At 37.5% G+C, this 144,179-nt stretch overlaps 1 protein-coding gene across 1 annotated transcript; it reads right to left on the minus strand.

Moving 5' to 3' along the window:
* Positions 1-16,566: 16,566 nt before the first annotated feature.
* Positions 16,567-58,688, minus strand: LOC134544366 (eukaryotic translation initiation factor 2 subunit 2). The gene is made up of 7 exons (XM_063388476.1): positions 58,448-58,688; positions 55,849-56,026; positions 50,418-50,551; positions 45,205-45,325; positions 31,119-31,323; positions 21,751-22,024; positions 16,567-17,203 (listed from the first exon to the last, which is right to left on the minus strand). The coding sequence occupies exons 1-7, from the start codon at positions 58,463-58,465 to the stop codon at positions 17,159-17,161; spliced, it is 975 nt and encodes a 324-aa protein (XP_063244546.1). The 5' UTR covers positions 58,466-58,688; the 3' UTR covers positions 16,567-17,158.
* Positions 58,689-144,179: the final 85,491 nt, after the last annotated feature.

The raw sequence follows: 144,179 nt of genomic DNA on the forward strand, positions 1-144,179 counted from the left end.
TTAAGAATAAAAAAAAAGTCCATGTATCTTAGGATACATGCAATATTTCTAACTACAACTTTAAAAATAACTAATTTGTTCTATTCTTTGCGATACAGATAAAACATGTATGAAATCATATATATTAATATAATGCACAAGCCGGCAGACATAATACTTCTGTAATTATATTTGGTATCAGTAAATTTGAATTAAGATCTATAAACAAAACTTGTTGGAACTTACAAAAATTGATTAACATATCAGTTCCTTTACTGTTGTTATCAAAAGAAAACTTGCTCTGCCTGTGTAAAGCTAGGTACCGCACTTATGTATAAATTGTTCAGAATTTACATGCATGTATTGTTCTCTGGATCTCAAGTACAGTTTACTTTTCATAACATAGCTTATCAGGGTAGCTACACATTTTCAGATATGAAATTCCCTGATTTTTCCAGGCCATTAAAATAATAATTGTACTCGGTAGCATAAGGCGGAAAGTGTGGATATGGCATTTTATCTCACACATATTGAACTGTTAATATATGTCTTTTGCAATTGATCAAAATCTTTATGTCCCTGACAAGCTGTTGTCGGTATATAGGGAAATACTCCATGTGGGATTGCTTTAGTATATTTGGAAATGCACAAGTTTTTTCTTCAACAGTAAGTGTCGAGACTAACTACACTTAAGGGATAATAAATTTTATATTATCTGTTAATGTACCTAAACATGGATTTTTTTTAAAACTATGTATAAATGTAGTGAAATATGTACCACTAAACAAAAAAAATCTTTAAATATACTTATTCATAACAACTATAGCTTTTCATAGTTTCAAAAAGCAGAGGCATAAATTTAGGGCTATGATGGAAAACCACTTTCTTATATCAGATCACACACTGTAGGGCCTAGGTCCATATTGTTTACAAATAAGCAGAAACAAAAAAATTAATTTATAAAAGCTGGGAAAAACTTGTAGTAAAATGTCACAGAAATCGTATCACATGTTTACTGCTTATGATGTTCGTTTATCTTACATATTAATTCTCAGAGAAAGTAATGTCAGTTTTCTTTAAAAAAAAAAAAAAACATTTTCTCCTAAATTGAGACTTTTTTGATTTCCATGTTTGTTTCGTTTCAAGTTTGAAATTAACGTCGCCTTAAAAACATTCCAAAACTTTCGTACATGCAATGTTTATTTATTTAAATATATATGTATTTAAAGTCAATGCTATTGGAATCAAGGCAAAACACACACACTATCGTATTTAAGGTGGTGGTTACTAATTTGATAACGAACTACGCAGTAATAAAGCGCTCAAAGTTTCCTCTTCATGCTGTTAACCAATGTAAACAATGGAAAATGGTTTTCATATTACCGTTTCTACAAAATAATTGAAAATCACACACTATAATTTAACAAACTACTATTCACACACACACTCCAAGTCAAAGGTAAGCCCGTAGGCCTTTATTTTCATATCCGTAATCAATAGCACAAAACGGTAAACGTCTCACGAAAACAAAGCAAATTCAGCCATCATAACCATTTTTTTTCCCGCTCTGCCACGCCACGATTGACTAATCGAAATCGCGGGAAGTATCGATCGCTTTGCACAGCACAACAGATTGTCATGCGAAGTCCGTAAAGCGTTTATTCATTTATTTATTTATTTGTTAGTTTTGATGTCGGTGACGTATTAAATTTGAACTGCAGTTGGGCGAAAATGTATTGGGTAAATTTTACAAGAATGTAACAATTGTATGCAATCTCCAGTATTTTTCCTAATTTCCCTGACTTTTCCCGGCTCCATGAAATTCCCTGACTTTTCCCAGTTTTCCAGGTTTTCCCTGACCGTAGCAACCCTGCTTATGGTTTTGTTTGATGTGAGCCTTGGCATTTCACACATTCATAGCATTACAGTAGTTATTTTTTAAATGTGAATGCAGTTTGAATGTAACATCAATACAATTCAAATATGTAACAGTTTTTGATGACATATAAAATTTTTTTTTATAAATAATTAACTTAAACATGACTTCCCTACATTCTGTTTGTGATAATTAACATGTACATATGTAGGTATGTATAAACACTATAAAGCTAGGTGTTTTATTAGGCCTGAGCTAATATTTTAGTATGTTCAAATAGTTTATGATTTGTATTTGATTCTAAACCTAATACTAACACTTTGAAAAACTACTATTCATTTGCTTACGAGTATTTGTCATAGCATAGCTCGTCAGTTTGTCCTATACCACTGTTCACTATTGAGGTTGTCATTTGTGCAATATAAATATGCTTTTTGGATGTTTTCATGGGACTTCATTAACCCTAGAAAGCTAAACTGATCAAAAGTTACATTAAAGCTAAACTATCGTAAAATCTACGAATGGTAAAAAAAATTACAACAAAATACTTTTGAATACAAGTACAGACTTTGTTGAAAACATTGTGTTAAAATACATCATTCAAAACATGTTTCTGTCAGATTTGCAATTTTTCAAGTCCTCAACACAGTTGACACAACACTTTCCGCGATGCTCTGCGCAGATTTGTTTCCTGCAATAGCAGCAGTAGATCGACGTCGTCCTCCTCTTGACGGGAAAATTCCGCAAATTGTTCGTGGAAGGTTTTGAGGGAGGTTTTGGGCCCTTCCTGGAACTGGAATTTTCTGGATATCTGCAATTGATTGCCGGAGTTTGCGGGTCAAAGTTGGGTACTGTAATCGCTGTTGAAGCTATGGCTCTACAAGGCTGTGGTGGATTCGCATAGCAAATTTCCTTCTTGATACTGGTTTCTGACCTATTTTCACAACATTAGTAACATAAACAACATATGCATTTACTAGGATAATGTTCATCATGCCAAAGAACACACATAAAGGCCATTGTCTGGTCTTGCGGCTACAGGACATTTGATGATACATCTGGTCCAAGGAGTCAACTGCTCCTTTAGTGGCATTGTAGGTCTCGATGATTTGAGGGTTTTTTGGAGACTTTATCGATGACAGGCTTTTCATGGCCAGAAAATAGTAACAAAACAGTTTTGGAATTTTTTACTTTGTAAGAAACCATGGTTTTTGGGCCATCGAAACAAAACATACTTTTCCCTATGGCTCTGCCCTTAGGGTCTTTCATTTCAGGTGGAATTTCTCGCTTGTCTCTTCTTAGTGTACCTACAAGCGTAAGTTTGTATGGGTTTCCTAAAAGTGATGTTGCTAGTGGAACAGATGTGAACCAGTTGTCAACTGTTATGTTGCGATTGGATCCATGACAAGTTGTTGACAGCTTTTTCACAAAAAAATCAGCTTGAGGCAAACCTTATGTGTCTAAAGTTTTACCTGTGTAAGGAAGGGCATCAACCATATATTTTATTTATTGTTATTTATTTATTTATTTATTTATTGGATTTGTGACATGCACACCAACAGCCGAAGCTATGGAGGTGTGCACAGAACAAGTAATAGAAACACGACACATACAAGCGAATAAATACAACATAAACAGGATAATAAAAGACGACACATACAAGCGAATAAATACAACATACACAGGATAATAAAAGACGACACAATAACAAACAAAACAAAACAAAACAGCAACTGAGATAATCTTAACTAAATGATCTAGAATGGGAAGAATAAACAGGATTATAAAATTACTCAAGATATTAGGGTAATCAAAAAAAAATTAAAATTTAAAGTTTTTAATAAAATTTTCATATTTATTGAAATTTGAGATAAGTCTGTAAATTAAATCATTATTATTGTGTAAGGAACATAATAGGGATCGAAGGCGGCTTTTGAACTGCGGGACTCGAATACCAGAGTTATCAAGTAAGTATAAGCAATTAATTTTTGAACTATAGCACTTAAACACAAACAGGGCATCCAGATGGATGCGACGATTTGAAAGAGATTCTAATTTGGGTAGTTGATGGTGTCTAGAACTAATTATTTTGAAAAATTTATTTTGTATGGATTCAATTTTGTCACTATCGGTAGTGTTAATACTGTTCCAGATAACTGAGCAATATTCGAGTTTACTTCTAACTAAGGACAAATAAAGAGTAAGAATGGATTCAATATTAGATGCATAGTAAGTTATATAATTTATTAAATATAAGGTTCTACGGGAAAAGGATACTAAAGAATTAACTTATTAACATGTTGATGAAAGAATACTTTGGAGTCAAGAATAACACCAAGATCTTTTGTACTAAGAGATTTGGAAATTTTTGTCAAGAAAATAATCATATTTAACTGGATGAATTTTCCTTGAGAAAGAAATAATTTTTGTTTTATCTTTGTTAAGTGAAACTAAATTCATTTTACACCAATTATCAATTTCAGTAATATCAGATTGAAGAAGCAGACAGTCATTTAAGGAGGAAATTTCTCTGGATATTTTAAGATCGTCAGCAAACAGAAAACCAGTACTATGATGAAGGACTTTAAAAATATCATTGATATAAATATTGAATAGTAAGGGAGATAAAGTACCCCCTTGAGGCACACCAGAAGTAGCATGATATAAAGTAAGTGTTTTTATTAAGTGAAACAAAGAAACATCTATCTTTAAGGTAACTAGTAAACCAGGTTATATAATTATTACAGAGACCGAAGTTAGAAAATTTAGCTAGTAAAATGGAGTGATTGACAGTATCAAAGGCTTTAGCCAGATCAAAATAACATGCATCAACCTGCCCCCTTGTTGTAACTTTATTGTATATAGGATTAATAAATGAGAGAAGATTAGTAGAAGTTGTCAAACTATTTCTAAAGCCATGCTGATTAGGAGCTAATCTGTTGTTTATTGGGAAGTTAATATGTTTAAATATTATTTTTTCAAAGATTTTAGTAAAGCCATTTAATAATGATATAGGCCTATAATTAAATACACTGAGTTTACTACCCTTTTTATGTATGGGAATAACCTTAGCTATTTTCCATTTAGTGGGAAATACTTGTGATTTTAGACTTGTATTAAATAGATGCAACAATAGAGGCATTAGAATAAAAGAGCAGCCTTTAATAATTAAATTTGGTATACCGTCAGGACCAGTAGACATAGTTGGTTTTAATGATTTAATTCCCCATAAGACCTGGCTTTCTGATAAGAATGATACAGGAATTGAATCGTGAATAATATCGGGATCAATGATACGAGGGTGGTTGGTGGATGGTACATATACACTAGCAAAGTACTTAGCAAATACATTAGATAGAATACCTGGATCATTACAGATATCACCATTGACATTAAGAGAATGAGATTCACTATAACCATTTTTCATAACATTGACATATCTCCAGAATTTTTTAGGGTTATTCTTAACCTTATTATTGATACTACGATTCCAATTAGTTTTATCACGCTTAATAAGATTTTTAACTAGTGCTCTATATTTAGAGAAAAGAAGGTAATACTGAGTATTATTGTTTCTTTTATAGAGTTTATGAAAGTGTTTATTAGATTTTAAGGCATGAATTAAATCACCAGAGAACCAATAAGGATGTTTAGAGGCCTTACGTGAGGATAATGGAATGTGAGTATTGATTTTATCACAGATACAAGATGTAAGTTGGTCTACAAGAGCATCTACATCAGTGGTGTTATAATATTCATCCCAATTGTGGGTTTTTAGAGAGTTATATGGGCTTAAGTAATCACCAGCTTTGTAGTTTCTGAAAATGGAATCTGGAGTAAAATTGTGTGAGGTCGCCTCAATAAGTAGTTTAATAAGTAGGGTAGGATGATAGATATCCTCTTTGACCAGAGATTCAACAGCTTTTTCAACCACACAATGGGAGAGATTAGAAAGACAAAGATCTAGAAGGTTATTGGAAGATTGTATTAGGTTGTGCTGAATTAAATCCAAGTTAGATATGAAATCAAGTAGGCACTGAGCCTTGGATCTAACATGTGCACGAGCAATATTGAAATAGTGATTACCTTTCCAATCTATCCCAGGTACATTGAAGTCACCTAAGATAATCACATTATCATGAGAATTAACGAGTTTTTGTTCAAGCGCTTCAAAATACAATGTGAATAGATTAGGTGATGTAGTTGGAGGAAGATAAATATTACCCAACACACCTTAAGTAAGTTAAGTACTTATTAAAAGCAATTTTAATATTAATCCATACGGCTTCTACTCCACGATAGTCATATAATTGAATTAGCTGAACAGAAGGGAATTTATGTTTATTCACTGCGATCAACACTCCGCCACCACGTTCCATTGATGAGAGTAGCGGATCCCTATCAGTTCTAAAAATAGAATAATTATCGGTGAAATAATGAGCATTGATACACCTTTCGTTGAACCAAGTTTCTGTTAGACAGATTATGTCATACTGAGTATTAATAAGATTATCAAAGAATTCAACGGATTTTGTTCTAAGTCCTCTAACATTCTGATATGCAATTTTCCATTCATTAAGATTGGGCATTCACTGGAAAGTGAGTAGGAAGCACTCCTCCAGGCCCAGGCATAAAAGTTGCTGGCATAAAAGGTGACGATATACTGCAAGAACTTGGAGGTAATTGGGTAGAATTACCGAGAGCTTCAGGAGATGAATTAGTACTAACAATTTGGTCTTGATGCAGTTTTCCAAAGAAAGGACTGATTAAACAGCCACTAGGCCAAAACTATCTTCAGCCCATATTTATCTGGTTTGTTCGGAATGTACATTATGAAACTACATCGCCCACGAAATGCAAGTAACTGTTCGTCAATAGTCAAGAAAGAACTAGGCTTGTAAGAACTTCGGCATGCAGCATAAGTCCCAAACTTTCCTCACAGGAGCAAAACTGTCAGTTTTTATCCTATCGGCTCGAGTTGCAGAATCATCGAACCGCAAGCACTCTAACAAAAAATCAAATCGGTCACAGCTCATGGTTGCATGGAATCTCTCACCAATGTTTTTGGGTTGAACATCTCATTTGACGGTAAATGATTGTCCTTTTGGGCTGCTGAAAGAATTAGTAACCCTAATAGAGCATCAAACTCACTATCGTTCATTGCTCCAACAGTTTTAGTTAGTGCAGTATAGTTAGCACTCTTTTCCTGAATTTTCATGTTTGGGGAATAAACAATTTGATTTTTAGTTTCATCAGTGAAAAAAAGCCTGAAAATTTCCACAGGTATTAATTTATCTTTAGCAATACCAATGCATCCGGGTGAAATATGAATGACATTCCTCGCTACCGAGGCTCTATTGTGAACAGCTGTTGGCTTGTTAGTCCAACTGTGTCCGTTTTTACCCCTCAGGCTAGTTTTATTGAAAACCACTAAATGTCGATCACCTGTAGGTCCGGGTGTAGCATCAGCATGTTGCGGGGTAGTTGTGCCACTGGTGGATGGTTGTAATGCTGTAGAATCTCTTGAAGGTTGCAGGGTAGTTGTGCCACTAGTGGATAGTTGCGATGATGCATAATGCCCTGAAGGTTTCGGGGTAGATTCGCTACCAGAAGCTGTTTGCGTTGCTGCAAGTCGGTGAGACACAATGGGATTTACTTGACAAGTCTTTTTTTTTCTCACTGGCGGTGACAGTTCTTCTTCTTCCGAACTTGAAAGATCTTACTCTGAATCAGGGTGATAATGTGGGTCTGCATCGGAATCATCTGTACTTATAACGTCATCATATTCCACATGATAGACTTCATTATCTGAACGAGGAGCGCAGTCAGAGTCATCACTATCGTTATCTTGAAGATATTTAAAAATGTCTGTCAGTGCACTTTTTACTCATTTTTATAACATAGTTATTACTAATACCCGTAATTAGAACACAGTATTATCACTTTTCAGTCGATAATAAACCACTAAAAGTAAAATGAGTAAATAATAAAATCAAAACTTAAAAGCTAAACTATCGTAAAATGTACGAGTGATTGTCAGCCGCACTGAAATGACAACCGCCAGCGAAGCGAGACGAACGCTAACTAATGAGGTCGCCCAGTGAGGCACGGAACTGGACGGACGAGTCCAATTATGCCGAATAAGGGGTGGAAGGTACATGAAAACAAAACATGCTCGTGAAATCTACGATAGTTTAGCTTTCTAGGGTTAACATCAACAATAAGTGATGAAAACATGCAACACGTATTCAAAGTTGTTTCACTATTATATCTAAACAGTAATGGAAAAATTTCGTGAACAATTCAAAACACTACATATTTGTGATATTTCAAAATTGAAAACAAAATATCATTGTTTCATCAAACCAGTGTTGCAAGTAATAGCAAATGCAATTCAAGTACATTTGCCTCTATATTTGAATACTTCTGGGTACTACAATTTTTCAATTCAGGTTGTTATTCAGGTATATACAGAAAAAAAAATTCTCTTTAACACAAATATTGTAGACACTGTTAATCTAAAAATAGCCTGATAAAAGAAACTTTTATAGTTTCACTGCAATCTTGACACTACTGCTAAGGCTCATGGATAGGATTTTAAAACGTGTTTGTATTCAGGTGGGGGGATTTGTCAACCAACCAATTCAAAAATGTCTATTTTTATGTTTAGGAAAATAATTCTAACCACTATAATTTTATACAGTTATTATGTATCAGTTATAAATAATTAAATAAATGATTATAATTAAATTGAACATTATACCTTCAAAACTAGTATAAAGTTGTAGTGACAACTCTATGTGCCTACATGCTGTTCGATAAATCTATCTTGTAATTAACTATGTTTGATTTATGTATTTCAAACATAATAATGTACCAAACTAAAGTGTGTAGTCCTAAGAAAATATAAAATCAATTTCCACAGTTAGTTCTGAGTACTATCACACTAAGTTTCAATGTATTCGAAGTGGGCGCCTTATATTAAAGAAAAATAAAAAATAATCTTAAATATAATTCAGATGTGACATTATTAATTAAATATTTTCAGTGTTATTTCATGAATGAATTTTCCATTCAATAGTTCACAAAGGGATTTCCAACAGAAAATACAATGTACATATTAAGTTGTAAACAGATACAGCTTATGTCAGAAATATTAATACCATAATACCTAATTCCAAGCATTGCACAATTGTGTCAATACTAAATATACAATCACAAATAGATAATTATTTGATTGCTCAAAATATATTTATATATTTATTCTGAAACTTGTATACTAAAATAAATATAATTGTATGCTCTGCTTTAGCTCAATGCTTGAAGAGCAGGACTTCAGAGTCTAAATTACTCAAATTCATGTGAATAAGTAAATTAAACAGTGCAAAATTCAACACGTAAGATAAAATAACCTTGTCAGATAAATTAGTTATTTGAATCAGTTGGCAAAGGATTAGTATCAAAATAGGTACATGAATTAAATTTAGCTTGGACATCAAGACAGTGGTACAATATTACCTGTAAGAAACGAACAGTACCTTTAGCATTGTGATATCAAACAACTATCCAACGCTCATAAAGCATAATCAATGTATCGTACAGCTTCCAGCGGCAATTAGCACTTGTCAGGAATCACGATCCTATTCTGGTTCCTGGGGTTTCGGCTGGTAACTCGGCGAACAGGGTCTGAGGTTGGATTCGGCTGTAGATGGTTCTTGGGGATGGTACCATGAAGTCTTCCTTCCTTCGGTCGACATAGGAACTCATTCTTAACTAATGTTAAATTATGGTTTTAAAATAGTTTTCAAACGGTTTTTTATTTATTAAATGTATGTACAAAAATTGAATTCAATGTTATTGTTTAAGAAGGTAATTTTCCCAATACCGCAGGATCTAGGTCTCCATATTGCATAGGATCTAGGGTGTTATATTTATTCCAGATTAATGGAAATATTTTTTATCTCCCCCCTCCCCCCCCCAAATTTTTTAAAATTAGAATCGTTCGGAGAATAACTTAGGTTATCATCTATCCATCAAATTAATAACTTATTCTGAAGTCCAACAAATACACATAACCTAACAACCCCATGTTTACTTGTAGATTGTCAAATATTTATTTTCAACTAAAATTTTTCACATCATTTCTAGGCTTAATATTTTCACAGTGCTGCACCCAACATCTTCTTCCAAAAGTTTTCTTCTTAACTTTTTCCATCTCAAATTTTTAAATAACTCAAAGTAATACCAAATTGCATCCGTTTCAAATTCAAACTATAAGTTTTAAATTTTTAAACGAACAGTGATACCAACACCTACATTCAAAATAACAAATAAATAATGTATTTAGCATGAATGATTTTAAACAACTAAACTAAAGTAAATTTCGAAAATAAAATCAGATTCCTTCATCAAAGTCAAATTATTCAACATATAATTATAAAATTATTTGTTTAAAATAGCTTTCTCACTTTGGCACAAGTCTTTTCTACAGTCTTCAATAAGCCATCATAAGCCCTATCTAGTGACTATGCCCTGGATTTCACATCAAATATAAGCTATCAAAAAAATATTTCCTTGCACAAACTGTTTTATTTACAATAAAAAATAAATATGAATAATTTTTGCACCACTTAGAAAACCATACATTTAACTATCCAAAAACAAAACTAAACACTTGAAAGTAAACGAACATTTAACAGAATTTTTCATTTATCATAGAGAACACTTAAATATAATTATTACAAGTACAATTGTTTTGATGATTCAGCTGGTATAAACTTTAAAAATTTTTCAAAATTTTTTATCTTTTACTATGTGCTTTAGTATCAAAGAAGATTCAGAGCTATAAAATACAAACAGTGCAACCTTAGAGGCATAAACATTAATTAGGCTCTGTTATGTGGACAAAATATATGACACTTAAATGTCTCAGATACACACATTTATTGGGCAATTTCAATTGCAAGAAATTGCATCATTTTGAAACAAGAATTTCACTACAGGCATATTGAATTTTTGCATTCAAGGTTCAGTAAGTACAAATTAAAAATGCAAAACAAGTAAATCAAACAACAGGTACCTTGAGCCTATACACATGAAAATAGTGAATATTTATTAGCAGCTTACCTGTAAAACCCCAATATATCCCAAGTATTGACAAGTTAAACTTAACTCTCGAGTTCTCACTATTTACCTCAATGCCACACAACCGCACTCTACTAACAGAAATAAGAAATAGTCCCTTTGCTCGCTGACCTACTTGAAACTGACATGGGAAAATCAGTTAATTCATGCATTGCAACAGCGGGAACTAGCTTACTACTAAAAACAAGCATGCAGAAAACAGGGAGTTACTAGTTGGATTTTCCTTGTATGGAAATTATGTTTTACTAATGCTCAAATTTAGCACACACAAATACCTTGGCTAGTAAAGTTTCTGTAATAAAAACTACATATACCGTATTTGCTAGCGTAAAGGCCCCGCCCGTGTATACGCCCCCCCTTTTTTGTTTTGTAAACATTTTTGAGAAAAAATTTAAAAACGTTTATCTGAGGGCAGGGCAGCTTGGCATGCATCAAACAGCAAGCCATGTATTGTGAGCGGCGGGAGGTGATTTTGTAAGCGGCAGTGATACAAAGACTGGTATTATAGTTTGTCCGCTCTCAGTAGGACTGTCGTGAGGCGTGACAGACGTACGCAGTTAGTCGTATCTCAAACGACATAAAGATAAAGAAAGCTGGACTCGCGCGCTTGTGTTGATGTGCAGTGTTGTCGGAGAAGAAGAGGGGAAGTGAAGGAGGAAGGGAAGTGGGTGGAGCAGGTACCTACGTAGTCAGCAAGCGCTGCTGGCCGACAGTGTTGCCACGCTTTACGCGCTCCGGCTGTTTCACGCTACACATTGCCTGTCGCAGTGTTTTAGCGTGTGTGTCGTTACCGTAAACGTGAAAATGGGTGGAAAAAGGGGTAGCCACACAGTCGAGTATAAGTTAAAGGTCATTGCTTACGCGACCAAACACACACAATAAACGCGCAGCCACGAAAAAATTTGACGTGGTATTTCTAACACTCCTTTGTCTGGTTGGCTGGCTAGCTGGAAGGAGGGAGGTTAAGCCACGTCTCTGCCTCTCTCCCCCCCTGCCGCAGTGCTGCCTTTCTCTCCCTCCTGCCGCGTCGCTGCCTCTCCCACCCTCCCTCATTAGAACAAAGACGCACGACTTGCCAGTCGTTCTGCCAGCTGTTTCATTTAATAAAAATTTAATTGGCGTTTAAATAAGTTGTGGCGGTAGTTCATTTTGCTTTTATTAAATGTTAGTTTTTCATACCTGAAAAAAAAAAAAATCTATTTTTTCCTCCAAATTCACGTATAGGCCCCCTCCCCTTTTTTGGAGTCGAAAATTCGGGAAAAAAAAGGGGGCTTTATGCGAGTAAATACGGTAGTTAGTAACTTAAAGTTGAGAAAAATTTTTGACTAGTAATATTTTCATTTTGCTAAATTTGGGTACATATGCATACCCAAGCTACTCTTCTCGGGTTCTGGGCAGACACAATGATTTCCGTACAAGTACCCACATTTGGGTACATCTCGCAACACTGTCTCACATGTACTAGTAATGGAAAAAAATAAATTATCAACAACCATGGACTACAACAACACTACAAAGTATGGACACTCCATTATGAGGACTATTAAAAGAATCAAATGCCACAATCAATTTACCACCATGCAGCACAGTAGCATCTTATGTGCTAGATGTATTTGACAAAGCAGACAACACAAATATATACATATATATATACATACACACACATACATACATACATATAGAAAAATTGGATATAAGATGAAATTATCATAAATTGTGTTAAAAATATTGCTGAACTAAAATATAAGTAGTATACCTGGCTACCATTAATGGAAATGGATAAATAACTAAATTATGTAAATATGAGCTCATTTAATCACTAATTTAGGAACACAGCATTAGAATTTTTTTTGCATTTTTCGTGGTTCTGGAAAACAGGGCAAAAAAGAACTAAAGCGAGAGACTGAATGGAAGAAAAAAAAACTGTAAGCGGACCTTTACTTACATCAAATTTTATGTTAGGTAAATGGGCATTCTGAGAACAGTTAAAGCCTATGTAGCGTGAAAAATATCATAAACGCTTATGATTTTACTGCAAACTTTACGTGATGTGTAGCATAATTAATTTATTATATCCAGTTGTTCTTAGCACAATTTTTGGGCGAGCCATGTGCCATATAAAAGTGTAAAACTATTTAAAACAATGCCAGCGCATCAGCTTTCAATAATAACCTTTAAAAACTAATGCACACATACTCTTTGGTCACCATACTATTAATTTTACTAATAAAAATCTAGAGAATTTTTTTAACGATAGAAAAGTAAACACAGCCGCCATCATGGCTACAGCAAAAAAGAAAACATGTCCATTTATGGTTATGGCCAGCAGAGCGGCCTATGGCCAGAAAATTGTGTTGCTAGAATTGCTCCAGCGCAATCACTTTTTAGTTTTTAAACTACCGAAAATGTTACGTAAATAATTAGATAAAATTAAAAAGTCAAGATAAACAAAATTCATTAAAAATTATTTTGCCTTGACACGTTTGATTCCAAAAGACTCTGAGAACGGAATATTGACCGTGCTTACGAGCAGTTGTAATAAACAACTCTTCAATATATTGATTGGTAATTGCTTGACTATTTATTGCGGAAAATAAAACTGATACATCGAAGATCTGTTTATCATTACACTGTGCAAAACAATTTTTTTTAAAATTGGGATACTAATTCTCATCCTTACTACATATTTGAATTTCATATTAAAAAAAATTTTGTTATTGAATTAAGACTAAAGTGATATTCGGACAGGCCTATATAGACTCATTAACAAATTGTATCCTAAACTGTTTTCCCAAAATATTTTCCCCTGTTTACAGCTTTGAACAGTAAAAATAAATACAGTAAAACTCGCTTAAGATGTTCCCGCGTAACACGTTTTCCCGTTTAATAAGTTCAAAAAATTATTCCCTTGATCACTTCCATATATCCTTATGTTAATATTTCCCTTTCATAACGTTTGTCTTTATATATGCTTCCCGCATATAACATTCAGTGTTTATGGGAAAAAAATAAAATAATGTTTATCTTATAGCCTTTGAACAATTTTTAAGGTTAATTTTAAAATTTTTACATATTTCCAAACGTTTAATAGTTAATTTGATCAGAACAAGACCGTCGAAAAACCTGCGCCATCTGTGCGCCATTTCCCCCATTTGAGTGACGAATGATAAACGCCCACGATCGTCGAAACCTGCGCCACACGCTGTTACTTGTGTGTATTTCGACGAACCACGTGCCTGCGTTTGTTTGGACTGAGAGGCTGTTCCACCTGCAGACCATTTTCCCCATTTGTGGCTTAACTGATGAATGAGAAACGCCAACGATCTTCCGAAACCTGTGCCGCATGCCGCACGACCAATCACCTGCTTGCATTCTCAGGGACTAGAGGCTGTTCCATCAGTACACCAATTTTCCAATTCAAGTCACGCGACGAAAACAAAGTAAACCTTATACTACCGCCAGCTATTACTTTCTTTGAATTAGTATTTGCATGTATTTTATTGGAAGTAGTGCGTGACAGTCCGTAATGGCATCTACAAGTAGTGGAGGATCTATTAAACAGAAGGCGTTATCGTTTGAAGATAAACTGAAAATAATTGCTGAAGTTGATGCGAATCCTTTGATACCACGAGTGAGTATGGCAAAAAAACTCGGGATGCCGCCGTCTACTTTGAATGGGATAATGATGAAGCGGGAGCAACTTTTGGCTACTAGTGTTTCTTCGAAGTGTAAGAAAATTAAAACTGGTAAATACGAAGAAATTGAAATGTTACTCTTGGCATGGTTTAAGGAACAGAGGGCACTTGGAATCCCGACAAACGGCCCAATTTTAAGAGAAAAAGCATTACAAATAGCACCTAACCTAGGTGTTGAATTCCATGCTTCAAATGGCTGGCTCGATAGATTTAAGAATAGAGTGGGAATTGTCTATAGAACTGTAAGTGGGGAATCTGAGTGCGTGTGTGATGATACTGTACAGAGTTGGATAAACACAAAATTGCCTGCAATTTTTAAGGATTTTGAACCTAAAAATGTATTTAATGTCAACGAATATGGTTTGTTTTTTAACATGTTGCCTGAAAAAACGTCTCTGTTAAAAAGTGAAACATTCCACGGAGGGAAAAAAAGTAAGGAAAGAGTGACAGTGTTACGGGGTACAAACATGGATGGCACGGAAAAAATGCCATTGCTAGTAATAGGAAAACCAAAAAAACCACGGTGTTTCAACAACATACTCTACCATGTAAGTATGCTAACAACAAGTCTGCGTGGATGAGAGGCAGCATTTTCGAAGATTATGTGAGAGCTTTGGATGCTAAGATGGGGTGCAGAAACAGGAAGATGTTTCTGTTAATGGATCACTGCCTTGCACATCCCAAGGAATTATCCAACCTCAGAAACATCCAAATTGAATTTTTCCCAGCAAATTCAACATCCAGGCTACAGCCTATGGACCAGGGGATTATAAAAATTCTCAAACAGCATTTCCGTAAGCGCCGTGTGTTAAGACTTATAAAACGAATGAAAAGTGCCAAAGATAACGGTTATAAAATCAACATCCTGGACACAATCCATTTTCTGGCTGGATCATGGGAAATGCTTGAGTCAAGTACAATCAGCAATTGCTTTTAGAAAGCAGGCTTTGGTACCCAGAAAGTTGACGATATTTTCCCTGACGATTCAATTGAGGACAGTGACCCAATTGCAGATGCTTCATGCAGTGCAAATTGGGAAACTCTTAAAGAAAAATTAAATTTCTCTTACACTTTAGAAGAATATGCCTCAGTTGATAATTCAGTTCTACCATGTGAGCCACACACAATAGAGGATTTGTGTGCTCAGCACAAGGATGTAGCTGAGGATAAGATCGACGATGGTGACAGTGATGAAGAGGAACCCACTTCCATGCCTACTTTGAAGCCCTGGACCACCCGGAGAAGCTAAGATTATTCGTTCATGGCACACAAAATGATCCAGATAGTGTGCAGAAGAGTTTGTGGGAACTGGAAAACTTTGTGATGCGTCAGTCAGAAAATGTGTTGAAGCAAACAACTTTGACCAAGTATTTTTCAAAACCGTAAATGTTATTGTTTTTTGCCAGTATTTTGATAATTCTTTTTTATTGTGCTTATTAAATTAAATACAGTTTTAAACTTTGTGATGCATTAGTCCAAAAATGTGTTGAAACAAACAAATTTAACCAAGTATTTTTTAAAACAATAAATGTTAGTTATTGCTTTTTTTGCTAGTGTTTTGATAATACTAATTTTAATGTGCTTATTAAATTAAATACAGTTTTAATAATTCAATTTACTGATAAAAAATATGTAATTAGTTATTCCGTTATTCCAGCATGCCAATGATAGTAAGTTTATTTTTGTGTAAATACAGTACATGTCATTTGAGTAAAATCGATTTTTACGTTGGAAATTACTTTTTCCTTTTAAGAAGTTTTCCCTGTTAAGAAGTTTTAAGCATCCAGTCCCTTGAAAAACTTCTTAACAGGGTTTTACTGTAACTGATATCAAGCTAAATTATTTTTACGATACAGAAAGAAAAACAAGAAATCTGTTTTATAATTTATTTTAAGAACATATTACAAGTCTGAGTTGTTTGCAAGATACTTAGGTGACTAAACATGGCCTTCTCCTTAAAATAAAAACAGGCATAATACCAATACGTGAACACATACAAACATTGCACATACAATGCATATTTTAGAAATGGCTTTCAGTGATTCCAAATTTGTTGATAAAGTAAGTACTACAGATTCAAATAAAAAAAATAAAAAAATAATAATAAACCTTAAGTGAAAATAGTTGAATAAATAATCTGATGTCTGTGACTATTCATGCCAATATTTACACTTAGCAGCAGAACAGGCAATAGCTTTCCTACAATTTAGATTTGATGAGACTTCGGAACTTACTTTATGTTGTATGAATATTTTATACACAATATTGCATCATATTGGCTACCTACACTGTACAATGATTAAACTGTAACAATATTAGAGAAACTTAAAGTCAAAAATTTATATACTAACAAAACCAATTATATAATGCTGAATGTTATGTACAATGTAAAAAATAACCAAAAATGTTGCACTTGATGGATATAATAGTTCCTGAAACAATGTACACAGTAAAAAAATTTGCACTAAGCTGTCTTTGCTCTGATTGCAGCACGTTTCCCAGTGACAGCCTGAAAACCAAAACATAAAGTAAAATCAACTCATGTCAAAATTATAGAAAAAAAAAATTGTACCCCCCCCCCCCCCCCAAAAAAAAAACATTTACAAAACACATCAATTCTTGTGACTCCATAGTTTAGTTTATAACACATCTTAATGATAACATTTATTTAGAGTTGGGTTGAGATTTGGTAACTCGAGTCGAGTGAGTAGGTAAACCTTGATTTGGCTTGAAAGTAGAGTTTTTTTACTTAACAGGACGATACTTAACTTTCTTTTTCTTTTAACTTTATACATATTTCACATGAACAACCATTATTTTCCAAACACGTCAAAGCAAAATTTCATATTTACATTCTCACAGTTTTTTTTAACTACAGTTAATTTTACATGACTACACTGCTCAAAAAATGTAGAACTTAAATATTCCGATAATTAATTTCAAAACAATGGAAAAACCATTGTTTTGGAATTGCCTGCTGTAGTCAAAAGCTTTGTAACACATCTAAAAAAACTATGAAAAGAAAATAGTTTTTTCTACTACAACACAATCAATATCACTGTCTGGTATGAACACGAGAGGGATACAGCACGTATAAAGCACATTTATTCCATTTTGATTACGTATATTTCGATTCCAGGTTCAATTCTGGTTCTAATGAAATTTTGGAAATACAAGCAGAAGGTAAACCTAAAAAATAATACTTCAGAAGCCTAAATGTGCATACATTTTCTGAAAATTAACATTTGAAAAGCTTGCAAGTATTGTGAAATTCCTCCCTCCTGTCACAATATTTAACAGTACTGATTGTTGTTTCAATTGATTTACGTCTGCGAACGTTTACATTGAAATTAAAACATGAACAGATCATGAGAGAATTTCTGTTTATATGCGTAAGGCCAATTTTCAACTAACTTCTTTTAATCAAATGAATATTTACGGAAAAGTATTAAAAATATAACATGAAATTATCTTTAGTACACAAAAGACTTTATAACAAAATTGTCATGAATAACATGGTTGGCCAGCATGCGCTACATTATTTACTTTAACATGTCTTCATGATTGCTCGTTGATGTTGGAAGTGAAAGATATTGTTCTAACGAGTGGAGAGAAGAGTCAATGTTGTATTTATGAAATAAAGCTAATACAGTAGAATCCCGCCGATGCAACCCCCCTCTGATGCGTCCATTCCGTTTATATGACCGTTTTTTGAGAAACCGTAAAAAATTTGAGTAAAATCGGCCGAAAAACAAGCCTGTTACACTTTGTTGGGCGCTATGTGTTCACGTTTATCTTGGCGAGCACTGTACTGTAAGCAGGCAGGCATACAAAAGATGGCTAAAAATAGATACCACCCCTCTAGACCTGCCAGCCAATATATTTGTGGGAGGGGGAGACATAGAGATAAAAGAGAGCTAGCCCTGCAGCAAGCGGAAGTGCAAAGTGGTCAAGGTCGACATTTACCGTCACACTCTCGCTAGCTAACGATGCTGCTGGTCGCCAGCCTCACACACACACACACACACACGCGCGCGTACGCACGGCGCATGCTCACTGCTCAGTCACAAAGTATGTTTAAGACCGACCGAGATTGCCAGAGCCTGAAAAGTTTGGACAATTATCCACCCGAGCCCGCCCGAAGTCAAATTTCCCTGCCCGACCATGCCTAACTGACATGCAGGCCTAGTGCCTAAACAACTTACTGTCTGCCCAAGTCGGCAAACACATTTACTTTGCTACGTTCCATTGTCAGTCAGTGAATAAAATACAAGTGTCTGTGTCGCCAGACACTGGCGACTGGCGAGTAGATGCGTGCACCGCCAGCAGCTCCACTCTCCTTCCCCTCACTTCCCCTTTCACACCCCTCCCCTCCTATACGTACCCTACTTCTCGCATTCCTGCACGCCAGCTGGACGGACCACCCGCCACGTACATATTGCTATTGTGTCACGGGACGCAACCTTTCAAACGCCAAACTAATACAGCCCACAAGAGACAAAATATACCTTTAATAATAAGTTATTATTTCAACACTAAATCGTCTGATTTTTCTACACAAAGATGGCGAAAATAGACACGTTGCACTGTGTTGAAATTTTTTTTTCTCGGCAACGGGAGCTCCAATATTGCTTTCTAGGGTATCTTTTTTTCGGGAGACATCATGCTATTTAAATACTGTAATATGAATTTAAAAAGTTGTCTTTTTTGCACCATCATAGACTATTTGAATATGAAATCTATGCGAACAAAGGCGATTTTTTATGTATTTGGATATAGTATTGTGGGGGGGGGGGGGGTTAAAAATTGGCCCGAATTCTCTATTGCGACCATTCCGTTTATAAGTCCGATTTTCCGGAAACCGTGAGGGGTTGCATCAGCGGGATTCTACTGTATACTGAAATGAGTTTACAATGAAATTTAACTTTGGTTAGTACAGTGTTACGGATAAATATAGGTAGGCGATTGTGATCTAACCTTAAAATAATTTACCATGTTTTTAGTATACTAGTGATAGGCAAGTCGCGTAAAGATTACTGCCTGGAAAATACACAATTGTGGCAATAATAAGTTCATATAATTATATTTTACATTCAAACTATCTCGGAAAATACACAATTGTGGCAATAATAAGTTCATATAATTCTAAATATGATACAATTTTTTATATGGTAAAATTCCTCCTTACAGCTTTAGAATTGTCAGTTCTGATTCAAAGTAGAATCAATGCACAGAATAATCAACATGCCCATCCCTAAGCACATATCATATTTTTGGCGGAGAGCTTTATTTTACACTGGTAAAAATAAGAAGTTTGAATTCATGCTTGAAAATGCCTAAGTACTGCCGTTTTTGCCATTGGGACATTCGTTTTAACCAGAAAATGGCACAAGGAAAGGAAAAGTTAATTTTGTCTGTTTAAATTTTTCTTAAGGTTGCATTTTTCACACATAATTTAGGTATGTCCATTTAAAGGCATTCAAAAAGTACTTGTTCATGAAAATAGCCATCTGGGGATGGGTGGATGGTGGTTTTTTCAGCTATTCTCTAACAGGGCATTGTGATAGTTCTACTAGTTTACCATTTTGACGAACTGTTAGCTACATTAAAATAGGTGTTAAACTGTGAGAACAGTTTTTTTAGGTTGGGATAGCTACATTAAAAACACTGTGAAGTGTTAAGAACTACGAAGTTATACGGTAGCTATTTTAACCTAACCACCTGTCCTTACTATTTATTAGCGGTGCACCAATGCGGATACCGATGAATCGTAATCGGCGATTATGGGTACTTACAGATTAATCGTAATCGGCGATTATCTTAACGATTACTTTGCCGATTATCTACGTCCCGGCGTAATTAAGTAGGTTTTTACCGTGTAATATTTTGTTACACATTTTAGGACGAAATACCGTAATATTTGTATATATTACAAAATTCATCTAACTCCGTCATATCAAGATTACAGATATTTCGTTAAGTTTAATAAATCTCATTGCCTCTAACAATAAAAAATACATTTTTCCTACATGTTTATTTACGTTTCGTCTTTTGTTCTGTCTTTTGTTTAGTGGCCTTGTACATTACCTATAGCCAGAGACGTAAAATAGATGGCACGCAATCAAAATACAAGCAGTTGCAGTGGACTCTATGAGAATCGATCTTTTCGAGTCGTAGTAGCGGTTCAAAATCGTGGTCCCGATACCTTTCAGAGTATATCACTGCGTTTTAGAAACTCGTTATGGGCGTCTTTGGTAACATTATCCGTTGTTGTGTTATTTGTATGTGACGTGAAAAGTGAAAAGTATTTATAATTTTATACATTCAGTCAACATTAATAAAATCACATGTGCTAGAATTGGTTTTGAGTCATTTTTATATAATTATAGTGAGATGGCGACTAGGGAGAAAAAAAGTGAAGTGTGGAAACATTTTTCTATAAACTCAAGTGAACAAAATATAACAACATGTTTACATTGTTAAACGGTAATTTCTCAATGCAACCTTATGTGATAGTCGATAATAATGCTAGTTTTCCGCAACAAAAACTTACCCATTGTAAATTACAATTATTAGACTGTAGTTCAAGTTGAAAAAAAAATTTGTTCATTATAATCGGTAACTGAATCAGTATCTGCCGATTATTGCTCTCATAATCGGTAATCTAATCAGTAATCGGTAAAGTCATATCGGTGCACCACTACTATTTATGAAGAAAAAAAAAAGGTAGCAGTGGGTAGTAAACAGAACCTGCAGATTGCCTATCAACACGCTTGACCACTACGCTATGCCGCTGACATGAAAATTCATGAACAATATCCCTCAAACTCTACTTTCAAATCTTTAGAGCTTTTTCTCTCTTTCTAAGGCCCACTTAGGTGAGATATTTAGGGACGGTGAAAGGGGATTCTACTTGCTTCTACTTACGCAGCTTAAACCGAATCTATGAGCCCCAATTTGGACCCTCCCCTTGCAAGCAAGAAATGTTTCTGAAACTAAAATATTCCAACAGCATCTGACAACAACATAGCTCCTGGCACGCTCGAGAGCACTTACCTGGAACCCAGACTTGATGCTGGCCACGGAACACCGCGACCCACACGTCTCACACTGCAGGAAGAACAGTCTCGTGTCCTTCTGCAGGATGGTGTCGGGGGAGCGGCAGGTGTGGCACGTCACGTATTCCTTGATGTATCGCCGCAGAACGTTCTCTATCTGCTTCTGCTGGAAGCGGCCCTTGATGATCAGCTGGTTGTTGCCGTCCACCGATCCGCTCGTACCCAGCTCGGCGAGTAAGAAGTCCAGAAGATGCTTCGGCTGTCGATGCAACCTACATGCAGGGATCCCACTCTTCCTCAGGCCTCCTGCAGCCACAAGCCACTCCAGCTTTTCACACTTACAGGACAGGAAATACAATATGACTAGAGCCACCTGTTTTTCGCGGCACGCGAAATCACAAAATTTTCGCCATAATCTAGGAATTTGCGCGAAATTTACCGCAATGGCGATAAAACGCGAAAGAATCACGAAATGAACGTATTCCTCTCGCTGTTGTGTTTACTTTTATTCGATTGAGCGCTATAAGTCAATCAGACCGTGTTCACGCGAGATATATCGATTATATCGATATTTCGTCGACCAGCTCGTTGCTGTCCACAAAAAACTACCATTTCCAAACAACAGAATAACGAAAACTGCTTACGCTCGATAAATTCAGATGTCATGTTCGCGCTAAAGAATCGACTGGTTTTTGTTTACGTGACAATTACGAGACCTCTGTCTGACCGGGTTAGGTTAAGGTTCATATTGTTAGGTTAGGTAAGGTGCAAAGAGAAAGTTCGAAGTTCTGAGAACTTAAATGTGAGCAATGTGAAGTTGAAACACGTTCTCCAACTCCAATAGTTGCCTACTGGACGTGCGAGAACGATTCGTCAATTTAATATACTTATTCGGTTAGTAGTCGGGAGTGTTGCGGTGTTGTTATTCTGTGATCATTTAGTCTCGTTGTAGATCTTCTTGTTTACTGTTTGCTTTGTCGACTGCGTGTAGTCTACGAAGGTTTAATGTAACGTTACAAAATAAAACGTTTAGAATGGATTTTATATCTCTGACAAAACCAACAATATTTTGATGTGCAAGTATTGTAACGTGTGCATCGAGTGAGCCAGGAAGGATACGTGTTTGAAACACATTAATGGCAGCGCTTCCAACAAAAAGAATAAAGCGTTCGCACAAGCTGCAAAATAATATGAAGCAGCAAATACGTCAGGTGTCAAACGTCAGATTTCACTGACCGACGTAATTTCCCGCACGAAAAAGGCTAAAGAAGACAAACAAGAATTTGTTATGTCAACAGTTCGTGCTTTCATGGAAGCCAATATTCCTTTAGAGAAACTTGATCATCCTAAATTAATGGATTGGATGAACAAGTACATTGAAGGTAGGCCTACTTTTAAAAACATCCTTGATTTACAAACTTTATGAATTTTTTATTATTGTTTTCACAGAAACTAGAAACTACACTGAAATTTGTATAAAAAATTAAATTCCAGTCAATGAGCATAACATTTCAATACACAAGAACTGTAGTGCTTTCTGTACCTAAATAAAACTGAATAAAACCTAAATTCTCATAATATTTTTAACATTTCTTGTTTTAAATTCCTGAAATTCTATCCAAATGTAGGAAATTCCCTAGGCCTAATTATATAACATTCCTGACGTTCCTTACTTTTCCCAGGTACTGGTGATTTGCCTACAGCAAGTAGGCTACGAGATGTGTATGTGCCTCAATTGATACTTGAAGAAGAAAAATGAAGAATGCTGAAAGGGAAAAGCGGGTTTCTATTCTTTGCGATAAAACCACAGACAGAAAGGATCAGTGTGTGTTTTTGGTGCTGGTAAAGATTCTTGAATGTGGTGATAGTTCAGTTCAGAAATTGCTTGTGGGAGGTGTGAAAGTGCTAAAAAATGCAAATGCTACAGAATGCTCTCAAGCAATTGTTTCTGTTATACAGAAACTTGAGATTCTGTATGAAAACATTATTTCCATAACATCTGATTCTGCTCGGTACATGGGGAAATGCATAAACACTATCAGAATCTTAGTTTCTGAAGAACTTCTACACACACAATGCTGGGCACACAAAGTCAACTTGGTGACAAATTTGTGGGCTGTAGAACTCAAAAAGCTTAACGAGTGTGTGACACAAACGAAACATGTTTTTTTGAATACGCGGAAAAGAAAACATGCATACCTATATTTTCTTAAAGAAAAGTATCCTCAAGAATCAGAGAAAGTGAAGCTCTTCCCAATGCCTGTTATCACTAGATGGAACACGTGGTTCAGGAATGTGGAATACCTGAGAGACCATTTGTGTGATGTAGTAGTTGCTTTTTTCAACACCTCCCAAGACGACAGCACGGCCGTGCAATACTTCAAAAATTTGTCTGTGTCAGATACCAAAATAATCCAGTGCCAGGCAGTGTTTCTTGTGGAACACTTCAGCAAGTGCTGCAACTTATTGCAGTTGCTTGAAAGTTCATCAGTTCCCTTAGCTCTAACACTGGACACCAAGCTAAATGATTTGGCAAAATTATTTACTTTGGTGTGTGAAGGATTCTTTTTTCAAATTACCTCTGAAATACTAGACAGGGACAGTTTAGCCTCTCTTTTCAAAGCTTTTTCTTCAAAATGTTTGAATAAGCTAGTAGAACTAAAAGTCATTCATTACAGCAGTTGGTAAACTTTTTGACCCAAGACATGCAATTAACAGTGCCCCTAATGACATTTCTGACTTTAAAATGTATACCACTTTTGAAACAGCTTTCCCCAAGTCAGTATTTGGAAGCATACTCGGAAGTCTGACGCAGAGTCTGATAAAGATGTAGATGTAATGACAATTTTATTGTCTATGAAGTCAGACTTTCCATGATTTGTGGAATGTTCAGTGCAGGCTTTGTGGATTCCTGTCAGCAACGTTGACTCTGAACGAGGTTTCTCTTATTACGGAAACATTATGACAGACAGAAGGACAAGTATATGTGCAGAAAATATGAAGCTGATACTGCAATGGCTTTTCCATCTAGCTAATGTCTGTTGGGCGATAACACTGATAACTGATAACTTCTCCATAAGAAATGAAAAATTTAGGTTTTTAATATGTTCTTTGGGAAGAAAAGTGTTATGTTAATTGTAACTATTTTTGTATACTTTAAATAATTATTAAATTCTTGTTTTTTCTGCATGACTTCAATAAAACTAAAAATTTTAAAGATCACAAATTACCTGAGTTTTTAAAAAGAAATAAAAAAGCATCAAAAAGAAAAAAATTCTAAAAGCGACGAAAATTTTACCGAAATAAGTTTTAAAAATGACGAAAAATACACCGAAATAAGTTTTAAAAATGATGAAAAATACACCGAAATCAACAAAAAAAAATTGACGAAATCTGCCATTTATTTTCACTGCAAACAGGTGGCTCTAAATATGACTATTTGGGTGTCAGTGGTATGTCAACACATTTTATCGTGGAAACTTGCATTATTATCTCCTAAATATACTGTATTTACCCGCAGAAGGGATGCCCGCGTATGAGTAGCCCTTGAATATGGGTCGCACCATATATCTGTTTTGGTTCTAGTAGAATACAAGTGAAGTCTTTATGGTCATGTCTCAGCTTATTGCAGCTAAGGAACAAATGGGTGTTGACCCTTGGTCCTTTGTCTCTTCCCTCTCTATCCTGTATGACCCTTCTTTCACCTCCCCCAGCCAGCACTATATAACAAAAAATACAAAGGAAAAAGATACTATTTTTATACCTGTGTTTTCCTTCCCTTCTATTGTATATATATATATATATATTTTTTACTTGTCCCCATCCCACAAAAGAGTCAGCATTCTACTATTTCTTGTCAGTTTTGTCATGGAATGTTGCAGCACCAAATCTTGTCAAGATAGACACGTGATGATTGTGTACGATTGTGTACGGTGCCAATTCACAAGACATTTACAATGATGAGAGAGGGAGGGAGAACCATAAACACTGCTGCATGGCCACACACACACAACCTCTCCCTATCCTCTGGCTGTTTATTTTTTTTAGATTTTCCCTTTTGCCATATGCCAGGGCTGCCACCACTTTGAAAACAGTATCCTTGATTGAAATGTGAAATATCCTGTAATATCCATGTTTTGAATATAACATATCCTGTAAAATCCTGTACATTAAATAATACAAAAAATATGCAATTTTTATGAAAATTACTTGATCATAATGTACATAACTATACTTCAATCAAAACAATTCAATTTTTAACACTTTATACAAGTATTTACACACACACACACACGTAGCCTACACTTCACCACTGGCAGTATTTAAATATCACTTTTTCAGATGTTTTACCCTATTCCTCATTTCTTCTGTTGGCTGGAATTCTGCCATATTCTTCCTAGAAGAGATATGCAACAAAGCATTTAGCATTGGCGATTCAAGACATGACCTGTGCGCTGTCTTGATAAGGTTGAGCTTACTAAATATCCTTTTCACCCCTGCATTGCTGTGTGGAAGAATAAGCATTGCCTTTGCAAGTTTACAAAGCAGTGGAAAACACGTTTTCCCATTAATTTCATACTGTGACACTATATGCCAGGCCTGCCACCAAATTAGGTTCCTAAATCCTCTGTACAGCATTTAAAAATCCTGTAAAATTTATAGCCGTAATTGACATAATTTATTTTCTGTGGTAATTTTAAATATACATTGCATTCCAAAACATAATTTTAAAAAAATCAAATGAATGTAAACAATTTTTAAGATTTGCCACTTACATTACAAAACTAATAGTTGGTATCACAATAAAATGAAAAGTACCTAATTTAAAAATTTCTCTTCAGTATAGGCTTTGGTGCTTTTCTTATTTACAAACTATAAATACATCCATACAACTGAAGTTATTTACAAGTTAAAAAAAAACAAATGTATTTCACATTATTAACTACTTTTTCATGTTCTGTGCTCTTTTCCGCATCTCATCAGTGGGCTTGTAAGCCAGACCTGCAGATGTTCTAATTTTGCAATGCAACAGCGCATTTAAGATTGGTGATTCCATTGACGATCTGTGAACAGTTTTAACCATATTGAGATTGCTGAAAACCCTTTCCACAGCAGATTTTCTCCAGATGCAGCACCACTCAAAGCAATTACTTTGTACAGATGAGTTTCAACAATTTCACATGGAAAGAACCTTGCTAACACTACAACCTGCCTAGTGACTGTAACATCAGTTGATTCATTAATCATCAGTGTGAAAAATTGTGTTTTCATTGCATAGGCAGAGCTGCCAACCTCAAATCACACCTATCAGTAATGGCAATTAGGTATATGAAAAAAGTACGCGTAAATCATGCACGATAAATTTTTCCTGGGGCATTATAACACACACTCAAGATAAAACAAGGACAATAATATGCAAAAGAAAAAGAAAAATATGAATACAATGCAAATTAATGAATAAAAAAAATATATTTGAACAATACAATCATCTGAATATGTAAGAAATATTAATAATTTTACTGGATATTTTGAATCTTCAATTCAAAGTTAAACTTTAAAGCAACTGTCTTTTTATTTGCTTTTTTTTTATCCTGGTTGGATAAGAAATGTCATGTAAACAAACAAGACAAACACAAGGACTTGTAAACAATAACTGCGTTCGTTACTTTCGTTTCTTCAGATGTAGCGAAAAAACGAAGATATAGTAGATTTATTGCTCGTCACGGCTTTAAAATGTTCTGCATGTTTCTATGATTCAATATGCCGTCTACAGTCATCCCTTCCACCATGTGCAATCGAAAAGTCACACGTGCATACATTACAAAACCGTGGCGTTCCAAACATTTGAAAACGACAAGCATGGCCATTCTTTTGAATATTTAAGTCGAAAGCTCTGAAGACTTGCGTGTTTTTTTTTTCCAGATACACATTATTCTGTCACACGCTTCATTTCTAAAACCGGCACTGAAGAACACAACACTATCGAAAAACATAAACAAATTTCACGTCTGTAGACACGACAAAAACACTATGATGAAAAAAAAAATGGCTTTCAAGAAATAAATTAACAACACAGGTTAGCCAAAGTACCGTACAAAAATTATCGTGATTTAAGTAGCCTTCAAACGATAAGTCTGAGAATATGTACTAGTTGTATCGTACAACGGACGTAATACCATCCCATTATTATTTGTAAACACGAGAATTAATTTACTTATTTCGACAGTACATCGTACATGCGCACACTTACTAGTTCCGTTATTTGTGCAACCAAGCGATGTATTCAAACTGCGTTCACGAAACAAGCACAGCAGAAACGGAATTTTCTCCGTTACCTCGCAGCACAAAGCCTCGTTTCCGTAATAAACCAGCGATGTTCCGTAATTCCGTAATTCGGGGTTAAAATCCGTAATAATTACGGAAAATCCGTAATGGTTGGCAGCTCTGCATAGGTAACATAATCTGCAGCTGATATACCCACAGATTGAATAATTATCTGGCTAGTTTTAGTGCGAGAACAAGGAAAGTTTCTTGCGATTTCACTATCTGGAAACATTTGCGGGACAAGTTTCATGAAATTATCAACGAGTTTCACAGATAAATTGTTTTCACAAACGAAGTTTGCCCATAACAGTTCCGCATCAATTATTTTGTTTGGTTTGGTTTGGTTACAAAACTCGTCAAAGAACAATTCTGATCAGCAGCTCGTTGGTTTTTCGCTTGAACTTGCGTCCTCAAGCCGCCCTTTTTCACGTTCAGTTTCGAGTTGTAAGTCGAACAAACGGCGGTAAATTCAGTTTTGCCACGCCTCAACCATTTCAATTCTTGCTCCCATTCTTTACGATAACGCTGTTTATAAAGTGACCTGTCCGGCGAAGCCTTTAGTTTTTTCTCCATCACAATCAGCTAAGACCATAACTACTACTTAAATCACGTAAGAAGTTTGTAAACAAATGCCGCACCTAAAACATTGTAATGGCAAAAAATACCAATGTTTACTGACGCCATGACACTTCTTAGTGTTTAACTCAACAAACAAAAAACATTTCCCCCGAAACCATAGATATTGTACTTCATGAAACGATATGTGGGAGTATATGTTTTTGGTTTGTGGTTAAACGATTGGAAGTTCCATGGCGCTACACCTAATGTGAGTGTTTGCTTTACTGTTGGATGCTTGTATGGTTTGACCACTTCAAATAGGTAGTTGAATGTAAATATTTACACGAACGTAATTCAAATATGAAAATATCGGCTAAGCGTCGTAAATATCCGTGAATGTCGCCGTTTATCCGTTAGTCCGTTTTAAGCTTCAAATATCCGTGAAAACTGATAAAATCCGTAAAAACGGCAGGCCTGCCATATGCCATCACAGTGGCAGATGACATCACTTACCAGTGGCAGCCGGCTCGCCACCAGACAGGCAGCAGATTGAACAATTTATACTTACTGGTAACATATTTATTAAAAACCAAGACAGGCTAGTTATTTAAGCACATAGTCAACCACACAATGCAATGTTAATTTGTTTTACCCAAAATAAGAAAAAAAAACTTGTATAAGGGTCTGACTACACATTATACAAAAAATCTGCATAAAATGTATTATCAATTTCTCCTGCTTTATAAACAAAATACATAAGAACTGTGGCAATGTTAGTTTTTAAATGTGGAGGAAAGGGCACACAAGGGGGAAAAACAACTTGACATAATTCTCGTGATTTGATGATTGAATTAGGGTTTTAAGTTGCAGCTGTGACTGAATGAGCAAGTGAGGAAAAGAAGAGTATACTGAGAAAACCCTCCAGCCTACTGCCATGTTTGCTACATTTCCCACTTGCGATAAATGAGACTGGACCCTGACTTGACTCCAATCTTGGTGGGATACGAGTGATCCAACCACTCAGCTACCATTAACCCCAGGCTCTCGTAAGTGTTCACTTGCCTGCATGGGACTTAAGTCATTAAAGTGGGGTACTCTGTGGCCATGATTGCAGACTGATATGACTAGTGTTATGAGCAACTTATCTTTACCTGACCCAAATAGTTTTGGAAAACTACTCCTTGTCTTAGGCCTATTAATGCATAGCTATGCAAACAACTAGGCCTGTCCAAGTATTCAAATAGTTTATTATTCGTATTCAATTTGACTTTGCTTACTAACACTTTACAATAAATAATAGTAATTTGTTTACAAATATTTTCGATAATAAATCTTGTAGTGTTAATTCCAAAAATATACTGATTTAATCAGATTGTATACTCTTTGCAATAATGCTTTTATGATTGTCAAACTATTTCTGATTAATATACTCAAATACAAAAACCTGTTTTTTAATTACATATGTAATTAGAAGTAAAATATATTTATTGATTACTTACTACTACTGCAATTACTAAACCGCTGACAAAGACAAGAGCATTAAAATTCTAATATAATTTTTGTATTTTTATAATATAACAAAATTGTATTTAATCACTTGACTTAAAAATAGGACACATACTTGTTAAAACATCAGGGGAATCATGGAATTTTGTAGTAACACCACTTGTAAGATAATGCTTTATTATTTATTAATAACACTTGTTATTAGAAAATTTGACTATAACTATAAAAAAAAGTATTACCCTATTTACTAAAAATAACTAAGTAAATCAAAATCTAGTGAATTTGCCCAATAACTTGATTAATCTGTCAAAAACTTAATGAATGAAAAGACAGAAATGTAAAATCCTGATTAGTCAGAAATTACCTGGTTAGTGAGGTAAAGGCAGATTAATGAGAAACCACCTATTATTCAGATAAAACACTTATTAAAATATTGACAAAGGGAGTTGATCCTTTTATTAATAAAAAAATATATTCAAGAATATGTTACAAGGGAATAATTGACTGGTTTTGATTCTAAACCCACTGGATTCTGAATTTTTACATTGAATTGGAATCGATGGAATCAGCCAATTCCAGAACCAAATCTGACCCAGCACCAATGCATGTGTTTGTTGTACATTAATGTTGACTGCTGAGCGAAGTCATGGGTGAAGGACCATACTATACTATACTGGCTGACACATCAGCTGCTGTAGTGGTGCACAACAAAAATTGTATGTATTATTGCAGCTGACTCAACCAACCTTTCACTGAGTTATTTTTTTTGCTAAGTTATAAGAATTTACACTTTCCATTCCCTACATGCTACCCCCCCCCCCCCCCCCCTTCTCAAAAACACACACACAAGGAACTGGTATTTGCATAGGCTTAAAAACAACTAAAATTAACCATGAATCTTTCTAATAGCACAAGTAATTAAATGGACTGAAGGTAAAAATTTCTCTTGCTTTAAGTTGAAGCTGGTTAAGAACTTACGTTTTACAAATCTCAGTGAAATTTGCAAAAGATGTTTTCTTGGTGCCAATCCGCACGACCTGTGGGGGTCTCATGACGAACTTCTGTTTTTTCCCGGCAACCATATCCGGGTTCTTGTCCCGCATGATGTCGAACACGCGTGTGAGCAGCTCATCATATGTGTAGTCTCGATCATCTCCAAACCATGTCGTCTGGCTGCCTTCAACTGAAAATAATCATTACATACTTTAAAAAACCTAATTAAAAAATATCCTGTTAGCTTGATTTGTATGTTGAAAATAATTAGTTCAAATAAAGTTCTGAATTAACATTTATAAAAAATTAATGATTATTAAATTTATAATTTTAAAACGGAATTGCAAATGATATGGTATGCTACTCATAATAAAGAAATCTTTTAGAATTGCTGTTACACCTTCCTGTAAGTCTAACAACTCTAATTAAAAAAAAAAATATATATATATATATATATATATATATAATCCAAAGTGCACTACTATACAAGGTTTATTACTTACATCTAAGAAAAGCTATTAGAGTTAATATTGTGCTGTACACAAGACAATCCTACCAAGAATCATGCAAGTGAGCTTTGAGTGTTAAGTGAGTGCACAAATTCTAACATAAGCACTCATGTTGCATACCTGCCAGCTCCAGGAATTTACTATTAGGAAGATTTCACAGGAATAAATATTTAAAAGCTTGAACACACAATAAACATGCAATGGGCAAATACTATGAAAACAGGGTATAGTTATATTACCTAAATATATAATAATGATAAATTTAAAAATTTAGGTTCTTTATTATATTTAGTTTTAAGGCTCAACTTGATATTTTTACATTTTTGTCATTTCTTTTATTTAATGTCTATTTATAAAATTCTAACTCAATACCTACATTTCATTTGCTGTCCTGCAACGATGATTTTCAAACAAATATCTATGTACATGTACAATATTATGTTTATTTATTTGTATAAAATCATCATTAATTCATAAATATTTGTTTGCACCAATGGTCACAAGACTAGTGCTGCATAAACTTCTATGACAAATTTGTGCTATGAGTAATGGCTGAATTTTTTTTTTTTTTAACTAAATTAAAATGTATTGGAATTTGGAATGAAACGTTGTTAAGAAAAGTTGAAAGAACTAATATAGTCTTGGGCGTGAATAGACACGTGAACAGCTTCTCCAATCATGAGTAGTCAGTCATAAAGATACTTTGAAATAAGAATTGATAAACTTTGTTAAGTTATGAAAGATAAAATTATATTTATTGAAAAAGTCATCAAGATACTATGAAATAAGAATGGATAAACTTTGTAAAGTTATGAAAGATAAAATTATATTTATAGAAACAAGTAATTTTTTATCCAGTCAAAAAATTTGTTGAGTGTGGCAGTGTTGGCAACATTGACTTGAACTAGTTGATGGAATATTAGTGCTACGAAATTAAATACTCTTAACATCGTGAGTCTTCCTAGTATCCTACAGCAGGGATTGACAGCGCAGAACATTGGACCAGGTATTAGAACACCATAACCAATGTCGTGGAACTTCAAACTAGGGAGTGATGCATGGACCTGGTAATTCACCATCCAATCTGTATTCGGAAGACTTCGAAGCTGGGGTCAATGCATTTACTGTAAAGAGGCACACTACAACAATGACTTACCATAGCCAAGGATTTGATGAGCATCTATTGTTGTGATAGGAAATTTAATGTGTTGAGAATTGTTTTGTACTAATGTTGGTACAACTAATTCTGTTTTTTTGTAACATGTTTCGCAGTCTCAAGTGTGATAAGTTGTACATCTATGTAGGATGCAGCGATGTTGTATTTTGTTGTTTATGGTGGTGGTTAATAAATAACTACAAGAAGTATATCTAATTCCTTCATTTACAAAATAACAGGTTATGGGCCCAGGCATGCGCTGATGGCAGAAGTGAAGGGAAGTATTGATGTACAGGCGAGGTGAATGCATTAGTGCTCGGTATTTTTATGGTGTGACGCGGCGTTGGTAAATCAGTGTTACTCAAGATGGCGGTTGGAATTGGAAGAGAGCGAAATATTGTTCCAATTCTTACAGAGACGAATTACCCTTATTGGAGTGAACGAGTGAAAGCTCATTTAGGGCAGAGAAGGTTACTAGAAGCCATCAGTGACGAATTCCCGGAAGATGCGGATACGTGGACAGCCAAACAGTATAACAAGAACCAAGATGCTTTGTACTTTATAAAAACTGTGGTGGATGACGCATCTTTAAACGACATCAAGTTCTGCATGACGGCAAAAGAAGCATGGGAACTTATAAAGGAGATTCATTGCAATGTGGGATTAATGCATCTAATTACAGTTCTTGAAGAACTTTGTAGTTATAAAAAAAGGGATGATACATCAATGCGGGAATACATGGATAAAATAGAAAATTGGTGCTTCATGTTGGCTGAAGGGGGAATGCCCTTCACAGAAAAAACAGTTGCCGCGTTCATGTTACGAAGTTTGCCAAGAGAAAAATATGAAATTCTAGTGAGGAGTCTAGAGCAGAATGAAGAGGCAATAAATGTGAGAAATGTGAAAGGCAAATTATTGTTGGAAGAGAAGAGGCTGAAGCTAGAAAAGGAAGCAGCGGAAAGTGAGGTTAGAGCACTGAATGCAAGAAAATTCACCCTGGGACAGTCAAGAGATAAAGAAAACACTAAGAAATATTACTCATATGGATGTGGTAATCCACGAATGAAAGACAGTGATCCCAAATTAAATGACCCTAGGCTAGACATTAAGTGCTATAGATGTGGAACTTGGGGACATGCCTCTAAACAATGCAAATCTAGTCGAAGTGAAAATTTGGTGAAGTGCTACTCGTGCGGTAAACTTGGGCATAAATCATTCAACTGCAAAGAACGGAAAATATATGAAGCATCAAGGTTGACAACAATAAAGAAAGACGAAGAAAAGAAGGATGGCGGCACGAGTGACCAGAACAAGTTTAGGGTTTGCATAGCCGGCAGAGCTTTATTCAGTAAGTCTGATCAAACAATGTGGGTATTGGACTCTGGTTCTTCAGATCACATGACACCTCTACGCTCAGCGTTCATCACATTTAAGGAATTGAATGGGAGTGTTGGACTGGGAAAGGGCGAAGTCGCTGTAAAGGGTGTTGGATCGGTGCACATTACTATGACAGATGAATGTGGTGGGTGGACCTTAGGACTAAGTGATGTCTTGTATGTACCTGACCTAGAGTACAACTTACTATCTGTAAAATGTCTGGCAAGTAAGGGTGTAAATACAAAATTTGATAGTAATGGTGCAGTCGGCATTGACACTAACACAGAAGAAATGACAAGTGTATTCTATGCTGAAGAAAGTGGTGGAATCTACCTACTTAAGACTGTCTGCCAACACGAGCCGAGGAATGTGGTAGCAACAAAGAAACAACAGCAGGAACAAGGAGTGAAGGACGCAGTTGCATTACGAGTAGCCACATTGTGGCACGAAAGGTTTGGTCATCTCCATGAGGCAGCACTGGCAAAAATTCCAGATCTTCAAATTCTCAAATCAACAGATGCAGGTGATATGGTGAGGTGTGATGTGTGCATAAAAGGTAAGATGACTAAAATTCCTTTTCCGAAGAAAAGTAACAGGTGTACTGAAAAACCATTGGAGCTGATTCACAGTGACCTAATGGGTGAGATCCGACCATGTTCAGTAGGTGGTGCACAGTATATATTAACTCTTATAGATGACTATTCCAGATTTGTAACTGTTAGGTTTCTAGTTAGAAAGAGTGATGCACTTAAGGAGTTTGTTTTGTTTAAAACTGAAGCAGAAAACCTACAAGGTGTTACGATAAAGGCAATTCAATCAGACGGCGGGGGGGGGAGTACTGTAATAATGCATTCAAAAATGTATTGCAAACTAGTGGTATTGTTCACAGAAAGACTGTTGCTAGGTGCCCTCAACAAAATGGTGTAGCCGAGAGGCAAAATAGGACTTTAGCTGAAATGGCAAGGTGCATGCTGATACAGTCAGGTGCCCCCACGTATTTGTGGGCAGAGGCCATAAACACAGCATGCTTCATAAGAAATTTATGCCCCAGCAAGGCCATCTCTAACAAAATTCCATGGGAGTTATGGTCAGGTGAAAAAGTCACTAAAGAATTGTTGCAGAGGATTAAAGTGTTTGGATGTAAAGTTTGGATTAGGGTGGAAAATGCTGGTAAATTTGATCAGAGGGCCATTTCGGGCATGTTTTTGGGTTATGAATCCCATAGGAAAGGTTACAGAATTTGGATTCCTGATGAGAGGAAAGTTAAGATTGCTTATCATGTGATATTTGAAGAGAAAATATTCCCTTTTAAATGTTCTAACCCAGAAAATATTGTGAATGTAACTGAAAATGAAATGTTTGTGTTTTTGAATAGTTTTGAGGCTGTAGATGCAAGTGATGATGAGATCAGTGTAGAATCAGATGCAGAGGTCGCCAGCAGTAGTGCTAGAGAAAGTGAAAATGTTTTAAGGAACATTGATCTGTTACAGTGTTTAGGTGAATGTACAGATTGTATTGACGTACCAAAGAAAGAGAGTGTAAATTCTGACATTGTACTCGTAGACAGTTCCAGCTCAAACACTGCCGCTAGTAACCAGGCAAATAATACAGGTGATGTGGGAAATGAAACCAATGTTGTAGAGAGTGCACATGTGCATCTGCCAAGGCGATCCTCAAGGGTGCGTAAGGTCACAAAGTGTGCTTGTTGTAACTTATGTAAGTGCTCTGGAGGTAATTCAAAGGAGGGTAATATTGACAGGCATGTCTGGAACTCAATGTCCAGTGAATTCATATGTTGTAACGCAAATAAGTGTGAATTGTCAGATGTAAACAATCCTGTAGATGTGCGTAATGCTTTAAATGGTAAACACAAATATTTTTGGTTGCAAGCAATGGAGTCTGAGATTGAAAGTCTAAAAGCGCAAAATATATGGACTATAGTAAGAAGGCCTGATAAGAATGTTATTAGCTGTAAGTGGGTTTTGAAAGTGAAACGCTACTCAAACGGGGAAATTGAGAGACTTAAGGCCAGGCTTGTGGCAAGAGGTTTTACTCAGACCTTAGGTGTAGATTTCCATGAGACTTACAGCCCAGTTGTTAAACTTAGGACTATCAGAAGCCTCATTGCATTAGGGATTGAAAACAATTGGGAACATGAATTCTGGGATATACAGTGTGCATATTTAAACAGTTGCCTACAAGAAGAGATTTACATGGAACAGCCCCCTTATTTCGAGGAATATGACAAAGAAAACTTTGTTTGTAAACTCAACAAAAGCTTATATGGGTTAAAACAAGCAGGGAGGGAATGGTTCAACCATATAACAAAGTTGTTAACCGGATTAGGACTTGAACCATGTATCAGTGATCCATGTGTTTACGTAGATGAGGGCAGAGAAATCATTATAGCACTATATGTAGACGACATTAGTGTGTGGGGCTCAAGGCGTAAAATCAACTGGCTTAAGGGTGAAATGTCAAAATCATTAGATGTAAAGTCATTAAGTGATTCACAGTTTCTCTCTATTAGGGTTACCAAGCTTAATGGTGACATCATTGCACTGGATCAGAGCCATTACATAACACAAGTGTTAGAACAGTTTGGAATGGGGAATGCAAAAGGCTTATCCACGCCGCTAGAGATAAGTAGGTCAGGCAGTGTCCCAGGGGAAGATGTACGGTTCAGTGAGAACATCTACAGACAAGCAGTTGGCTCTTTATTGTATCTCTCTGGGGGCACGAGGCCAGATATCACATTTGCTGTAAACAAGCTTTCTCGCAAATGTAATGAACCTAAAATGAGTGATTGGCGTGATGTACAGCACATACTTAGGTATTTAAAGAAAACCATTGACCTCAAGTTGTGTTATTACAAAACAGGCAATCCAATAGAAGTATATTGTGATGCAGATTTTGGAAATGATAAAGTTGATAGAAAATCCTGTACTGGTTATGTTGTTATTTTGGCGGGGACTGCAGTTTCATGGCATTCCAGGAAGCAAAGTGTAGTTGCACAGTCCACTGTTGAAGCTGAATTTGTTGCCATGGCTGAAGTAACAAAAGAAGTAGCATGGATAAGGAATTTGTTGTTTGAGCTTAGTCAATCAAAGTATATCAGTACCCCATGTCTTGTACAGTGTGATAACCAGGGTGCTATCAGCCAGGCATCAAACCAAATAATGTCTGAAAAGGCAAAACATATTGACCTAAAGTTCCACTATGTCCGAGAATGTGTAAAAGAAAATGTTGTCAAATTTCATTACGTACCCACAAACCAAAACTTGGCAGATCTGTTTACTAAGGTACTAAATGGTGTGAAGACCAAGGTTATGACCCAAAAATTGGGATTGATGTATTTATCATGATTGTACAAACCAACTCAACAAGGGGAAGTGTTGTGATAGGAAATTTAATGTGTTGAGAATTGTTTTGTACTAATGTTGGTACAACTAATTCTGTTTTTTTTGTAACATGTTTCGCAGTCTCAAGTGTGATAAGTTGTACATCTATGTAGGATGCAGCGATGTTGTATTTTGTTGTTTATGGTGGTGGTTAATAAATAACTACAAGAAGTATATCTAATTCCTTCATTTACAAAATAACATCTATGACGTGCTGCTATGAAAACAAATATGTAATGTCCAAACCATTGTCATATGATGTGTTATTATTGTTGTTTGATGATTTTACTAACCAAAGGCAGAGGTATGCAATAAGCTAAAGAGTGTCAAGCATCTGATGCAATTATCTTATGCAATGAGATCGAAGCTACATAGTAGAATTATTAATTGTTTCACAACACACTGGTCAGTCTAATTTGAGTCAAATGTATTTTAATTACTTCATATTTAATGAAATTAACTTTGTTAATAAAATTGTGTTAAGTGTGTAAAATTTGTGTGCATTTATCATTCATAAATTAAGGAATATTAATTGCCTTAATTTCATAAATACTTGATATTATGACTAAATTTTACTTGCAGAATTGGTGTTAAACAGTTGTATTTTGATTAGATTCAAAAGTATCAATATTTCACTTAAATTAAATGCACCAGAGAGAATATATCTTCATACAGTGAAGTGGATACTTTCACACATTTTGATATTAACACATTTTAAATCCCATCCTTGGGATATTAATGTAGTTGTACACCAATATTTACAAAGTGTAATATCGTAGGTGTAAAAATGTGCGCAAGTCTTCGTAATCATCACACATGATATAACATTAAGTGAAACAACTGTGGCAGAACAACAAATGCAAAAGAGGTATCCAGTCAAAATTTTAGAAATAGCCCTTTAACACATATAATCATGAAAAAATTAAAAAAATCAATATGGTGAATGATACAGTGCCTAAGTTCAGTAACATGACATATTATGTTATCTTTGCTTTATTAAAAATAAAGTATAAATAACACACATTTGCAAACAAACCGGAAACTTAATGCACACGAAGCACTACTCCATTATCTAAAAAAAATAAAAAATCCTGCCAAAAGTTTATGCACACTAATGAAATACACAATGTTTAGTTGTAACAAACTGTCATTTAAGTGGCCAAAAGAAATACTCAACCAAAAAATGAATTATGATTGATAAAATACCAAAACTGAAAACTTACTTAATTTACTAATATTTTTTGCTAACTCCAATTCAATTAAAACAATAATAGTTTACTAATGGCAATGTGACTTGAAAAAAAAAAATTGCATTGCTTCAAAATCCATTAAAAACTGTACATGAACTAAAACAGGTAGATGAGGTATCAGTATTATTTTTCCCTTGCACTTTTTTTTATGGTTGAAAACAATTTAATTCACTTAAAAAAGACTACACTTAGGCATTTCCAAATGTAGAATAACAAATTTAAAAAAAAGTGGCCTTAAACAAGGTTAAAATGCACTAAGAGCAGCTTTTGTAAACAAAAACAAAGCTTTCCTGCACTTTGACTAGATAAAGATATAAAGATACAAGATGTATGTATCATTTTGGTGTTGCTATGCATAACACAAGGTGCAATGTACCATGTTTTTTTCTGAACATCAATACTAATAATTGTTGCTATATAGTACAAAAGAATTTTAAGATATAAAAATATTTTCTTACTGATATAATTTTGCTGTATTACAAATCTATGACATTCTGAATAGGGTCAATTCTAAAATGTCAATTTATAATGTTATGAAACACTTAAGTTAAGAGTTGGACCAGAGTGCAAATTATTGGGTCGAGTCGAGTTTAGTATTAATACCATCCAGTAGAGCCAAGTTGAGTACACACAAATCATTTGTGTTCAGTGAATAAGATATAACTGTCAGTCATACCTATTTATCATTTCTTAAAAACTAAATATTTTATTCCCACTGGATTCTGGAAAACTCAGTTAAAAGTGTGAAGGCCTTTTAAAGTCAAGGAAAACTGAGTCGTTAAGTGAACTAAAAAATGAGATATTATTGATAGTAACTTAATGTTTTACTCTTTTTAAATGATTTTAACCATACAATTTTCCTAGAAGGTAATTCAGAAGGAGAGTATCTTCAAGGGGAATTTTTTTTTAAATGTTACAGGTTTTAAAATTTTGTTTCAAGAGGACAGTATTGTGATGCATCAAGTATTTTAAGGGTAGTTAATATTTTTTGAAGAGAGATTAGGTCAGGTTAGCTACATTAAAAATAGTGAAAATGGGTTGTGTTAGATTATCTAAATAAAACAAATAGTGTCAAATTATTTAATCAGTTATCTATACTAAAAAAAAAGTATAAAATAATAATATGCTACGTTATAACAACAACATTTTTAATTTATATTTCACAGCATCCTTAATGTAGCTATCTCAATCTAACCAACAGTTCTCATAATTTTTCATATACCTTAACTAACCACTCGTTAAAAAACAGTCAAGTACGGGTAAACTACTTGAAGTATCAAAATACCCTCTTAGGGCGGAATTCATAGTGGTGATATAAGCAATACTTGAAAAAAGTACTACTACTTATATGCATGCTTAAGTATGGCATTAAATTCATAGCGAACAAAAAGAGCACTTCTTATTAGGACTACTTCAAGTAATACTTCATGAAGCACTGCGTCAAATAAGTACCGCTCAATACGAATTCACAGTCATGAAATAAGTTTGCCTTGTTTCGCAAGTATTCATAATAAAATAAGCCATGCTTATTCATTGATATAAGTAATACTTCATGAAGTGGGCTATCTAGGTGACTCAAGTACTGGTACAGATTTGTTTGTTGTAAGGAATAGGTTATGTAAGGTATTAATTTCCATTAATTTTTCCATATATTAAATTAAATTTGAGAGAGTAAACAAATTCAATTTTGGGAAAAGAAACCAAACAAATCGTTGCAGCTTAGTTTTGTAAACAATACAGGCTACGTACATAACATCTTCTGCAGCTAGCTTGTTGTTTTGCTACCACGTGGTTAACTTCACCTGCTTATAGATAGAGCTGTAGCAAACCATATGTATTCGGTACTGAGTAACGGGTGCGCCATCTAGTAACGAGTAACGAAACGTTACACACGAATGCATTTCGTTACTCGCATTTTTCGTATGTTTTACGCATGCGCGCGCATATTCGATGAATTTACGTTACAAGGAACGATGTTTGTTTATTTTAAGTAAAGTATAATTTGGAAATTCGTCGTCCAAGTTTTTTACTGTTTATTAAAGGTATTGTGTGTGTAGACAAAGTTTGAGATTGGAACAGAAACAACATAAGAAAGTATTTTTTACAAATTAGAAATATGTATGTTTTTGTTTTTTATTATCGTGTATGTTCACGTTTTTTGTTCTTATCTTAAAAGAGATAATATAATAAAGCCACTCTAATGAGATTTAATTGTTTCTTTGTTAACAAAAACTGTTAATTATCAAATATTATTAATTGTTTATATTCTATTTATTATTATTATTTACGCGACGTCATACTGATACTGTATGCGTACACAATACGACTCGATTCGTTGCTGCAACATAACATAGCATGTTATGCGGTATCAAAAGTAACGAGTAACGCAACGATACAATAGTAACGAGTACTAATTGTTATAGTAACGAATACATACGGGTACACTTTTTTTTCTCGTTACTTTTACACCTCTACTTATAGATCACAGACACAAGATGGCCAACATAATTTAACACAAACATTCAAAACATATTTATGTAGTTGTAAATTTGTTTTTAATACATGTTCATATTTATGTTATTCAAGTTCACTATCAAATAAAGTATAAATATCATCTTACATATTAATTTCATTATTTTAATTGCATATATGGTTTGAAACGTGGGCATTTTTATTTTCAAACAGGTAAATTATGTATTTAGAGCGGTATATTTGCTTGCGTTACATTTACACAAAATTCGTCCTTTACTTTTTGAGATACTTCATCAAGTACAGCATGGCCAATATAAGTAGTGCTTGTTCAAGTATTACTTCGTCAAGTATAGGTTTATGAATTCATTGCTGAAATAAGTACTACTTGAAGAATAAGCACTACTTTATAAAGTATTACTTATTCGCCAATTTCAACTATGAATCCTGCCCTTAGAGGGCTCGAAAACACGTTACCAATAAAATAATACTTTTAATGGCTTTCCTTCAGGATTATCTCCCTTCATAGCCCTCCCAACTTATTGGGAAGTTTTTTTTTCAGAAGCAAGTATTATTTCAAAACTAGGCCCTTTGCAGCATAATCTACCTAGAGTATCTATTAAAGCAGAAAAGAGAGACAGGATCTATTGAAGTGCAGCGAAAAGGAAAATGTGGAAGAAAAAAGAAGACCACTCCTCGAGAAGATGCCAGCCTTTTGCGTAACAGCAAATTACACCCAAGAAAAACAAGCTACGACCTTCAACAAGATCTTGAACAGGTAGGGGTTAAAATCCATGACTCTACAGTACGCAGAAGACTCTTGGAAGGTGGGAGAAAAGCCATGCGGCCACAGAAAACACAACTCTTGATTGCCACTATGATAAAAAAAGAGACTGAATCGGGCCAAAAAATATGTCAATTGGACCGAAAATGACTGAGGGAAAAAGGTCAGTCGAGACACACTTTCTAGTGCAAGGCTAGCAATCAAAATTTGTTCGTAAGGGGGTGGATAAAACATAATGCAACCCATATTGTAAATCAGTCAAACATCCAGTCAAGAAGATGTTCTGGGACTGTTTTTCATACTCGGGACCTGGCCAACTTATTCCAGTAGAAGAAATAATTAATAGTGAAAAATATAAAGCAATGCTAGATCGATGTTTGGTCCAGAAGCTGGAGAAAGTTCAAGCCAATGGAAATGCAATTACTCAGCTCCATGCAATACTGCTAAAAAAATGGTGAAATATTTCAAGGACAAAAAGATAAGCATTTTGGACTGGTCTGGAAATTTGTCAGATCTCAATCCCACTGAGAATTTGTGGGCAATCTGTAAGGCTAGTTTACAAAAGATGGACTGTATGACGAAAATCAAGATGGTGGAAGAAGTAGTTCAAGTATGGTTTCGAGAGGAGGCAATCAAGAATAATTTATAAAAAATTTAGTGTTGACTTCATGCCAAAATGAGTTCAAGCTGTGAGCTGTGATTAAAGCAAAGGGTTATTCTTGCTTATAGTTCTATGAATTTTATTTTAAATAAACAATATATACGAAAAAAATCATTGTGTTCACATTAATTCCCACAATCCTGTACGTTAGTAATCAAATACGTATACATTTTTCTGATTTTTTCTCCTTCAAATTAGCAAACCATAAAAACCACTGTCTTCTTAAAATATTTTTTTGTCATTAAATGGACCTACCAAAAAAAATGCATAAAAAAACAAACAAATATATATAAAAAAGAAAATTAACCTGGTATTTGTTTTCCTTTTACTATGCCATTTTCTGGTTGGAAACAAATGTCTCAACTATCAATTGCTGGTGTAGTAGAAAAAAAACAAAACAAATATAAATTTGAGACATTAAAATATTTTCTTTTTACAGCTTGTCTGTTGCATTACCGATCTACAATATACGGCAGGTCATTCCAAAATGGTGTCTTTTCTAGTGCTTTGAGACTTAAATTGAAAAAGAAACATTTTATGTTTTACAGGCAGTGTAATTATGTAAAATCAAGTACTTTAAGAAAATTGTCTTAATGCAAATATGAGGTACGCTGTAGTGTGTTTGCAAAACAATTGTAAGCGATTATATGCTTGTTGCAGATGTCAAATATGCACTGAATTATATATATAAAAGATTGTCAAATCTTGTCCTGTAAAGTTTAATTAACTCGACTTTAGAGTTGAACTTTAGCTACTTGCTCAACTCAAGTTTTAGAGTCTTGGCCCATCTATACTATGAATGCTTCATTAAACCTCATAAATAATGGAAAAAAAATACAAAAAGCAAGAGTGAAAATACAAGGTTTCATTGTAGTTTTAAGCACAAATTACAGCAACATTACAAAATAATCATTTAACTATGCAAGTGTAGGATTCTGAACGTACAATAAGGAGATTAATTCTTACCAGGCTCCAATTTCTTCTCAACCTCAGTGTGGCATGTTAAAACAGAATCAAAGGGACTTTGAATGTGTATGTCAAGCATGCATGACCAATAACACAGCAATGGGAAGGCCAATTTAGCACATACAGATCTCGATAATTTGAACCGAGCTCGCTAAGAATATTGCAGACAAAATCAATGAAATATTTTTTGTAAATTACAGTATGTCAATTATAAATATTGCAAATTACCAAATCATTTTTATGATACAGTAGAGCACCCCTCAACCGGAATCATTGGGGGGAAGTCTATTCCGGTTATGGGAAAATTCCGGGTAAGGGGAGTTGGGTAAGGGGAGTTGCGGTAGGGCCGCCTCCGAGCCAGATGAATGACCTTCATTGTTCATTCTAGCAAGCTGGCAAGCGGGGTGTTTCTTATCTCTGTGGGTAGGTGGGTGGGTGAGCGAAGAGGATGATGTAGAGGGTTCGGGGGAGGTAGTAGGACAACAGCTGCAGTGTTGTGTTACTTCTGTGTTACTTCTGTGTTGACATGCTAGTGATTCACACTTCCTGGAGAGTGTATAGTCACTGCCACGCACAGCTGCACAGTTTACATTTCACATACACAAGAATAACACTTCAAGCAACTCGTTTAAAAACACAGAGATAGAGAAATACAGGTAAATGTAGACTGTTTAACCATACATTAACGTATAAATATAAACATAATACATATTCGTACACTAAATTATTGTCTACAAACTGAAAGCATCACACGTTGGAAGTAAATGTTACTGGCTATCACGTGTGTCAGCGTGTGTACTCTCGGGCCCGCCGGAATTTTCCGTTTACTTGACATAGTGAAACAATAAAACTACTTACAGCATAAACATCTTTATAATAATTTACGTCCGACGCGAAAACCAGCGGTGTATTTACGCAATGCGCGGGAATAACTGGCTATAATTAGCTCTCTGACAGACGTGCGCGCGCGCGCCTACAAGACATGTACAGTCAGGCAAAAGCAAAAACGCCTCGTTCCAGTGCGGAAATGTTTTAATTATTTTTGGAAAATTAGTTCCGGATATCGGGAGTTCCGTTTGTGGGAATTACGGTTGAGGGGTGCTCTACTGTAGTTAAATTATACATGGAAACTAAAAACCTTTACATACAGTTAACAGTTGACAAAAATGTCTTTACACAACATTAAATATTTCACAACTAATACCATTGAGAAGTTTGTAATAAATGCTACATTTAAAACAATAATTATATTCTTAAGGTCTCAAATGCCCAAATTGATTTAAAAATCTGAGTTTTCAATGCAGTGAAAATAAATGTGTGACGAAAAACATGTGAACAAAAACACATCTTGCTGAAGGTAAAATACTTTACAGTTTTCTCAGTAAATCAACAGTATTTATAAAAACAATAAAAATTTTTCATTTAGAGAGCAGGTAAAATAACATATTCAAATATTTACTAACTTACATATTTATAAAAATAAGAGTAAATTTAGTACCATTTTCTGAAAATTCTTGAGCATCCTTTTCATTTTCTGCTACCAATTCATCCAAATCCTTCTTCTTTTTCTTCTTTTTCTTAGTTTTTGTTGAGAAATCCATATCCAAATCAAATGCATCCTTGAAGTGCAAAAATAAATCAATGGTAATTAATGCTATCAGAATATTAAGAATATAATACATTATAAAAATTTTGTACATAAGATTCAACAAAAATACATAAAATTCCCATTTAAAACAGTTTATTTTTAGGTATTTCAGCAAACACCAATATTCATACAATACTTGGTTTCCTCTAAGTTATTATGTGAAACTTGTAATATTTTGCTCATGGTCTGTAAAGGACATTTTTTAATTTTTAATCAGAATCAAAATCAAATACAATGATCTAAGTATCTGCTGAATAACACTTAAATGTTTTGATACATTTAGAAATTTTCATTGTACTACTTTTGCTTGAATTCTGCATACTACACTACAAGCAAGTTACCCAAATGCCGTTATTTGCAAATGAAAAGTAAAAATTAAAACACACTTACTTATCTACTACAAAGACTAACTTATGTAACTGCATTTGAAGGGTAAACACATAATTATTGGCAATAGTTAAGAATCTATTTGAAAGGTTTGAAAACAGGCTGCATTCCAAACTCTGAAACATTGCCAGAGAATTTTGTTTTATCACATTTAAATACAGCATATAAAAAAACTTAATAAATGGTAGAAATTATTTATGTATATACAGATTAAACGAACAAAACATATTTAACAGTTACACATAGCAGAGTCCTGCTAATCCTAACTAATAGGGACCGAGACCTGTTCAAATTACATTTTCAGATTATCAGAATAATTGCAGTAATACACAGTGTGTAGTAAAACACATCTCTATAAGCATTAAGTGGTAAATATGTATTGTACGGATTAGCGCCAAAAAAAATCGTACAAATATGAAATAACTTTCATTATATGCTATCTTACGTCCTCTTTTCAGAACCGCCTGCGGAGATAAAAAATTTCAAATACTTTTGGAGATATGGCCGTTCTTATTTTGCTATACCAGACGTGTGTAATAATTTGACCGTCGCCATTTTATATTTTGCCGTGTGCGCGTGAATGTCTAAATAACAGAAATTTTCCATTAGGTAAGGTTAGTTACATTATAAATACTTCAAAATAAACGGAAATTAAAAATAATATCAAATTATTTTACATGTTGTATAGTTTTAAGTATTTTTAATGTAACTGACCTGACCTAACAAAATGGGACAAAGGTAGATTAGGTCAGGTCAGCTACATTATAAATACTTTGAAACTGAACGGACATTAAAAATAATAAAATTAATTTTATTGGTTGTTTAGTTTTAAAGTATTTATAATGTAGCTGACCTGACCTAACAAACCGGGACAAAGGATAAACAGAATAAACTCACGTAAGTTTCTTTTTACATGATGTATTCGTTCACGTGAGAGTCCTAAGATCCACATAAAGTTCTGCCATTCCCGATTACACCCGAATATTCACCTTCGGCCAACCTCGGAATTTATTTATTTTTGCGCAGGAAAAATGAATTGAAATATTAAAAGTGGTCGGATAGGTTAGCTACATTAAAACACTTCAAAACCCTTTGGATGGTTAGTTAGGTTAGTATAGCTACATTAAAATAAACAGAGAAATATAAATATTAATAAATAAACCCGAGGTTGGCCGAAGGTGAATTGTTCGGGTGTAATCGGGAATGGCAGAACTTTAAGTGCATCTTAGGTTTCTCCGTTCGGGAACATCGCAAAAAAAAAAATTCATACTTGTAAACAAGCAACCGTTATCGCCACATGAGTGCACAGGATGAAAATTAAAAAATTCGATATCTCCTAAAGTATTTGGAATTTCTTATATATGTAACTAACCTTACCTAATGGAAAATTTCTGTTATTTAGACATTCACGCGCACACGGCAAAATATAAAATGGCGACGGTCAAATTATTACACACGTCTGGTATAGCAAAATAAGAACGGCCATATCTCCAAAAGTATTTGAAATTTTTTATCTCCGCAGGCGGTTCTGAAAAGAGGACGTAAGATAGCATATAATGAAAGTTATTTCATATTTGTACGATTTTTTTTGGCGCTAATCCGTACAATACATATTTACCCATTAAGTTATTAGTAGGAACACGATTATATTGTGAATTGCAATATAACCGATATAACACCGAAAAGCATGTCACAGACCATACAAGACCAAAATTCAAGTGAATACACCACAAAGCACCAAAATAAAATAATCAGCATTTTCAATCAAAACTTAACTTAAATGACAAGTACATAATCTCTCAAATATTAAATTCAACGAGTGTAATTTATTTAGCATGAAGTTTGTACAACATTTTATGAAAGAAAAAAATTGGGAAAAGTTCACTTCTTCCTTGCAACTGTTATTAGTTAGGTACTTTAATTTTTACATTATAGTGTTAGTGAATTTTGATAATACAATAATACTCAACAGATTAATTTTATTTGTTCTGAATGGTTAGACATTATTACTAAAAATCATTATACTAGTGTAAAAGTAAAAATGCATCATATATCAGTCAAAAAGACACTGCTTTGGAGAAATTAGTATCATGGAACATTTAAGGGTCATGTTTGTTCAGTATTATGTAATATTTTTTAATTAACAGATTTCATAATAAAAAAAACCAGTCACACAGAAATATCCTGTTAAAAAAATTGGCCTGAAAATAAAACCTAAAAATTTGGTCTCTAGTTATTACGTAACACAGTCTATTAACACTTTAAAAGCAAAAAATCACTTAAAATGTTAGTTGGGTCAAGACATCAAAAATAGTGATGGGTCGGTTCCACCGATTCCAGTATAATCGTGGGATTCAGAATACAATGGTTTTGGAATCGACCATGACCGATTCCTGCATTGTTTTTAAGTTTGCAAAATACAACTCCTACGCAACGTAAAATATTAAAATGCATGCAAATATAAATTTGAAACTACATAATACAATCTTTTTTTACGGAACTGATTTACGAATCACGGTGATTAACGTATTTATTTACTTGCATCGCCATTTTCCCTACAGTACAAATGCAGTATCTACTTTCCCGCTTTAAGCGAAAGCATTTTTTGGAAATTACATTGCAGCAGCACTCTATTTAATAGTAAACATTCAAAAATAATTAGACAAAACCAAAAATGTTTAAAGAAAATTATGTAAATGTAAACGGCAAGTAAAATAATGTAAACGTTAACTATTTGATCATGGCAGCTATATTTGCCATTGTAAACAACCTAATTTTTTTGTTTGTGCTACCTGCCATGGTAAACCATACGGCCATGAACCAAATATTTGTTGACGTGAACGTGACAATTAAGATGTTTCACATCTCTGCACTTTAAACTTTAAAGAACTAAAATGAAATAATTTTTGAATGAGATTTTACCTAAATTCACAGTGGAATACTGCGACCATATTAAAATAAGTTTAAAAGCAACATAAACAAATTGCTGTAAATCGGTGTTCTTGTGCATGTTCAGCGATGCTCGCCTTTACTTACTCTATGGATGCTCGTTTTACATTAGATATATTTTGGAAAGGCAGTTGGCTAATCTGAATTTCCAAACACAGCTGCTGAAACGTTCGTAAATTTTTATTACCAAACATAAACAATCTTTTAAAAGTAGTTGTGTTAGTTTAAAAGAATTGTTTCCGATAAATTTCTGAAATGAATTATTTGTTAACATACAATTATTTGAAGAGTTTAAATATTTTGTGTAAGAAAATCTCACCATAAAATGTGGAAATTTTGAGATGCTAAAACATGCACAGAACTTTCTTACTCAAGAACCGAAAATTTATTTTCTCTTTACGGTTGTGAAGAACTGCAAGACTGGATGGATTTATTATTTTCACCAAGTGAGATAATTAAGTTCTAGGTAATATATTAAAACGTAAGCATCTCACATTTTATTTTAGTGTGGTGCATATTTGTTTCTTGTCATTTCCATCATAATGAGATAATAAAGTTTTATTTTTACATTTCCCTCTTTTTATTTTTTTTCTCACCCTGGTCCCTTAAATATGTATAAACGAGGTTATATTGTCATTTTATTTGGATCATTATTTAATTGTGCTTGAAAATAAAATTCTTAACCTAACTGTACTAACCTCTTTTTTTACAATTAATTAATTGAGTTGATAATGTAAGGTATCTAATGTTGGTTAAGTTATAACATTATTTACAATTCACGTCATAAGACATCTTTGATTATTGGCAGTGTTTGAACACGTGTTTCGTCTAACTATATGCAAGGTTAAAAGGCCAAATTGTGATAGAAATTCAAGGTAGCGTAACTTAATGTTAATGAACATACTTTTTAACATTATATAAGCTGTATATGATGTTAATTTCTGCACAGAAAATGAAACACAGCACAATTACATTTTTAAAATCATAAACAACCTTTTTTTTTCTGAGCATATTACTCTGTTTAACATTGTCAGATAAAAATTAAGGAATCGGAATTGGATTCGGAGAATTGACCCTTTAATTTAAGAATCGAAAATGGAATCGGAATCGGTATATTTTAGGAATAGGCCCAACACTAATCAAAAATAATTTTTGAAATTGAAAGAGGAATATTTTTTTAAAAACTTAAACTCGTTCGGATCAGCCGGATTTTCAGATAAAAGGTTCTCCATTGTATTTGCATTTATTTTCCACATCTTCAAGGTGTGAATGAACTGCTATAATGCTCGATAGAGATAAGTTTTCCATAAAAGTATTAATGAAAACATTTTAAGATAATTTACTGCAAAACCAAAAAGGTTTCTATACTTTCACAGGGAAGAATAAATTTTATCATAATTTTTTATAAAACAGAAAAAAAAAAAAAGTTTTTCTTTAACACTTAACACTTGGACACCCGTGCTAAACTAAATATTGTGTTTTAAACAGTACCTACCAATGCGCAGAAAATAAATTATTGTATAATTTACATCAATGTACGTTAAATTATAAATTTATATTGGTAACGGAAACAAGGAATTTTTTTTCTTGAAATAGACATCTAGGTATGCCTATAACCTTACAAAGCGGTAGCTAGACTGCTCTCAACTCTGCCGCTGGACTGCTGCATGCTGCACCAGCAACTCACAACTCAATCGTTATACAGGCGACGGTGAAACTGGCCTTACCTCGGTCTGCCCGTCTTCCTGAGGCCCATCCACCTCCATGCTGGGCTCTGGAAGTGCCCCTTCCAGCTCGTCCATGTTGAACTTCTTCTTTTTCTTCTTCTTCTTACCAAAACTCTCCAAGTCTAGATTGCCATCTGCAAATTTATGTAAAAGCGGTCTTGCAAAAATTCTGTATTAAGTTGAAGTTAGGATAACTATTACAGTCAAACTTACAACTAATAAATTAATCAAAATTTAACACCTTGTTGACATCAAAATCACTAAGAGAGATCATGTTAGAGAAGGGTGAAAAGGAGAAGCAAAAATGTGCTTGGTGGGGGGTGAATCACTAGACCCCAAGAAAACCCACGGCCAATGACAACGTCTGCCACATTTCCTATTTATGGATAATCCAGGTTGGACCTATGTAAGATTAATCTTCAGAGTATAGTCTCTGGACACAGGCCACCATCACTTTCTGCCACAAGCAACGCAATCAGCCCTGAAGAAAACATTCAGCAAAATAAGAATCAAAATTCAACATTTATTGTACATGCATCTACATTATTACAGTTAGAGCCAAGATTTATGGTGTTAAAAAAATTAAAATTCACCATTAAAACTTTTAAATTTAGCCTTTTTCATTAGCAGAGGGGGGAAAAATATTTGAGTGAATGTGTGGTTCAAGATATTTCTGATGTCAACATTTGTTAAAAATTTCAATTTTACCTTTTAACAATTGTCTTATCAAAATGCAATGTTAAAAACCCAATAAAATTATACTTATACATTTCCTGATGTTTTTCTGTAGGCCTTTCAACCATGTCTATTTGGTATCTGATATTGACTGCTTTCATTCACTTTAATTAAAAAAAAAAGTTTTTAACTCAGTATATAATAATTTTGGTTTTTAAATAAAAGCCTAAAATAAAAATTTCTGGGAAAATTTTTTTTTACAGATAAAATGAGGGGTAAATGTTTTATCACGTATCCAAGTCTATCCCTTGATTCTAATGGTATGATCCTGAATACACTGATCCTGTGGTACATGATGCTTTTACTGTTTTGATTTAGTACATTGAAAAATCCTCAGCATAACAAAAATTGTGACGTAACCATGAATTATGATTGTATTATCAACTCAAATAAAAATTTGAAAATTAATTTTTTTCACTTTATAACATTGTTGGTATTGTCATATTTTTTGTTATGTCCAGGCTTTTTCGACGCAATACATTAAAACGGTAACGATCATTTAACACAGGATCAATCATACAGGAATATGCCATCAGGATCAAGGGATAAAATTGGATATGTGATACGGAAAATATACCAAAATGAGGTAATCGAGGTGAATTTTGTGTTTTGCCTTGCATTTATATGTTATTTGGTGTATGGCTTCCAAATGGAAGTAAAAAAATTTTCTAAGGGCCGGTTTAATAACCCCCGGCTAAACCTCCGGCTAAAATTTAACCGCAAGCTAGCTCTTATTTCGGTTTTATGACTCCCAGTTAACGTCTACCTTCCAGTTAAAGTCCCGGCTAACCTAGCGGGTGGATGAACCGGCCGCTAGCTGCTTAACCGGAGGCTAAGCGACAGAAAATAAAATGGCGATGTATCAGGCGAAGTTAGTTGTTGATAGTGATGATGACTATTTGAGGAATTCTATTGAATATTTGCAGGATGCGATGGAATAATTTATTACTAAATATAAAATGCTTCGCCGTATTCGTCAAAGTTTTATTAAAAATTACATGAAAGTGTAGTCACGCTTTTCGATTCTCGTCGAGTCGTATATTATTATTTGACTTTAATTGATCATGAAGTACATAAACGTATGCAATGTATATAAACTTAAATGTTCCTGCTTAAGAATATGTGTAAATTAGTGCATTTTAAAATTGCAAAACGAGGGTTATTTTTACCTATAAAATGTGTGTTTTCGTGGAAGTTGTATCTGTGTATTTTTATTCGTAATACAGTGGACATATGCCGGGAATGAAATACACTTCATACGACTTCAGACGTGGTTCTAATTTAATGAATACAATTGAAAGTGAAAATAAATGTTACCCAATTATCCCATCCCTATCTTACAAACCTTTAGGTACTTATTATCTACCTGCCACGCAAGTGCAAAACGAAAACAGCACTGGAATTATTCTGTTTCCCGTATCCAAGTTTATCCTTTGATCCTATCGGCACGACCCTTTATATGTTGGTCATGATTTACATTATACTTGCTGTTTTAATTTAGAATGTTGAAAAATCCTGTACATAACACAAAATACCTAACATATCATGATACAAACAAATTATGTCAGGTCTTGTAAAAATGTATTTCTTTCGTGTACATTTTACAATCATAATTATTTCACCAGTGAATATGTCTAGGATCTCTCGACCTACTAAATTAAAACAGCAAGCATCCTATACCACAAACTAATTCCATTAGGATCGGATTAATTTGGATACGTGATACGAAACTATTAGTACAAAAATTAAACCTACACCAGTGAAATGAAAATCGACAAGTATTTTTCCGAAACAGGGTCTATATTATTTGATTATGAAATAAATTTATGAAAGAAATAAGTGTTCGCTAGCAAAAATGTCTTATCCCTATTTATTTGTTTGTATAGAATTACTTCGTTAGTTTTGGCTTAATATATAACCTAACAAAATCATGAGTTTAAATACAAGAGTAAAGATGAAAACACATGGTTTTGAATCTTAAATTGTAATTTTATAGTTAAATTCAAAGCAAGTTTAACGTCGAAGTAGTTTTTGTTTAATTTAATTATATATCTGTTACAAGATAACGTTCGCGGCATATTTCTTTTCTCCAGCTGTAAACATTACGATTCACAATACAAACAAACAGCTGACTAACATTCTACCAGAAAAAAAAAACTGACTTGCAAAAAAAGTTACCAAATTCTGGTTTATTTCATTACCAACACACCCATTATTACACCACACGCTTCGTCAGGTTCTGGTTAGCCAACCGCAGGCTAAGTATGGGTCATAATACACCCCTCGTTCGTTAACTGGAGGCTAGCCCAACCTGAGGGCTAGCTAACCATGTAGATTTAGCGGGGGTCATAAAACCGGCCCTAAGATGTTTATTAGTGATTTTTTCTTCCTGTTCCTACTTCTATATAAACCAGGCACAAAATAAAGTTGCACAAGAACATTTATATTTATGCGGTACTGTTAATCGAATACAAACACCGCAATATCGCGTAAAGCTGATACAAAACACAGACCATGGCAGTATTGTGTTCAGATCTCTCGTTTACGAATAAGACAATCCAGGTTCAACTTCTGGCAGTGCCAAGCTCTGAATTTTGCATTGTATGAAATTTGGCGAAGGTAGCAGCTGGGGTTTCTCAGGGTGCACTCACATATGAAGGTTACTGCTCCGGGCTAAGGTCTCGATTTCATGTCACACTGCAAGATAACCGACAACTAAGGATCCCCTTAAGGCTCTGTCTCTTACACCATGTTGATTTTTTTAGTTTTTTATTATTACTTTTATTTAGGGACTATTTATATAATCCTAACGCTATAGCTCCATTTGTTGTTCTGCCACAACAGATCCTTAGTTTAATTTGTGCAAGTGATCTAAGAGACCCATGAAATCAAACTAAATATTTGTGGTTGAACAAATACAAGGGAGGTATTGAGTTAAAATTGTAGAAATAGCTCTTGAATAAAAATAATGATGTAAAGAAAAAATTGGTGTGTGAGACAAAGCCTTAAAAGGCCCATTACTTTGAGGTGGGTGCTAGCCCACCCCTTTAGTACACTTCCCAAACAACATTTCTTGAACACCAAGTTACTGGCATTATCATCACTTAAATTTCTCACTCCATGCAATCAGGATTGCTACAGTTACCAATAAATTATTACTAGTGTACATGCACACACTATTCTTATTCATGTTTTCATATGCATACCTGCCAACTTTTTAGTTTGGTCATCAAGAAAACTTTTAAATTGGGAAAATGTATCGTAAATCAAATGCGGCAATTTTTTACATTCTTTATGTGCACTTATTTTCTATTTTTCTATTCCATTTGGTTTCTGCTAATTTACTAATGACATGAAGGGCATATTGATGGCCTAGAATGAAAACCTCATACAATCAATATTGTAAATGTATTGGGAAACTCAACCTATCCAGAATGTGCCAATTTACACAGCGTGCATATGAAAAGCAAAATGATCAAGTACAAAACAAAAGCAATAGTATTCACTAAACAAGATTACTTAAAGACATACCTTGCTACATCACATGTTTATTACATATTTCAGTCATCTCCCGATTATCATCCTTGATGCAATTTTAAGACTTAGAATGTGCAGCAGTTGCCTTCTTTGCTTTACCTAATAAATCTGAGGTAAACCTTTGTTCATAACAAACACAATTCCTTGATCTCAACACAGAAATAGACTGCAAAGTTTCAGATGATATGGAGGACCTAAATTGGGTTCTGTTTTTTTTTTTTACCATACAGAAAATGCGCTCACATTCTGAATTACTGTGGGGGATTGACAGAATTGATAGCATTTGACAGTCTGTTATACTTCAGGAAGCCATCTACTCCACGAACTCTTGATAATTCAGCCCACTTGACATCAACAGTCCCTGCTTTCGTCACTTCCAACCCCGTGTGTGCAGTACTGGTGAAAAAGCTATCAATCTTATTTTCTTCCTCAGAAAGCACGTTTTCCCTATGCTTAGGACACTTAACGTGTGTAGTTATGTCGGACCTACCTCCATGAGCAATACTAAAATCACACCGGCACACTGCAAAACACAAAAGTTTATCCTTTTTGCGATTTCAGAATACACGAGAATTCGTTGTTATACGCAGCACGGTAAGTCTGAATATATTTCTTGTTGGCTAGCTTACTAATGGTTCCCAACATGTAAATACACACGAAAAAAAAAACGGTTGCGCAGCACTACATTGGAACTACAAACAATAGTCAGCCATTTCAACCATAATATAAGGAACAAGCAACAGACCAAGGAGATAGGGCTGACGTCACAATTGTGGTCAGTTCCTCCGTTTAAAAAAGCACTTTTTCGTTGCGGTAAGTGGAAAACGACCGTAGACCGTCCAGTCCAAACCATATACAAATAACTAACTATCTCTTGTTTTGTTTTCATTCCGCCTTCCGTCTGTGCGTCAGTAACATGGCCTGTACAGTAAAAGTTGGCAGGTATACATGGCCGGTACAGTGAACGGTAATAAACCACCACGCAAAAATTAATCCGTAAGATATTAAAGACGTCCGTAAAACCGTAAAATAGTATTAAAATCCGTAAAACTTACGGACAATCCGTAAAAGTTGGCAAGTTTGCGATATGGCTACCTAGAACATAAAAACACAACTGTTATTTTTAATAGTTAAACTAGGAATCATAAAAAATATTTACCATCAAAATCTATATCTTTGGAGTCATCCATCTTGAAAGGCTCCTGATTTTCTTTATCAGTAACTTGCTGGTCCGCCGCTTCATTACCGTCGCCTGCGTTTCCTTCTGCTAAAGCTGCATCAATGTCAAAAGTGGTCTTCTTCTTCTTCTTTTTCTTTTTCAAAGATGGATCAAAAATCTTGAACATACACAAAACCATTAATTGGATCACTGCTATAAAAGTTAGGTACTCTGATGAATATTTTAGATCATTGCAAGCAAAACGAATATAAATTTATAGATAATCTAAAGCAATATATATATATATATATATATATATATATATATATATATATATATATATATATATATATATATATATATATATATTACAAAAAACACAAACACAGGCAATGACCTCAACAGCACTGATAAAAAAACAAAAAAAAAAAAAACCTGACACCAAATTTTAAAAATGCCACTAAGTTCATTTGCACCCGTAAAATCTGAGTTCATTTAAACATGCTCACACACAAAACTCAGAGATGTATAAAAATGGAGAAACCAAAATATTTTGTTAAAATTTATGCTTCAAACATTGAATATTCCAAAACAAACTTTTAGAATGCTAGTGCATTAAGAAAAAGGATGAAATTCACATTTATGAAGAGCATGTAAAAGGTAATGTAAATTTGATTCAAAATTATCATTAACCAACATTAAAAAAATTTATTGTTTGTTAAAAAAATTACATTAGCTAAGATTAGGGACTGAAATCAAAACAATTATTTATAGCAACCTATTTATAAGTTCTTAGAAACTAAAATAAAGCAAAGTATTGATAAAAATAAATATGAAACTTACATATACCTTTCTTAATTCAATATATCATTCTTTTATCTGTTGACAGATAGTTTTGATAAAAATTTATAATTTAAGTTAACTGCAAACCATCCCTTGGGAGTAAATTTAGAGACGTGTGTTTTGTATGAAAACCACGTATTCTGATTTTTTTCTTTCTTCCCATTCTAAAAAGCTGTGACGTCCAATAATTACCAGTTACTTAAATTAGGAATAAAATGCTAGACTGGATGGCCTTAGGTTTGCCAGTAAGGAGAAAAAAAGTGCATTTTCAAAAAACTTTTAAAATTCTGCTGCCACCTGAGATCGTTATGCAGACATACAAGGCAGCTAAACTAATGATGTTAAAGAAACATTTGCCTGAATTTCTTGCAGTAGGGCTTCCACCCAGAGACAAGGAGCCATCCGCCTATTTTACTCTCCCAATTCTTTCAGTTTACTTGCCCAAATCACTTCCAACACCTAACTATGAGTCCATTCCACTTCTGCTTGATCCCCACACTTTCTGCATCTTCCTCTAGTAATGAATTCTCCCCTCTGAGAAGCCTGTTTCCCAACATTTTCCTACACCAGTTCTCTCTAAGGCTGGGTTTATAGAAAACGCAAGAACGCAGAAACGCAAGAAATGCAACTACGGTAAAGTCCAACCTTAACTCTTCTACCAGCACGTTTATAAAAAACGCAAGACACGCAATAACGCAATGCAAAAGTTGTTCAACTTTCTACTTCTTGCGTTTTCTCCTTGCGTTTCGGCCTTCTATACTGGTTGCTTTAGTATGTGAAAAACTGAAACTGTCATGTAATGCATATAGAAGGCTCTGTGATTGTAATCGTTACGCTTGTGTTTCTTTATTTATGTTTTGGGCTGGCATTCTTCTAGTGAATACAGCGCAATGGTGGAAGCTGATGAATTTCTTGTTCAGCTTATCCAAAATTTTCCCTGCCTGTACGATAGGTACAACAAAAATTTTAAAAATAATCATGACTTATTCCTGAAATTTTATTTTTTGACGTTGGCGATGGCCGGCGTCCTTGCGTTTCTTATAAACGACTGTGAATTTCTTGCGGTTGTCGCGTCCTGCGTTCTTGTGTTTTCTATAAACCCGGCCTAAAAGGCCTCACATCAATTTCCACCTATCTCTCCTGTAGTATTTCCCACGCCAGATCTCTCACTAACAGAGATAGTCTGTGTATTTTACCTTCTTTCACTTCCCTCCTATTTTATGTACCGATAATCCATTTCCCCACCCTTCGTTGTATCTTCTGCAACTGATGCAACTCCCATTACCTGGTATTGATCCCACACCACTGCCCCACATTCCAGCATCATCAGTATGACTCCTGTAGAGTATGCTTCAGCCTTAATCACCCTACCTGTCCTCTTCAGTGTTCTTCCAAGCCCTCCATTCCTTACTGACCACTCGCTGAACTAGTATCACCAACCTGTAAACCCTACTGAAACTTTTTTTTAGCATAACTAATGTAAAGTCCCATTATATGTAAACTATTTTCAAATAACTGGTGACAAAATTTAAAAGATATCCAGTATAACCAATTCTTCTGTCATGTGTGATAATTCAAAAAAATTCGAACATAACAGGTACGGTCCTTATTTCACTATTTTGTATTACCTACACTCAACTATTTACGCACTTCCTAAAATTCATCCTTTTGTACAAATAGAGTAAATAATTAATTTTAACTGACTATGAACTAAAAGCCTCCATACGTATACAAAAACCAACAAGAGAATACTCACCGTTTCTTCATCCGCCATTTCTCCACAATAATTCTAAACACAGAATTATGTCCTTAAATAGTTTTCAGTGTAATATTCTCCGTATGACCTAAAACACAACAATATTTAATTTATATACACATTGCATCAGCCATCAACTAGAGCTTCCGGTAATCATTATGGACATCCGCATGCGCACTGTACGGCAGTCATAGATAGAAACAGTACCCGTTGAACAATATTCTTGTAGCGGACGCAAACAAGTTTCCCAAAAATTAATTAATGAAATAAGACACATCATTGAATGGAGTTACGAGAGTTGGTTTGTACCGTAAAATTAATTTTTATATAATGAAGTAAATATCATTTTATTTTGTATGTGTGGGTATTATATTTATTTAAGTCATTGCGTTCCATTGTTTAAGGCTCTGTCACACTGTCAAATATTTGTCTCCCATATATTTGACGATAGAGTTGGAGAGGTAATATTGGACGGAAAAATGTCTACCAATTGTCTTCATCAAATATATTTGGTCATATAACCTGAAATATGTTTTTAATCAGCACACTATGAAAGATTATTTTTGGTTTAAGCTATCTCAAACATTTCATGTTTACTCCCAATTTTTAGAATTAAATAATGCATCACAGTATAAATGAAATCACAATAATATTCTTTTCGCAATAAAATAAATGTTCAGTATTTTTTTGAAGTTATAGAAACATAATTTCATTTTTATATATGAAATGTTTTAGTATACAGTATTCATTAACATTATTTAGTTATTTCACTTTTATAACTTTTTTAATCACCCATGTACTCTTCGCCATCTTAAGAACCATTGTGACACAATAGTCGTCGGCCTAATTGTAAAACCACGTAACTCCAAAAAATTCAATTATGGGATTTTTGTCTTAATATGTTTGGTATTATTGTTCCGCATCTACTGTAAAAATGCTGTAACTCCAAAAAAATTATGAAGCTTCTTGAAAAGGAATTTTCAAACCTCATATCTTTTAACAGAGAAATTTGTTATTACAAACCTGCTAACTCCAATCAAACATTGGACTATGTCAGACAAACTACCACTGCTCAGAGAAGTTTGTATCTGCAGTGTATTTGTATTGTGTCAACTCCTGCAGTTGTACAGATAAATAGGTAAGCTATGATTTGCAAACTCTGAACAGTTAAATAAAGTGAATAATCAACAGTTGGAGTTATGTGGTATTCCATGTAGATTATAGGTTATGGGGTAGAAAAACAAAATAAGGGAGTTAAATGTTTTTATTTTTATACTTTTCTGTATTCATTATCACGTTTATCACATGTTCTTTGGCTTATAGTTTTAAACAAATGCCTTATTAAAATATTATGCAGTGATAATAATCAGTGGCGTAGCGTGCCATCTCAGCGCCTGGGGCGGTAGACCCATTTTGCCGCCCCCATTCTATAGGTGCTTAGTTAAAATTAAATTTCACATGCAATGAGGTACCTTTTATTGAAGTTAAAATAGGATGAGCGGTTTTACAAGCGGATTCTACGGGCCTTATGAGCAGCGAAGTCAGAAATAACTTTGTCAAAATCAATATTAGCAGCCAATTCTTGTTCAATCGACAATATAGCCAAGTTTGATAGTCTAGCGGAGCTCATAGTAGATCTGAGGTAATTTTTTATTAGCTTCAACTTCGAAAAACTTCTCTCACAACTTGCAACACTAATCGCCAAAGTCAAATATATACGAATCAAGATGACTATATTTGGTACCGAAATTCCGAGATTCAGTTTTTGAATGAACTGGAGGAGCTCCAGTGTTCCTTTACCACTTATATCTTCCTCTGATTCAGAACAGGCAACAACAACAAACTGCTGAAGACGCTTCCGCTCCATCTGAAACTCGTCCTTGTCGATGTCTTCTAATACATGGGAAAGATCACACTCGAACTTGCTGCCCAAAAGTTTCGCTGGCATCAAAAATCCGAACTTGTCCGATATTTCTTGAATTTGCTGGAATCGAGTCGTCATTTCTTGAATGATCTTGTCGAATGATGCGATAACCTCTCGACGGATTTCCTGTTCGTGAGACAAAGCTGCATCTTCAGAAGATTCATCGCCATGCATGCGTTTTTTCCTGCGAATTCTTCTCGTTTTGAGTTCGATTCCGAGTTTTTCGCAGAGAGTCTTAGCAAAGTCAATTGCTTCTTGCACGAAACGGTCTCTACAGTACATCCCTACACTTCTTCTCCTCACTTTCGAAAACTTCTTGTTGTTTCTGATCGATGGTTGCTTTACAGTTCAGGCGAACTTCCAACTCCTTCCATTTCAAGAAGCTCTGTTCGTGGCCCAGGCTATTTTCATGGTCTCCTATTCTTGGATTTAGCTTCCACCATTTGTTGAATCCTTCTTCAGATGCAAAGTTAGAGCAGGGTTTTAATATTGTTTTGGGTTTACCTGCGCTCGCGGTACGGGGCATAATAGGAGTTTTACTGTGTCCCGGTTTGCGGAAGTTGTTTGGTTTGCCCTGGGTTTAGGTCAAACTTTACAGTACAATGTGTAGTACTAAATTCAATGAGTGCGAAAGAGAGGCATCGACACGGGCCGACGCGTGAAACAAAAGATTTTGTATGAGTAATTAACATAATAAGGAGTGCCGCTCAACTCGGCTCGCGCGCGCCGGGCGGCGCGGCGTGATGCGATGTGCCGTTCGTATGTAAACAAACAAACGTTATAAAGAGCTCTGTCAGTGATTTCGCAGTTTTTCTTTTAAATAAATATTAAAAAATAGTTGGTGCGCAAAATTTTAGATAAAAATGGAACATTATAGTGTGTCTGACACATGTAATGAATGAATCATAGATCAGATCTCAACCCGCTTCACCGTCGACCCGCCCCCGCGGGCTGCCGCCCGGGGCGGGCCGCCCCCTCCGCCCCACCCACGCTACGCCACTGATAATAATGTGCACTATTATTGAAAATGCGAACAGTTGTATATAAAATGTGAGTTACCTGTATTGCAAGTAGCCAATTCCCGGAGTTATGTGCTTTGTAATGCAATTGTGGTTTGAGCTATCTGCTTTGTGAATCCCTTTTTGTCCAACATGTGGAGTTAAGTGGCGATGGAGAAATCACAAATTTTATGTTTTTTTTTGTTTCAGAAATTATCTAGAACCTGGAACATGTTAACGAACAATGAAGAAAATGAAAATGAGCAATCTAGTTTACACCAAAACATGTTAATGGACACTGAAAATAATGACAATGAACAATCTACAGTGTATCAAGATCAGCCATCGGCCTCAAAAAAGCACAGTCGTGGCAGTGTTTTTTGTGAGCCAATTGAGACAGCAGTGATTGAGTGTGTAGATTCTTTTGCTGATAATCATTTAGATAGACGTTCCTGATATAGTGACTGTTAATGAAAGTATTGCTACAGACTCTTTTCCACCAAATAATCCAGTGAGCTTCAACAATCGTGAAATTGCTATAGGTAATGTTGAAAATATTGAAGAGGAAATCGTAAATAGCAGTACTATTCGTGAAAATGAGAAGAGTACGGTAGTGAACAGATTGAGGTAGGAAATATGTCAGGTTTTCATTCTAGTGTTTCTCAACTTGAATCTGATGAAAATATCGTTACAGACAATAATGAAATATCAGAGGGTCCTGAATGTCCTAAGCGAAGCAAAAGGCACCAGGTAATTTAAAGTGAATGGGAGAACAAGAAAGCTAAGATATGTAGAGAAAAGGGCGAGGAATACAAATGAAGAAAGTTAGTAGGTAGATGGCAAGTCACAATTTGTTGTAGTCAAGCCTAAAAGACAAATGAAAGCTGTTACATGTAAATGTAAATACCCTACATTCCACTGTGATTATCTACTGAACAGAGAACACAGATTTTTAAAACACATTTTGGGAACTTTCGTGGGAAGGAAAAAAAAATGTATGTGAGAGGGTTGACAGACATACGTTTAACAGTAAGAGCAAGATACAGGAAAGTGTCGGGAAAGTCTAGAAGAAAATTTTCGTATAAATATCAGTTGTATGACAGCCACACAAAAGTTCGTGTTTCTAAGGCCATGTTTCTGGGAACACTTGATATTGGTGATTGGATGATAAACAATTGGCTAAATGCCGGCGAAGAAGAAATGAGCCAAAGTGATGATAGCAGTGAAACAAGGCCAAAGAGTAATGTAGGTAATGAGAATCTAAAATCAAAACGAGAAGACTTGCAAAAAAGACAAGAAGCTATGAAACAATTTTTTGGAACACTTCCACATGTTGAGAGCCACTATTGCAGGGCATCATCAAATAAACATTATCTTGAACCGTTTTGGTCATCAAAGGCAAAATTGTATGATGTGTATTGCAATGATTGGTGCAAAGAGAAAAATATGGAACCGTTGTCTACTTGCACGTTTCATAAAATGTTTGAAGATCTGAACCTTTGCCTCTACAGACCAAAAAAGGATCAATGTGATAAATGCATTGCATTCAAACTTAATCACATTGATAAAGAAATGTATGATGCACACATTCGAAGCAAGGAAGCTGCAAGGAAAGCTAAAGAATTCGACAAAGCTAATGAACAGCATGTGTACACAGCATATTTACAGTCGTTACTTCTGTGCCCGAAATCCAACGCATTAGCATTATGCTATCGGTGTAAACTATCTGTTCACAATATGACATTATTTTACTTAAAAAGTAAAGATGGCTACTGCTATTTATGGAACGAAAGTGAAGGGGAACTAACAGGCAATGAGTTTGCAAGCATATTGACAAATTTGATTGTTTCCCAGTTACCGCTCAGAAACAGTAGCAATAAAATTATCATTTACAGTGACGGTTGCAATTACCAGAACCGTTGTGCTATCTTGGCAAATGCATGAATGCATTTAGCAAAACATTACAAGATTTCCATAGAACAAAAGTACCTGGAAAAAGGACTCACTCAGATGGAGTGCGATTCTATCCACTCCACCATTGAGAGATGCGTAAAATCCACAGACATAAATGTTCCAGCAGATAACGTTTCCGTGTGCTCCAAGGCCAGAAAGAACCCAAAGCCTTACAAGGTTCAGTATTTGGATCACACATTTTTCAAAGATTTCAGTAAGGCAATGCCGTGCAAGTCCATCAGACCTGGCGTTGGTGCCGGACAACCAAAAGTTACTGACATTCGCTGTTTTTTGTATACAGAAGATGGTAAAATACACTACAAACTAACATTTGATGACGAATACAAACCACTTCCAGTCTGCGAACCCAAAAAGTCTACAAATACTCGAGCCAAAAGGAAAGTGGCTACCGACACATCTGAAGGAACTGATGTGATTGGTCACTTCGTTTTCCCACAACTGTACACATCAAAATTCCTCTGGCCAAGTTCAATCACCTACAAGAATTGAAGAACTCGGTGCCCACTGACTACCATCATTTTTATGACAATTTACCACATCAGTAAATGAGCAACTTAGTGTAAAATGCTTTGTGTATGGTCTTTGAATATATATACTGTATAGAAGTCGCCAGCCCAGGTTAAAATTTCTAATACGGTTTTGAGGTAGTTGGTTAATTCACCGCCGCAATCGCCACCATCTCTAGGGCATCGACTTGTGGTGGTCCCTAGCGGACAAGTGTCGAACTCTTCAAACACCCCTTCCCCCTCCCGTTGAACGACCTTGAGCTGCAGTGAATGATAGATGGGGGGTGCGGGGAATGACAGCGGGCGACAGTGCTGCGCTCTAACGTGTAAATAACAACTAAGACGATACAGGGCGTTACGGCAGCGCACTGCAGCGGTGAAGTTCCCAAGCTGCTCATCATACGCTTCTGAAAAACGTAGAGTAAATCCTATCCACTCGCGACTTCTATACAGTATATATATTCAAAGGTATGGTGTAACAACATTTTACATAGGCTACCGCATTTGTGTTTTATGTACAGTGAATACATTCAGTTTAATTGGTAAATGATATTTTACTTTTGAAGAACTAAACTTTAAAGTTATAGGACTAATTTGTATCTATGGGTGATGTAAGAAGGTAGTTAACTTAGAGACAGGTAAACTTATTTGTGTGATGTTGTTTACACTAAAAAAACATATTAAGAAGTCTGAGCACATTTGTATAATCATATAGTTATTTTGAGTATTGTACAATATTTTTACTAACAGCCTATAGTATTCTTGTAAATATTATGGTATGTCTTCACTTTGTGTTTTAACTAAATAATTTTTGGTTTAATTTACATGGGTAACATTAAAATACTTCTGTTGCTAAAGATTGATGATTTTTCTGATGATTTTTTTTTTTTTTTGTAATCGATGAACCTAGATGATTTAAAAGACCTCTCAAATTATTAAATTATTAAACACGTAACTCCATCGCAAAACCGTCGGAAGTTATTAAACATACGGAATAACCATTAACTTCTATATTCAAAAAAAGTAACTCCAAAAGTTATTATTTACATACCATGTAACTCACTTAATAAATATGACAAAAGGTTTACATTTAACAATATATTGTTCAATAAAACCTTTATTATCAGGTAAACTTAATTATTTGGTTTTATATTTAAAAATCCTGAAATTGTCTAATTCATCAGTTTTTTTGCTCTCCTGTAAAGTTGAATAAATGGCAGTTATGTTGTTTTACAATTAGGCCGACGAGATGTCATTTCCGTTTTTGCTAGGCACCATTTTGATAGGCCAACTACATCCAACATATTTTAGAACCCATCCTATATGCAAAATAGTTTATGGAAACTCAAGTCATCCCACTGTCGAAAACAAATATGGCTGCACTAGTGATGTTTTTGGACTATCATAACTATCCAACTTTGACACAACACATAAGGGTGAACACGAAAATTTATCAGTGTAAGAATATCTGAGAAGGTGGGTTTACGATTGAGAACTAAGAGTTATTTGTATACTTAATATATGACTATGTATACTAGTGGAATGGTTTATGTTAGTAACGTAGGAATTTGGTCGGGTCATGTGCGAATCATAAGTTGACAAGACTGACATAGTTATTTTTTATATTTTCGCTTAAGAATCAAGGGAAGTGCCAATCAGAGCATAATATAAAGTGTCGTTGGTGCAAATTGATGTTTCGCTGTGTGCCGCCAACTAGTATTTTTGGAACAATTTTAAATTTGAACTTTTGACGTGATCACATCCTAAAAATCGATGAACTCCAGCTGCATGCACGAAAGAGCATGACTCGTTGTCATGTTTTGCCTGAGCCGAGCATGTAAGATCTGGCCAATCACCGTGCAAGAAAATCTTCTATAATATCAAAAAGGTTAAGGCGGGCTTTTTAAAAGCAGCAATTAAAAAAAAAAATGATTTATTGGTCCAATTTCATCATTTCAAATTAACAATTTATTGACATTGATTTGATTTCAGTTTATTTCTATAACTAATTGTTTGTGATTATATTTAAACAAATTATTTAAATTAAATTTTCAAAAATTGTAAATAATATTTGAAAATTAAAAAGTTTGCAATTTTTCATCAATGTTTTCTTATGACGTTATCACATAAAATTATCGTCCGTAAACCGACTTTACAGAAAAGCCCCCCCTTCCTTTTTATTTTTTTTTAAAAAATAATGACTCCAGTCATTCTTTTGCTGCAAGAACTTATTGTTCCTCCTCCTGTACACTCCCATTCAATCTTTTAGTCGCAGGTGGACTAAGGTCGCAATCGCACCGCGACTGCTGCCAAAGTCGATTGTGACAAGCTGTCTCTTTTATGGGAGGGATGAGTAGTGCGCTCTGCCGGCCAAGATGAGAAACTGCCTGGAGGGTCACAGAAACGTCCGCTAGAGTGCACTGGTCGCACTCGCAACCAGCGGACAGAGCAAGGTTAGGGATTTTTCCCACCGCTAGGCTTCACTGATGGCTCTGTTGGACAAGGGCGGATGTCCTTGGAGAGACCATGTACCCTGCGAGGGTTCACTGGAGGTCGATGCTCCGGGTTGAAGTTCCCGAGAAGCCACAGGTGGGGAATGAGGGAAGGGGGGTTAAAACTTGCTAAGTCGCCTGGGAAAATCGTTGTGTGGACCGTCCCGAGGCGTCGCCGAGGACTATAATATGCTCCTCGACTTGCTGTCAAACAGCTTACCTATTTTTGCCTCCGAGAAATGAAAGTTGCTAGCGGTGGGCTTGGGGTAGCATTCGCTAGCACGAAAAGTCATACTGTTACAGGGAGAAAACGTGATGCAAACAGCGGCCGAGATGCTGCGATAAACAATCGTCAGCAAAGGTATCTAATTGGGCCTGCGAACAAGCGCAGGTGCACTGGTTTGCACAAGATTACGTCGGAGATAACAGTAATGGAAACAAAATTAAATGAAATTAAAATGCAACTTTATTTTTTGGTTTCCTTCTTTAAAAATGAAAAATTAAACTTAAAATTCAAAACTTGTGCCCAAAAATTATGATAAACAGCATAATTTCCATTCTTGGAGAAGCATTATCTTATAATTACTGATTTTAAAAAGTAACAATTTATTACAATTAAAAATCCTGATCTATTGCCTCTCGGGCAACAATCGATACACTGGCCATGGCGGCTGTTCATAGCATTGTTGAAGTGAGCTGCTCTATATGTGCACACTCCGATGCACATACCCTAGCGAGGCGATGATGAGCCAAAGCAGACTGTGCGGTTTGAAGGAGCACCGATAGGTGTCATCGGATTTGAAACAAAGATTGGAAAGAAATTTGTGAAGCAATATAGTTCAGTTGCATTATTCAGTGATGCTCAACTACCGAATGATAGAAATGACAGAAATCCATTATTGGCATAGTGGAAAAGTTAGGTGGAGAACAAGTAATTTATATGTCAAAGAAACAGAATTGTGTGGCATATTATATTTCTGTAGTGGAGGTCTACTGCACTTATGAGGCCACGAAAGAGGCTAGCCATTTTTCTCAATTTTTTGTTAGATTTGGGACAAGAAATATTTGCCATTTACCTTATGAATATTTTCTGATAACAAAAATGCTATTTCAACGAGTAAAACTTAGGAAGCGCCACAGTGAACTAAAAACATGTATATAAATTAATGTGAAGGACATGTCGGAAGAATTGAATGATAGAAGTTACTAAGTTCATACACAACAAATGATGGCAATAGCGTCTCAAACAAGTGTGTAATGGTCGATAAATGGCAAAAAAAAAAAAAAAAGAAAAAAAAGAAACAGCGAAAGAAACACAATTTAAACTAATATAATACAACTATTGAAGCAAAGTGACAAAGACTATACAAATATTTCATGATGTTTGGAGGCATGAAATCTCTCCTCACCGTAAGGCAATAATACACTGAATTCTCGAGACAGTCTATATAGAATTAATACAGGACAGTGTATATAGAAGTTGATGTGGCAGTGCAGAAACGTGGCGGACATGGCTCAGTGGTAAAATTGATGATGTTCTGTGCCAGTTCTCATGGAGAGCAGCCTACACACGGAGTTGGGAGAGTGACCATTCGGCCCCTGTGGCCCACTGGGTATGTATCCACATCGGGAGAGTTGATCGCGACTGGAAGCTGGCAGCTGCAGAAATTTAGTCATTGTGTTTTTGGACCAATGGACATGCTCCTGAATCGGACAGCACACTCACACTAAAATAGATGGGATAAGTAGAAGGAAAGGAATGATGGTTATGTGGGATAAGTACTCACTCTTCTGTTGTTAGTAGGCTGAAACTTTATTGTTGCAAGTGGGCATTGATAAGTGCTGCTATAAATACTCTTCCCAAAAACAAAGATGAACTTTAACTTGGCCCCTACCTCCAGCTTCAGATGTAATGCAAAACAATGGTATGAACCACGATTGAAAACAGAAAAGAAACACAAAAGTCTGCGCACGACACTACCACATCATCAAGAACACAACTAAATTCAAATTATCTGGCGAGACCAGTCTGTTTCTTCATACTATAAAAAAAGCACAAACATTATATACACTTCACGATTCTATTGTCCTTCTTCCATTTATAAGGTCTAAAATCAAAACTGGAATTAACAACACACACAAGGCAGCCATTAAATGCAGCAGTCTTGACAGGTACACTACACCCCGCTACTGCAGCAAACTGTGGATGGCACTGGGACCTGGGCTTCGACTACTGGCATTGAAGCCGGACTGTGCGGTGGCAGCATCGTGATGACTACATGGAGGCATGTGCGCGCCACCTCAGTACCTGCCACAGCATTAAGGCAGAATGGTGACTGTGCATGGTACCTGCGTGTCTTGATGTCATATATGAAGTTGTCCGTGTCCATGTATGCCAGCGTTATGTTGTCTTTATATTTCTCTTTCATCAAATCATAGTGGAAATTATACATCAATGTCTTGGACAAGTCGTGTACTGCCTTGTTCTGCAGTCACAAAGGGCGGCGTCATGATGCTATACTGCGGCATCGGTTTGTTTGCTGAGGGATACGCAGATGCAGCACGGAATGTGTTTTCTGGTTGCTGATAATAGCCTTGCTTACATCACAACGAATGGATCCATGGATGGCATTGGCAGCTGCTGATGTGATCTTGCATCTCGGTCACGGGCACACTATGTAGTTCGTTTGTGGCTGGTGTTCCTCAGAAGAGCTGTTGGTCCTCTTCTGGCCGGGTGTACTGCTGAGTTGGTCCATGGCACTGTTGAATGTACTTCAGTGGGTGTCTGCAGAATTGGCGCTGAGGCATTGAGATACTGGCCCCAGCATTGCACATTCGGTCTGTTTCGGCAGGGTCTGGGATGATGTCCAGCCAGTGTTGTTTCCGACTGGTCTGTTCTGTGAATGTGCTAAGTGATGTGTTGAGCATTTTTAAGCTCACTATTCCTGTGTGGTTGTAATGTGGCAGTGATTTGTTTTTGTGCTTCCCAATTGCAGTTTCCTTGGGATGATATAGGGACATCCATCTACGGATATGCTGAAAGTTTCTCAAGCTGATGCCAAGCATCTAGCTCCATCTCAGATGATTTGGGCATTGAGGCGAGCAGCAGCTCAGAATCTGCTGTTAATGTCTGGACTCTATCGTCCTTTGCGGAAAGGTGCTCTCTAGGTTTCGGTCTAAATAGCTGTGACTTTCTGAAGTGGCATGTCCTTATGCTTGGCTTCGGAACAAATACCATATTGCCAATCGTTCGGACGATTCTTGGCCACAGTACCCCAGATTTGGATGATGGTATTGTGGTACAACCTGGTAAGGGTGGCATTGGGGTTGGCACCACTATGCCTTGAAGTGGCAATTACAATGCCAAAACTTGTATAATAGTATCACATGGCCAGCTGATTTCTGTCAGCAGTGTATTTGGAGGCAGAGATTGTGGTGCTATAAGCCTGTATGGGGGCGGTGGGTGTGTTGCGATACTCAGTGGTAATGTATAGCATGTCAGGTGGATCTTCAGTGCTACTGGGTAATATTTATGCAAATGCGATGATGTTTTTATTCACCGACATCCAATATTGTAGAGGGGAGTGAATGGTAATGGCGATGTCAAGACGGGATGCGATAGGTCTACAAGCAGGGCAATGGGCATTGTGACAGAATTGAAGGGTATGCTGTATATATTGACGCCGCCGTCAGTGCTCCCTCTGAGAGCACAGGCCGTTATGTGTCCTCAACACCTGATCAGTGCCGCGCCTCGAACGCGCCCGCGCGCGCAACATAGTGCAGTGCCCCGAACGGCGTGACGTCAGTCACGGCCCCCTACGTGTGCAAAGCGCCCGGCCGGGTGTGGCACTGCGCAAGGGTATTATTTATTCATGCATTTGATAAGATAAACAGAAACTCATAAGTCTAAAACCATTAATAATGAATGTTAATTTAATAATCATTTTATAAAGGGTTATCATTCACAAAACTGGCCGAAGTCATCTTCCCGCGCTCCGCAGTTTTCCCGCGGAATTCCCCCCCTCCCTGGCCCCGGCGGCCAGGGAGGTTAGTCAGTCGCCATCCAGCACTCGCCCGGGCCGGCAGCCCACGCACGGGGAGCTCTCAACTTTCGCGCCAACATCACCAGTCACTACAATAGGTAATTATAGCCAAATCGTTTTAACTCAGCTCCCCGGTCGGCCCGAATCGACCGTTCGAGACTCCGCGCGGTCCTTTAATAAAATGTGCAGTCCGACACAGGACTTTTAGTATACTACGTAAATGATTAGGTGGCCCATCGTGGCACCTGCGCCTCACGCTGTAAAGTCCCACATCGGGACGTAGTTCATCGCCCACGCAGGGCGGCACTGCGCCAAATGCGAATCTAAACTTTCAGACGAGTCATTAACTGGGACGTGCCACGGTCACGTGTGTGATATCCTGCAGGATTCCACCGCGCCCGTACCCAGCATAACGTGGCCCTCGCCACCCCGCGGAGTAGCCGCAATTAGTTAACCAGTTGAGTGGAACAATTTATCTAGACCCGAACACGGGACTAATCGCAGTGACTATTGTGTAGTGTTTGATTTTAAGTAATTTTGTGTGAACAACCTCCCCACGCATTTCACGTTGCGTGCCGCAGACTTTCATATAGGTATGAACAGACTTATCGCCTGCCAGAGCATCCCATTCGCAGTTCGCCGGGATTAGCCCCTATCAACGTACTTGCCACCGGGCTACCGTGTGGCCGTAACAAGTCCGCCTATAGAGGGTGGCGTGCGTGGAGCTTAGGTCGACGATGAAGCGGCCAGTTACGTGAGCGTGTAACGTGTAAAGTGTGCGACGGAATAAACCAGCTAAAAGTACGTGTGTGTTTTCATTAATAAGGCGTCCTGGGAGGCCAAAACAGCCCGGGGAGTCCTTTGTCGACGCGTCCCTGCCTGTAGCCACGAGGCCAGGAACCCCGCCCTTGAGATTAAAATTCATCGAAACAATCAAATTCACGTAAAATCCAGATCAGGCAACGGGGACGGCGTCAATATAATGGTGGCGAGTGGATAGCAGCCAATGGCATAATATAAGGTGATGACGTCGGTCAGCTGTGCCTGGCTGTGGATATCATCGACACATTCGCTGGGGAACACCATACATGCTGCACATGCAAAGTCCCTACTAATTGTCAGTTTTACCCATGAATGCCAAGCCATACACCCAGAGTGCCAGAACTTCGCACACATATCGCAAAACAGTATCAATATGCACTACCACTGTTCCACCAATATGAAACACACATCGTCATGCTTAAAGCCGTTATTCGTAGCACCAGCCACACTTGTATGGGGAGCAATTTTATGGTCGTGTATCATTGCCCTTGGGAAAACAGCCAAGAACACAATCATACCATATACAGGTATGTATGGTTTATTACCAATTTCCTGTTGTAGGGCTGCCAGTCCTGTTGTAGTGGTCACAGGGATGACTAGGCTCATGTCTGGTCACCATGTGATGGGAGGTAAAAACAGCCTATATGGCTAACTTAAATTTTCCTGACCTGTGTACCCATCCTGCTCAAATAATGTCCGTACTGTACCTTTCTGCACAAGTTCTTCTGTGAATTTCTTGATGATTTTCGCCAAATGTTCAGGCCGCCAAATGACCCGTGCCCGTTTCCCGACAGTGTGGAAATGTTGTGAACATCACTCAGTGGTAGTGGATGATGATGTTGCCTGGCGTCAGCTTTCGTGGAGAGCAGCCTCCACAGGGAGATGGGTGATGGACCGTTCGGTCCCTGTGGCTCACTGGGCATATATCCGCGTCGGGAGGGATGATGGCGATTGAAAGTTGTCAGCTGAGGCTAGTTGGTCCATGTGTTTTTGGCTAGTGAACATGATCCTACGTTGGCCGATACACTCACACTCACATAGCTGGGATAAGTAGAAGGGAAGGAAATATGACTAAGCTGGAAAATAGTACTCAGAGTTCTGTTGTTTTCAGGCAGGTAGTGTATTGTAGCAAGCTGGCTCTGTTGTACTGAAACAAACACCCTTAATAAAAAAACGACACAATACACTTTAACTTGGCCACTATGCCAGCTCTATTACGTAAATAATTGCAAGCTTATGCCGTGAACAAGCAGTAAAAAAGAAAATATAAAAAGGATTTAGGAGCGTCAAGGGATTGCGTCTGGCCTGGATAGTGGCTCAAGCTGGACTGCTAGAGGCAAGGAATTTGGGATGCCACTTCCATGAGCACGGAATGGAAGTGATGTCACAAACAAAACTTAATACAAATAATGTGGCAGCCAGTAATTTTTCAACACGCTATGAAAAAAACACACATATATACACTTCATAATGCTCTTTGTCTTTCTTCCATTTATAATGTCTTAAAAAAAGAACTGGACAAGGCGGACACTGACTGCAGCAGTCGGACATAGGGTGCGCTCCGGATGCGGCGCTCTGTGGGCGGGACTGGAACCCAGGTTGCGAATATTGCCCATATTAAAATGAAGAAGCTATATGTAGTTTGATCCCGTGGGTTCGTTATTCCATTGTGATATTGGGTTTTACTGTCATTTTGTAGTTTTTGAACAACTAAACTTAATGAGTAAGGACACCCTTTTATATAACTGTAGCAGTAATATTAGAATATAAATGTAGCAGTAACATTTAAAATATCAATGTAGCAGCAATATCATAAAAAGTTAATTCAGAAGTATTTGTGACATATTACCTAACTACTAAGTTAAAGAAGAAAATTTCTCGGTGCGGAAATACACACATACATACACACACGTTTGTCTTCTTACTAGTCTGGATTGAGCCTTAACTAGAAATTTCCTAGAGCATAAGGATGAAGTCAAAAATGGTACTTGTAAGTCAATTTGAACAAATTTGAGTATGAGAAGAGTCTCAATTGCAGGCAGGTTCACCTTGAACCATGCCCTGAGATGACTGCTGGATGCATGGTGACACACTGAGCTGCTTTGAGAATAGTGTAAATATAGTGTGAGAATAGAGTTTAAACAAATGTGGTCCTGAATTTTTGGTTAGGTGTTACCAATTTCAGATTAAGTGTATCGGCATATTAATGTGACATGCAGGCAGTGTTACCGAATCGATGCTAGTCATACCTGAGGTTGGGACTAAAGCTGAATTAGACGGTGGTGTTTTTGACAGTAGTCGCTGCCCTATTTTTTTGCTCTACTAGAGCGAATTACTGATGAATAAAGCCGCTAGCATTGAACCGTTTTGACGGTGCTACTTAAACTGTAAGAATATGTCAGCGTTTGGAAAAAATTTCCGAGTCTGATGGCTTCACCGGAATATGTATTACGAGCCACTATTTCATTCTTGTGTTTGAGTTCTTCAAAGCTCGATTTCTTGATTCTATGACGATAAAAACTAGAAACGATTGGGTAACTGATGCGGATGTTTTGGAGGCATTCAGAGTTCAGAAACGAATAACAAGAAAACAAACGGTACTTGGATGGACAAAATGTAAATGCACACAGTATCTAGCTAGCCGAGAGCTACCCCCTGCTTCATCAGCTTCGTTTAGTTGCTGATTGAAATCCACCAACTAATCACTTGATGTGACCAGCGAAGTTAGACATGTTCAATTTCACCACAGTGACTAAACTCTGATAAACGCCAGGAAAAAAAGAAAAAAAAGAAGAATCTTTTGCAGTTAAACCAGCAAATTTTTTGACGAATTAAGAGGTCTCCCCAAAGCGAACATAGACTGCACAAAGAAAATCACCTTTAAACTTGTATGGCCACCGAAAACCTTTTTTTTTTTGTTACAGGTGTGATGTGACTGGGTGAATCTTAAGCCAACGTTTATGGAAGGGTTATTGAGCGTTCCATTTTTATATGTAAGTTAAAATAATATTTTTTTTACAAGTTGGGCATTGTGAAATATACAGGGTAATTAACATTTCATAAAATCGGTACAGCGAAATGGAAAAGAATAACGTAACAAATGTGGTACGAGATTATCTGAATGAGACGTTGCCACATCGCTGAATGGGCCGTGGGGCGGCCGCTGACCAAGTGCTACTCCGTGGCCACCACGATCACCGGACTTGACACCTTGCGATTTTTTCTTGTGGGGATACATCAAGGATAGTGTTTATGTTCCACCTCTACCACAGAACCTTGACGAATTGAGACACTGCATCGTAGCAGCTGCTCTTACCATCACTCCTGATATTCTGGGTCGGGTATGGGCAGAATTGGACTATGGATTAGATGTGTGTCGTGTGACGCAAGGTGGACACATAAACATTTATAACTAGTGAAAAAAAACTTTGAGAGTTTTTCTTTCACGTGGTATATAATTTGTTACATAATTCTTAGCCATTTCACTGTACTGATTTTTTATAATGTTTCACGGACTTTATAATTACCCTGTACTATATCATTGATGACTTACTTAAGGTGGAAGTCATTTTACCGTCCGTTTCCACCTACAGCACCGTCAATTTCCTGGTACCCTACCTAAAAAAACAGTCAGGAGTTTCTCATAATTTCATTCCCTTGAATCATAAAATCCTTGAGGACCGTAATTTACGAAAGACATTGTCATTACACCGTCCGGTCGTCATCTTTCAACACAAGAGGAGGCATCACCGCGCGGGGTTGATCGATGTACTGGAGGGGGGAAGGTGGGACGGACGACTGGAAAGGGGAAGGGGGTGGATTAGGGGAGGGAGGAGAGGCGCTGGTTGTTACAACGTGGTCCGGTCACTACGGCTTGAGACGCGTCAGAGGCCGGACCAGGTGGAACCAGAGGGAGGTCTGGCGCCCACGCAGCAGATCTCACCGGCCAGGTATGACGCGTGTCAACTCTTTGAGAACAAAAATAATACTCATTGGATGTGTACACTGCCTGCTGTTCTCACAGTCAACTTGTATATAAAAAAGAGTCAAGACAATGTTTTTTCGTATGGCAGTTTTTTACTTCATATTGGCTAAAGACAAAAATTGGCGCATAATTTTATATTTGAACTGATGTTTAATTCAAACATAATTTGTTTAAAACATGGAAAAGATAATTGAATATTCGAGAATTGGACATTATTTTATTTTATTATACTTATTAATATGTGCAGTTAACACTGGAAAGCTATTTAGGGAACTTTTTTTACAAATAACTTTAACTATTGGAGGTACTGGGGGAGAACACAAAGCATATATGCCCGGGTAAGAATCCGAACCCAGTATTACTGCGAACACTATTTTGTCGTTGGCCGAGGACACGCAGTGAAACTTAGAGAAACTCCTTAAGGGGCATCTAGGAATTTTACATATTTTTGCAAGAACTATTATTTTCATCGACTTATCCAAATTTTTGGCATATTAAAGCATAAGCAATATATTCCAGACATTCTACGCCTTGTTGCAACCACATATTTACTAACAGCGCCACGAGGAAATAACTTATTTTTTAGCGCAGTCGACTACAACTATCACGATAATCACACCAGTTCACAAGTGTTGAATTCGAAATGTAGCCAAAGCTAAGTCCTATGCCACGTTAAACCAAAAATTCTAGCACATTGCAAGCGGTATCAAAATATTTGAAATTGCAAGATGGCAGGGCCTAATTCCCATTAAGGACCCCGCCTACCTGGACGCACACACGGTGCGCACAGCACAAAAAAAAACACTATGCTATTGGAAAACCGCTCAGATTAAGAGAATGGTGTATTTTAACGAAAAAAAAGGTTTAATTTAAGAATACCCTGAGATTGGATGAGTAGTTCTGCTTTCCATACTTCATTTTTAAACTCTATTTTTATAACAGTGAACATGGCATGAAACATCCGGAACAGATTATTGGAAGTACTCAAGAGACTTGGTTTACACCTTTATCCTAATTTCTCCACCATAAAATTTTATGGTTATTGATCAGATCTCACTTTCCCCATGCACAACGAGAAGACTACGCTCCAGTCCACAGCCTTGCGCTTAGAGGCGACACCACGCTAGAAGCACCAGCGGGCGTCGCGCTTATAATCCTCTCTCACTATAACAAATACACTCCTGACAAGGTGAGGGCCACCTTAAGTGTAGTATTTGTATTGCTCGTCACTTAAACTGCTTACTTTCTTTTGCATACAAACTACACAAAATAGTTGGCGTTTTAAATGCATATTAACTCGTATATTTCTAACATCACGCAGTTGTTACGAGACAGACGTAAGAATACTTCCGATGTAAAGGCATGATTAAATTGTTATCATGCCCACATCGAATCAACAAATTACTGTTGTACAACAGAACCGCACGCAGTATTACGTACGTAATCAATTTTCCCGCAGTGATGTCGGGGAATAAAAAGACCAAGTTTTTTTTAGAGCGAACGAAACTATGACATTGTTTCTAACAGCATTAAAATGAGTGTCTGTGTATCATTTATTTGGGAAAATTTATACTCTCCAGATTTTATATGTGTGTGTGTGTGTGTGTATATATATAACTTACGAGGCCAAATGGACAATGGTTCGAACCCAACTCCCATGATTTTTAAATTATTTGCTTGCAAAGACCGCGAGTATAACGTATGATTGTCGCTTTTAGCTCGCATGTGTAAACAATGCGACAGAAAATTCAAAGCAGGCAATCTACATAGCACCACGAAAATGCCAGGTTGCAACCAGTTGAACGTAGTTGTAGTGCGAGTGGTCGAATGTGCGGGGGTAACTCGTACGACAGAGTACAACTCGTACTGCTCCTATTATCAACAGAAGATACACGAAAAAATATATAATGAAAGAAATAAAATCTACAAAAGTATGCGCATTACTAGCAATCTCTAGGTAAAAAGAACATAAACATACTCACCTGACTAAGATATTAATATAATTTAAAATATATAGTTTTAATACGTTTTTTTGCAGTACTGCGAAGGTCGCAAAAACAAAAATCTAATTTGGCTTCCCATTGTGCATAGAAACCATGTTTTGAGAATAGCAAAATTGAAGTTTTTTTATAAGTATAGGTGAATTATATCAGTGGTGGGCGTTTGCATTTGGGAAACTTAAGTATAAATGCCTTTGCTCAAATAACGAAATGAAACAAATCACAATTTTGTTTTCTTGAACAAAAAATCAAATAATAACCATGTTCTGCGATATGTCGAAGGCACAGCTATCTACATGCAGTTTGCTGAGAAGGCATATGCGTCCGTGTCCAGGGAAGCAAAACCGAATATGTAACTCAATTTTAGTTTCTTATGATGTGTCATGTGAGCATTCTTTATAAGTGTGTACATGAAGAGGCTTCCAGAACCTTATCACTACGTTTCTGATGTTGCGATTTTTTCAGTATAGGAAGAGAGTTACGAAAGGAAAAAGGGATTTTAGTTATATGTATACACTTACACACACACACACACACACATATATATATATATATATGTCATAGGGAAAATTTAAAACTGTTAGTGAATGACACACTCAATCAAGATCCTCATACTGTAGCTTATAATTTTGGTAAACACTTTGCTAAGATATATATTAAGTCTTCAGAAAACGTACTTCAAACAAAACAAACAAAAATTTCATTTATTGAAAATTGTAGAAATGCAATTAATATATCGGTGCCAACAATTACCGAGAGTCTGGGTATGTAGGCCATTACAAATATTAGGTCAATTAAAGCCATTGGATTTGATGGCACACCTATTTTTATAATCAAATGTTGTATTAACATAATTACGTCACTATTAACACATTTCTTCAACACTAGCTTAAGAAATACCTCTTTTCCCTGTACATGGTAAAATGCAATTGTGATACCTATTTATAAAAAATAAAATAAAACATATGTTAACAAATTATAGATAGATTTATTTGTTATGTAGCTTTTAAAAAGTTTTAGAAATGTATAGGTGAATTAATTTTCATCTTACATATATCATTTCTGAAAACCAACATGGGCTTCAATCTGGAAGATATACTCTAAAATGTTTTTTTTTTTGGTTATGTAAATTATCTTTATAGTAATATAGCCTCCAGACAGCAAAGTGATGCTATTTATTTTTACGTATAGTTACCTCCAGTAATATCAAGCATTTGATACATGCCAACACAACACAATTCATAAAAAAAAATGCAATTTAGGTTTCAACATGCAATATGTAGCCTGGTTCTTTAATAATATTATAGATAGGTACTTTTCTTTCAGAGTCGCTTATGTATCATTTTCAAGCTTTTCTGTTACACGGGGTATTCTTTATGGCAATAATCTGTCTGCAATTGTATTTAATATTTTCGTAAATGGTATTACAAGCAGAATAAATATTTCAAAGATATTATTATATGCTGATTACATTTAATTGTACTGAACCATAGGCAGTAAAGATGATTTTGAAACCCTTGAACATGATATTTCTGTTGTTAAGGCATGGTGCTCTAGTAATAGTATGTCTCCTCATTAAGAAAAAGAATTTGTATTACCTTCACAAGGAAAACATTTAATTTCCCATAACTATTAATTCGCAAGTGACGAATTAAACGTATTGACAACATAAAATGTCTAGGAGTTATTTTGTATTCTAAACATTTATTTTTATCAGCACGTGGATGGATAATCTCAGTAGTGCATCAAGAACTTCAGGACTAATCAAGTTCATTAATTTCCCGCAACAACACCTGACTCTATTCTGTATTTATTCTTCACTTTAATCAGATACCAATTAGAATATTGCTCCGTAATCTGGAAATCAAAACAGCCACAAGTAGTATAGGATAGCCGGTCCGAGATCAGGGTTCAGGGTGTGGATTGATGATTGTCGGTCCGCCATATTTGATTGTGACGTCACGGTGGCCATATTGGATGGTCGTGACCTTGACCTTTGACCTTGACCTTGAATTTGACTCTCAAAACTTGTCAAAATTAGCCAAAATTGGGCAAAATATGCCCAAAATTTCCCAAAATTCGCCAAAATTACCATTTTTTTGAAAAATAAATCCCGCCAAAAATTCTCAAAAAATTCCTCAATTCAAAAATTAGCATTTCGAAAATCCTCAATAGTCGTTTTGCCTGAGAAAGAAGCCAAATTACTAAAAACGGCTTATAAGTCCTAAGAGCTAGCCGCTTTAAGCCGCCGAGGTCGTGACCTTGAAAATAAGGATGCCATGGCAGCCATTTTGAATTATGACGTCACCGTTGCAATTTACGTTACGACCGCCATCTTTAACTTTTGAATTTATTATCCGGTTTAAATGAAATTTTTTTTTAAAAATTATAAAAAAATTCAATTAATAAAATTTTAATAAAACTATTTTAAAAACAAACATTTACGACACGGAGCTCGGAGTCCACGGTTCGAACCCGACGAGGGCAAAAAAAAAAAAATGGCGACCGATCCTACCCCCCGTGGTGACTGCTGGCAGACTGACTCCCACCACTTATGTCAAAGTATATATATCTTCACCTAGTATGACGTCATGTCCGCCATCTTGAAAATCCGTAATTTTAATGCTAGAGATTCGGGAAAAAATTTAAAAATCATTAAAAAAATTAATCAACCTAATTAAATAATAAAAAAATCCTTAAAACCACCGTTGCACTTTTCGTGACGGCCGCCATCTTGAAATAACCCGCTGGCGATCACCATCTTGTTTTCGTCTGCTAGAGTGCGCTGATACCATGTTAGTATAATTATCTGGTCACCACACCTTTGACCTTGACCTTGAAATTTGACCTTGACCTTGAACTTTGACCTTGACCTTGAAATTTGACCTTGACCTTAAAATTTGACCTTGACCTTGAAATTTGACCTTGACCTTGAAATTTTACCTTGACCTTGAAATTTTACCTTGACCTTGAAATTTGACTTTGTCCTTGTCGACCATCATGGATCCGACATTTTATGTTCAGTACATGCTACCAGGAGCTACCACCTGCTGGAGTACGCCATCTTGTGTGTGTACTTGTATTATAGAGTACATTTCATCTGGATAATTTTATTCTAATACGCTACAGTGCAGTAATCAATTATTACGGAGGTACCCCCACCATCTTGAAATTCGGCCGCCATCTTGAAATCATGTAATAATGTAGCTATAAAAGCGGGAAAAAAACCAAAATTCATCAAAAAAATCACTCATTAACTTACATATTGATTCGATCCGCTCCAGTCCTTGGTTCGATCCTCGATCGATGCATTAATGTTTAATTTTATGAAGAAAAAAAATAATAATTTCAATAAACCATGTTCAACATTCATAAAGAGACTTTAAATCCTCTACTACCATCATCCTATCAGGCATCAAGACCACCATATTGGAAATTCGTAATTGCAATGCTAGAGATTCGGGAAAAAGTTCAAAATTCATTAAATAAATTTGTAATCTATATACTGATTGATTAGATCGACTAAGGTCCTTGGTTCGATCCCTGGCCGATACAAAACAACTTTAATTTAAGTACCAGAAAAGTGTAAGGTTCGAGAAATAAAACACCACAAAGTCTTTTACAAACATAATATTTATTATACAATTTCTATCCTACTACAGAATCACTTGCGAAAGCCAGCAATCTTATAAACATTTAGCCCTGCATAGACGTGCAACGACTACTTCTTAGCTCCAACAGCTCCAAAAAGGCTCCAAATGCTCCAAAATATTCCAAATGGCTCCAAATGGCTCCAAATGCTTCAAAAGGCTCCAACAGCTTCAACAGCTCCAAATGGCTCCAACAGCTCCAAAAAAACTCCAAATGCTTAACACACAGCTCCAAATGCTCCAAATGGCTCCAACAGCTCCAAATGGCTCCAAATGCTCCAAAAGGCTCCAAATGCTCCAACAGCCTCCAAATGCTTAAGACAGCTCCAAATGCTCCAAATGGCTCCAACAGCTCCAAATGCACCAAATGCTCCAAATGCTACAATAGCCTCCAAATGCTCCAAAGGCTCCAAATGCTCCAAATGGCTCCAACAGCTCATAAAGGCTCTAAATGCTTCAAAAGGCTCCAATAGCTCCAAAAAGGCTCCTAATGCTCCAACAGCCTCCAAATGCTTAACACAGCTCCAACAGCCTCCAAATGCTTAACACACAGCTCCAAATGCTCCAAATGGCTCCAACAGCTCCAAATTGCTCCAAATGCTCCAAAAGGCTCCAAATGCTCCAACAGCCTCCAAATGCTTAAGACAGCTCCAAATGCTCCAAATGGCTCCAACAGCTCCAAATGCTCCAAATGCTCCAAAAGGCTCCAAATGCTACAATGGCCTCCAAATGCTCCAACAGCACCATCTTCAATTGGTTCCAACTGATTCCAATTACTTTTCTGATCAAACTTGGCATGATTACTGACATGACTTTATTAGTATACATTTTGACTGGCAGTGGTAACGTTTTTTACACCTTTCAGTTATAAGTTTTATTTAGAAATCAGATTTCGATCAATGGTAGATACCATCTGGAAATAAAATATATTAATTTATCTTCGAGTTTATACACATACATTTAATTTAAGCCATTATTGTATGTAGCCAGCTTCCCTCAGTTCTTTGAGTATGAAGGATATTTCTTTAATGTTCGAAAAGTTTCCTGCACAAAGCGATCCATGTAGTAGTCGTAGCCTGTCAACCAATATGTTAGGATCTTCCCATGAGGTATAATCAATCTCTTCTGCTGCGTTCATCATCCTTGCATGTTTATAATAAATCTTATTAACTCTGGTGTCTATCGTTTCAACAACAACCACGAGGTCACTTTCGTCATCTTGCCAGTGATTATCACAAGCTTGATCAGGATAATTTATTTTATTACGACGTTTCCATCGTTTTGGTCTCAAGCCACCATCACAGTCTTCGCTCTTGCATGCTTTTGGTGCTTCAGCACAGTACTCAATCATGTCAGCCTTGGATGTGTCAGCACAGTCTTCGTTCATGCCAGCTTCTAATGTGTCACCACAGTCTTCAATCATGTCAGCATCACAAACTTGATCAGGATAATTTATTTTATTACGTCGTTTCCATCGTTTTGGTCTCAGACCGCCATCACAGTCTTCGATCTTGCCTGCTTTAGGTGCTTCAGTACAGTACTCAATCATGTCAGCCTCAGATGTGTCACCACAATCTTCAATCATGCCCGCTTCAGATGATTCATCAAAGTCTTCGTCCTTGTAAGCTTCAGGTGGTTCTCCATCTTTCACATTTTCATGGAGATGACTAGATATTGGAGTAAATATCTTTTCATTTCTAATGTGGTTACAACTTCCTTCGTTTGTTTTAAATTTTAAATTATTATCTTGAACTAGATCAGTAATTTTAGCATTAGCTTTTTCGCCTTCGTTCCTCTTCCGCGATGTTGTAGCCCAGTCTTCGTTATCTTATTCATCTTAATTGTACAGGTCTTGCAATGTCTATCCAAGTAATATCTTCTACCAAAGGATTTCTGACACTGACTGCAATGAAATGGTTTTTTGACAAGGACCCAAATTACACTCGCTTCTCTCATGTCGTTTAGCATTCTTTCTCAAGGTAAACACCTTGCTACAGTATCTTCAGTGATGACGTTTTGATACAGCAACAAATCCCGAATCAGGATTCATATTAGTTACTGAGACTAATGCCAGACGCAAATTAAGAGTTTTAAATTAGATATATTACTTAAATAGAATTTTTTAATTATTTCATCAGCGAGAAATTATTTATCTCATTCAAAGGTACTTGTTGCAAGTAGTTCTGCTTTTCAACATCAGATGTCGCCACATGTTACTTGCAGGTAAATATTATTTAGTTCTTTTATGCGGGATGCGGGATGCTCACTAACGTTCGCAAAAGAAGGATGGCTTCGCTAGACTCCAAGGAGAAGGAAGTTCATCCTTCCTGTTAGTGCTTCTTAGATTTCTCAGAGATTATTATTTGACTGAGTAATGATATATATTTTTTAATTTCCACCTGATATAAATATAACAAGTGTTGATTAAGTATCAGAAATTCACTAATTACATGTAACCTATAATAAAATGACATGCCTCATTAAGTAAAAAAATCCATCATGCAGAGATCAATTTCTCATCTGTAACCAGAAGCACTCGGAGAAAAAAATCATTAGATGTCTAGCCAGGAATAACCAGAAGCACTTGGAGAAAACCATCAAATTATTAACAAGAATAATCAGGAGCACACGGAGAAAACGTAATGACAAGAATAAACGGGAGCACACGGAGAAAACCACCACACGTTTTCTTCTATATCATAAAATTACAGGGAAAAAATATTTAATAAATAACAAATATGTAATAAAAAATTTAAAATGTAAAAAAAAAAAAATACAAAAATACATAAAATTCTGGCTTGTACTAGAACACTATCTTTGCTCAACAATGATAAGTTCACAAGCTAGCAGAATCTGTTTATGTATTTTTGTATTTTTTTTTACGTTTTAAATTTTTTTATTATATATCTGTTATTTATTAAATATTTTTTCCCTGTTATTTTATGACATCAAAGAAAACGTGTGGTGGTTTTCTCCGTGTGCTCCCGATTATTCTTGTCATTATGTTTGCTCATGAATATTCTTTTCAATATGTGTATGGTTTTCTCCGTGTGCTCCTGATTATTATTGTTAATAATTTGATGGTTTTCTCCAAGTGCTTCTGGTTATTCCTGGCTAGACATCTAATGATTTTTTTCTCCGAGTGCTTCTGGTTACAGATGAGAAATTGATCTCTGCATGAAGGATATTTTTACTTAATGAGGCATGTCATTTTATTATAGGTTACATGTAATTAGTGAATTTCTGCTACTTAATCAACACTTATAATATTTTTATCAGGTGGAAATTAAAAAAAAAATCATTACTCAGTCAAATAATAATCTCTGAGAAATCTAAAAAGCACTAACAGAAAGAACGAACTTCCTTCTCCTTGGAGTCTAGCGGAGCCATCCTTCTTTTGCGATCGTTAGTGAGCATCCCGCATCCCGCATAAAAGAACTAAATAATATTTACCTGCAAGTAACATGTGGCGACATCTGATGTTGAAAAGCAGAACTACTTGCAACAAGTACCTTTGAATGAGATAAATAATTTCTCGCTGATGAAATAATTAAAAAATTCTATTTAAGTAATATATCTAATTTAAAACTCTTAGTTTTCATCTGGCATTAGTCTCAGTAACTAATATGAATCCTGATTCGGGATTTGTTGCTGTATCAAAACTTCATCACTGAAGATACTGTAGCAAGGTGTTTACCTTGATAAAGAATGCTAAACGACATGAGAGAAGCGAGTGTAATTTGGGTCCTTGTCAAAAACCATTTCATTGCAGTCAGTGTCAGAAATCCTTTGGTAGAAGATATTACTTGGATAGACATTGCAAGACCTGTACAATTAAGATGAATAAAGATAACGAAGACTGGGCTACAACATCGCGGAAGAGGAACGAAGGCGAAAAAGCTAATGCTAAAATTACTGATCTAGTTCAAGATAATAATTTAAAATTTAAAACAAACGAAGGAAGTTGTAACCACATTAGAAATGAAAAGATATTTACTCCAATATCTAGTCATCTCCATGAAAATGTGAAAGATGGAGAACCACCTGAAGCTTACAAGGACGAAGACTTTGATGAATCATCTGAAGCGGGCATGATTGAAGATTGTGGTGACACATCTGAGGCTGACATGATTGAGTACTGTACTGAAGCACCTAAAGCAGGCAAGATCGAAGACTGTGATGGCGGTCTGAGACCAAAACGATGGAAACCACGTAATAAAATAAATTATCCTGATCAAGTTTGTGATGCTGACATGATTGAAGACTGTGGTGACACATTAGAAGCTGGCATGAACGAAGACTGTGCTGACACATCTAAGGCTGACATGATTGAGTACTGTGCTGAAGCACCAAAAGCATGTAAGAGCGAAGACTGTGATGGTGGCTTGAGACTAAAACGATGGAAACGTCGTAATAAAATAAATTATCCTGATCAAGCTTGTGATAATCACTGGCAAGATGACGAAAGTGACCTCGTGGTTGGTGTTGAAACGATAGACACCAGAGATAATAATATTTATTATAAACATGCAAGGATGATGAACGCAGCAGAAGGGATTGATTATACCTCATGGGAAGATCCTAACATATTGGTTGACAGGCTACGACTTCTACATGGATCACTTTGTACAGGAAACTATTCGAACATTAAAGAAATATCCTTCATACTCAAAGAACTGAGGGAAGCTGGCTATATACAATAATGGCTTAAATTAAATGTATGTGTATAAACTTGAAGATAAATTAATATATTTTATTTCCAGATGGTATCTACCATTGATCGAAATCTGATTTCTAAATAAAACTTATAACTGAAAGGTGTAGAAAACGTTACCACTGCCAGTCAAAATGTATACTAATAAAGTCATGTCAGTAATCATGCCAAGTTCGATAAGAAAAGTAATTGGAATAAGTATGAACCAATTGAAGATGGTGCTGTTGGAGCATTTGGAGCCTTTTGAAGCATTTGGAGCCTTTTGGAACTGTTGGAGACATTTGTAGCATTTGGAGCCTTTGGAGCATTTGGAGGCTATTGTAGCATTTGGAGCCTTTTAGAGCATTTGGAGCATTTGGAGCTGTTGGAGCCATTTGGAGCATTTGGAGCTGTCTTAAGCATTTAAAGGCTGTTGGAGCATTTGGAGCCTTTTGGAGCATTTGGAGTCATTTGGAGCTGTTGGAGCCATTTGGAGCATTTGGAGCTGTGTGTTAAGCATTTGGAGGCGGTTGGAGCTGTGTTAAGTATTTGAAGGCTGTTGGAGTTTTTGGAGCCTTTTTGGAGCTATTAGAGCCTTTTGAAGCATTTAGAGCCTTTATGAGCTGTTGGAGCCATTTGGAGCATTTGGAGGCTTTGGAGCATTTGGAGGCTATTGTAGCATCTGGAGCATTTGGTGCATTTGGAGCTGTTGGAGCCATTTGGAGCATTTGGAGCTGTCTTAAGCATTTGGAGGCTGTTGGAGCATTTGGAGCCTTTTGGAGCATTTGGAACCATTTGGAGCTGTTGGAGCCATTTGGAGCATTTGGAGCTGTGTGTTAAGCATTTGGAGGCTGTTGGAGCATTTGGAGCCTTTTTTGAGCTATTGGAGCCTTTTGAAGAATTTGGAGCCTTTTTGGAGCTGTTGGAGCCTTTTTGGAGCTGTTGGAGCCTTTTGAAGCATTTGGAGCCATTTGGAGCCATTTGGAATATTTTGGAGCATTTGGAGCCTTTTTGGAGCTGTTGGAGCTAAGAAGTAGTCGTTGCACGTCTATGCAGGGCTTAATGTTTATAAGATTGCTGGCTTTCGCAAGTGATTCTGTAGTAGGATAGAAATTGTGTAATAAATATTATGTTTGTAAAAGACTTTGTGGTGTTTTATTTCTCGAACCTTACACTTTTCTGGTACTTAAATTAAAGTTGTTTTGTATCGGCCAGGGATCGAACCAAGGACCTTAGTCGATCTAATCAATCAGTATATAGATTACAAATTTATTTAATGAATTTTGAACTTTTTCCCGAATCTCTAGCATTGCAATTACGAATTTCCAATATGGTGGTATTGATGCCTGATAGGATGATGGTAGTAGAGGATTTAAAGTCTCTTTATGAATGTTGAACATGGTTTATTGAAATTATTATTTTTTTTCTTCATAAAATTAAACATTAATGCATCGACCGAGGATCGAACCAAGGACTGGAATGGATCGAATCAATATGTAAGTTAATGAGTGATTTTTTTGATGAATTTTGGTTTTTTTTCCCGCTTTTCTAGCTACATTATTACATGATTTCAAGATGGCGGCCGAATTTCAAGATGGCGGGGGTACCTCCGTAATAATTGATTACTGCACTGTAGCATATTAGAATAAAATTATCCAGATGGAAATGTACTCTATAGTACAAGTACACACACAAGATGGCGTACTCCAGCAGGTGGTAGCTCCTGGTAGCATGTACTGAACATAAAATGTCGGATCCATGATGGTCGATAAGGACAAAGTCAAATTTCAAGGTCAAGGTAAAATTTCAAGGTCAAGGTCAAAGTTCAAGGTCATGGTCAAAGTTCTAGGTCAAGGTTTAAGGTCAATGACAAATTTCAAGGTCAAATTTCAAGGTCAAGGGCAAATTTCAAGGTCAAGGTCAAAGTTCAAGGTCAAGGTCAAATTTCAAGGTCAAGGTCAAATTTCAAGGTCAAGGTCAAAGGTGTGGTGACCAGATAATTATACTAACTTGGTATCAGCGCACTCTAGCAGACGAAAACAAGATGGTGATCGCCAGCGGGTGATTTCAAGATGGTGGCCGTCACGAAAAGTGCAACGGTGGTTTTAAGGATTTTTTTATTATTTAATTAGGTTGATTAATTTTTTTAATGATTTTTAAATTTTTTCCCGAATCTCTAGCATTAAAATTACGGATTTTCAAGATGGCGGACATGACGTCATACTAGGTGAAGATATATATACTTTGACATAAGTGGTGGGAGTCAGTCTGCCAGCAGCCACCACGGGGGGAAGGATCGGTCGCCATTTTTTTTTTTTGCCCTCGTCGGGTTCGAACCGTGGACTCCGAGCTCCGTGTCGTAAATGTTTGTTTTTAAAATAGTGTTATTAAAATTTTATTAATTGAATTTTTTTATAATTTTTAAAAAAATTTCATTAAAACCGGATAATAAATTCAAAAGTTAAAGGTGGCGGTCGTAACGGAAATTGCAACGGTGACGTCATAATTCAAAATGGCTGCCATGTCATCCTTATTTTCAAGGTCACGACCTCGGCGGCTTAAAGCGGCTAGCTCTTAGGACTTTTAAGCCGTTTTTAGTAATTTGGGTTCTTTCTCAGGCAAAACGACTATTGAGGATTTTCGAAATGCTAATTTTTGAATTGAGGAATTTTTTGAGAATTTTTGGCGGGATTTATTTTTCAAAAAAATGGAAATTTTGGCGAATTTTGGAAAATTTTGGGCATATTTTGCCCAATTTTGGCTAATTTTGACAAGTTTTGAGGGTCAAATTCAAGGTCAAGGTCAAAGGTCAAGGTCACGACCATCCAATATGGCCGCCGTGACGTCACAATCAAATATGGCGGACCGACAATCATCAATCCACACCCTGAACCCTGATCTCGGACCGGCTATCCTATACTACTGCCACATACTCCAATAGACTAGAAAATATCCAGAAAAAAAATTTGATATTATTTTCGGTCATCCGACATCCCTTTCGTCTATGCTACATTTTTATCGAGTTCTAAAATAAATTATCTATCTATTAGGCGTTCTACCAATGATGCACTACTTCTAATTATTTGCTTCTTGTTTCAAATTTTTACTTCTCAGTAATAATATCTCAGATTGGCGTAAGAATCCCATATTATAATAATATAATTAATTACACATTCAGTATGATTAGTAAAATAGGTGAGTTAAAAATTATAATAGTTACTGTCACAAACTTTTACTTGACTGAAAATAAAAATATAATGGTATTTTAAAAATATTATATGATTTTAATTTATTTGTGTCGAAAAATTAAAAAATATATATATTTACATTCTTGTCATTTGAAGAAAAAAAATATTATTTTAATCTTTTTTCTAATTTATGTTTTTTTTGAACGTATGTTGTGTTGTCACATGTGGGACCAGTGTGTGTACTGTGTGTGTATTGTTCGTCCAGTGTGTGTACCGTGTGTTCAGTGTGTGTATTGTGTGTTATTTTCTTTTGTTTAATGTATGTCGTTTCGTTGAATGTGCTTAGTAAAATCTGCAGTAGCTCTGAAAATTTTTGCTTCAAAACCTGTTGTTCTTAATAAAACATTTTTCAAGGATTCTTAGTCCTTTAGTAAGCGTAAAACAATTTCCGTAGGTTTAATTGCTTGTAATTGATTTTATCGATACTTTAGGTCTGACAGTTCGAAGACTTTATCTTGACTACTTGAAATATGTTACATTAGCTATCGACGAAGAAGGTATTGTGGTTCAGAGACATCTGGTCTATAGCCTGACATTGTTCATTCCTGGTCTTGTGATCCGAAGACACATGGCCTATACGTATAGCGTTGTACATGAACTGGTTGGAATATATTTAATGCATAAAATAATATACTTCCATTTTAGGCATAGCGAAAACGTATTCATTTCGTCGGATAGTTATCTTATTTTGAGTCTTTTTTTCGTAGAATGAATTATTTTAAACTCCATAAAAGGTAATGGGAAACAGTTTAAAATTTATTTTTAGTCTTTAGTTACTCTTATCACTGGTAGAGAATCAAACCAACTACGGAAATCTATAGCGTCAATCATTATTTTAATAAGTGATTTTTTGGTGATTTTTGGAATTTTTCCAGAATTTCTAGGTCAAATATGATAGATTTTCAATATGGTGGCAATATGTCCTCATCGAATTACTGGAGGCTAGTTGACTAGGAACCTAAACTGCTGTTAGGAATTTTCACAACATGTTATTAAATAAGAATATTTTAAAACTATAATAATTATTTTTTGCATTGATCAAGTATCGAACCAAGGATACGAATTGATCGAACCAATCAGTATATTAATTGTTGTTTTTTAAAATGAATTTCGGAATTTTTCCCGAATGTATAGCTAAATAATGATGAATTTCCAAGATGGCAGCCAAATTCAAGATGGCGGGGGCCACAGTAATAATAAATGATTATTGCACTCTGGTGGATAAAAAGTAAACTAATATGGCGACAGTGCACTCTAGCAGACGAAAACAAGATGGCGGCCTCCAGCAGACGAAAACAATATGTCGGCATCCAGCAAATGAAAACAAGACGGTGGCCTTCAGGAAACGAAACAATATGACGGTCTCCAGTAGACGAAAACAAAAAAGCTGACATGATGTCATACTGGCTGGCGATATATATATATATATATACCTTGGTATTAGTGGTGGGAGGTCAGTTTGTCGATGGCTTCAGTGGAGGAAGGATCTGTCATCACATTTTTTATTTTGCCCTCACCAGGTTCGAACCAAGAACTCCATCATGTAAGTCCGTTTTTAAAATCAAAATTTGATTAATTACAATTTTTATCAATTTTAAATCTTTTCCCAATTAAATCTGATTAAAACTATGGATTTTCAATATGGCGGACGTGAAGTCACAATCCGAGATGGCGGGATGTTTTTATTTAAATTTTTATTAATTAACTTTTTATAAAGTTAAAATGTTCTACGGATTTTAAAGATAGCAGACGTAACGGAAATTGCAATGGTGACATCATTATTCAAAATGGAAGAAAGTTCTAGAAAACAAAATGGTGGAATCAAAAATGGGCGTCGGTATCAAGGTCAAAGGTCAAGGCGATCCAATAGGTCAAAGTGACGTCACAATCCAAGATTGCGTCGGCAATCCACAATCCATAGCCAGAAGCCAGGCCCAGTCGGAACTAATATATGCTACTGTCATTCCCTCATTATTCGTAAAAGTGAGGGAATGACGATTGTGTGAGGGAATGATTTATACAGAATTATAATAACCACCTATATAGAAATGTGTGTTTTTGGACTTCTTTACTGCTTTGTTTCAACTTGTATTACATAAATTTTAATTATAAACAGGTATTTCGTGTGATGAAAAATGGCACGACAAAAGAAGTTGAGTGACGAAGAAAAGAAACTAAAAAAGAAATACTACGATAGGAGAAGGCGAGAACAAATGAAAAGTAATGCTGAGTCTTTAGAAAAACTGCGGGAAAAGGAAAGGTTAAATATATATATATATATAAGTGAAGTGTAAGGTAAAATCAATCCATACTATGAGTGCTAGATAAGCAAGACAAGAACGTAAACAATGGAAAAAAATAATTGTAAAGCGTATAGGAACAAAAAAGGCATAGTACACCAAAATTTACAAATAATACGCGATAAGACACCTCCACTAAGTCCTACAGCATCTTTGCAGAAAATAACAGAGTATTTAGCTGCTCGCAATATATGTCAAATGCGAAGGCGGCGAGCTATTTTGTATGCAAAGATTGCAAATTTGGGAAAAAAGCGAAGAATGCATAGAAATTAAGCGAAAAGTACAAAAAAATATATTTGAGACTAAAAGCTAAATTGCTGATCCTGAATCTCCTGCAACTTAAGTATCTTCGATCTTAAAGAATATACAAGTATCTGATATTGCGAAGAAAAATTGACTTTTTGGAGAAGTAATATCAAGAGACCTAAAGACTAGTTACAATGATCTTGGGAACAAACATAAAGAAATGAAACAATATTAAAAGATTTAGGTGAAATCACTGCAGACATATAAGTTTTTAGTGTAAGATTTGAGTTTTGTTTTTCTAGAATATGATACTACATCTTAAAAGTATCCATAATAAACATTTACATAATTTAATAAATATTCTTGTTTTTCATTATAATTATATTTAGAAATCATTCCTTACTAAGTCAGTAATTCCCTCATTTTATATACCTATATTTATTTTATACATATTATATATATATTTTTAAAAGTTATAAACAAAAATACGGAAGACTATTTCTCTTAAATAATTCTCATACAGTTAAATTTGGATTTATGCCATAAAATAATTTTATTAGTAAAATAAATTGTCACGTAATCCAAACTCAAATTTTGGAATTTGATGAGGTATACCCATTAACTGCGTATATAATAAGCATGATAGAACAAAATTAAGTCAAATTGTTGAATATAAGATTCTCTTTTCCATGGTTTGAAAAAATTATGCTTATATGAAACATTGAAATATAAAATTACGTGCCAATTATTCGTAAGAAATACTCAGTGTTAACTCGAAAAACGTATTTTATTCATGCAAAAATAACTATAGACATGTGTTGCACAAAGTTGCATCTTTCTTGTAGTATTACAAATTATTTCTTGGCAACTGGTTTCCAAAGGAATCTTTTGTAAAGTACAGAACCTTTTTTTCTGTGTACAATACCATATATTTATAGGAGCTTCAGCTCATTTATTTCGCAGTACACGTAACAGGTGACGGGCAGAAGTCTCCCACGGCTCCTCGGCCACAAACGGATGAGTTCCTTTTTCGCTTCTGCGCTGCTGCAACGTTCCGCTGGCTAACGCCCGCCTTTACGTCCTTTTCCACGTGTTCAGCCGTCTGCTCGCGAGTCACTCTAGTTCGGCGACCGCCCGACAGGCGCGCTCAGGGCGGAACTTATGCGAGGTTTCGGAACGGCTTCCACCCGAGAGCCAACACAGCGCGAAACGGAATACAACGTTCGCATCCTACGTCACGGCCTTCAGAGATTTATAAATTATGACATATGCCTAGTCCTAGAATTAATTAGACACATGACAGGAATGAACTGTCATAATTTTTTAACAATTAACTACCCATGGCCCATGGCTTTTGTTAAGAAGGGGGTCTAATTCAAGCATTATATAATATTTTTTGAAGAGCAAGTTTTCTTTATAATTGAATTTTGGAAGAAAATTGATTTTTACATTAAACTCTACTTGAACTACCTGGAAAGCATGTCCTGCAGTTTTTGTGCATGAGGCATGTCGAGCTATAATGGGAGAAAATACATTATTGTAGCTCACTAAGTATAGCACCAATCCTTCTAAAGTAATCTCTCTATAAACTTATGTATAACACGCATCACCGTGTTTGAAGCCACGTGACCTGATCGCTGATTCACAGCGACCTCACCTATGATGGACACTACCGGGGGAAATTTTTCCTTCACGTAACACGTAACGTAGTGACGGTATGACGACGCATGCGCAAGCCGTTCGCACGGCGCCAAGACGGAATGATATAGGCGTTGCACGACTACATCCAGAACTGTACATGAGCTGCCAACGTAAACAGACCGACATTACATGGAAGGTGTTAACAAGCGTAAACAAAACAGTAAACTAGACGGAGAGCAGTGACAGGAAATGTAGCATTGGAGGACGTTTATTTTTTCTGGTACGTCTCAGTTCCCTTTAGCATCCGCGTTTATTTCTCAATTTGGAGTCGTGGCTGGCGTAGACGAGAACCACGCTTCCAAAACCCAAATTTTCTTTCTTCGCGAGAATGCGTCTTTAAAATTATAACTTTGTTTTGATAACATCAGTTTGTATTTTATTATTAACGGTTTATTTAGAAATTATTTATAGTTTTACTGTAACAACATATGTTTAGCTGTTATCCCGCATTAGTTTACAATTTATAATTATTTATAACCGACGTATAAAAACTATAAAAATGAAAGGTGCTAAAATTTAAATTTTTATTAGGTAAAAATTTGAAATAAAAAAGTAGTCTGTTAAAAATATATAATTTTACTTCCAAATGAGTATGTTATTACATTATAAAAAATTTCTGAAGAATTAAACCAACAGTTCGTTTCTTATTATGCCATTTGCAAACTCGATAAAATTAAAAATTTGCATCCATTATTTTAGTGACAAAAAGTGGAATAGTAGAGAAAGAGCACATATTTATTTAGGTTTCTATCACTGTCTTCTTTCAGGCTACACTCTCCGGTAAAATAAAGAGCTCACAACGTTTTATATGCTGGCTGAAAAGAAAAGTACAAGGGAAATTAAAGAACGGAATTGATTTATTAAGTTTATCGAGATTATATTATTCACATTATAAAGTATAGAATGTACCTATTTACTTACAATACACTCAGATGTAGTATATAAATGGGTTCCTGCGGTAGGGTTCCAGGTGAGGACAGAGGGTTGGGGTCCGTCATCTTTGATTGTGATGTCACGGCGGCCATATTGGATGACAAACTTTTAAAATGACATTTGACCTTGACACAGCCGCCACATTGAATCCTGCCATTAGGAATTCTACCATGTTGGATTTCGCCATTTGTTTTTTAGAACTATTTCCGCTATTTTGAATTATGTCGTCACGACCACCATCTTGTATTCTAGAAATTTCCGCCATCTTGTATTCCACCATTTTGAATTCCACTATTTTGGATTCCACCATTTCGAATTATGACGTCTTGTCCGTCATATTGAAAATCAGCAATTATTATCCAAATAATCAGAACAAAATAATTAAAATTATCATTACAATTTTAATAAAAATGCCATGGACATTGGAGTCCTCGGTTAGAACCCGGTTGGGCAAAAATGGGTAAAAAAAAATTATTATCAGATATTTTACTTTGTGCTATAAAGAAAATTTCAACCTAGAGTATATAGAAAATAAGCACTAATTTGCATATCTTTCAGAGAACCACTGATACATAGTTTTCTATGAGATAAAAAAAACATACGTACACGAGTAGTTTTGATATGTGCGCAAGTAAATGTAGAGGAATAAAATATAGGAATGCTGTTCATTTTTAAAAGAAAATTCAGACGTGCGCGAAAAGCCTAACCCATCGCCAAGTTTAAGCCTGAGCCGCTTCCCGCAGGCTACAAGAATTTCATCAGTGGAGTAATTGGAGGACTAAAAATGTAATACATCGTCAAACACAAACACCCATCCATCTTATCTGTCGGACGTGGCTGTCCAGCGGGCTGCTCTTCAGCACACCCGAGCACGGCACTGAGATCGTGGCCTGCGCCTCTGGTCGCGCCTCGGACCACCTCAGCCCCGACGACCTGCCTGAAGGCCGCGGCGTTTCCAGCACTTCTTGTTTGTGCACATTACTTTTAAATAGTTCCGTATAATCGACGATGGCAGCGCGCAGCGATTAAGTGACCGGTGCCGCGTCCACTGAAAGTGATCTGAACAAGTTCCTTTAGTAGACTTCCGATACTCCGGAACGTCCGAGACATTGCAGGAGCCGGATCACCGAAAGTGTCAGACCATCGGGTGATTATCTCCCGCTATTGATAAACGCTGAGTTGTAGAGCAAATAACTCAAAGATTTCAACACAAACACAGGCGAGAACAAATTTTTTTATGTTAACTTATACAGAATTTTTTTTGAAGGATCCGGGTTAGGGCAGGAATGTAGGTACGTCTAAGGCCGAAGCCTATACGCCTAGTAATGTTGGGAATTAGCCATGCAGGGAAGGGTCGCATGCATCGTGAGATTTGTGCGGGGATTGACCAGCCATAGCAGCTATTGGCGCCATGACTACCCCCCCTTATCTTAAAACTAGCTTAAAACTATGCTAATGTGAGGGCCAGGTAAAACCTTCACAGACACAGGGAAAACTCTGGGCACAGACATGCGGGTTGCAAGGGCATGCAATAATTGCGTAAGAGTATACAGAAAATAGAGGATGGTATGGATTAAGATTTGGACAGAGTAGAAGATAGTTCACCATGCAGGGGGTTGGGAACTTGGACGCGTAGTCCGCTTTCATATGTTTATCCATTGCTGGATTTATCAGGGGCGCTTACACCCCCTGGTGGTGAGTGGCTACACTGGCCACTCATTACGATGCCCGTCGGCACCTAGAACTAGGGAAGAATGAAAAACAGACAAACTTACATACTAGACCCTTAGTTAATTAGTTTATATGATATGTAAAACTCACAGCTAAGGCGTGGGCGCACATTGCTTGAAATTAGACATAATATAATATAGTCATCTAAATAAAATTTATTTATTTTGTATTTTTTGTTTGGTTTTTATAATTGCTCGTATGTACATTTCCGAGCAATCCCGAACCTCAACGAGCGCTTCCGACTACCACCTAAAAGTGTTTTCGGCATTTGCCAACAATTCTGGGTTTTTAGCTCAAGTTCACTTAGATGGCCTAACTCGGCACATTCCTAGCTGGTACCGGACCATCGGGCATTCCGGACCGTTGAATGCCGGACTATTGTAATTATTCTATGTATTTTTGATTACATATTATCGTTAAATACTTCATTGTTTATAAAAGGCTTTTTATACTGGACAAGTCCTTTTGTAATGGTTTTTAGGAACTTAATGGCACCCTAATATGCCACTGATAGCATGTACGGAAAGTATGAAATTTAGGATTAACCATTTGTATGTAGCCTTCGTCTTAAAACTCCTTATTCTTAGTATATCATCCATAACTTATTAAAAATTAGGTTTTTCTCAAAACCATTCAAGGTTGTGGGTTAACACAATTTTATTGATTTAATGAATGATATACTAAAAATTAAGAGTGAAGACATGCTCTTTACGAACGGTTAATCCAGAACGGTATACCCCATGACCTTATACTTCCAGTACATGCTACGATTGACATAAAAATTTGCTATTAGTTGATAAAAATTCGTCGGGCATAGCCGCCTGAGCGCTCGGGCCCTGTCCCGCCGCCTCTGGCGCTGAATGCTTCTGTAACTGTGCGCGTTGCCTGACACAAGCAGTTTTCACACTTTTCGTAAACTGTCACCCGGCACAACTTTTCACTCGATAACGTTTATTTCCCTGCTTAGCTAAACTTTTGGCGCACCTCAGTATCCACACTGCGACGTGTAAATAACTCGTGCAACCCTATCCGTTGCGGAGTTATGACTAATTCTTTGGTCGCACAGAGTGAAGTTCGAGGTTCTTGTTGAATTCCCCCCTCTCTCTCTCAGTGTCGTAGGCGCACGATGGTGTAAGTGCACTAACATTTCAGAATTTATGCAACACTTGACGATACAACCCTTGAGTGACGAGATATATTAAAATTGTTGGCGACAACAAAAGCGTTGCATCGCTAACTCTGGCGGGATCTTAGTATGGAAGCCTTTTTAAAAAGGTTTTCACGTTAAAAATAACTACTCACCTATCCTTCAATGCTTTTGTAGACGCCACTGGGATATCTTGATCAGTTTTAAAATCACGGGTGTTTTGATGTGTAACATCTTAGCTCTTGGTATGTTATTTAGTGGAAGTAATTTTGTGAATGGAACGGAAGTCGCTTGGAACGGAAATGTGTAACCAAGGTGTTACTATCTGTAGTGGATGGTGGGAAAATTATTCACAAAGCCAAAGGGAAACTTAATATTACTAACTGTTTCATGAATTTTGTCAAGATGGGAAGTATTTTAATAAAATTCCTTGTCGAAAATCAGGTTCAAAGACGGGGTTTAGTATTTTTCAAATATTTTTCCTTTTATCGGAGCCATTTCAGTCAGCTAATCAAATGATTCAATAATCAACTTAGCTGCTCCGGTAGGGAATTCTAGCGGCGGGTTCGGAAACTACGTGTTATCCGAGTCAATAAATGTAGATGAATACACAATTCACGTATATTTATCACGCTCGGCATTATTTAAAGGAATCCAACGTTAAATTTCTTGTCTGATTTTCGTATTATAAGTGTATTTGCAACATGAAACACATGTATCTTGTTAGATGTTGTATATCACTGGGGAGTGCTAAGTGTGTCGCTCACATTTTTTTGTGAAGATATGCGGGGCGTTTAACAACATCTATGACGTGTACAGGCGAGTGAGACACGCCAAGAAACAGGAACAGCGGTGGTTTAAATGTCACATCCCTCGTTTTACCCAAAGTACAGTCCGGGCTCGAAACACTGAATCGTTCGCATATGGCTACGTGGCAAACGTTGCCGTGACTCGGTGGATTTTCCTCGACCTACCTCAATGCTCCGTTCTCAACTCATTACCTCTTATCGCCCCTAACGAATCCGCTCTTCCGTGATACCTTAATCCCTGATTCCTCCATTTCTTCCTGCACTTCTAGATACGTCACTCAAGAGCTTCAAGTCTCAGAGAAGAGGCGTGGCTTTGATTGTCTATGTTTACTTTATTGAAACAATCACACGGTCTGGCAGAGTGAAACTCAAAGTAAAGAAAAACCACTCTAAGTGCCATTTCTCCATTGAATCAGCGTGTAGGTTTATCACATATTTACGACTTTCAGTATGAACAATTAAGAAAGTAAATTCACAAGTCTAAGCATGTTTCCTTTAGTTTTGTAATTTAATCAGCAGTGTTACAAGTTGGGACGTGAAAAATTGATTATTTTTTCCAACACAGGAAAATATATAAACCTACGGTGTTTAATAGATTGGTTCTGAGCATGTACATTCACAATATAAAACCAAAAATTTCCTTAACTTATAACGCAAAGAACCCCTTAAGCCCTTCCTACATTCACACTGTCGCGTGACCTGGCAGTAGTTTGAATTGTTTTGTTGGAAACGCAGAGTACTTGCAGAGAATAGCGAATAATTCAACCACCCACTAGTTCCTCACCACGAATGTTCACGAAGTTAGCCGAACTCCGACTGTGTCGCATTCCTTTCACCGGGAACTGTCTTGGTCCCGAGCAGTGGAGTTGAATTCTCCGCGGCTGCACACCTCTGCACCGCAGTAATTGGAAGCGGGAACGGACGGAGCTAGAAGTCTCTCCGACGTCACAGGCGACTGCAAGCAAGACTACGAGCTCGCGAGCGAGGCCTCGCAGCCTATCCTTCGAGACCGGTGTTCCTAATATTGTTACAAGAGAAAACAGGTCGTTTAAGGTTATACATATTAATTAAAGTTTTATTTACGTATTAGCTAAAATTGACACTATTAATTAAATTACAACAATTTACATGTGTGTCCATAAATAAATTACACCTTAATAAGTCCAGTATTCACTCTCACCGGAGATCGGCTCTACAGCGGCTCTCTCTCCTGTTCGTCTCTGTCCCAACACTGCTTCGCACTACTCACTCGTCCGCCGCGCATACAACACCTTTTAAGATGCTTCGGCCGTCGATGCTGCGATATTCGCACACGTCGCCCGCTACCGCTAGTCATTCACCCTCTTCACCAGCCGTCACTGTCACCACCAGCCTCAGCCACTCAGCGTCAGAGGTCGGCGTCGTCTTATGTAACTGCGAAGTTACGGCCTGGAAAAGGTCTCGCAGCCCTCCGAAGTGTCGCGTCATCGCTCGAAGTTGTGAGAACAACGACGTCCTAGTTATCCTCCAGACGAGACAGAAGAGAGGCGCTCGGACTATGGTGTTCACGTGTAGCGGCCACAGAGTGGCGCGCGCTGCCTGCATCGCTCCTCCGCAGGCCGACGCACCGGTCGGCCACCAGGCCTCGTCGCTACACACTCGTAACAACACTAGAGAAATAAAGCTAGAGAAGCGGTCCCTCGACACGGAGGAGAAAGTGGCTCCATGCATGTTCTAGGATAGTTCCTTGCCGCATGTCACGGCCAAGAGCGTATGTATGGTTTCATTTCTGGTTCTGGTGGGAGGGCAAGATGGTAGAACCTCTTTGTCTTCTGTTTGCTTTATAATATTTTTTCTCATGGTGGGATATATATATATATATATATATATATATATATATATATATGTGTGTGTGTGTGTGGTTTCTTAGGATTTATTGAGGAGGGGGCTATATGTTCCCCCACCCCCACCTTTTGCGTACGCCCTGCTCACGGCCGATTCTTTCCCTTGTTACCTGGCATTAAGTTAGTTGTAGACGTACGTACCTAATGACCTCACTGTCTTCGAAAAGCAATTGGTTCGTGCAAAAAGGGCTGCAGCAAATGGTTGTTCAAAGTCCTTTTAAGTATTGCAGTGAAGATAACTTTACACATATTGGACAAAAAATATCCAGGAATAAAAATTTCCAAGGCTAACACAATTTTTTTTGGTCCTTTTTGTATGAACTAGATTCAGTAATAAAGACAAATCAATTTTTGGCCACATTTATATTCACCACAGGGCCATCGCTAGAAACAAAGGGTATGAGGGGGGGGGGGGGGGGGGCGAAACTTTTGTTTGGCCTCCTGCTTATTTTTTAATGTACAACTATTCAAACCCCAAAGTTATGGTAAAATAATTTAGAGACTGAAAACTTTAGTGTAGGCACAATTCTAAATGTGATCTGCGGACATTACATTACTTGTAATTTTCATTTAATCAGAGTAAACCCACGCATTAAAAACAAAACATGGGTTAGCTCAGCAGGGGTCCCTTCTGGTGGCCGCGCCCCCGGGAATATTGTAATCCCCGGTGCTTTCCTCGACGGCACTGTGTTCTCCCTGCCTCTCCCAGGGGGACTCGGGGGCAGACGGCCCCGCGCCGACCCTCGGCGTGCGGCATTTGGTAGCAGTCATTTCGTGAGTGCAACGGAAGTCGCGTGGAACGGTGCTGCCATCTGTGGCGGATGGTGCGAACCAAAGTTCACAAAGTCAAACTGAAACTTCATAGCATTAACTGTCTAGTGAATTTTAACAAGATGGGCAGTAGTTTAATAAAGCCTCCTGTCGGAAATCAGGTCCAAAGCCGGGATGCAGTATTTTTTCCAAACATTTTTCGCTTTAATCGAAGCCGTTTCAACATATAGTTCAAAATTTTTGTTCTGCTAAAAAAATTATTCAATATTTGACGTAGCTGCTACGGCAGAGAATTCTAGCGGCGTGTGCGGATTCGCGTAAATAAATGCAGTTAAAAACCAAATAGGCGTATATTTATCACGCTCGGCATTATTGTAAAGCTACTTAAAGTTTGGGTCCTACATGAGAATACATGGATTTACTCGTTACCGAGTTTGAATGTTACAATCACTGACGAGTCCTACGCTCACAATTTTTTTTCCTAGCACGTGTAGTGCCAAAATTCATTAACATTGATTAGCAAAATAATCGTCGAAATTATAAGTTCCAGGTTATCTTATAAAAAAACGTAGTTTCAAAGAGTCTATTTTTGTAAATTTCCCAGGGAGGGACCTTCTCCTCCCCTCCGCGTGGTCTGTCCAGGGCCGGCACAGGGCAAGGTGCAGGGTCCCCCTGCAGGGACGGGTCGACGAGAGTCCCCGAAGCATCCCGCGCCCCGTGTCGGCGCGCCCCGGAGCTGCGGGGGCGAGCCGGCGCGCATCACGCCCGCTGTTTGCGTGTCGGGCGCTGATAATGTCCCTCTGTTGGCACTGATAATGGCTCGTTACGAGATAACCGCCGCCGCCTTCACCTATCGCTCCCCCCTCCCCCACGCAACCCGGCGACCGACCTGCGCCGGGCGTCATTATTGCTGTTCACGAACAAGAAGGGGGAAAAAACACACCGCGTCATAAGTGAAACCTCACACACAGGGGTACAAATAAATATCAATATATCAATATATATATAATAAATGTAGGCGTGGTTAGTCCTTGCGTGGCGCTGTAACTCCGCAGCCCACCCCCGCAGCTCCATGGGGGTTATATGGTATGGTAGCCCTCCATCCCCCATCCATGAAGAAGGTTTCAGTTTGATCGAAGATGTGTGTCAAAAGAGGGCATTTCTCCAATGGACTTCTCATGGGAAGTCAGCTAGGAAGCGAGTGTCGAGCGGCCGAGAAAAAGGTTCCAGAATATTCTAAAATGTTGTAGAATGTTCTATAATGTTATAGAATTTTCCAGAATATTGCAGAACCTTCCAGTAGGTTCAAAAATGCCCTAATATGTTCCAGAATAATTTTTAAATGTCCAGAATGTTTGAGAATGTTATAGAATGTTACAGGATGTTCTATAATGCCCCAGAAGATTCTGGATCTTCGAAGGGACTTCCATTTCCAGTTTGATATGAGCTGGCTGGCTCTATCCAAACGAAGCGAGGGTTACTTCTGTTACTTTGTTTATAGGATTTAACATCACATGGTTATGCACGGTTAGAGAGGAGCTGTAATAGTAAGATATTTCCGATGGCAGTCATAGTGGATTTCGTTGAGGCATTTATTGTTAGGGCCCTGCGTTATTTTGCGGCAGGCTTGACTACAAATGTGCGGCCATTTTGATGGCCCTTACTTTGGATCACAGTGTATTTGATACCTTTGAAGAAATATAAGCCAATAACTAACTCTTAAAATATTGTTACGAACGCGAGAGACAAGACCGCGATGCGCGCTAGTTCGGAGCGGTTTGGCGGCCACGCTTGGCCACAGACGTCACGCTCCATCCATTGACGTAAGGCATGCCATACGTGCCTGGCCGGATTACAAAGGTAGTCACTACCCCCTCCGCTCTCCCCGCAACGTCCCACCTAAGCTATCATCACCTTGAGCAGTCTGGGAATTACGGGGTTACAGAGGCCGCCGGGTGGAGTGGTGTGAATAAGCGTTGCCATTCTCAGTGTTTCGAGCATCGTGTCAGCCCGGGATGATGCGACTTGTCACAGTCGCTCTCGTCGGTTCGAGAAGGACGCCACAGGTATTTAAGCAGCAACGGCGGCCTCCGCGGGAGTTTCAAGCGAGTTCCGAGAGTTCGGAGAGTTCCGCGAGTGAAGGGAAGTGAGACATCGACGAAGACGATGAGAGACCCCCTCGAGAGTGGCGTGACGAGGAGTGACGGGAAAATGAGAGTGCGACTGAGTGGCGCTAGGTTATGTATGTGAGAACACGCGTGTGGTAAGGGGTGAATCACTGTCGAGGCGGAGTGCGAATTGCGGAACTTGACAGACATTGAGTGACTTGCGAATAAACATTTTTGAGTGCAATTGATTGGTGAGAAAACATTTTTAAGTTCAATTATGTATTAGTAATGTAAATATTAGTAATTAAAAACTGTAATAAAACTTAATTCAGCTATCCCTTATGAACCCAATTCTCCCCACATTAAAACTTAAGAATATGCACTATCAATCAAATTGAACCAGGATAGAAGGTGAAATGTGGCGGCAGCCGGTTAATAAGACCCCGAATTGACCGCGAGCAACATCAAGAAGTCTGGCCTGTTGACAGAACAAAGAACGCGAATTTTGCAGTTATCACTATCAGTTGTTTTGCCATTATAAAGTCTTTCAATGGTTTGAAAACTCTGCTTTGCCAATCCAGTTTTCGGTCGTCTTCTTAAATTAGTAGGTCATATTTTGATTCAATATGGGAGTTATTCACTCTGATTTCCACTGACTTCAACTGGCTTAGTATTTTTTGGCAGTTATATTTTCTACCAGACCTACTAAATATTTCTCAGTAACGAATTATGAGTACCTACCTTCAACCCCGTATCTTGAATAAGGTGACTTTGAAATCGGATATTGATATTTAAAATGCAACAATCTCCCTCAACATTGAAAGTAAACCTTTGTTTATGCTGCTACTCCTAGCTTGTGGTAGCCACTGTAGTAAACCTCCTTGCTATTGTATTGATGTGTTCTCATGGGGTTCTTGGCGCCTACCCTCGTTGCAGTAAATACCAGGACCGCTACTGCTGGATGGTCTGCCCAGACTGATAGTCCAGCTAGCACGTCACTGCCCTGGGTTACTGTATGGAGAGTAATTATAAAAATGATATTTAGTGGTGTTACGTGAATAGTGGAAATTTGCATATAAATAAAATAATAATAATTGAAAAACATATGATTTTAATGGTTCTTAAATATTTGTGTGAAGTTACGTTTAAAATGAGATTAATTGAGAAACAACCAAGGTGTCAAATCTAGGTGTCGGAAATTAAATGCAAATGACGTCACTATAACACGTTGAATATCCTGCCGGGTCTAGCTTTACGTTGTCGGAGGCTTGAGGCTCTCTTCACAGGACCTCCAGGTGGTCTGCTGCTACACTGGAACTCTGGATGCTGTAATGCTGTAATTAGCGAACTACAGAGGTGCTGAGGTCGCCGGGTATCAGCTGAAGACTCGACATCCCTCTCGTCCTGGAAAGTCTGGTCTAATTCTGGATTGGTCTCACCAATCTTCGTGGTAGAATCTCAGCTGGCGCTGCCCTCAGATGTCTGGAACCACTACGAGACGAAAACGGGACCGACGCGGAAGTTGGCACTCGAAGTCGCCGATACTCCCTATCTAGGATTTATTTAATCCAGATACAATTCTCTCTACTCGTAGAGAGGAGAATTCTAAGCAGGACACGATCGCGGATGACGCGAAATCTTCTATTTCTCGGGCGGCAACCAAGGCTTTGGTTCGCCCCAGCCCGAGAAACGTCTTCTTTCCGCAAGATGGCGATGGCGTCTCTCTCCTTCTTCCTAATATCTATTTACTGGCCGTCCTTAGCAACCAAGGAGCTATCGATATCAGCAAACAGAATAAGTTGCATAGTGAAATAAAAACGTGGATGTTGGAGTGTAAAAGAATCGAACTAAGACCAAATGAGTAAAGTTTCCAAGGAATAATTCTTAGAAGACCCTGAAGTTGAAAGTGTGTCGTCTATGGTAATAAGATGTGTCATATTTGTTATGCCTTGGTTGTCCTCTTTACAATCAAAACAATTAAATACATAATATTCCCTCGTGGAATATACAATTAATATTACAATCATAATAAAAATAATAATATATAACTGTAAACAGTTGTACTGGTTACAGAGCCGCTTCAATGTTTGTTGTGATCTTTTCTTCCAGAAAAATCAAAATAAACTTTCTAAATATACATTGAGTTAGCATGACTATGTTTTTTCTTGAATAACAAATCTTAAATTTCTCACTTCTATTCGTTGAAAGTCTATCAGAGTCTGTGTGAGATAAATTTTATGACGTTACATTCAGCATATAATAAAAGTAATAATTATTAACATAATATTCAAGATAATAAAATTAAACATATCACTTGTTTTAAACTAATAGGTAACATGTTGTTATCTCTTCAATCAACATCAATTAATTATTTAAAACAAATCAAATTCTCAAATTATATATACACAATATCACATATCATCAGTATCTAGTCCTGAATAAAGTGACTTAATGTTTTTGTTTTCCTTTGTAGATAAAGATTAATTAAATAATAGAATAAACATGTACAATAGACACAAGTACGTAGAAATGTTATTGAAGAATTCGTAGATCGTTGACAAAATATCTGACAATGTTTTCAGTTCAGATAATGCACGAAGTTATGAATCACAAATAAAACATTACGTAGTTATCACGTATACACACTCGTGTTCTTGAACACTTTCTCGTTGTCGACGAAAATGCACTCACTAGTGTTCACTTCCTTTAGTTTGTCTGACAAAAATATTTTAAATAAATGGTTGTTCTCTGCTTATGCAAAATTGTTTATAATAGTATTGAAATGTCTTTATTATAAGCTCAATACTAATGGTTGAGTATAATGATACTCAAAATTAGCTCATAAGGCAAGCTTTTTCTTTTGTAAGAAGCATGTGCCAAATGACAAATTCAATTAAATGAAATCTCATCAGATTCATATATTTATAACAAGAGTAATGAAATACTATCTCTTTGTTTAGCTTAGCGTGTATGGTAGGAACAATTCCTAAATAGAAAATAATATGAATGTCGAAGCTAGGAGAAATGAAACGAAGTAGTGTATGTGTAAGTGCAATAGTGACAGAACGGTGTTCAGATATGTAAGTAAGTTGAAGGACGAACGGTAACGTGAACTATCACTCAAAAGAATCTCAGGTATTAATGATTGTGCATGTGACAGTGACGTGTTTCGCCTGACTAACAGCTGGCTCTTCTCTCTTAGATGACGCCTCTCGACGAACGCTACTGGATCTTAACGATTTATCTTCATGATCTTCAAATCTTCCATGACGTAGACATATAGTAGATATCAAATTCTTCAATAATTTCAAAGATAAAATAATTATGTGGCATGGCTCAAATATTACGCACTGGCTAATAAAAATTCACACCACCTATAGGTGTGACAAACATCGACGACGAAAATCGCATATCCGCGACAAATGTCCGCACTGGCCTACATGCTCAGTGGACAAAAACAAATCGTCGATAAGTGCTCTACGCACAGAAATGTCCTCACTGGTACTCCGACACAGTGGACACTAAATTAGCCTCAAGCATGCGTGCTTGTTTTAGCGATGCAACATAGTGCTCCCTTACTGTTGGGATAAACATTAATTATAGCCAAACAATAAATCTACTTCACGCCGAATGTCACTGATGACTTGACCAAACATCATCTCTTAAATATACGTTATAGATCAGCGTATCTAAGACTTAGGTTGCTTATAAAGCCTTAGCTGTGTTAGATTAAATCTTCCGATAACCTTGTCACTGTCAGTTTCCTTGAGAGTGTAACAGTTCTCATTTATTCGTTCACAAACTTGAAATGGCCCTTCGTATAATAAAAACAACTTCTTCGTCACCTGTTTCCACATGTCACTAACAGGATTAGTTCGTTTAAGCACTAGGTCTCCTATATTTAACTTCGTTATTCGTTTCGGCTTCTGTAGCTTACTTCGACGTTCTGCAGCTAGATGTAGACGAGCTGTAACAAATTTCTCTATTTGTTCCCTCATATCTTCGCTTATCGTTTCCGGTTCTTTCGTGTTCTTATCGTGGTCGGGTAATATGGTGATCGGTAACGCCTCTGATCGTTCCGCAGTAATTATCTCATGGGGTGTTAATCCTGTCGAACTGTGTACTGTATGATTAAGGATGCATTCTACCAATGGTATATAATCTCGCCAACTTTGTTGTGCATTGTGACAATACGCCCTAAGCATATTTCCTAGATTCCTCATCTGCCGCTCCACAGGATTACTTTGAGGATGACGGACAGAAGAAGTAGTAGGGATCACCCCTAAACTTAGCATACCTCGCTGCCACTTAGCGCTGGTGAATTGCGTTCCACGGTCTGACAAAACGCACTCTACTTTTCCTATTTGCGAAATGAATGATTTCATCTTCCTTAACACGGTCTCAGCGTTTGCTTGCTTAATAGCAAAAAGCTTAGTATATTTGGAAAATATATCCATAATTACTACAACGTATTTTACGCCTGCCTTGGATGTGGGTAGGGGTCCATACAGATCAATAGAAACTATCTGTAGCGGCTTTTCAGGTAAAATTGGCTGAAATGTCCCTTCCATACTTTCGTTAGAGTGTTTGGATTTCTGACATAGGTCACAAGTAGACACTATTTTTAATATACACTTAGGCATATTATTCCAGTAAACTTGTCTTCGTAGCATTTCGTAGAGCTTAGGAGAACCAATGTGACCTACCAATTCGTGTAAGTAGTATATAATAGCCGGACCGAGGACAGGCCTCAGGCGGTGGATTGAGATTGTCGGTCCGCCATCTTGGATTGTGACGTCACGGCGGCCATCTTGGATGGTTGTGACCTTGACCTTTGACCTTGACCTTGAATTTGATCCTCAAAAATCGCCAAAATCCGCCAAAATTGGGCAAAATTTGCCCAAAATTCCTCAAAAATCGCCAAAATTTCCATTTCTGTGGAAAAAAGTTCCGCCAAAAAATCTCAAAAAATTCCACAAATTAAAAATTTCTCATTTCGAGGGAAAAATTTCCCGTTTCGAGGGAAAAATTCCCGTTTTTAGTCCTTAAAAATCCCAGCGGCTGAAAATTCCTAAAACTGGCTTAAGCATCCTTAACTCAAGCCTCAGTTAAGCCATTTCTAGGAATAATGATACCATGACCGCCATCTTTAATTATGACGTCATCGTTGCAATTTCCGTTACGGCCGCCATCTTTAAATTTATTATCCGATTTTAATGAAAAAAAATTTAAAATTCATAAAACAAATTAAATAATAAAATTTTTAATAAAATATTTAAAAAACAAACATTTACGACACGGAGCTCGGAGTCCTCGGTTCGAACCCGACGAGTGCAAAAAAAAAATAAAAATGGCGACCGATCCTTCCCCCGAGGTGGCTGCAGGCATACTGACTCCCACCACTTTTTATCATCATCTAGTATGACGTCATGGCCGCCATCTTGTCTTCGATGCTGGAAGCCATCATCATTGTATCGTCGGCTAGAGTGCGCCGATGACATGTTAGTTTAACTCTTACCCGCTAGAGTGCAGTAATCATTTATTATTGCTGTGACACCCGCCATCTTGTCATTTGGCCGCCATCTTGAAAATCCGTAATTATTTAGCTAGAAATTCGGGAAAAGTTCCAAAATTAATTAAATAAATCACTCATTAATTTACATATTGATTTGATCCGCTCCTGTCCTCGGTTCGATCTTGGATGATGCAAAAAAAAAATTAAATATAACATCAATTTAACATAATAGTAACAGGTTAGAGGAATTAAACACTGCAAGTTCTTTTACAAACATAATATTTATTACATAATTTCTATTCTACTACAGGATCATTTGAGAAAGCCAGCAATCTTATAATCATTTAGTTCCGCAGCGGTGTGAAATGACTAATTCTTAGCTCCAATCGGTTTATACTAGACAGAGTCTAGCCAGAACCTTTACAGACATAGTCCACCTCTTCTTGACAGAGTTTCTGGATACCGTTTTTAACAGTTTGCTTCACATCGTCAGAACTGTAAATTACTGCAGCCGATGTCTTGAATGCACACTTCTTCACTTTGTCATCGAACGGATATGGCTTTCCATATATACAGTCCAACCACAAGTTATATTTCAAAGGTCCGTTTGTTGCTACATCATCAGTAAGCTGATTGATTATGTCCTCTCTGATATCATCGAGAAAATTACAAATGTCTTTCGACTCACCTAACGTATTTAAATAATAATAGTCCTTCAATGTTCCACGAAATGCAGACTGCGCCAAGTAGAAGCCATTATCGTTCACTTGTAATGCTCCGAACACAGTCTTAGGTTTATTTTCCTGTTCAGACGTCATACCAATCGGTTGCTGCACATCGGTTTTCTTGCTTGTACGCTCACGAGCCTTCAACCTAAACCGAGGAGTCGAAATTTCTGCAGGTAGTTCAGCAGTAGGCACACGGACTTCACCTTTACAGTTTTTCGCATGTCGTCGCAAATTATCAATTCGAGTAAACCATTCATGACACTCATCACATCGAAACTTCATGCGAGATGGATTCTTCGTGCATTTGCTCCGCTCATGTCTTCGTGCATCATGGGAAAATGCGAACGACGTATCACAGTAGCTGCAAGGATACCGTGGTGATGTAGACGAACCTTTCAGACCTGATCCAGATGTCGATGTTACTACGATTTTACTATCTCCAGGCATACTCTTATGCACATCGATGCATCGTTGTTGCGACGAAACCTTTACTTTCTGCCGAACAGCAGGGCCTTTGCATGCCTTCATGTGCCTTTTCATATTATCTTTTCTGGCAAACTGCTTATGACATTTCTCACAAACAAACATTTTACGATATAGGTTCTTGACACATTCGCTCCTCTCGTGTCGCCGAGCATTGCTGCTGTTTGAGAAAATCTTGTCGCAATAACAGCACCGATGTTCGCTAGTTGTCAAATCAGCATCCATTGAAGTCTCCATCGAGGTCGTATCGTCGATCGTCGTGGTTTCCTGCACATCCAGCTCAGTAGTCATTAAGCTATCTTCTGCTGGTGGTATCACATCTGTTGAAATCTCCTCCAATGTTGTCGTTCTCGTTGCCAACGGGATCTGCACCTTCTTCGTCGTCGTTGACGTCAAGGTTCCCGTAGACGATGGTACAACGCCATCATGTTCGTCGTTAAAGTCGGTAAAGGTGCCATCAAGTTCGCAAGATCAAGTAATTACGCGACTTATGCACCAGATGAATCAAATTAGGTGATCCTTACAACGTCATCGTCAGTAACAAACTGAGCGACCTGTTGTCTAGGACTCGCTTATATACATGCACCGTATGGAATAAAACGCTAGTCAAATCAAGAACCATTTACAATAATACTAGAGTCAAAACAACATTAAAATAGAAGGACCATCAACGAAAAGGCAGCACATTTGGAAGCACCGACAACGAAACGGCAGCACATTTGGAAGCACCGAAAACGAAACGGCAGCACATTTGGAAGCACCGACAACGAAACGGCAGCACATTTGGAAGCACCGACAACGAAACGGCAGCACATTTGGAAGCACCGACAACGAAACGGCAGCACATTTGGAAGCACCGACAACGAAAAGGCAGCACATTTGGAAGCACCGACAACGAAAAGGCAGCACATTTGGAAGCACCGACAACGAAAAGGCAGCACATTTGGAAGCACCGACAACGAAAAGGCAGCACATTTGGAAGCACCGACAACGAAACGGCAGCACCTTTGGAAGCACCGGCAACGAAAAGGCAGCACATTTGGAAGCACCGACAACGAAACGGCAGCACATTTGGAAGCACCGACAACGAAAAGGCAGCACATTTGGAAGCACCGACAACGAAACGGCAGCACATTTGGAAGCACCGACAACGAAACGGCAGCACATTTGGAAGCACCGACAACGAAACGGCAGCACATTTGGAAGCACCGACAACGAAACGGCAGCACATTTGGAAGCACCGACAACGAAACGGTAGCACATTTGGAAGCACCGACAACGAAACGGCAGCACATTTGGAAGCACCGACAACGAAAAGGCAGCACATTTGGAAGCACCGACAACGAAAAGGCAGCACATTTGGAAGCACCGACAACGAAAAGGCAGCACATTTGGAAGCACCGACAACGAAAAGGCAGCACAATTGGAAGCACCGACAACGAAACGGCAGCACATTTGGAAGCACCGACAACGAAAAGGCAGCACATTTGGAAGCACCGACAACGAAACGGCAGCACATTTGGAAGCACCGACAACGAAACGGCAGCACATTTGGAAGCACCGACAACGAAACGGCAGCACATTTGGAAGCACCGACAACGAAACGGCAGCACATTTGGAAGCACCGACAACGAAACGGCAGCACATTTGGAAGCACCGACAACGAAACGGCAGCACATTTGGAAGCACCGACAACGAAAAGGCAGCACATTTGGAAGCACCGACAACGAAAAGGCAGCACATTTGGAAGCACCGACAACGAAAAGGCAGCACATTTGGAAGCACCGACAACGAAAAGGCAGCACATTTGGAAGCACCGACAACGAAACGGCAGCACATTTGGAAGCACCGGCAACGATAAGGCAGCACATTTGGAAGCACCGACAACGAAACGGCAGCACATTTGGAAGCACCGACAACGAAAAGGCAGCACATTTGGAAGCACCGACAACGAAACGGCAGCACATTTGGAAGCACCGACAACGAAACGGCAGCACATTTGGAAGCACCGACAACGAAACGGCAGCACATTTGGAAGCACCGACAACGAAACGGCAGCACATTTGGAAGCACCGACAACGAAACGGCAGCACATTTGGAAGCACCGACAACGAAACGGCAGCACATTTGGAAGCACCGACAACGAAAAGGCAGCACATTTGGAAGCACCGACAACGAAAAGGCAGCACATTTGGAAGCACCGACAACGAAAAGCAGCACATTTGGAAGCACCGACAACGAAAAGGCAGCACATTTGGAAGCACCGACAACGAAACGGCAGCACATTTGGAAGCACCGGCAACGAAAAGGCAGCACATTTGGAAGCACCGACAACGAAAAGGCAGCGCATTTGGAAGCACCGACAACGAAAAGGCAGCACCATCATCAAAAAGACCGCACATTTGTCATTGGCTCCAATATTCATTGGCTCCAATATTCATTGGCTCCATTATTCATTGATTCCATCAGTCTATTGATTCCATCAGTCTAGTGACTCCATCTGTCATTGGCTCCTACAGTCATTGGCTCCTACAGTCATTGGCTCCAACAACTGTCTTTTGTCTCACCAACTCCAAATATATATATTTGGCTAGAATTCTACGAGTCTAAGAGACTATGAGACCACATGGCTACGAGTCTAAAAAGATCTAGCTGGTTACGAGTTATACATGGCCTGCGAGGCTACAGAGCTGCGAAGTTTCTAGTACACAGGTTTACATGACTGCGAGGATACAGGACTACAAGTCTGCAAGAGTACTTGACTACGAAGGTACTCGTCTACATGACTCCAGTTACCGCATCTGTCTTCGACGGAATTTTCTCTTTTGCTCCAACTGCTCCATCAGCATTATGTTATAAGATTACAAGGCCTCTTGCTTACGTAGCTTCAAGTCTACAAGCCTCCAATGCATCATGACTGCGAGACTACGATCAATGAGGTTACGAGTCTACGCGATTGCGAGTCTTCTAGGTTACATGATCGCGAGGCTATAGGACTACGAAGCTTCTAGAACGCATGGTTACGAGACTGCGAGGCTACAATTCTACGAGGTCCCAAGACATCCAGGCTACGCGACTACGAGCCATGAGGTTACGAGACTACGTGACTACGAATCTTCAAGTTTACGAGACTGCGAGGCTACAGAGCTACGAAGCCTCTAGTACACAGGTTTACGTGACTGCGAGGATACAGGACTACGCGACTTCGAGCCATAAGGTTACGAGATTACGTGACTACGAATCTTCATGTTTACGAGACTGCGAGGCTACAGAGCTACGAAGCCTCTAGAAAACGAGTTTACGTGACTGCGTGGATACAGGAATACAAGTCTGCATGAGTTCTTGACTACGAAGCTACTCGTCTACAAGGCTCCAATTGACACATCTGTCTTCGATGGAATTTTCTCTTTTGCTACATCTACACCATCAGCATTATGTTATAAGATTACAAAGCTACTTGCTTACGTAGCTTCAAGTCTACGAGGCTCCAATACATCATGACTACGAGACTACGAGCCATGAGGTTACGAGACTATGCGATTGCAAGTCTTCAAGGTTACGTCATCGCGAGGCTATAGGACTACGAAGCTTCCAGAACGCATGGTTACGAGAATGCATGACTAATTGGCCGCATGGCTACGAAACTTTATGTCTCTAACTGACTACAATAGTACTATTCAGTGGTGAGAGTTAATTTATTTCATGCAAAGGTACTTGCTGCAAGCAGTTCCACTTTTCAACATCAGATGACGTCACGTTTTGCTTGCAGGTAAAATAATATTTATTTATTTTATGCGGGATGCGGGTTGTTCACTATCGATCGCATAAGAAGAATGGCATCGATAGTCTTCAAGGAGAAGGAAGTTCTTCCTTCCTGCTAGTGCTTCTCAGATTTCTCACGGTCCACCATCTTGGATTGTGACGTCACGGCTGCCATCTTAGATGGGTGTGACTTTGACCTTTGACCGAAACCGCAGGAATGATCGCAAGCACACGGATTAACCATCAAAATATATATAAGAATTATCAGGAGCACACGGAGAAAACCATCATAATATTGGCAAGAATAATCAGGAGCACACGGAGAAAAACGACACATGTTTTCTTTGATATCATAAAATTACAGAAAAAAAATATTTAGAAATAAAAAAAATTAATAAAAAATTTAAAATAAAAACAAAAAATACATAAAATTCTGGCTTGTACTAGAACTCTATCTTTGCTCAGCAATGATAAGTTTACAAGCTAGCAGAATCTATTTATGTATTTTTTGTTTTTATTTTAAATTTTTTTATTAATTTTTTTTATTTCTAAATATTTTTTTTCTGTAATTTTATGATATCAAAGAAAACATGTGTCGTTTTTCTCCGTGTGCTCCTGATTATTCTTGCCAATATTATGATGGTTTTCTCCGTGTGCTCCTGATAATTCTTATATATATTTTGATGGTTTATCCGTGTGCTTGCGATCATTCCTGCGGTTTCGGTCAAAGGTCAAAGTCACACCCATCTAAGATGGCAGCCGTGACGTCACAATCCAAGATGGCGGACCGTGAGAAATCTGAGAAGCACTAGCAGGAAGGAAGAACTTCCTTCTCCTTGAAGACTATCGATGCCATTCTTCTTATGCGATCGATAGTGAACAACCCGCATCCCGCATAAAATAAATAAATATTATTTTACCTGCAAGCAAAACGTGACGTCATCTGATGTTGAAAAGTGGAACTGCTTGCAGCAAGTACCTTTGCATGAAATAAATTAACTCTCACCACTGAATAGTGCTATTGTAGTCAGTTAGAGACATAAAGTTTCGTAGACATGCGGCCAATTAGTCATGCATTCTCGTAACCATGCGTTCTGGAAGCTTCGTAGTCCTATAGCCTCGCGATGACGTAACCTTGAAGACTTGCAATCGCATAGTCTCGTAACCTCATTGCTCGTAGTCTCGTAGTCATGATGTATTGGAGCCTCGTAGACTTGAAGCTACGTAAGCAAGTAGCTTTGTAATCTTATAACATAATGCTGATGGTGTAGATGTAGCAAAAGAGAAAATTCCATCGAAGACAGATGTGTCAATTGGAGCCTTGTAGACGAGTAGCTTCGTAGTCAAGAACTCATGCAGACTTGTATTCCTGTATCCACGCAGTCACGTAAACTCGTTTTCTAGAGGCTTCGTAGCTCTGTAGCCTCGCAGTCTCGTAAACATGAAGATTCGTAGTCACGTAATCTCGTAACCTTATGGCTCGAAGTCGCGTAGTCCTGTATCCTCGCAGTCACGTAAACCTGTGTACTAGAGGCTTCGTAGCTCTGTAGCCTCGCAGTCTCGTAAACTTGAAGATTCGTAGTCACGTAGTCTCGTAACCTCATGGCTCGTAGTCGCGTAGCCTGGATGTCTTGGGACCTCGTAGAATTGTAGCCTCGCAGTCTCGTAACCATGCGTTCTAGAAGCTTCGTAGTCCTATAGCCTCGCGATCATGTAACCTAGAAGACTCGCAATCGCGTAGACTCGTAACCTCATTGATCGTAGTCTCGCAGTCATGATGCATTGGAGGCTTGTAGACTTGAAGCTACGTAAGCAAGAGGCCTTGTAATCTTATAACATAATGCTGATGGAGCAGTTGGAGCAAAAGAGAAAATTCCGTCGAAGACAGATGCGGTAACTGGAGTCATGTAGACGAGTACCTTCGTAGTCAAGTACTCTTGCAGACTTGTAGTCCTGTATCCTCGCAGTCATGTAAACCTGTGTACTAGAAACTTCGCAGCTCTGTAGCCTCGCAGGCCATGTATAACTCGTAACCAGCTAGATCATTTTAGACTCGTAGCCATGTGGTCTCATAGTCTCTTAGACTCGTAGAATTCTAGCCAAATATATATATTTGGAGTTGGTGAGACAAAAGACAGTTGTTGGAGCCAATGACTGTAGGAGCCAATGACTGTAGGAGCCAATGACAGATGGAGTCACTAGACTGATGGAATCAATAGACTGATGGAATCAATGAATAATGGAGCCAATGAATATTGGAGCCAATGAATATTGGAGCCAATGACAAATGTGCGGTCTTTTTGATGATGGTGCTGCCTTTTCGTTGTCGGTGCTTCCAAATGCGCTGCCTTTTCGTTGTCGGTGCTTCCAAATGTGCTGCCTTTTCGTTGCCGGTGCTTCCAAATGTGCTGCCGTTTCGTTGTCGGTGCTTCCAAATGTGCTGCCTTTTCGTTGTCGGTGCTTCCAAATGTGCTGCCTTTTCGTTGTCGGTGCTTCCAAATGTGCTGCCTTTTCGTTGTCGGTGCTTCCAAATGTGCTGCCTTTTCGTTGTCGGTGCTTCCAAATGTGCTGCCGTTTCGTTGTCGGTGCTTCCAAATGTGCTGCCGTTTCGTTGTCGGTGCTTCCAAATGTGCTGCCGTTTCGTTGTCGGTGCTTCCAAATGTGCTGCCGTTTCGTTGTCGGTGCTTCCAAATGTGCTGCCGTTTCGTTGTCGGTGCTTCCAAATGTGCTGCCGTTTCGTTGTCGGTGCTTCCAAATGTGCTGCCTTTTCGTTGTCGGTGCTTCCAAATGTGCTGCCGTTTCGTTGTCGGTGCTTCCAAATGTGCTGCCTTTTCGTTGCCGGTGCTTCCAAATGTGCTGCCGTTTCGTTGTCGGTGCTTCCAAATGTGCTGCCTTTTCGTTGTCGGTGCTTCCAAATGTGCTGCCTTTTCGTTGTCGGTGCTTCCAAATGTGCTGCCTTTTCGTTGTCGGTGCTTCCAAATGTGCTGCCTTTTCGTTGTCGGTGCTTCCAAATGTGCTGCTGTTTCGTTGTCGGTGCTTCCAAATGTGCTGCCGTTTCGTTGTCGGTGCTTCCAAATGTGCTGCCGTTTCGTTGTCGGTGCTTCCAAATGTGCTGCCGTTTCGTTTTCGGTGCTTCCAAATGTGCTGCCGTTTCGTTGTCGGTGCTTCCAAATGTGCTGCCTTTTCGTTGATGGTCCTTCTATTTTAATGTTGTTTTGACTCTAGTATTATTGTAAATGGTTCTTGATTTGACTAGCGTTTTATTCCATACGGTGCATGTATATAAGCGAGTCCTAGACAACAGGTCGCTCAGTTTGTTACTGACGACGACGTTGCAAGGATCACCTAATTTGATTCATCTGGTGCATAAGTCGCGTAATTACTTGATCTTGCGAACTTGATGGCATCTTTACCGACTTTAACGACGAACATGATGGACGTTGTACCATCGTCTACGGGAACCTTGACGTCAACGACGACGAAGAAGGTGCAGATCCCGTTGGCAACGAGAACGACAACATTGGAGGAGATTTCAACAGATGTGATACCACCAGCAGAAGATAGCTTAATGACTACTGAGCTGGATGTGCAGGAAACCACGACGATCGACGATACGACCTTGATGGAGACTTCAATGGATGCTGATTTGACAACTAGCGAACATCGGTGCTGTTATTGCGACAAGATTTTCTCAAACAGCAGCAATGCTCGGCGACACGAGAGGAGCGAATGTGTCAAGAACCTATATCGTAAAATGTTTGTTTGTGAGAAATGTCATAAGCAGTTTGCCAGAAAAGATAATATGAAAAGGCACATGAAGGCATGCAAAGGCCCTGCTGTTCGGCAGAAAGTAAAGGTTTCGTCGCAACAACGATGCATCGATGTGCATAAGAGTATGCCTGGAGATAGTAAAATCGTAGTAACATCGACATCTGGATCAGGTCTGAAAGGTTCGTCTACATCACCACGGTATCCTTGCAGCTACTGTGATACGTCGTTCGCATTTTCCCATGATGCACGAAAACATGAGCGGAGCAAATGCACGAAGAATCCATCTCGCATGAAGTTTCGATGTGATGAGTGTCATGAATGGTTTACTCGAATTGATAATTTGCGACGACATGCGAAAAACTGTAAAGGTGAAGTCCGTGTGCCTACTGCTGAACTACCTGCAGAAATTTCGACTCCTCGGTTTAGGTTGAAGGCTCGTGAGCGTACAAGCAAGAAAACCGATGTGCAGCAACCGATTGGTATGACGTCTGAACAGGAAAATAAACCTAAGACTGTGTTCGGAGCATTACAAGTGAACGATAATGGCTTCTACTTGGCGCAGTCTGCATTTCGTGGAACATTGAAGGACTATTATTATTTAAATACGTTAGGTGAGTCGAAAGACATTTGTAATTTTCTCGATGATATCAGAGAGGACATAATCAATCAGCTTACTGATGATGTAGCAACAAACGGACCTTTGAAATATAACTTGTGGTTGGACTGTATATATTGAAAGCCATATCCGTTCGATGACAAAGTGAAGAAGTGTGCATTCAAGACATCGGCTGCAGTAATTTACAGTTCTGACGATGTGAAGCAAACTGTTAAAAACGGTATCCAGAAACTCTGTCAAGAAGAGGTGGACTATGTCTGTAAAGGTTCTGGCTAGACTCTGTCTAGTATAAACCGATTGGAGCTAAGAATTAGTCATTTCACACCGCTGCGGAACCATATGATTATAAGATTGCTGGCTTTCTCAAATGATCCTGTAGTAGAATAGAAATTATGTAATAAATATTATGTTTGTAAAAGAACTTGCAGTGTTTAATTCCTCGAACCTGTTACTATTATGTTAAATTGATGTTATATTTAATTTTTTTTGCATCATCCAAGATCGAACCGAGGACAGGAGCGGATCAAATCAATATGTAAATTAATGAGTGATTTATTTAATTAATTTTGGAACTTTTCCCGAATTTCTAGCTAAATAATTACGGATTTTCAAGATGGCGGCCAAATGACAAGATGGCGGGTGTCACAGCAATAATAAATGATTACTGCACTCTAGCGGGTAAGAGTTAAACTAACATGTCATCGGCGCACTCTAGCCGACGATACAATGATGATGGCTTCCAGCATCGAAGACAAGATGGCGGCCATGACGTCATACTAGATGATGATAAAAAGTGGTGGGAGTCAGTATGCCTGCAGCCACCTCGGGGGAAGGATCGGTCGCCATTTTTATTTTTTTTTGCACTCGTCGGGTTCGAACCGAGGACTCCGAGCTCCGTGTCGTAAATGTTTGTTTTTTAAATATTTTATTAAAAATTTTATTATTTAATTTGTTTTATGAATTTTAAATTTTTTTTCATTAAAATCGGATAATAAATTTAAAGATGGCGGCCGTAACGGAAATTGCAACGATGACGTCATAATTAAAGATGGCGGTCATGGTATCCTTATTCCTAGAAATGGCTTAACTGAGGCTTGAGTTAAGGATGCTTAAGCCAGTTTTAGGAATTTTCAGCCGCTGGGATTTTTAAGGACTAAAAACGGGAATTTTTCCCTCGAAACGGGAAATTTTTCCCTCGAAATGAGAAATTTTTAATTTGTGGAATTTTTTGAGATTTTTTGGCGGAACTTTTTTCCACAGAAATGGAAATTTTGGCGATTTTTGAGGAATTTTGGGCAAATTTTGCCCAATTTTGGCGGATTTTGGCGATTTTTGAGGATCAAATTCAAGGTCAAGGTCAAAGGTCAAGGTCACAACCATCCAAGATGGCCGCCGTGACGTCACAATCCAAGATGGCGGACCGACAATCTCAATCCACCGCCTGAGGCCTGTCCTCGGTCCGGCTATTATATACTACTCGTGTATTTCTCGAACTATAGTGTTTTGCATGCTAGCTGGTATCACTGGTTTCCAATACTTTTCCACTGGTGTTTTAGGTGCGTTATTCCTAAAGAGAATTCCTTCCTCTGATATACTATACAATAGATGTATCTTGTGAGTTTGTGGTAATTCCAATAATTTAGTTTTGACAGCTTGGCAAAACTCGTCCGTTTCTTGCGCTCCCTTAAGATTGTGAAATATATCCTGTAACTTAGGATTTTCCTCTATGGCTTGCGTGATTAACTTCGCTACCAGGTACTCCTTACTATTTCTGTTTTGAATTGACGACTCGCCTAACATGTCCGGAGCTCGGCTCAAATAATCAGCTGCTATATTGTCTTGACCTTTCACGTGGTGTATTTCAATGTCGTATTCCTGGATCAGTAAACACCAGCGCGTTAATCTGCTACCGAATGTCTTGCCAGTTTTTAGACACGTCAGTGCCTGATGATCTGTCATTAATTTAATTTTCTCACCAAGGAGTAAATCTCTAAACTTCTGCAAAGACCAGACGATTGCCAACGCTTCTCGCTCGGTTACTGTATAATTTCTTTCCGCTGCGTTCATAGTACGACTAGCCATAGCAACTGTTTTCTCTATGCCCAATTCATCATATTGCGCTAGTTTCACGCCCAATGCATACGCTGATGCGTCAGTGTACAGAATAAACGTTTGTCCTTGGATTGGATGGTGAATTACATGTTCGTTCAAAAATATGGCTTTTAACGATTCAAATGCTTGCTGTTCAATTTCCGTCCAGTTCCATTCTTTACTTTTCTTAAGTAATGCAAAAAGTGGTAATGCGATCTTAGCAACTTGATCAGAATAATTTCTGTAGAAACCTATCACTCCGATAAAAGCTCTGAGCTGCTTTACATTCCTCGGTGTAGGAAAATTCACCATAGCATTTAGCTTATCAGGTGCAGTTCTAATACCTGAAGGTGTGAGTATGTGACCTAAGAAAGGTACCTCTTCCCTGCAAAATAGCGATTTCTTTAGCTTGATTGTCATTCCTGCGGCTCTCAGTTTCGATATTACCATGTTTAGATGTTGCATGTGTTCTTCAAACGTACTGGAAGTTATCAATATGTCGTCCACGTATGCGCGCGCAAAACTCTTGCATTCCGGACCCAATGTCGCATCTAAACAACGAGTGAACTCCGCCACCGCATTGCAAAGTCCGAATGGCATGACTTTGAACACGTATTGATGATTTCTGAATAGAAATGCGGTGTACTGCTGTGACTCTCGTTTGAGCGGAATCTGCCAATAGCCTACAGATAAATCAAGAGTAGTTAAGTACTTGACTCCCTGGTATAATCTCAGTATATCGCTCGTGTTGTGTGGACTTTCACGATCTCTTACAGTTATTTTGTTTATTTCTCGCGCGTCCAAACATAGCCTTACACTACCATCCTTCTTTCTTACGCAGACCATCGGAATAGCGAATGGACTAGCTTCTCTGTGAACTACTTTCCAGTCTAACATTAAATTTAAATATTCTTCGGCTTCCCGAAAATACTTCGCCGGTATCGGATACGATTTCTTGTGGAACGGTTCTCCTGCTTTCACAACTATTTTAGCTTCATACAAGTTGTTTCGACCTGGTTTATCTGAAAATACAATTTTATGGTTTTCCAATAAATTATACAACTCCTGCTTCTGATTATTCTCGATCGTCTTTACCTCTAAAACGGCTTGCAACAAATCTTCGGATGTGGCCATTAAAGATTTTCCTTCACTCACATAAGATATCTGGTGTAGCCTTATCTCTTGCTGTAGCAATCCGACTAATTTATCAGATACCTGCCATTTTGTTGTAGTGTTTGGTACTGTGCTGTCAGTAGTAGTTACTAACCATCCTCCAAAGTCTAGTATAATGCCGTACTTTGTTAAGAAGTCTGTTCCTAGAATGACTGGTTTAGCTAGACCTCTAACGATCAATGGGTTAGCTGTTTTAGTGTGTCCCAATCCTTCTATAGTAATCATTGCCTGTCGATTCACTACTGGGCTTGCTCTAGATGTGACTCCTAATATCTTGAGACTTGAAATGGGTAATATAGGTAATTTAAAAGCTGTATCTTCAATTGCAGATACTAAACTTTCGCTAATGCAACTTATCTCAGCACCACTATCCAATAACACAGGTGTGAGTAATCCGCAAACAAATAAATTTAATTCCGGACAAAATGCTTCTGGAATTTTAGTAACAATGTCATCTTCGTTTGACAAGAAATCTCTCTCATTTTCATGCATTACTATTGTACACATACTCTTACTGTCTTGGACTAGGATTAACCCCTTATTACTATTCACGATCGGTGCTCGGGGCGTACCATCACCGACCTCTTCTAGTTTAACTTTCTATTTTCCTGGCTATTACCGGCGCTAAACGTCACGGTACTGGACGTAGACTTAGTCAGTATCGGTTCTATGCCTTGTGGATTTGCATAGTAGGTGATAGGGTTGACGGGTTCTTGTCTCGCAAAATACCCTGCGTACTGTGATGAAGATGAAGGTTGATTCTGGAATGTATTCTGTGAGAATTGAATAGCTTCATTACCGGCGGCTTCACTTCTCAGTTGGTTAACCGATAACTTGCTAGGGGAGTTTGGTTTGTGTGGCTGTCGGTTCCGCGGACTACCGGATGACTTCGTTTCTCCTCGATTTTCGTAATAATGTTTCGAGTTGTCGTAGTTCTTACTCGAATATTTGGGCGAATGTCTGTCGTCCTTATAGCGCGGCGACCTGGGTGGCCGTCTCGGTGAGGTAGGCGGGGTTCTAGACTGTTCGCCCCTGCCTTCTCGCCTAGGCGTTGAATCATAAATAATTCCTCCGCGTCTGTATTCTCCGCGTTCCTCGCTGTTACGCCACGAGCGGTTGTGTTTTGAGCGTTCAAACTCGCGTGACTTCGAACCTCTATGGTAAACATCGTTGTTGTCACGGCCTGAATACCAAGTGTTTCGTCTATGGGCCGGCTTATTCTTTCCCCAAATTAGACTGTTCACGTGCGGCTGTTTACGTGGGTTATTGTCCGGGTAATTTTCATTACGCCGCTGATTCCAAGGCTGATACAGCGGTGGTTGTCTGTTCACCGGTGATTTTTCAGATTCCTCTCGCTGGCTATTTCTATTCTGACGGTCGAGCCTGTCGTATGCGAGTAGTTGTTCCCGGAAATCTGCTATCCCGTCAAAGCTTCTACCTGTCAGATGTAATTGGTAGCGCATCGGAAGTTGGCCTAGAATCATTGCCACGAATTCATCGTCGCTCATGACAACGTCTAGATAGCGGGTACGCTCGAACATGTCGCTTAAATGAGCCTCGAGTGTTTTGTTTTTCTTAGGATTATACTTTTCTCCGTGTAACTGAGCGCGTAAATTCCCCTGAATTTTTAAGCTCCAGTGTTGTTGTAGGAAAGCTGCTTTAAACTGTCCAAATGATGATATGGAAGTTTGGTTAACTTCCCACCAATAATATGCGGTACTTTTCAAACAGTTGTTCAAACATCGCAATTTTTCTGTGTCCGAAAGATTGAATCTCTCCGCGTATTCTTCAAATAATTTTATAAATTTACGTGGATTTTCTGTGGATTTTGAGGAAAATACAGGCATTTCCTCTGACCAATGCCTAGCAGGGTGGTTTAAGGCTGCTGTATCCACTAATATTACTTGTTGTCCGGTTGCAGTGTTGGTAATCACGTCTTGTGAACGGTAAGTAGGCGTAGCCTGGTGTGAAGACGCGGACGGGTCTCGCTGCGCTGACGTCATCGTTTCCGCCGCAGACGCGCTCGTTGTGTCAACGTTTATCGGTGTATGCGCTGCCGCTCCAGACAACGACAAATGCTGCACGCAGTTCTCGAGCTGGATCAATTTTCTATTCACGGTTCGAATGTCGTCTGCACTAGTCGCTTCATGTCGTTGTAGCGCGGTATTTACGTTCGCGAATTGTGTTTCGCTAAGCTGAACGTAATGGTTGAACTGTTCCTCTGCAGTACGTTTTGCGACCTCTATGCACGTAGTTTCTGTGTTAATTACGTGTTGCTGTAATTCGGTTACTTGCGCGTCAATTTCCTCAAATCTGTTCATTACTGTTTCACGAATGTTATGAACTTCCTCCTGCGTGTCGCGAATTTGTGTCGCTAGTTGTCTGGTTACGTCACCAATTTTAGCTTCTACTTTATCTATCAATTCAAGATGTTGTAACCTGTTTTGTTCCGCCGCTTCGGACCTCTGCCTAGCCATTTCGTTAGACATATGTTCGGTCACTTCGGTACGCTGGGATTCTAATGCAGTATTAATTTGTCTAGCCATTTCGTTAGACATATGTTCAGTTACTTCTATACGCTGTGATTCTAACGCAGTATTAATTTTTATAGTAACCACATTCAATGCTCGCATTAAATCCTCCATGGAAATATTATTCGTGTTTTCTTTAGCTGCCTGCACAACTGGTGCGGAAGCGTTACTTTCCTCTATGCGCGCGGGTTCGGGAGCAAAGCTAACTTCTTGACCTGCCTCAACGCTTAGTGTGGGTGTATCCTCTTTGTTTTCGCTTTCCACAACGCTTAGCATTTCTTTCTGGCTCTCGACTGACGTTTCCTCCTTGTCGGAGCTGATCCTTTTGTGCCTCAGGAAATACATACCTTCGTCGGCCATCTTGTTGTGGTTCCGACGTACTAGTATGCTATGCTACAGCAAACTACACAATTTCACTTTGGTAACTCGTCCAGTGTGTGTCGACCCTCGTCGAAGCCCCTAAGTTGGCTCGCCACTGAAAGTAAACCTTTGTTTATGCTGCTACTCCTAGCTTGTGGTAGCCACTGTAGTAAACCTCCTTGCTATTGTATTGATGTGTTCTCATGGGGTTCTTGGCGCCTACCCTCGTTGCAGTAAATACCAGGACCGCTACTGCTGGATGGTCTGCCCAGACTGATAGTCCAGCTAGCACGTCACTGCCCTGGGTTACTGTATGGAGAGTAATTATAAAAATGATATTTAGTGGTGTTACGTGAATAGTGGAAATTTGCATATAAATAAAATAATAATAATTGAAAAACATATGATTTTAATGGTTCTTAAATATTTGTGTGAAGTTACGTTTAAAATGAGATTAATTGAGAAACAACCAAGGTGTCAAATCTAGGTGTCGGAAATTAAATGCAAATGACGTCACTATAACACGTTGAATATCCTGCCGGGTCTAGCTTTACGTTGTCGGAGGCTTGAGGCTCTCTTCACAGGACCTCCAGGTGGTCTGCTGCTACACTGGAACTCTGGATGCTGTAATGCTGTAATTAGCGAACTACAGAGGTGCTGAGGTCGCCGGGTATCAGCTGAAGACTCGACATCCCTCTCGTCCTGGAAAGTCTGGTCTAATTCTGGATTGGTCTCACCAATCTTCGTGGTAGAATCTCAGCTGGCGCTGCCCTCAGATGTCTGGAACCACTACGAGACGAAAACGGGACCGACGCGGAAGTTGGCACTCGAAGTCGCCGATACTCCCTATCTAGGATTTATTTAATCCAGATACAATTCTCTCTACTCGTAGAGAGGAGAATTCTAAGCAGGACACGATCGCGGATGACGCGAAATCTTCTATTTCTCGGGCGGCAACCAAGGCTTTGGTTCGCCCCAGCCCGAGAAACGTCTTCTTTCCGCAAGATGGCGATGGCGTCTCTCTCCTTCTTCCTAATATCTATTTACTGGCCGTCCTTAGCAACCAAGGAGCTATCGATATCAGCAAACAGAATAAGTTGCATAGTGAAATAAAAACGTGGATGTTGGAGTGTAAAAGAATCGAACTAAGACCAAATGAGTAAAGTTTCCAAGGAATAATTCTTAGAAGACCCTGAAGTTGAAAGTGTGTCGTCTATGGTAATAAGATGTGTCATATTTGTTATGCCTTGGTTGTCCTCTTTACAATCAAAACAATTAAATACATAATATTCCCTCGTGGAATATACAATTAATATTACAATCATAATAAAAATAATAATATATAACTGTAAACAGTTGTACTGGTTACAACATCACTAAAAATTTCCAATTTACCTTTGAAATTTTCTTTTTATAACTAAAATAATTCATTTAGATTAACAAATATATAGTGTAAGTATATTAATAGTTCGACATTCTGTTTATAATATTAATAATGAAACTAAAAATGAACTCTTATTATTATTTTATATTTTACCTTTCCAGTTGCCATTTTGAATCTAACTCACAATAAATAACAAACATGTACTATAAACTAATAATTAATCCCTGTGTTTTTAACTGGTCTCTTCACGATATTGGACATCAACTATAATTACTTTATCATTCCATTCGACTGATCATCGTCTTAGATTTCTATGATGTACCATTTAAAACAAGGAAAATAAATTAAAACGTATTTTTAGTAATTGTTTGAGTTTGAAATTTTTTTAATAAAATTAGTTATGGTTCTAGATCCAAAGATTAGTGTCACACGGTCCTCCTTCAGCAACAGTAAAAGTTATAAAATATTTTTTAATAAAAGTTACTTATCTAATAAACAACCATTTTAAACTATATTTATCTAAATCAAAATTCAGTTAAAAAAATAAGACAAGTTTGGATGACATCTTACTACACGTGGTAATTTGCACAGCAAAAAAGAACGTTAAACGTGCCTGATGGTTGATAGCATCTCATGTTCTCACCTGGATACACAATCACGAACGAGTGCGTTATAACACAAAAAAGAAAGTTTTTTTCCGATTACGATTAATCATACTTCTGTGGTTTGAGTGAACTCCATCTCATCATACTGCGCACATAAACCTGTCGAACGCGAGTATTTATTGCCTAGTCTTTTATTACCCACCCACTTGCTTGCACACAATCACAAAGAAAAAATAAAGTGCTGGATATACTTTTACACGAATTGATTTGTTCACGTGTTATTGAAAGTCTTCGAAGAAGGCGTGAGCACAAGGATAAATCGTTAATGCTTGGTTCATAAGTTGGCAAATAACCACCCGTAAATTAAATCGCATTTCAAATGCTTTTCTATGTAACAGTTAAGTTAAGGTGTTATGCTTACAGTGACTCTCAGTCACATTTAAAACGAAAATATGAGACTTAAAAAATGTTAAACTAGCTCTCTATATATAAATCAAGTATAGTAGAAGTTAACAAAGATTCATCTTTTTTAGGAACAACCAAATATATTAGTGAAGTTATTGTTCTTCTTTGGAAAGAGGGAAGAGGGGAGTCGGAGGATTAAGGGAGGAGTGACAAGGGTTGATGAGGAAGGGTGAGGGGAGGGGAAGTGATGTGATGGCTCACTGTTAAGCGTCAAACTTGCCAGTGTGCCACTCATCTGGAAAAAAAAAAGCTTGGTTTTAGACTTCATGTACTCAGAATCGTATTTTGACACTGACAATACATTTATTTACTTTTTATTACTTAACTTACATTTGAAATTCTGTAATCTAAGAAAATAATATTACTTGTTATTTGTTTTAACCAATTGTTTTAATAAGTAATTAAATCTGTTTTTTTGGTTATTTTACACTAGGCATATAAACCTTATTTTTTTACTTACTATAAAAATAAATCACACATAAACAGTTTTATTCTCAGCCTGATGTAATTTTGCGCACTTGAACTTCAAAACTAGAGGGATGATACTGTATACAAGAGATTGCGAAAAACCGCGTCTATCACACTTCCCCACCTTTTAAAGTAGAATTTGAATACTTCTTGACGAAATTCGGCACCACTAACGTTCAAAATAGGAGTATTATTACCGTCTACATCTGATTTAGGAAAAAAAAAGCGCACTGTTCAGACGAAATTTAGAAAAACCAACCCATTCCTTTTCCAACTCCTTAAAGTGGAATTTTGTTACTATTGATGAAATTTTGCACACGTGAACAAAATTATTATTGCTTACAACTGATAAAAAAACAAGGAAAGTCATTGATTTCAATTGATTTAGAAAAAAATCCCTCCCCCCTTCCCCCCCAAATGCAGAAATTTGGCACTTCTTGATTACAATTTGCATATTTAACAAAATTTACTGTCTAAATTTAATCTTGTAAAAGGGTAAGGAAGTTCACTGTCTACATAAGATCTTCAAAAACCCACTAACCTTTTATTCCCACCCCTTAAAAAGAATTTTGATAATTCTTGATGAAATTTCGCACACATGACATTCGAAATAAGAACAAAATTAGTGTCTACATTGATTTCAGAAAGAAAAAAAACTACTCTCACCCCTTAGCCACCAGTAGTTGAAATCTCTTAAAGAAAACATAACATTTTAGTATTTTAATTACTCTCTAAAAATGAAGACACTTTACTTTGCTTAAAGTTCGGGTAATAGATGGTACTTTAGCTTACATTTATAAATATAATTAACTATAAATCCATTGTGCTGTACAATTTGTTTTCCTTTCAAAAGATATGTAACAAAATTAATTATTTGTAACTATTTATTTTAAAATAGTTAAGTATATTAAATAAAAAATGTATAACTTCTAACACCGTACATAAGTACACGTAACTTTTTTTTATCCATACATAAGCCCTATTATTAAGTTATAAAATAAATTTTGTTTTAAATTAACGAATTTTTTTAAACAATATGTTAGTGCTATTTGTGCGATTGTTCATTAAAACCAACAAGAAATAAAGTCTAAAATATAGAAATTTTCAGATTTCAAAAGAAAAGTTAATCTTGTTGTTAACGTTCTTGGAAATAGATTAATATTGTGAATACTGTAAAAATGGTAAACATTTATACTAATTAAAAGTGAACTTTTATGTTATTTAAGTTATACAAACACCTTCTCCAATATAGGAGGCATATTTGGTTTCTTGTGTAAATTTCAGACTGCTGTTTGTAAAATACTTTTGCGGCATTAAAATAACAAATAAGCAGCATAAATAGAAATAATTATTTTCAAAAGTGGCAGGAAAATACTTCTTTCCACCAGCAATGTGACAGTGAGTTAATTACCACATTAACAGCAACTTGTTTCGTTTTCGTGAGACAATACATGGCTTCTCTAATATAAGAAATAATTACAAAACTAAGAAATTTTTAACACTTTTCAAGTTTAGTACTACAGTACACGTAAACTTATCCCACGTTGGGATACAAAAAATATAGTTACAGGCTACTACATTTTCACTAAATGTATGATCTTACTTTAGAGCAACCAAATCTGTGAAGGAAACCCTCTCAAACGACGATTATTTTGCGACCATCAAAAGTTTTACATAGAGTACACAAATAATTGGTGTACTTGATGTTTATCAAAGTTGGTAATATATATAATAAAAATTTGTCTAATTGTCTTTTTTCCGTTCACTTAGAGAGAAGACTTGAAGACCTATGCCATTGTACATAGACTCCCAAATACATATTGCGACATTATATAGACCACAACGGCGTGAGTAAGTTAAGGACTGTTTAATATTTAAAAATTAATTTTTCGAATTTTTGTGAATATTTAAACTAACTCTGGTAAACTTCCTTCCTCAAAGTTTTCTTCTGTATTAAAGCGCATCCGGAAAGATGGCAAACTTGCGTTCCGTGTAGCTCGTAAATATAATAAATTATAATTAATAACACAGGCCAACAAGAAAAAGAAATTTTGTGCCTAGGATTTTGGAACTGATTTTAGGTTTATTTGGGCGCTGAATATAAATACGAAATTATTTTTTTATCAGCTTTACGTTAAGAGATAAGTGTGAAAAATATGTAAAAATACCTGCTTTACTCAAACCACTTCGTCACTGGGATACCCCAGGATGGGAATCCCCACTTCGTCACAGAAATACCACAGGATGGGAATCTCCACTTCGTCACAGGGATACCCCAGGATGGGAATCCCCACTAGGTCACAGAGATACTCCAGGATGGGAATCCCCGCTTCGTCACAGGGATACCCCAGGATGGGAATCTCCACTTCGTCACAGGGATACCCCAGGATAGGAATCCCCACTTCGTCACAGGGATACCCCAGGATGGGAATCTCCACTTCGTCACTGGGATAAACCCAGGCTCGGAATCCCCACTACGTCACAGGGATACCCCAGGCTGGGAATCCCCACTAGGTCACAGAGATACTCCAGGATGGGAATCCCCACTTCGTCACAGGGATACCCCAGGATGAAAACCTCCACTTCGTCACAGGGATACCCCAGGATAGGAATCCCCACTCGTCACAGGGATACCCCAGGATGGGAATCTCCACTTCGTCACTGGGATAAACCCAGGCTCGGAATCCCCACTTCGTCACAGGGATACCCCAGGATGGGAATCCCCACTTCGTCACAGGGATACCCCAGGCTGGGAATCCCCACTACATCACAAGGATACCCCAGGATGGGAATCCGCACTTCGTCACATGGATACCCCAGGATGGGAATCTCCACTTAGTCACAGGGATACCCCAGGATGGGAATCTCCACTTAGTCACTGGGATACCTCAGCTGGGAATCCCCACTTCGTCACAGGGATACCCCAGGATGGGAATCCCCACTTCGTCACAGAAATACCACAGGATGGGAATCTCCACTTCGTCACAGGGATACCCCAGGATGGGAATCCCCACTAGGTCACAGAGATACTCCAGGATGGGAATCCCCACTTCGTCACAGGGATACCCCAGAATGGGAATCTCCACTTCGTCACAGGGATACCCCAGGATAGGAATCCCCACTTCGTCACAGGGATACCCCAGGATGGGAATCTCCACTTCGTCACTGGGATAAACCCAGGCTCGGAATCCCCACTACGTCACAGGGATACCCCAGGCTGGGAATCCCCACTAGGTCACAGAGATACTCCAGGATGGGAATCCCCACTTCGTCACAGGGATACCCCAGGATGGGAATCTCGACTTCGTCACAGGGATACCCCAGGATAGGAATCCCCACTTCGTCACAGGGATACCCCAGGATGGGAATCTCCACTTCGTCACTGGGATAAACCCAGGCTCGGAATCCCCACTTCGTCACAGGGATACCCCAGGATGGCAATCCCCACTTCATCACAGGGATACCCCAGGCTGGGAATCCCCACTACACCCCAGGATGGGAATCCGCACTTCGTCACATGGATACTCCAGGATGGGAATCTCCACTTCGTCACAGGGATACCCCAGGATGGGAATCTCTACTTAGTCACTGGGATACCTCAGCTGGGAATCCCCACTTCGTCACAGGGATACCCGAGGATGGGAATCCCCACTTAGTCACAGGGATACCCCAGGATGGGAATCTCCACATCGTCACTGGGATACCTCAGGTTGGGAATCCCCACTACGTCACAGGGATACCCCAGGATGGGAATCCCCACTTCGTCACAGGGATACCCCAGGATGGGAATCCCCACTACGTCACAAGGATACCCCAGGATGGGAATCCGCACTTCGTCACATGGATACCCCAGGATGGGAATCTACACTTCGTCACAGGGATACCCCAGGATGGGAATCTCCACTTAGTCACTGGGATACCTCAGCTGGGAATCCCCACTTCGTCACAGGGATACCCCAAGATGGGAATCCCCACTTCATCACAGAAATAACACAGGATGGGAATCTCCACTTCGTCACTGGGATAAACCCAGGCTCGGAATCTCCACTTCGTCACAGGGATACCCCAGGATGGGAATTCCTACTAGGTCACAGAGATACTCCAGGATGGGAATCCCCACTTCGTCACAGGGATACCCCAGGATGGGAATCTCGACTTCGTCACAGGGATACCCCAGGATTAGAATCAGCACTTTGTCACATGGATACCCCAGGATGGGAATCTCCACTTCGTCACAGGGATACCAGAGGATGGGAATCCCCACTTAGTCACAGGGATACCTCAGACTGGGAATCCCCACTTCGTCACAGGGATATTCCAGGATGGGAATCCCCACTTCGTCACAGAAATACCACAGGATGGGAATCTCCACTTCGTCACTGGGATAAACCCAGGCTCGGAATCTCCACTTCGTCACAGGGATTTTCCAGGATGGGAATCCCCACTAGGTCACAGAGATTCTCCAGGATGGGAATCCCCACTTCGTCACAGGGATACCCCAGGATGGGAATCTCCACTTCGTCACAGGGATACCCCAGGATAGGAATCCCCACTTCGTCACAGGGATACCCCAGGATGGGAATCTCCACTTCGTCACTGGGATAAACCCAGGCTCGGAATCCCCACTTCGTCACAGGGATACCCCAGGCTGGGAATTCCCACTACGTCACAAGGATACCCCAGGATGGGAATCCGCACTTCGTCACATGGATACCCCAGGATGGGAATCTCCACTTCGTCACTGGGATAAACCCAGGCTAGGAATCCCCACTTCGTCACAGGGATACCCCAGGATGGGAATCTCCACTTCGTCACTGGGATAAACCCAGGCTAGGAATCCCCACTTCGTCACAGGGATACCCCAGGATGGGAATCCCCACTTCGTCACAGGGATACCCCAGGATGGGAATCCCCACTTCGTCACAGGGATACCCCAGGATAGGAATCCCCAATTCGTCACAGGGATACCCCAGGATGGGAATCCCCACTTCGTCACATGGATACCCCAGGATGGGAATCTCCACTTCGTCACTGGGATAAACCCAGGCTCGGAATCCCCACTTCGTCACAGGGATACCCCAGGATGGGAATCCCCACTTCGTCACAGGGATACCCCAGGTTGGGAATCCCCACTACGTCACAAGGATACCCCAGGATGGGAATCCGCACTTCGTCACATGGATACCCCAGGATGGGAATCTCCACTTCGTCACAGGGATACCCCAGGATGGGAATCTCCACTTAGTCACTGGGATACCCCAGGATGGGAATCCGCACTTCGTCACATGGATACCCCAGGATGGGAATCCCCACTTCGTCACAGGGATACCCCAGGCTGGGAATCCCCACTACGTCACAAGGATACCCCAGGATGGGAATCCGCACTTCGTCACATGGATACCCCAGGATGGGAATCTCCACTTCGTCACAGGGATACCCCAGGATGGGAATCTCCACTTAGTCACTGGGATACCTCAGCTGGGAATCCCCACTTCGTCACAGGGATACCCGAGGATGGGAATCCCCACTTAGTCACAGGGATACCCCAGGATGGGAATCTCCACTTCGTCACTGGGATACCTCAGGTTGGGAATCCCTACTACGTCACAGGGATACCCCAGGATGGGAATCCCCACTTCGTCACAGGGATACCCCAGGCTGGGAATCCCCACTACGTCACAAGGATACCCCAGGATGGGAATCTCCACTTCGTCACACGGATACCCCAGGATGGGAATCTCCACTTCGTCACTGGGATACCCCAGGATGGGAATCCCATCCTTCTATTCAATGCTTAAACTAAATTTTAGATCTTTTGTGAGTTTCAGCCGTGCAAGATGGATAGAAGTTGATAAAAAATTAGTTCCAATAGAAGAAGTTGTGTAAATCATCCTGATGTGTTTTGCTACATATGTGGAGAATACACATTAAAAGATAACGGACTGTTAGTGACTTTTTAAAGAGAGTTTATCATGGATACTTTGGTGTTAAGCTCGGTGTTCAGGATAAACCCTGGGCACCGCATCAGGTTTGTAAACTTGTTCAGAATATTTACGCCAGCGGACTAGCGGGAAAAGAAAAAGTTTGAAATTCGGCGTACCGATGGTTTGGAGAGCACCCAGAAACCACATCGATGACTGTTATTTCTGTGTAGTATATATTTTGGGAATTATTGAAACAACCGTAGCAAGTAGACTTTTTCTGATTTAGTCTCTGCAAGACGCCCGGTCCCTCACTCAGATGAAGTACCGATCCCAGCGTTTCACCAGCTTCCAGAGCTTTCTGAGGACGAGTGTTGTCCCTATAACCACTCTTCTGATACTAATGAAGGTGACAGTGATTATGAGGGGATGTCAACAATTCCTCAACGTTTCAACCAGGATGAGTTAAATGACCTCGTCAGAGATCTTAACCTGTCAAAAGAAGCTTCTGATTTACTGGCTTTCAGGTTGAAGGAAAATACATTACTGGAACAAGGAACAAAAATTACTTTTTAGCGTACAAGAGAAAAGGGTCTGCTACCATTATTCTCTCAAGAAGGAAATCATGTATTTTGTTGTGATATTAGAGGACCCCTGGAAAAAAAAAATAGTTCCTGAATATTTTCCAGATGATTGGCGCCTATTTATTTATAGCTCAAAGCGAAGCTTGAAATGTGTTCTTCTACACAATGGGGACAAATATTGTTCAATACCAATTGCCCACTCAACAATGAAAAACATATAGCACAATAGCTTTGGTCTTGGAGAAGATAAGGTATCGTGAACATCAATGGGTGATTTGTGTGGACTTAAAAATGGTAAACTTTCTCGTTGGACAGCAAAGTGGCCTCACCAAATTTCCTTGTTTCTTGTGCCTCTGGGATAGTAGACAAAAAAAAAAAACTACTGGGTTAGACAAGAGTGGCCTAGAGAGAAGACATGGTCGTTGGAGGAAAAAAAACACGTTATTTTGGGTTTCTTACCCGGGTATTTATGTTTTGTGTTGTCCCAGTACCTCTAAAACATAAAGTTTTTTTTAACCCGTTCCCTGATTGGCTTTCCAGTATTAGCCGCGCACATTAATAAACATAATAAAAATATATAAATTATTTCATATTTGTTTATCTTTCCCGTGGCTTAAGAAATATGCTTGACTGAAACATAAATTAAAATAAAAAATTATGCGTCAATTTTTTTTAAGAAATACTAGGTATTATCTCGAAAAACGTATTTCATATGTGGAAAAATAACCTATAAATGTGTTGTACAAAGTTACAGTATCTTTTTTGCAGTATAACAAACTATTTCTTGGAAACTGTTTTCCAAAGGAATCTTTTGTAAAAGTACAGATATATTTTTATGAGTGTTACCAATGACGTCATTCACACATGGCTGTTTCTCCACCTATCGCTCCACTCCAATTCTTATTTTTCTAGGTTTTTGCAGTTCTCTCTCGATGAAGAAACTGCTCTTCCGTTTCTCACATTTTCCGGAATGGCAATTTATAAATTTCTGCATGAAAACTGGTGTGTGTGATTTGACTTTAGTTGTATTCATTAGTCACTCCAGTTGTGTCTCTTCTTCCTGTGTCACGAATTATGTCGTATAATCCTTGGACAGTGTCTCCAATTCATAGAACTGTTTCACTAAACCTCACTTACAAGTTTCCTCTCTTGATTTCCAACTAAATCTTATCTCATTTAATATAGTAATGGATAATCAATCAAAATTTAATTTTAAATTTGTTGATCCCTTGTCTACTAAGCTAGGTTTTGTAATAAATGTGATTATTAAAATTAAATAGTTTTGGTACTAAATTTCCTAATTTTAATCCATTCAAAATTATTACTACTAACTGCAATTTAGTATAAGGTATGTATATAAAATATTTAGAAAACAAATCATTTAGAAACATATATAACTGCTAGTTTTTCTCCAAAACCATAATTTTCTTTCTGGATAATATTTATAAAATTAAAAATGAACGATTTAACTATATAGTTTTAGAGATAAGATATAAGAAATGCAATCTTTTTGATTGTTATGGAGCAGATATTAATATTGTTTTAAAATTTTAAATAATTTAAATATTATATATTTGATACCCATATGGTATTGCATGTATTTTATTTTCTTCTATAATTATTTTGTTATCTTTTGGACAATACAATTGTATTACGTTCTATTGAATAAATTGAATGTTCTTGACCTCTTTTTAAATTAATTGTTATATAGTGATTTAATAATCAAACAAATATTCTTATAGTTATCAAATATAATATATTTAATAATACATTTTTAAACTACTTTTGATTTAATATTTTCTTTATCATCAACTTTATAAGCATACATTTTCGCTATTAAAACAAAAAAATCTTTCATTTATTAACTTGAGATTTATCTTTCATTTTACTAAAAAATTTCTTATTTATATGAGGCATATTATACATATAGTCTTTTGGATAAACACTTGTATCAAACTGATGAATCATTAACTTCATATCTTTGTAATAAAATTATATTTTTATATTAAAATTTAATTAATCAGTATCATGATAGCACATTTCAAATTTATCATAATTTTTTGGTTGCATAAGATTATAATGAAAATCATAATTAAATCTTTCTATACATTTAAAATTGAAATGCCAACATGAATTGGTTTATTAAAATAATACAGGTTTTTGTAATTGTACAGATACAAAATTTTCATTATATACCGTTCTATATTTGTAATTCGGTTTTTCATTAAATATTTCATATTATTTGGCATTTGATACCAATAGAATCTCAACTCGCTTTCTAATCGATTCTAAATTCTTACTAAAAACGGAATTATTCATCAGTTTGTAAATCTCATCTTGAGTTTTAAATACTAATACATATTGTGATTCACATTCATGGAAAATGCCAGCAAAGTTAAACAAAATAAATTTTACGTTAGCCGAACATGTCATTTTGAAAAGAAGAAAAATAAAAAAACCTCGTTCGGCAAAGCCTATAGGAGTAGGTAGATTTCGAAATACCTATTTCTTCTGGAAATATTTTGGAAACTTCTATAAACTCCTGGAACATTTTAAGAACATAATGTAGCCTACATAACATCCTATACGTTCGCCAATATTAAAAAAAAACACTTTAACATTTTCTCATATTTCATGCAGCGAAAATATTTGAATGTTTTTAACTTAATGCATCCAGCTTTGAATGTCTTAACGAATATCATATTATCACTACTAAGGTAGTCATGCAATTAATTTGATCTTTAAAAATTACCTTTCATCCATTACACTAACACGTTATAGTATAATTTTTTTTGGACAAGGGTTTAAGATAACATTTAGATGGTTATTAATACATTCCGACAAATTTGATACTAAGAAAGTTTTTTTTTTTTTTAAATTTTAACCCTTGTGTTTACGTTATTGTTCATTTCATCGACATTGTTTCAGCCATAGGTTTTAGATAAAGTTTAGGCGTTTTACAATAAATTATATGGATAAGATAGTATATCTATAAAAAAAAACGTAATGACGTTTCGTCTTCTACCTTTGTTATTTCCACCCTTTGCATTAATGGTTTGTATTATCAAAAATTATTCCAGACAAAAGTTTAACGTAAAAATATAATTTTACTAACAGTTTGAACGGATTTTATAGCGTATCTACTAAGGATTTTTTTAATTTTAATTATTTTTTTCAACCCCTTGGTGCAATGGTTCGTTTAATCAAAATTTATTTTGGACAAAAGTTTTAGATAAAAATTATAAGATTAATAAAAAATTCGTACGAATTCAATGTTGTGCCTACGAAGAGAGTTATGATTTTTTTTTGTCCTCCAAACCTTGTTCTTTCAATCCCTTGCAGTTATGGTTGGTTGTATCAAAAACTTATTCAGACAAAAGATTTTGGCATTACTCCTACGAGTTTACGTTCAATACTTAGACTACGTTCAAACGGATGTGATATTTTCCATATTATGGGAGTTACAGCGATTTTTCAGTTTTTCAAAAAAACTTCCCCATTTCTACTCCATTTGGTTGAATATTGCCCATTAACGAACTCAATCGAGATTTTCCACTACTATATTTTATGTATCAGTTTGGAAGTGATTTTTGGAAAATTGTAACTGCGATTGTGTCCAAAAAATTGTGATACGTATATATATATATATATATATATATATATATATATATATATATATAAACTTTTGAGTTGACTATAGTTTTGGGGTCTATGGACCATGAAACGAAAAACTATGTAAAATTTTTCCGAAAGTCGCACCATGGTAACGGCTACAATGGGTAGTATTTCTTTGAAATCTATCTGAAAGCAAACTTCCAGCAGCTTTTGTTTGCCGTGTTTTAGAGTAAAATACCAGGGATAAAGTTAATCCCTGGCGCTCTCTGTTGTTAAGGTTTTCAAGGTTAAGTTTTTATTTACTCGATGTAAACTGGGGAAATGAACAAATACAGTTTTAAAGAAGATTTGTTTGGAAGAGAAAGAAATAAAGAGAGAAAGAGAATGAGCACATTAGACAGGGCCATTGAACCGTTTTTATGAGGTGGAGGACCCGGTTGAGTTTCCAGATATTTTGATACCTGCACAGAAAAGATTTTTCTGTACTTTTACCAAAGATTACTTTGGAAACAAATTACCAAGAAATAGTTGGTAATACTACAAGAATGATGTGAATTTGTACAACACATGGCTATGGTTATTTTTGATTACATGAAAAAGTTTTACAAGACAATACTGTGCATTTCTTACGAAAATTGGTGCATAATTATTTATTTTAATTGATGTTTCATTTAAGTTTAATTTTTTTGAACCATGGAAAAGACAATCAAATATTCAACAAATTGGACATTATTTTGTTGTATCGTGTTTATTATGCGCACACTTAATAAAGCTAAGTCCTATGCCATGTCGACTGAAAACATTTAGTACCGAAGATTTATTGCAAGCGGTACCAAACGATTCGAAGTGGTATGATGGCCTAATCCCCCCTTAACGCAGCCATTTCCGGGTACCTTCCCAGATTTCTCTGCTCTGTGTTCATTGGACTGTACTTTTCTTTAATAGACAACAGCTTTACTCCAGCGACCAGAATAAGTATTCTTTAGCGATACTCAAATTATCACAAATATTTTTAACTATACAAATATTTATACTTCACTATGTAAGTAATCAAAACACATGTTCCTTATCAAAGCCTAGAACATTTTCGAAAAAAAACCATGTTCCATACTTGCGACAAAAAAAACTCGATGACTGCTACAGTAAAACTTATATTTTAATAGTCAGCAAAATATAATTAATTGATTTTAAAGTAATAAAATTAAGGGTGATAGATAAGAAACGAAATACTTTATATCGGTTTACTTAGTTTTTATGTCATAACATTTTATATCGTATAATATTGAAAAGCTGTCATACTTTACACAGAAATCCCAAATTAGGATATTTTCTTAAAGCCACGGGCAGTATCTATCGACGGTATAAATACAGTTGTAGCTATTTTAAAAATAATACTTTCAATAAAAAAAAGCCGATGACTAAAGGAAAAAAAACTATTTTTAGCAACTAGTCACTATTAATTTATGATGTACCAATAAATTAGATACTATGCTGTAGCAAAGCTACGTTTTTAAAATAATTCGATAGAAAATAGTTATGACCTAAAATCTCTTGAAACCAAGATGGCGTCTCTCGGTTCTTATATCTCCAATCTAAGGCTGTCTCACATGCCATGTTGGGATTTTCATTTTCTTGTCATTACAATTATTAAAAGATTTTTTCCTGTAAATATTTTACGATAGCTCAATTATTCTAAACACTCATGTGTAAATATGATATAATAGCTGTCGAAAAAAATGTGGGCGAGTCTTTCAATACTCGCCAGAAATGTGTAACATCTAACCTCGCTAACGAGCAAATTCATGCGTTCTTATGACGCAAACACACTTTTAATACGAAAATCAGACATGAAATTTAACATACAATTCTTTAAAATAATGCCGAGTGTGATAAATATACGCGAAATGCGTTTTCATTTACATTTCTTGACGCGAATAACACATAGTTTCCGTACCCACCGCATAAATTCACAACCGGATCAGCTAAGTTGATTATATAATCATTTGATTAGCTGACTGAAATGGCTCCGATAAAACGGCTTTGAACCTGATTTCCGACAAGGAATTTTATTAAAAAAATTCGCATACCTTGATAAAATTCATGAAACAAATAATCTATTTGGCTTTGTGAATTCTGGGTCTTGGCAAACGCCACAGATGGCTGCACCGTTCCAAGCGACTTACGTTCCATTCACGTTCTATTACTCCTACAAAATGAAACGCCGTGTACTGAGAGCTAAGCTGTTGACGGAGTGGGTAGGTGCCGGAGGACTGTCGCTAGCGACCGGGAGAAGACGACACCGCCGGACGTGTTCCGAGCCTCCGCGGGGCCGGCGCCTCGCCTGCTGCGCAAACTGCGCGCCGGCCGCTACACCTGCACCTCCTCCCTCCTCACCCCGCGCCGCGCCGGCCCCACGCTTTAATCAATTTGATGGCGAGGGCTTCGTCCAAACAATTACACTCCTCCGACGGGGATACGGGTGACGTCAGCGCGGCGAAGCACCAACCAGGGAGAGCCGTCGTCGGTGGTCCCATCGGCGACGGCCAATCGCGTCGGGGTTGGAGGCGACGCCGAGAGGAATCCTCAGATGTGCGCGCCGAAGACGGCGGGCCTGATGTGATGCGTGCGCGGGCTCGCGTCTCGCTCGGCGGCATCCCCCGACATCGCAGCTCGACCAGAAGCTGGACAGTCCAACAGTCGAGACACCTGCACGAGGAGGAGGGTTGGGAGGGCCCAAATATTCTGCACGGTGGAAGGGGGATACCTATTACCCTTTAAGGCTCAAACTGTTTGATAATGAAACAATTTGAAACTATAACAGAAGGATATTTGAACATCCAGTCATCTGAACAGATAGACACTCAAACCGTTTCATAGAAATAACTGCTGGCCACTAGAACATTTAGATACTCGAAAAGTTGGGAAGCTGAACAGTTGGACAGTCAAACTGTTCCTCAGCTGCCAAGAGAGAGAATATTTCTGATTTTGTTCTCCTTGTCCCTGATTGGATGGAAGAGGTTGGGTGTGAAGAATTCGAGTTAAATACACTGAGGGAGGATTCGAAACAAATGCCACCCCTTTTGACATCAAAGGTTGGTTATAATACGCGGAAACTCAAACATTTCGTCGTCCTCCGAGGCGGACAGGTAAATTTAAGGAGAAGCCATAAATGACCTATTATTAAAAATATTAGAAACCATCCCAGAATTTTCCCGGGTGATCTCAGTAAACCGTTAAAAACTGAAATCAGGATGGCTGGACGTAGATTCGAACCCCTGTCACTGCCGTCCCTTCATTGTCACGTCCAAGAGTCACTGGAGGCTTGATTCGCTGAAACTGTTAAAATGACTAAAACCGGGAGTGCTGGAAGAGAAACCTTACCTGTGTGTTTAACATTTTATATTCATAAACAGTAACAGCCTACTTTACATTAATTTTTCGTCATAAATCCGTGCAGCTATATCTTAATATATATAAATCCAGTGTCCTGATGTTTGTTTCCAGTGAACTATTCACCAAGTCAACCGATTTCGATGAAAATTGGCATTTATGTGTAATTTTTTCCAACTTGAGAGATAGGATAGTTTTTATTTCGATTAATGGTATTAATAATTTATAATTAATAATAAACTGATTATCAATGTTGATTGGTGTTATTAATAGTAAGTTTCATAAGTCTCAAACAAATGGCGCCTTAAATCAGTTTTTTACAGACAACTGTTGTACTGTCTGATATAAATATCTCATAGATGACGCTACGTTTCAATTCAAATTTTATTTTTCTCCATGTTGTGCACATTTTCGTTGATCAATGTACTACGTGACCTCGCTTTTTTGTATTATTTTTGATTTTATTCTCACGTGTTTACAATTATTGATATCTATCTTCAGCTGTCAATCTACAGATATAATAATAAAATAAATATTATTAGCTAGAGAATCAGACTTCATCAAATTTGTAAGTTTAATTAATTCTACCTTTCCTGCAAATTTTATAATCTAAGTTTATAAAAATTACAACAATATCTATGTATTAAGTTTCTCATTTTGATTGAATTTTTATTATTTTCAGTAAAATGCCACAGCAACGCGTGGCTGGGTCTGCTAGTGTGCATATAAATTCGGGGCATTTACATTAAACTATTATTTATCTAAGTTAGTTAAATTAGCGGTTTGACAAGGAAACCACTTCGCTTAATTATAGGTTACAAAGTATTACAATTTATGAAACTGAGTAAGTAAGTATATTTATTTATGGTTGGTAAACTCTTTCAAGCTGAAATGTGGATCTTTACAGGTATAGTTAAGCCCATGTCACATAAACACGTGATGTCCTAACGCCCAAGGTCTCTTGTGGTGACTAATATCTGCTCATCTTCACATTTTTTGTTTAAATTCTTACACATTTGTATCACTTTAATTGCTGTCGCAAGTGTAACGCTGCGGTGGTATGAAATCGGCGGTGGATATGACTACAGGGGAAACGAGACGAGTGGGAGTGTGGACAGAATATTTCCCTGGTGCATTTAATTTACGTAATTAATGAGCAGCCTCCGCAGGGCTGCCACGACCTCGGACGAAACACTCGCTGATGGCTGGAGACGTGGTCTCAAAGCCGCATTGTTGACTCCTCGACCTGTGTGTCGAGAACAGTACGGTCACTCTAGCCACGCCGTCACCACGTGGCCTTTGCAATTAGAACCACGATTATTTCGTGGATTAATTGGATAGTACAGTAGACTATGATTCACTTTGATGTGTGGACGACAGCGATCTTAATATGACCTGACGACCATGAGCCGTTAATGAACAAGGAGAACAGCTGTTCACACAACCACGTGTAGCCGGCCAAAGTATGCGAATTTGTTATACACAAAGGCACTTTTTGAAAATGTTTGATTACATACAGGCGTGGTGAGTCCACTCTGGACTGAAATAAACTCGCGGAATACCTACTCGTGGCTCTGTTAATCCCGCAAATTCGTTTGGCTGTTCACTGAATTTGACGTCGAGGCCATATAACAAGGAGGGAGATATAGAAGAGAAACTCTTACAATGGAAACTGAAACCATGGTTTGCGCGACATGTGACGCTATCTTTTGGGTGGGCCCGTAACTACTAGCAAAATGTAGCTTGAATACAAATGTAGCCTTTTAACTTGACTACATAAGTAGCTTGTAGCCTGACTACAAAACTACATTCGTAGACAAGTAGAGCGACATTCGATCATATGCCTTAGTAAATCTGAGAAATACCGTGAGACTTAGCGAAGCCTTACTTCTCGTTCGTCCGTGAGAGAGCATCATGTCATTAAAAAAAAACTGTACATAATTGGAATAAAATGCGATGAATTCCGTTGATAAGAATCAGAACTAGGAAAAAATATTATTTCAAATGGAAAATCAACTCTCACTGATGGATTATTAAAAATAATATTTATGTATTTTTTTCAATTTAAAGCTCTCAGTATGCATCTGTCACAGAATATGATACGGATTCCGGATCGTTGCCTGCAGCTGTATCGAAAGGTCACCGGTGTAGTTACTGCAGCAAGGAGTTTGCCTTGAGAAAAATGCTAAGCGCCATGAGAGGAGCGAGTGTATTTTGAGTCTTTGCCAAAAATAATTTAGTTGCAGCCAGTGCCAGACATTATTTAGTCAAAGAATTATCTTGACTAAACATCGAAAGATCTGTACAATCCAGGTGATTATTGATAACGAGGACGAACATACAACACCAAGGAAGTGTAATAAAGACAAAATGTTAGACGACTATAATGATCTCTAAAAATGAGAAAATGCTGATTCGAACCACACTATATCAAATCTAGCTAATGATTTCGAACTGAGAACTAACGAAGAAAGTATCATCTTCCTGGGATATTAAAAATAAACATTTACTCCAAATTTGAGTTGCATCTAGGAAACTGAGAGCAATATGGAAGCACATGAGTCTGTTATTAAGACCTGAGACCAAAATGATGAAAAAAAATGTTAAAAAATTTATTCTGATCGTGTTTTTAATAATGACGATACTTAAATTATAACGATTTGAATGACTTTGAGGCTTATGTTTATATATGAGACTTTAGCGATGTTATAAAATCTAATAATAAACATATACGGAAGATGACAGCAGAAGAAGAGTTTGATTACACATCATGGGAAGATCCTAATATATTGGTCGTCAGAACAAGCATTCTTCTTGCTTCGAAAAATGTTAAAAATGTATCTATCACCAGAGAAACTTGGACTATATTTCCTTAACTAAGAGGTGCAGGCTATATATAATTGACGATTTTTATAACCTGCATGTGTGCCCAATGTGTGTCCTTTTCGTTAAATGTGCATAGTCAAGTCTGTAGTCAGGACTGAGGATTTAATGGTTAGGAACCTCTTGGTTTTGTAGTAAGTAAAAAACATATTTCAGGAGTCTTGGTCTATATCAATCGTAAAATATACCTAGTTAGTTGGTCTATATGCTTGTAATAAGTCATATCCAAACTGTATGTCTAGCAGTTCAGAGAATTTTTTCTTGTCTGCTTGAAATTGGTCAGATTTGTTTAAAATATATGACAAGCATCGGAAAATAATGCCTCCAGGTTCAGAGTCGTCCGTTCTATACGCTTGATTTTGGTTTGTACTTGTTTGAAAGGTATGGCAATTATAAAAAAGAATGCCAAATGGTTCGGATACGCTTGGCCTATACGCCTGACATTGGACACGACTTGTTTGAAATCTTTGACAAGTATCGAAAAAGGAGGCCTCGTGGTTCGGAGACACTCGTTCGTTATGCTTGTCACTGGTTTTTACTTCGACATATTATATTGACATAATTATTGACATAAAAGACATCCTGGTTTGGATACACTTGGTCTATATGATTGTAGTTAGTACTCTAGTAACAATAAGGTGCAACAAATATGGCCTCCATGGTAGGCATAGTGATATGGAGTAAATTATTTATTTAGTCGGGCAGTTGTCTTGCATAGTCATTTTTCGTAGTGAGATTTATTATCTAAATAAATATTTTAGATCCTAAATTACTTTGTTACATCCACAAAGGATATAACCCAAAACAGGAATATATCGAATCATTAATAGATGATTTTTAGAAATTTTTCCCGAATTTAGAGGTTAATAATTACAGTTTTTCAAATGTTGGCCAAAATGGCCGACAATATGGTGGATGCTAAGACAGTCTGGTGATGGCACTACTGCACTCTAACCCGTAAATATTAAACCAAGATGGCAACAGCGACCCCTAGCATACGATATTTGCACTACTCGACACTAGCACTCCTGGTTGCAAGCAATGAACACAAAGATAGGCTTGATTTCTAACAGGTGCTGCTTTTAATCCTTTATATTAAAAAAAATACAAGTCCGAATTGGTATCAGTGTGGTATATATTTCGATGGCTGTGATGCCAAAGGCGAATGTTTTCCGTACTAGAGGTTTAAGCTGTTATGGTCCGAATCGCCTCGCTTCCAATGTATTTTGTATAGAATATTAAATTTAGAATGCCTTTAAGGGTAGCAAAACACTGGTAGGTAATGTAACATCAACCTTACATGCATGAGACAGAGCGATGCTGGAAAATTCAAAACAAACAGCATAAACATATATGGCGAACATTATGTCATCCAAGATGTCAATTTCCAGCAGACAAAAACAAGATGGTGGCTGTGCCGTCA

The sequence above is a fragment of the Bacillus rossius genome, chromosome 1 (genome assembly GCF_032445375.1).
Source record: "Bacillus rossius redtenbacheri isolate Brsri chromosome 1, Brsri_v3, whole genome shotgun sequence".
In the NCBI taxonomy this organism is placed as follows: Eukaryota; Metazoa; Arthropoda; class Insecta; order Phasmatodea; family Bacillidae; genus Bacillus; species Bacillus rossius.

What these genes read in the sequence shown, in the direction of transcription:
- LOC134544366 (XM_063388476.1), bottom strand. An exon ending in TCAAGAATTTTCAGAAAATG is followed by an intron (nt 31,324 to 45,204) that starts GTACTAAATTTA and finishes GATTATTTTCAG; the next exon opens with TTGAAGGCAGCCAGACGACA. An exon ending in TTCACTGAGATTTGTAAAAC is followed by an intron (nt 22,025 to 31,118) that starts GTAAGTTCTTAA and finishes CCCTGCATGTAG; the next exon opens with GTTGCATCGACAGCCGAAGC.